The sequence below is a fragment of the Melopsittacus undulatus genome, chromosome Z, assembly GCF_012275295.1.
Source record: "Melopsittacus undulatus isolate bMelUnd1 chromosome Z, bMelUnd1.mat.Z, whole genome shotgun sequence".
NCBI lineage: Eukaryota > Metazoa > Chordata > Aves > Psittaciformes > Psittaculidae > Melopsittacus > Melopsittacus undulatus.
This window is the reverse complement of record NC_047557.1, coordinates 44,556,209-44,700,387: the sequence shown is the minus strand read 5'-3', so window position 1 is coordinate 44,700,387 and position 144,179 is coordinate 44,556,209. Positions and strand designations below refer to the sequence as shown.

Below are 144,179 nucleotides of genomic sequence, written 5' to 3'. Positions count from 1 at the left end.
GGAAAATATATTAGCACCCATGAGAGGCTTTACAGTGCGAGGCTCTGTCCAAGTTGAGTACATCTGCTATTTTCATTGGATGACTAGTTTGTTCTCATCACAAAGGAAAACAAATTAAACTCACTAAAGAGAGATTTATTTTTCCCAATTCTCCTAAAATTTTTGACAGCAGGAAGACTCATAAGGATTAGCATAATTTCCATATAAAATTTTGCCTGTAAATTTTAACTTTAACATCTGATTTTGCTTGTTGGTTTTCTTTTTCTTACCTTGACAACGGACTTACCATGCACAAAGTACCTACTTTTAGACAGCTCCAACCTCTTTAAAATTCCCTATTCTTCTGCTTTTCAACTCTGAATGCCTCAAGCATCCTAGGATTCAAAAAACACATGCAGAAATGCCTACATAATGGTGCCACTGGGCTGCACAAAATGTGCAGGTGAGTCTGTAAATTATTTCTAGCCAAATGCAGAATATGAAACTGACATTTTACAACAGTGACCCAGGGTAAAATTTCCATAAGCTTAGGGAGAAGAGAGTTATACATCATCTTTACAAGATTCAGACAGCTGCATTTTCCTGGTATAATATGTGTATCAAAAAGATGAAAACCATAATCTTAGCAAATGTTTTGAAAATGGTTTATCCATTAGATAAGCAGGCCCATTATCCAGAAGTCATTTATAACACTACTTTCTCAGCAATATGTTTATGAGCATCTTTATGTAACTCATCACTTTTATGAAGAGCTCATAATGCTCTTCTGATGCAAGGGAATACTTTCATCTGGTTTCTTATAAATGGGGAACTGAACCACAGAGATATAAAACAACATGCAGGTAAGGGAACATTAGTACTTCCTGGATGATGTCTTAGGAAGAGGAGTAATTTACCAGCTTTACTCACCTTACTCATGCTAAGTTATGGTTAGAATACAGCGAAGGGGTTTCAATCACTGTTGTGCTATAGGAATTTTGGATTTGATCATACTTTTGGCTTAAATGCACACCAACAAGAAAGAAGCTCCAGAGCACATCTAAGAAGTAAACAAGTTAAGGAAATCTGTAACTTATATTGATAGGGGGGTGTGTGGGGAGTGTGTGGAAATTATGTTCCTGTGTTCTCAAGACTTATTCTGTTTCTTCTGAAAAACCACAGAGTAAGGCAAAGGGCCACATCACAGTAAGACCTAGCAATGACAAACTTGAACAGTCTTTGTGTTAACTGCCTTGTTATTTCCATGCTCTCTGCCCTGACACCCACATACTCCTACACCAAGAGCCATTAGATTTTAAAAAGCTGCTAAGTTTTATTTCACCTACCCAGAAGCACTGCTTTTCAATTTTATCTTGCAGAAAAATAAAAAAGGAATCAAAGCATAATGCAGTAAATATTTATTTTTATTTTAGCAAGAATAAATTAAAAAAAATCCAAACACTCAAGTTTACTGATACATTTGTTTATTAAAAAAAAAAAGTTTAAAACAGTGGTTAGTATTTCAAAACAATCTTCAATAAACTGATTTTCATTAAGGTTTCTAAGAAAATCATTGGTAAAAATACATTCCTTACTAATAAACCTTGGCAAATATCAAACTTTAAAGAAGTTACAGGGTAGTAGAGAAAGTAAATACGATTTGTTTGAAATAATGCAGCAAGGACTTCGAACTTCCTAGTAATGGCTTGTAACTAAGCAAGTTCATTTTGCACTTAGTATTCTTGAGGTAATCTTAAGACTCCTTAGGGCTCACTACAGCAACTGCATATTTACCCTAATTTTTAATTAAATATAATTTTTTAAAAAAAAAGTAAATGTAAAGAATCAAAAAGGAAATGTATGGGGGTTTAATTATTCGTCTAGTGTGCACTGTCAGAATTTTCATCGAGAGGCAAGATGGTGAAATGGTAATTCACACAAGACAAATGTGTTAGAGTGCACTGAATCACTTTCAGTGGGATTATTCAAGGCATGCAAAAGTTTAAGTCATACTTAAGGCCCTAGATTTCAGCCACAAATCCTGCTCGTTTGCCTTGGAATAAGGCGAACTTTTCATCTAAATGACTTAGATGTGCTGTAATCACTGGGGAGCTTTCAGTGGCAAGGTGCTCAAATAGTGACTACTAATTATTATTTACAATCATTAACCTAAATCAAAGTTGACAGAAATTACCACTGATTCAATCTGCAAGTCTTACTCTCCTAACATTGTCCCAGGATGCTGAGGATAGTAATTGCGTCAAAGTCGTTTGTATGTGTGCACATGGAAGGTATGGTGGGAAGAAATAATATCAGTTAATTCAGTGATTTCTCAGTTTGTGGGTGAAGAGCAACCTTTGGAAAAGCGAAGCTAGAAAATAAAAGCAATAACAAGAAATAAAGTGCAAACCAAGTGAAGCCATGTCGTGGTTTAAACCAAGTCCCCCAAGTCCCGGAAAGTTAGGAAGGAAAATCCAAAGAATGTAGCCCCCACGGGTTGAGATAAGAACGGTTTAATTGCTAAGGCATAACACAAAACCCCTACTGCCATTTACTACTACAAATAATAATGATACAGCAAACAGCAAGTGAAAAGAACACAACACCCCACCAGCCACCGACCCATAACTCACTCCACCCTGCCCAGCCGAGCACCACATGCTCCCTCCTCCATTTTCCTCTAGAGCTCCACTCCTCCAGCCCTCTCTTTCCCCGTATCCATCCTGGGCATCACGTGCTATGGTATGGAATACCTCATTGGCTAGCCTGGGTCAGGTGTCCTGTCTCTCCTTCCTCCCGGCCTCCCCTCCTCCACCTGGCTGGAAAAAAACCTTGAACAAAAACAACCTCAAAACATGCTCAAACCATGACAAGCCAAAAGGCTCAGGCCTAACTCAGCTTTTTGAAGAACATTTTCTGGTAGGGTCAACCAGTTATTTCAAAACAGCAGAGATTAGACACTGCTGCAGATGGTATATAAAAGACACGATCTTTGGGGCATGTAAATGTCCAGGAGGAAAATGCGTTTCATTGCTATGGTTTCCACACAAACTTCACTAGCTTAGGGACATTTTTTTCAGTTAAAGCAAAGCAAATTCTGGCACTTAATGGGTTTTGGTTTAGATTAGGTTCCTTTTCTCACCTCCCAGGACAGAAATATTGAGACCCTAATACCGTCAACCTAAAATAAACCAATCTTGAAAATACTACATGTAACATAAAAAATATACTCTAAACCCAAAAGGCATATAGAAAACAGAAATTATTACAATAGAATAAAGTTTAAAATATTATTTTTTCAGATCAAATCATGATTTATTCTAGCAATTATAGCATGTTGACCATATGGCTCTACATTTATGTCATTAACCAGACCTGAGTTGTGGCAATCGTATTATATTTTAAGACAAGAGAAAATGAAAAATGGAAAAAAAGGAAAGCAGCCTTCACATAGGAAATTCACTTCACCTTTAGCTCTATTGCCCCGAGAGACCACTTCAGAGCAGGCCCTGTGATAAATCCACCAACCAATGTCATCGCAAATTGCTGGGTTAATGAAGAGAGGTCAAGTAGGGAAATGGGAGGCGAGAGTAGAAAGGTGTTGATCGTCTGCAAATGACTTGCTGCAGAGAATAGCTGTTAAAGCTCAGACAGTGAAGTACACCAATTTTCTCTTGGATGATAAGCAGAGGATTTGCTTTACTTTCATTTCTATATTTCACCAAAACTTCCTTGTCAAACTAATTTTTTGCGTGTGAACCTAGCAGTGCAAGGTTATAGCAGAGGAATTTCACGTGCAAAGAAAGGAGTAAAATACAGGCAGAGAGAAAAAAAAAGCTTTTTACACAAGGTTTTTTATTTTTTGATAATAATAAGATGCAGTCTATAAACTGTTTACTACTACTTACAGTAAAAACAAGTCTATGAACTTTAGTAAACTCTTGTATTTTGTATGTTTCACACCTCTTTTTCTAGTAGTTACATAAAACTTAGTGAGATTTCTTCTCTGTTAATATTTGTTTTGTACCTAAAAAATGGCATACTTCCCTTCGTCTTACATGTTCCAAAATTATAGTTATAATTTCATTTAACTAGGTTCATGCTATAATTTAATATTTTTTTGTGAATTCCTTATTCACGTATCTTTGTATTGCAGATTTCTTTTGTCACTATTTTTGCAAGTGCTTCAGTTTGAAACTGGTAAAACATAGCTTCTATTTCTTGTTGTTGGTTGATTAGTTCATTGGTTTTCAATGGGTTGTGGTTTTATCAAGCAAATTAAAAATTAAAGGCAGTTCCATCCTCCTCCTGTAAATAAATAGCATTAAAATAATTACTGTCTTACAGTCTCAGTTTTCAGACATCTTTGAGCATGAATGGGGTTACTCTTGTGAGTGACATTACCCTCATCTTTGTAGGTTTAGACCAATGTGTTCCACTTTTCTTCTTCAGTGAGCCAGGCTCTGTTGCATTATGAAGGATGAAGGATGTCCACATGGAGTTTTCAGAGTAAGCAGCATCTGGTTATAGGTTATATTTGCTGTCTGTTCAGAATGCACAGTATGTGTGTGCCCTGATCAGTTGTTATTCTTTTTGTTCTATAACAAAATTAGCAATTCAGACATTCCAGTGTGTTTTATTTTACCATTCTACCACCTCCTGAACCTATGTAATGACATTGTATTGAACTGTGAAGCAGGAAGCAAAATAGTTAATGTAAGACAGAAGACACAGCTTCTCTATCACTTTCTAGAATTACAGCTTTGATACTCATTACTTTCGTAAGAAATAATTCTATTATGTCAATATTTTTATGTAGAATCATATGTTAATTCTGTGGTTTAGTTGTTCCCAGGAATCCCACAGTCCTTTTTTAACTGGTATGTTTAAAGGGGTCAAAGGGGAAAACTGGGACAGCTCCCTAAATGAAGAATGTCAGAGCACATCTTTTAAGGAAACACTTTTAAGGAAATTAATACCCTCATTTCCAAGAGGAAAATAAGAAACCCTTTTGATGTCTCACCTGTCATTGGGTTAACACATGGTAAATTCATTTCATGAGAATATAATTGATTTTCATGTCCACTGTGAAGGTGTTTCTAGAGAGGGGAAAAGGGCATGTAAGTCATATAACTGTGTATTTTCCTGAGTATACTTTCTGTTACCATCTTTTAAAAGCACAGTCAAATGCACAAAAGGCGTTGATACCTCCTGATGGCTATACTAGTTAAAAACAAAGAGTCAAACAAAAGCTCTGCATGTGAATGAAAACATGCAGACTCCCCTGCAAAGGTCCTTTACACTACAGTGTAGTTTCTTTAGCAGATAGCCGGGAGTCCTTGAACCTGTGAGGCCTGGTAAGTATGCATGCAGCCACCCGCAGCACAGTTAGCAAGCCCTTTTATGAACACAAATGCACTTTTCTGTGCTCTGGAAGACATCACAAATGCTTGATATAACACTCGCTGAAGTGGATACTTCAAGTGTTGCATGATCATTTCATTACTTCTGTTAACTGATGCAGAAAGCTAGAAAGGGCTGATGATTTCATTTTAGAAAAGGTATCAGTTGTGAAGGTAAATTCAGAAGCTTATACCAAATCATCCGCCCTTCAGAGGTGAGACAACAGTTTCAGGCTGCGTGGCCAATTAAACACTGGATGGTAAGTGATGAGGAAAACACTTTCCAAGTCCTGATTTTGATATGTGAGGGTAGTTTCAAGCTCAAGTATTGGCATGCAAGATTAACATCCTGTGTTTCATGCATGGGGCCCAGAAGGACAGCCACAGCCCCCATGACCTAAGAGACACACATCAACAGCACTGATTATCATCACCTATAAATTCCCTTCTTCTTCTCCTCACTTGGGGAGAAGAGAATTTCTAAAATTCTAAGTTTTCCATTCCCAGTTCCTAGAGGAAAAAAGGAAATGACAGCAATAAAAATGTTTCCTGTAGCCTGCTCTCAGTGTGATATAAGATGTGTGTTAGCAGCTACAACTGCAGCAATATGTGTGATGCCTGATCACTAGATATGAGTGACACTTGTCTTTCTTCACTATCTGGATGTATCTTCCAAAACATCTCTGAAAATACAACCAGTAGAGTTTTCTTCTTGGTGACATCTTCCTACCCACTCCCTTTTATTAAGAATCCAAACCCATCTAGCCCAGAAATATTCTAATTAAGAGCTGTAGTCACCTGTTTGAACAGCAGAGTTTGCATATCTTTTCCAGACATGATGTCTAGAAACCTGTATCAAAGAAAGTTACTCTTGCTATGTTTTCAAAGACGATATGAAAGGTCAGGTCCTTGACTGAGTGCCTATGTAAACTTTTAATTTCTGTTTAAGCACAGGAACAAAACAAAAGCCTAAAGGCAATTGTATCTGTTACTGAAAGAGTAATTAAAGCCTATGAGGGTGCTGCTTAATTTAGTCTTCAACCTTTCTGAATCTGCTAACAAGTTGGGATAACTGTGGAGTCTTTGCAATAGACAAACAAAGCAAATATTAAAAGCATCAGGGTAAAACTGGTGGCCCAGCTGTCTGCAGCTAAAGTGGGTACTTTTTTTGTTCAACAGATTTTCTGCAATAATATCTCATTTCTGACTTTAGACCATGAACTGAAGACAAACTGCTGCCAAAATGGAGGAGCCTGTTTACTGGGGACATTTTGCATACATCCAAAGCATTTTACTGGTAGACATTGTGAACGTGATAAACATGTCAGGTGAGTAAAATGTGGAGTGGAATTTTTTCCCAGAAATAATAACAAGCTTAGTACCAAGACATGTAACTCCAACTAAACCACACAGCTTGGTGTCATCGGCAAAACTGCTGAGGACACACTCAATCCCACTGTTTATGTATGTCCATGACATTGAACAAGATCAGTCCCAACACCTATCCCTGAGGGACACCACTCGTTACTGATCTCCAGCTGGACACTGAGCTATTGACCACAACTCTTTGCATGCACCCATCCAGCCAGTTCTTTATCCACACAGTGCTCCACCTATCAAACTGATGTCTCTCCAATTTAGAGACAAGAATGTTGTGTGGGACAGTGTCGAAAACTTTGCACAAGTCCAGGTAGGTGACATCAACTGCTCTGCCCCTGTCCATCAGTTCTTGTAGCCCCATTATAGAAGGCCACCAAATTGGTCAGGCAGGATTTCCCCTTAGTGAAGCCATGCTGGCTGTCACCAAGCACCTTGCTGTTTTTCACTTCCAGGAGAATCTGCTCCCAGATTTTGCCAGGCACAGAGGTGAGAATCACTGGTCTGTAATTCCGTGGGTCATCCATTTTCCCCTTCTTGAAAATGGGGGTTATATTTCCCTTTTTCCAGTCATCAGGAACTTCACCTGTCTGCCATGATTTTTCAGATATGATGGCCAGTGGCTTAGCAACTTCATTCGCCAGCTCCTTCAGGACCCGCGGATGGATTTCATCAGGTCCCATGGACTTGTGCATGTTCAGGTTCTTAAGATGGTCTCAAACCAGATCCTCTCCTACAATGGGCCTAGGGTCTTCATTCTCACAGTCCCTGTATCTGCCTTCCAAGACTTGGGTGGTGTGGTCAGAGCATTTGTCAGTGAAGACTGAGGCAAAGAAGTCATTAAGAACCTCAGCATTCTCCAGATCCAGGGTAGCCAGTTCTCCTGTTTCCTTCTGGAGAGGGCCTACCTTATCCCCAGTCTGCCTTTTGTTTGCTACATACCCACAGAAGCCCTTCCTGTTACCCTTGACATTTCTGTCCAGACTCAATTCGAACTGGGCCTTAGCTTTCCTGACCTGATCCCTAGCTTCCCTGACAATTTCCCTATATTCCTCTCAGGACACCTGTCCTTGCTTTCAGCTTCTATAAGCTTCTTTTTTCCTTCTAAGTTTTTTCAGCAGTTCCTTATCCATTCGTGGAGGACTCCTGGCCTTCCTGCCCCATTTCCTTCTTGTTGGGACACAACACTCCTGAGCTTGGAGCTTTTATTTTATTATTATTCCTTATTATTTTCATTATCATCATTATTGCAGTTATTTCTTAACATCACAGATTCTCTGGCACAGTGAGGCATGGGGGGCAGACCAAGGACAGATGGTACACTCTGCCAGTGCAGCCATGGGGTCTTTCACTGCTTTCTTCACGATCTAAGAGATGGTTGTGGTAAGAAACACAGATGCCTTCTATGATGGGAGTCCTTAAACAAGCACTCAGCTGTCCAGTCTTGTTATTTATGCTTCTGAGTATCACTGAGTTAGTTCACCTGCCTCTATAGAAGTGTTAAATATGTTAGGCATCTAGTGATGCTTCCCCAGACCATAACCAGGTCCTCATGTTCCTGATCACCAATGGAATGTAAAGTCATAATTGCTGCAAAAGTAGCACTTACCTCTTCCCACAGAAAAGAAAGTGGATGTGGCTTGGGGTAAACTGGAGGGGGACAGATGGGGTTTGAGGTTGTTGGGTACAGGTAGAAAAAGCTTCTTAGGGGGTAGAGGCTGGAGGGATGTGTGATGAAAACATGCTCTGCTAGCCAGCATCAGTCCCACTAGATGCCAGACCATCACTAGTTACTTTAGGCTTTACCAGTTGCCAAATCTTTTCTCCATTAGGATCAATGACATTTGACCCATCACAGTAATGGTGAGACTTGGAAAACAAGTGTAGGCTCTTCTACTCTACAGTGACGCCTTTTGATCCAGATCTGAGGCACATGCAGGACGTTGCTTCATAGTTTCTATTTATTAGTGTTAGTCTATTTATTAGTGTTTCTGAAGTGTTAGCTTCAGAAATTAGAGGTCCGGATTTGGTGGAGGTTTTTAGTGGATTATTTGGGGATTCTTTTTTTTCTCCACATTAAATTCAACATGAAGCTTGAAAGGTTTGGATAAACAATATCTAGAGAATATAGGTTTGTCCTAAGTGTGAAGCTTACCCCTTGTGGGAAGGCAGATGGAGAAGAACACTTTAGTTTTCTTACTTTCAGTGGTGATACTAATTTATCTGTCTGACCTACCAGAAACTGAAGAAGAGAACTGATGAGTATATGTGTGTGTGTATACATACACATATGTATATGAAAAAAAAGTACACATGCAGAGATATGAATACACAGATTTATTTATCTATGTACGTAGTGTATATGTACACATACACAAGATATAAATTATATTTAAATATATATACTAAGATATATACAACTATATATATACTAAAATAAAAAAGCCTGGCTTTCCATATGCAAATGAGGTGATGTTAATCATCACAGTTGAGCAACTATGATGAACTTTCAAAGGCTCTTCAATTCAAACAAAAGTCTTCTAAATGCATGAGCTTATCTATGCTTGTGTGTAACAAAAAAAGAAAAAGGGCTCATCCTTGTTAAACATTTACCTTGTTAAGCTATTAAAGTAAGAATTGAGCAAACAAAAAAGGACAAGATTCTGATTACCAAATTTGCTAATTTCCTTAATGGTTTTACCAGGCTAATTGGATTTTGTTAATCTCTTTTAAATTAATTTTTCTCTCCATGTTCCCTTGAGGACTTTCCTTGGGAAGGAAGAAAAAGCCTGAGAGCTTTAGTACTCTGACATTTTTGTTTCACATTAAAACAAATTCTGAGTCTCTAGAGGGAACATTACCTCCAGCTACTTACTCCATATGCACTTGCAAAGAAAAATATGGCAGCACTTAAAAAGCAACATTCTGGTGAATATCTGAGATTTACATATGAATACTTAGATATTTTCTCTCCTAAGCACCATAAAATCTCATCAGTCATTTCTTAAACGTTTTGAGTGCTGCTGTTTGCTGCTCTTTCAAAACTGTGAAGGCTGTCTTTAAGGACCCTCCATCACTGCCTGTTCAGATGAAGTAGTTTCTGGGAGGGCTGAAAGGAAGTAGTTTAGAGGAAGAAAGAACTTGAAACAACCCAGGCAAATCATTCTTGTTTCTGCTTAATTTAAAGCTATTTAAATGGAAGTTTTCTGTTTGTTCAGGTCTCACAAAAGAAATTCCACCTGACTGGATGAAGGCTGAACCCAGGCCTGAAGGACTTAGCCTTTAGCACAAAGTGTACTTGCTCTCTGCACCAACCCTATTCCCATTGCTTTGGCAGCTTCTCTAAGGAGCGGTGGCCTGACTCACAAAACAGTTTCCATACGGAGGCTTAGGAAGCTGGCAGCTCCAGGCCTGACTGATTATCTGTCTGTGGTGGGACGATTGCAGGGCACCTCTCATGTCCACCTTCCCTACAGCTGCATGCATGGAAAGGCTACTGCACTAGAGGGGTGGCACATCTCCTGGAAATTGAAGAAAGATGCAAAATCCCACATATCTCTATATCTTTAAATGGCCTTATTACATCCAACAGTTGACATATTAATTAGTCTTGAAAGATCAATTCTTCCAGTGGAAGCAAAAAACTTTGTGTATTTGTTGACTGTTTTTTTAAACACTATTTGTCTGTTTCAGCTACTGAAAAGATAAACATAAAACTGTTTTCTTAGTGTTATGTGTAAAGTTGTTTGGGCTGTGATTTTTTTTTGTTGATTTTATGGGTTTATTTGTTTGGGGTTTTGTTTGTTTTTTTTTTGTTTTGTTGTTTTGTTTTGTTTTTGGAGGGGGGTGTTTGGTGTTCTGGGGGTGTTTTTTTGGTTCTGGGGGGTTTGTCTTTGTTTGCTTGGGGTTTTGTTTTTGCTTGAGGTTTTTGGGGGGTTGTTTTTGTTTTTTTTCCAATAGAAAGTTTTCTCTTAAATCACAGTTTTAAAAGTTTTAATCTTAAATATGTTTTGGGGTTCTAGGTATGTATTTCACCTTTCTAGTTACCATTGCCATGTGTAAATAAATTTTAATTTCAAAACTTATTCAAACACATTTTCCATTTCTTACCCTTACAAATTATAAGCATACAGTACTAACGTTTGTCAGAATTTTGAAACTGCATTTCCAACATGTAAATTATGTAGAAATACTTTGTTTAACCAGGTAATACAGCATAGAAGAATTTTGAGATATCAAACCATCCTTCCAAAAGCAGAAGTAGCAGTGCTGATTTTATTTTTCTTTAACAATTTTCTCTTGGGGTCTCAATTATACTTCTTTATCTCAGCAGAGCTGTAAAATTCACATAAGAAGTACTAATACCTTAAAATAAAGATATCTCTTTTTCACTATGCACACTCAGAGCCTTTTCAGTTCTAATAAGTAACTAACTGATCCAAGTTTCTATTTTCTACTTTAAAAAGCTTCATTTGAAACTAAAAATGGGGCAGGAAGAATCACAAAATTCAATCTCATTTCCTCTTTTCATATGTTTTTTACCTCTAGGGAAGAGTCTGGAGCTATTGCAGAGTAGATTTATGACTATGCCCATCATAAGAGACCTAGCATATCATTGATGCTGAATTCTGAAATGTATGTTCAATGATGGTTTATTGTCAATTATTTATTAAGCTTTGTGTCTTTAAAACTAACACCAATTGAATGAAAGCTGACCTTTCTATCAGTCTTAGGAAGCTGTTTATGATACACAGATCACTCCAGCAAGCTTCATAATACTAATATTTATCTAAAGCTCACAAAATATCCTTAGGCCCTGGTTGTTTCATTAATTCTCGTCATATTCAGAGATTGATATCTTTACTGCCAAAAGCAGGTTTTGGTTTAGTTTGGGGGTATGGGGGGGGGGGGGGGGGGGGGAAGGGATGAGGGACACCTGTTTTTTTTGTTTTGTTTTATTTTGGTGGTTTGGTGGTGGTGGTTTGTTTTGTTTTGTTTTGTTTTATTTTCCAGAGAGAAAATCTAAGGTAAATAAGAGGTCTTTGCTGTACTGACACAGGAAGTTTTAGGTAATCTTTTTGATATCATATCTCACAACAACTTCTATACTTCTATGCCCAGAAGAGCTCCATGTTCACCAGCCTGTAGACAGTCAGTGAGGTAGGTATAAGAAAAACAACATATGGTCATACCCAGGTGGGATCTGATTCACAAGCAATAGTTTCTCTTTCATAACCCTTGCCTATGTTGGGAATATTTCCTATTGTGGTCATATAGGTACTCCTGCACAGACCACCAGTAAGTTAGCCATTTTCTGCAGCAGGGAGAATGGATTCAGGTGATGTTCTATCTAGCGCTACAGTAAACATTTCACTCCTCATGTGGACTACAGAAATTCTGCTTAAAAACATGTCAGCTGATGTAAGGAAAGGAGGTAAACAATTTCTTATATGAGCATTTTCTCCCACATAGTTCCCCACAGGGCCTGAGAGTTTTTGTCTTTTCCTCCATTAGGGCAATCTGATCAAAATACTTTCACCCTTTCAAGAAAAGACAAAGAAGCCATCAAGAGTTCAGAAATAGATTTTCCCCACCCAGCCTAATGTGGGACAAAAAATGTTCTATGTATACATGGGACAAGTTCTGTTTTGAGCTAACTTTTCAGAAGCAATCTATACAGCTGCACTCAATTAACTCTGCCAACAATATCTGGCTCTACACTTCCCATCCCCACCTACACAAACATGTAGCAATATCCCCAATCTGATTGACCTAATATCTGATTGGCATTGCTCCATGCTAAAAAAAAAACACCCCATGAAGAATCCCATAGAACCCTAGCCAGCCATCTATAACTTACCTTGTTGTAAGATAGCAAATACTGACATAGCGTAAAGTTCAGAAAGTTGCCTAAATCCTGTTTAGCTCCCAATTATTTTTTTTTTAGTAAGGTTTAAGCACTTTAGGGGATGTATTTCATGTATATTTTTTTTCTTATCCATTATTAAGAATAAATTGAAATTAGGAAGCAGTAATCCTTCACTCCGTGTTTCTTAGATGTAAATGAGGGAAAAGCAGTTCAATAGAGTCCAGTGCAATTCTGATAACTCTTTCATCACAGAGAATCAGAGCTACCAGAGGGAAAAAAATGCTACTTACGTTAGTCACAATTAAATTAGATTAAACACATTATCCTACTGTATACATTATCTCATCACGGAAGTGATCATTAGTTTTTATTAGGCAACAGAAGGGGCTAGGACAGAAGAGCACAGATTGGAAAGTATCAGTCAAAAGACAGCAAATATTTGTACTTCCTCTTTCCTGATTAAATCTGTTCATTACAACTGGTATTCCTTAACAATTCAATTATCCAGGTGACTTTTCTTATTTTTTCAAAACATAGCCATTTTCTATTTTTACTTTAAGTATTACTGCTGTTGAAATACAGAGGATTTTTCAGTTTCTCCAATTCTTCATTTATTTTATCTCCACACTTCTTTATGGAACTGTGAGAAGAAGCAAATTTCACTACAACAGTTATAATTAAAGGCTTGTTTCCTCAGATGGAAACAACTTGCCCTATCCTTCTTTCTCAGGGAAGCACTGAGCTCACTTTCCCTGAGCAGCTTCTCATGCTCCTCTACAGGGCTGGAAGAACAACAGGCTTAGGTCTGGATTCGGGCCAGAAATACATCTCTGTGTGCCCTGCCAACACCCCAGACGTGTGCTGGCTGCTGAGTTCTCTAGAGTAGCTCTTGCAGCATGTTGCAGCAATTTTCAGCCACAAAGGTATCCCAAAGCACCTGGTTTGCTCAGTGAGCCTGGAATGGATACACTGCTAAGTTGATCTTGGCAAAATCACAGCCTTCAGGAGACACTAAATAGCACCTCTCAGAGTCTTATCTGTTCAGACAGCATCAGAGACACAGTCTCTGATTAGAAAGGCAGTGTTGGCAGCTATACACTAGGTCTGTGTGCTGTTAGTATCATAGAGTTTCTGTCTCCTGGAGGGTCATTAGGAATGGCTGCCATGAAACCCAGAGAAGGCACAGATGACCTGAACAGGGACCAGATCTTTCTAGTTGATTCAGGGTCTTCTCACAGTGTTATAAAAATATGTATTTGTATGACAGTGGAATCCCACCAACAAAACTATTAAGATAATCTCTCTCTTACTTGATATACCACAGAAATGTCAACAAAATAGTGAAAACATGGCATAAAATCTGTGACATTTGTGAAATCTGTGAAAAGAGGCTGTGAACCAGCAGGTCTTTGGTTTCTTGATATCCTTTATGAACTTCACATTAAAAGGAACCTGTGAAAGTCATTTGAGAAGCCATACTTAGAAGTGAGGTCTCCTTTCAGATTTTTATTGTGCACCAGTTAACAGCTGCCAAGTGTTGCAGCCCATCACATTTCAAACCCCCGTCTTCTGGAAAGTCCAGCTATGAAGAGGACAGCTAATTCCCTGTGGCGAGATGTACTAACTCTTCATATTTCCCTTTGTGTAGCTACACGTGTGATTTCAGGCTGTACTTGCACATTGTTGCAGTGAAGGTCAAGCCAGATACTGATTTTTATGATAGGTCTAAAATCACAGCCCAGCCCCACAAAGTTTCCATGTTAAAAACTCCATGTCCTTCAGCAGAACTTCTACAAAATGTACAGTTGCAGGTTTAGACCCCAGTAAATAGTACTGTTATTATTATTTACACCATATCTGCACTGTTGGCTATCTACAATAGCCAGAACGAACAGATGTTCAGGAAATTATTCAGTGGCATATGGCTGACCTTGACATCTCTTTGAAACTTTACTTATATTTCTTTTTTATGTAATTACAGAAAACTATTTCATGTTTGCTCATGCTTGCTGAGAATAAGGAAGGCAATAAATCTGGATTACAGAGGACTCTGAGTACAGCTCAGGGCAACAGTGCAGTTTAAATGAGTGTCTTATAATTTGACTTAAAATTACATTATTGTAACATTTCGGATGCTTGAGTGAGCAATTATAGAAGTAATATATCTGTAGCACTACAGAAATGCAAGTTCTTTCAGAACAGTAAACCAAAAACAAAACAGAAAAATGGTCTTGAAAATCTTACCCTGAACATGTTGCATATATTTTCAAATACCTCATAAAATCTGCTATTTCTTATGCTCATATTGAGCCCTGAGAGTAACCTTACAAAATACAGCAAGTTTGGTCGGACAAGAGAACAGTGAACAAAAAATTAGAAAACGCAATGCAAAAATCTGTTCAGAGAAATGGTATTAACCTATATCACTGGTATGCAGGTTTTTTGACACCCATCTTATGTCTTCATGGACATATGACAGGAGGTTAGTTCTCAATTACAGAAATTGCACTGTTTCCATACCAATTATTCTTGATAGATAGTCTTTATCTTTAGATATTCACCACTTTTTCCGCTCTTCTGTCAAACTGTGGTCACTCTGTTAAATAGTAGATAAAGAGTTGTGAGACTTGGATCCTTAGGCATGCAAGAATAATTTACAAATTGAAACTAATAACAGTAATATTTCATACATAATGGGCTAAAAATTATTCACATAGACTGTGTGGATCTCTTCTTGAAAAACTGGCAGCACAGCTGGCCACTTTTTCTTAGTCTTATTTCTGTCTGACAGCTAGCACATCTTGAGATGGTGATGAGTGATTATGAAATTTAAAGGTTTCCAACTGCAGTGACATCAAAGAGCTTTTTCCCTGCCTGTAAATTGCCACCAGAAATCTACTGTCACACACCACAATGCTGCAAGACATGTGTTGGCATTTTTCTGGTCAAGAAATTATATAACCTCATATTGGTTTTCAACACCTGCACTATTTAGAAACATTTGAGTCCTCGCCATCTCAGTCCCCGAGGAATGTGATGCAGTCTTATGACCCGTTAACCATGAGGATTCATTTCTGTTGTCATGCTTTACTATAATTAAAACTGCCTGTTCAGTCATTTATAGTAAGTCTGAAAACCCAGCTCAAAACAGAGGATCAGTGAATATAGACTTTCCAAGCCACACATGGGCTATTCAAGGTATATAAATAAAGCACCCACTTCACTTTTTCCGCTTTCATAGTTCTGTTTTCCTCCATTTCCTTGTTACTATTTTCTTCCATGTTCACCATTCACATACTGTTGGGGGTCGAGCATGGGCGCTTTAACAGGCCTACAGCAAGCTGTGAGAAAGTGAACCTCTGACCCCAGGCTAAAAGAAGAAGCGTCAAGATCAGCAAAACAGGAATGCAATAACAAGATGCCAGAAGCATGATGTAACGCTAAGCTGAAGCGAAGTTGTGAAACCAATCAGGAGAGGTAAAGTGGAGCGTGTACCTCTCGTGGGCAAAGTGAAGCAGCCAATCAAGTAATGCGTGATCGCGTGTAAGACAGTATATTAAGAGCAGCCTTGTAATCAATAAACGGAGCATTTTGTGAATCTACATCGTATCGGTGTTTTCTCCCCTCCACCTGGCCGCGGCAACATACCTTCTAGTATGTACAGCTTTCAACCTTTTTTTCCAAATACTAAAGGCTCCTCTTCTGATGAAAAGGAAGACAAGTATCTCCTGCCTATGATAAGTGACACATGATTTGGACTGGTCCAGGAAATCTGGAAGAGAGAGTTTCCATTTTTTATAAAATTCAGACCAAATTCATTGACATGTTCAGATAGTACCATACCACTGAATCTGGACTGAACAAAGAATTTCAGTCATAACAAAATACAGTGTTGGGTCCAGCTACTAGTGATTTAGGGCTGGATCTTTTAAAAGACCTTGGTTGCTTAGGAGAGGTCTGGTAGAGATATATCTACAAAGAAAACAAAACAAAATTATGTAGACAAGATGAACTGTAGACTTTCAGAAATCAAACAGATAAATAAACTGTCACAAACCAAACGCAAAATGTGCAGACTTAGTCTGGAATTAAATCAGGTCTTATCACTTAAGTCAGATCACATTCACTTAACAGATTAAGTGAATGTCTTTCATTGGGTTATTTGGATTAAGATCTTGGATGCTATCTGGCAATAAAGGATAGCAAGAAAAAGGACAGAGTATGAATGTGAGAACACATTAAAAAGAAAATGCAGAGAAAGACAGTAACTTCTTATGGTATGTCTGTAGAAGATATAGAGCGGTAATAATATGTCAGTTCTTTTATGCCCTGACTTCCCATAGTAGAGCAGAAATAAGGTTGCTTTCATAACACACACAGGCATCCTCTATTATCTCTAAGCACACATTAAAGGCAGTAAAGACACTCAGATATTATGCTGAAAGTTTTTTTTTCTTTTTTCTTTTTAGAAAAAGTTACTGATGTCTAATTATGGCAATTCAGAAAATGGTAGGCTAAGAGGCTGAAAGATGAAAGAAGAAACAGAGAGAAAAGTTATTACTCACTGGTGAAAGCCATGTTAGCCCTATTTACAAGGATACTGGGTTTCTAAGGCAAAACCAGAATATGAAAGATTTCTGACACTTCCTGATTTTTCCTTCTTTAGAAACATCACAGATTTCTTTTTTCTCAGCATTTGTTCGTGCCAAATCGTGGCCCAAAGAAAGCACATTAAGATGAAAAAGGAGATGTAGCGGAAGTGAATAACTCAGCCAAAGATTCTCAGTCTCCAGTGTACGTACAGCATAGGGCAGGTTCTCTGCAGTTATTTAATAAATGGATTCCTGGATCAGCTATAGAGTTGCTTGAAACAAATCCGTTTACTCCTCGAAGTCTCATTCTTCCCATCTATAAAATTAAATCCTTAACACTTATATCCCAAATCAAATGCTGCAAGGTTTCTAAGTAAAAATCTCTGTAAATAAGCTGACCACTCATTATGCTTCCATTACTGACAGCTGTGTTACCCTTGCTTTCTCCAGGTTTCTGGGGAAAAAAAAAGACACATCTCTTCAGACAGCACCTCTGAGTGTTAGCTTCTCACTTCTTTTAGGTTTATTGCTTGAGATGTGAACTTAAAGGGCAAGTCTAGATTTGATGTACAGTACTGTGCTTTCCCGGTCAGCTGGTTATACGTGCTCAACATTTTTTTTTTCACCACTGACAATTTAACAAGAAGATTTGGCAATTTTTTTCACATATTGCTTGCAAATTGTTAAGCAGTCTTGTAATCACAGTCCTAACAATGGTATAAAATGACAAACATTACATCAATACCAAGTTTTCTCAGCAAAACTCATTATTTTTCAACAAGATAAATATACATGCCATACATACCAGCTCATAAACAAGCACAAGTCCAGCTTTTCTAGTGGGAGCAGAAGGTGATTTTACGTCTTTTTTTTTTCTGCTCAAGAAGTCCTTATTTATTGGCTTCAGAAACTGACATCCAAGCCCTTGCAGGAAACATTCCAGGACATTGCCTGACTGAAAGAAATATAGCTGAGTAATTACATGATGCTCTACATGATCTTACTACTGAGGAAACAAAAGAGGAAAGAAGAGCATTTCTTTCACTGTCAAAAGAAACCCAGCCTAAAATATTTTTTTAATCCAAGTAAAGAAATTATGTCTTTCCTACCTAATGCTTGATGTAAACTTTCATTTGAGTCTGCTTAGATATGGGAGAAGCTGCCTGTCTTTCACAGGAGTAACTCTTTAACTGACTTAGTGAAGTTATCTTTGACTTATGCTGGTTTCACCAAGATTAAAATTTGACCTTTTTTCTTGTATTTGTCTACACAAGACATGAAAAATGACATGTTTTTCAAGCAATTAATAACCAAGAGACCAAACTAATAATAAAAACTTGTAAATTAAAATGTCAAGCAGGCTAACGCAACATTTGATAAATTACTTTCTGAGGACTAAATTTTAATGTCATTCTAATAGCTTGTTTATAAAGGACAATTACCACATATAAAGTAGGCTGTGCAGAACATAACTAGATACAGAACTAATTTTAAACTAACTTGTATGTAACAGAAATATAACACTTAACCAGACAAAATTGCACTAAATTATTAGAATGGGGGGAGAGGGGTGTGTTCTCTTTTCCCCAATATATCTATTTATTTATTTTTTTGTTGAATGGGGGATGGGAGTTAGGGTTTTTTTTCTTTTTTCTGTCTGTGCTTTCCAATATACTCAGAACCTTTCCCTTTTGAGACAGTTTACAATTGCTTGACCACCTCTGAGGAAATTAGTTTGAAAAAACCTGACATTCATAACAGCACCTGAGGAACTCTTATGATGTTAAACACAAGACTCACATCATCCTGCCCACAACCTTCACTCATATCATACTCCAAACACACAGAAAAAGATTAAAAGTGAGATGAAGGCAAAAAATACCAAAATTCAGTATTTTGTTTGTGGGGAACATCTTTTATTAAAAAAAAAAAAACAACCAAAAAAAAAAAAACAAGACCAAAAAAACCCAACACAAACTCTTCAAAAAAAAACATTTTTCTTCTTTTGCTGTAATTTTTTTTTCCTGCAACAGAAGTTTAAGGACACAGATAGCCTTTAGACTATCACTTAGTTTAAAGTAAAGATGTTTTGTCAACAAGGTGCTCACTGCATTATCCATATTTGCACAAAACCCAGTGTAGCAAATTCTCTTAGCCATAGCTTTTTTCCCACCTAGAAGCAACCGTCACTGTGATGGACATTTGTCCTTTTAAAACATTTGTGAATGGTTTTATTTCCACAACCTGCAGATAATGTTTTGATTACTTAAAAATACTTGTCACTTTTGCCATTTCCTCCTAGATTCCAGGAGTTGAGTATTGTTCAAAAGTAAATTATAACTGGGACAAAAAGCAACATCTGAATAGTGAAATACTTTATATGGTTCATCAGTGTGACCAGAGAGAGCAAATAAAACTATTAGAAAAACAGAGGCTTGCTTTCTCTTTCATGTCTGAGACAATACAGGCTGGTACAAGTGGGTTTTAGCAGCAGTGACCCGGCACTGTGAGAGTCCTCAGCACTCCTGTCTTCAACCTCAGCAGAGTTTGGCATGAGATCTCCCCGCAAACCATTTCCATCAAAACATCTGTGAGCAGGATCTTGCCCTTCAGACTCTTTAAACATATAGGCTGCATTGGATGAAAGTATTAGAGACTTCTTTCGGCATTGTATCTGTTAGAGCAAGAGATGAGGTAGCTGCTAGCACTGAGGAGGTGATGAGTAGCTGAAGGCAGGACAGTGGTGGCTATTGCTTAACCTTTGTGACTGCATCCAAGGTGTGGAAGTGTTTAAAAATGCTTAAGAGGGTGTCAGTAACACATCTGACATTGATAGATAACATCAAATAAAATCAGAAGGGAGGAACAATACAATAAAAATGAAGTCTAAGAGCCCCTGAGTGTGTTAGGAGGAAGCTCCAGAATGAAACATTGAAAGATTTATGGTGAGCTGAAACAAAATCATGGCATAACATCCACAGATCAACTGCTGGCTGCAAACTGGTTTTTAGCTTGGGACATCAAATGCTTCTTTAGAAATGGATAGAAAGCTTTTTACATGTTGTGATGCTTGCATGCTACCTGAAAGTGAGAATTCCCACTGTGATAGGCCTCCCTTCGGCCTTGACCTAGAGGAAGAAGAGATTCTTTTCACTTCAGCTGGCCAGAAAATGAGCTTCAACATTGCCAGTGTCTGTGTTTAAAATATTTAGGACCTAGGTACCCAGACAGTATCAGCTAAGATGGGTCTTATTTCTAAGGAAACCTATTAACTGAATCTCATTAAAAAAAAAGCAAATTATGGTAACTGGTAAAGTAACTATAAAGCTGCACAATACCATTATAAAAAATACAGGAGGTTTGCCTAGGAGGGTTGCTTTTTTAAAGTGAAGAATTTTCCCCAGACCCAGGCATTTCAGAGTCTTCATTTGTTTGTGATTTGCCTCACTGTTGCCAGACTCTTCATTTCAGGTTAGACCTTTCCTTCATCAGTTCTCATACCAAACTTCAAGAACAACAAATAATGAGAAAATGCATATTATACCTGCCAAATTGTGAAAAGCTGAGCACTAAAAATTACCCAAGTTGTAGATCCTTTTATTATTGAGCTCTTTACCTTGTAGAATGAATTTTGTCTCCCTAATTTTATCCTACCTCTGTGTCGTCGTCCCCCCCAAAAAAATAATTAAAATGTAATTAGTAGATCTGACCATGTGAATATGAATAAAACATCAGCTTGGGAAATAGAAATTCCTATACAATCCCTTTCTCACTGTCATCTGAAGTATAGGTTTACCTACATTGGCTATTTTCCCAGTCTTCATGGCTATAATAATCTTTTCACTCTCTCTACTTTGGAGCATTATTAAGACTGTATCTTGAACAAATTGTGTAGCCTGATACAGCCTCTTAGGCACGCATTTCTAAGCCACTTTTCCTTGCCTTTCAAAGCCAGCTTTCCAGTTCTGGTAATACAATCCCACTGTGCAAAACACTGCCTAACTATAAACTCAGATGGGAAATCAGATTAATTCAAGATATTTTGACAGGTTAATTTTTCACTGGTAGATTTTATGTTGGTCCCCCAATGTTCTATTCATGTCACATTTCAGACTTTTCACAAATATTTTTTTTTTTTTGGTATTACATGTTTTCCACTCCTCTCTGGAGCCTGAAACCTTCACATAGAGCCCATGTGTAGTCTTCCATTCTGGACATTTTTTGTACTTAGACTTTTGCTTCACATTGGTCAGTCCTTCAAGTCTTCCTTTAAGCTGCAGATCAATGTAGCATTATAGCATGTCCTAGTTTTCAAGACTTCTCAAATCGTTTTTCTTGTCCAGTAATTTTATATTTCTTCAGTTAGCTTATGTAGGACCAGTGACATGATACAACTGACGCTGTTGGAGAGACATGCTTGCCATCCTATAGCAATACAAATGAAATAATGTCACATCATACAGCATAATGTCCATCTGCATGACCTGAGAGATATCAGTTATGGGGCCAACACACTGCACTGTCTTTTCATTGACCTCTACTTTAGCACTCTCTTTGGCATGTCTCTTCCGGGAACCATCCATGTTATGCCTCCTTTTCTGGTGCACACAGAAAGCATTGTCCCCTGACACAGAAGGGAAGATGGTAATAAGAACCCTTAAATTCTGTCAACTGTTTATCTTCTAGCTGCAGAGAAAACATTCATCACCCGGATTTTTAGGCTTAAGGAAGCTTGACCTTGCTGGCCAAAACCACACAACAGAAGACACATCCACACAGCACAGGCAAAAGCTTGAGAGTAAAAACAAGGAGATGGCAGTAAGACAAGACTCTGCAATTGAACACTACAGAGGTTTCCTGAATGGTGTTGATGGATGTTTTCTGAGTAGCAAAGCAAGAGCAATGCTGAGACAATAAGAACACTTTCCCAGACCATAGAAAAATTGTAGTACCATCTAAACCTCATCAGCACATTCCACATTGTCCTGTTTTATGCATCTTCTGTCTGTAATTACACATATATAAGCTCCCTCCCTCCCTTTCCTGAGGGAGCTTACAGCATGTACTGCAAGTCCTGCAAGCTGGGAAGAACTTTGTGTCAGTAAAAACCAGAAACTAGCTGCTGTATTGCAATTTAGTCTTCATTCTTTTTAATGTCTGTTTCCCCTCATGCTTGAAATTAATGTGCAATACACAAAAGACAAACATCATCCTGATAAGGAAATGGAAGTCAAATGAAAATCATGGACTAGGCACCCTCCTCTTCAGGTAGTCAAGTGCATGCATCCAAGCATAACTGGGGAAAGAAATAGGCATTTTGCAGCCTGCTAGGCTGTCCAGAGGTCACTGCAGTTAAATGACCACTGAAATTTTCAATGGCCTGTAACAAAATGAATTTTCTTCCATTCAGTGAAGGATAAGGCTTGGTTACCTAATGCAAACAAGCATCCTATTGACAGCGTCAACATAGGTACAGAAGCCTATCTATGCAGTAGTTTAAAGATATCTACACAACTGACAGTGTGAATTATCAGAATCCACTAACTACTATGTATTTTCCTCCTTCTTAATGTACTTGACAGTAATAAGGTATTCCTTCAGTCATTCAGATAAATTAAAACTGTTCTGGGCCACTTATGTAAGTACATCCCAAACACTGATGGCAGTCATGGAGATGAGTTCATGGTTTCTCAGCATAAAAGTTGGTTAGTATGTGACTGTAAATACTAGTAGCACAGACTCCAAATCAACAAATTAGAATGTCATACTGCAACACTATTTCGAGCATTTCTTTCACAAAATTGCACAGATTAGTGAGACCCAAACTGTAGGCAAGGCAGCCTTTTCTTCCACACACTTTTCTGTGTTCAGGTTTGGTTTTCACATTTGACATGTCTATATTGCTGTCACCCATGGAGTTGTATCCAGGGTAATGGGTAGGTGGCAAAAAAAAAAGTTGGCTTCCCCATGACAGAGGAATAAATGAGGAGCCAAGTGTGACCCCAGCACAAGCACTGCCTTCACCAAGAAGTCATCCTCCTGTGGGATCTCAGAATGGCAGGCCAAGGAGGCTCCTGCATCAGGTGTTGGTAACAGCATCCATCAGCAGCCCCAAGAATGGCGAGGAGATAAAACATGTACTGCACAGCCAGGAAACAGGTCCAGAGACAAGCTACCTATGAAGGTGTTGCTAAATACTTTTGCCAGATGCCTGGTCTGTGATGTAGGCCAGGGGCAGGGCAAGAGACAGGGATCTTGTCAGAAAGAGTTCAGGCAGGAATAAGATTCCTGGGCCTGAGGGGAAACAGGGTGCTTGGTCAGCGGTGTGGATCATGCGTGAGATTGAACAGGTCTGTGAAGGTCTATGAGGTCCTTCAGGTCCTGATAATAGCACAGTAAGGAAACATTCCAAAATACACTGTCACATGCACCATACTTTAAAGCTGTATTCTGCAATTGCTCACATAAAAAAAGAAAGCCCACATAAAGAGTGATTTATGCGCCAACTAGCAAAAAAATACAAGTTGATGATAGGGTAACAAAGTGCATTACTATAATACAACATCTAAAACACCAAAGCTTGTGTCAGGCCAAGACAACACGACATGGGACCTATTAGCATCTCTAAATCATTACAAATGAGCAAATGCAATTGTCAGAGCTATACTGGGAGGCATACACTGTAGGCTTGTCAACTTCTTAAGTGAAACTGCCAGGTTAGGCTACAAACCTCCAAAAGTATAATGGGATCTATGTGCTTCTGAAAACTGAAATAATTTACAGAAAATATTGATTCACCTAGAAAGTGTATAGAGTAAATCTATGCAACTTTGAAAGTTGCATCATTCATGCAATTGACTTTACTATAAGGCCCAAGAAGACTATATTTTGATCTCTCTGTAGTATCAGACTGAATTTTCATGCTGTCTCAGCCACTCTAATTACAAAGTTCAATAAGCTCTGACTATTCCTCTGTTTGCCTTCTAGTGGCTTAGTCCTCTGCCTAGAGTTTCTTATGCTTTTTTGCCACTAGGCACCACTGAAATTGCACAGCAGAACTGTGGGTCAGTCCTCAGACACACTGTATTTGGGTAATCTCAGACATAAGAATAGAAGCAGGATTTTGAGATCTGTTCTGTGTTAGGACCACAGTGAAATCAATTTTTTTTTCTTGAAAGAAAATTCAAGTAACTTCCTTGCTATGAAAAAACATGCCTTAGAATAACTAGTAGTCAAAATGTGAGGCAAACTAGCCAGCTTTGTGGGAAAGTGCAAAACCCCCCTCTGAGTCATACAGGATATTAAACAAGCATGCTGTTGACTGTGTCTCTCAAACATAGAGTATTGCATTATTTATATAAAGTAGAGCAGCTCCAAGAAGAGAAAATGTAAGAGGCTGACACCATCATCAGCAACTTGCACATTTGCCTGGGGTCCAGGATCAGCTATCAGACAGAATAGTCTGTCCTGGAGCAGTGACTTATAGACCTCATATTACATTTCATGGCTACCTTCCACTAATAGTTGTGCTGAGTGCCTTATTGAATGATTAGTGGAAAAAATAATTCTGCTGTTCATTTAAACTAACTATGGGTCAATAGGTATACATAGTGACACATTACAGTCTCCTTCTCTCTTTCTCCCCATCTACTAACCACATCCAGAAAGCAATAAATAACCCATTTTCTTTTATGGTAAGAGATAGGTGAACTTTACTTTTCCTTTACTATCTTCTCTATTCAGCAGAGGAACCAACTTTTCTCTCTAATGGTCTCACTGAGGTTTATCTATTTAAACCTAGAAAAATTGTTCCTAACTAATATATAGCCTTGATGTTGACTGTTTATATTTCAGACCTTGTGCATTTTTCCCAGCTTATACCAACTGAGCTAAGAAAAAAATACTACCTCTACATATGAATCTCATCTAAGCTTCAGGCACTGACAGTGAACTGGAATGCAACCTATTGTGCTATAGGTGGAGCCATATTCTGTCATATTTCCAACAAAGATAATATCTGACTTTATATCATTTAAGGCTTTCAGACAAACTTCAGAGGTTTTAACAATTAAAGACCTAAAGGCAAATGAAATAAATACAAAATGGGTCTGCCAATGGTCAAATATGGCACATTACCACAGTGCTTCTCTTTGACAAAAATAAATGTGGGTCTTTACATATGGATGAGATAAACTGTGAATCTTAGTAAAATGCTTAACATATTGCCATAGGAAAAATATTAGATAAATTGTCAAAAAAAAAGAGAGAAAAAGAAATAAAGATCTCATAGAAGACATTTAAGTGGATGGGTGGCTAAAATAAGGTAAAACCTTTTAGAGAAAGCTCCCTACCTGCAAGAAGGTTAGAAAAGGAATTCCTCAGGAGCTGTCATAGAAGCAGCCTTACTACTGTTTAGAGTGGTGACATTTGGCACAAAATGAAGCAGCGAGTTAAAGAAATATTCTGGAAGTCACAAAGGTTATCATCAGCACAGGGGACTGAAATTCAAAGATTAGACAAACAGATGACCTGAAGGACTGAAATAGAGAGAATGGCACAAAAAAACAGGCCATGAACTTAGGATCTAATTAAAATTTCTGCTATAAGCAGAAGCTTATAAGTTTGAAAAAATAAGAGGAGAGCTAGGTGGGTGCCTTCATTGATTAGTGACTGTTTATGAGCATTGTATATCGCTGGAAAAGAGAAATGTGATTCTAGATTCAGACAGTTATACCTAAACAAAATAAGGAAGGGTATAAGGTATTCAGCTGCAACAAACAGTTCTCTTTGCCTGTGTTCAGTAAGACTGAAGGGAAAAGCCTTGAGACCTCTCAAGACAATTAGTATGAGAAAAGTCCAAATTCCTGAATGATTAATCTTTCTCTTCAAAGGAGGGAAGAAGAGGGGGGTGATTTCTGCCCTACATACTATGGGGCCAATGGAAGGGTAACTTTTGTCTTAAATAAATTCAGAAGAAAACTTTGCACAGAAAAGTTCTGGAGCAATATTTCATTGGAAATACCTAGAGTAAGAAACATAACTCATTTCAGGATGGAACTTGCCAAATTATCAGAGGGGTTATGCAGTCAGGTTGCCAGTAATAGCGGAGTGCAGGAAGTCTCTCTGAGTCTTCTCTCCTTGTGCCAGACTAAACAGCATCTCGCTTCCCTGTGTTTTCTTGTTCACCCAGTGGTATCTGTGGAAGGAGGAGGAATCTATCCAAGAAGTGGAAGTGCTAAATTCTGTAACAAATTATATACGCTGTGATTCCAGCTTGCAGCTGGGTGAGTTCAGATTCCTGTGCTATTCAGCGTATTAGCAGCTTAGCTGGAATCCTGACATGTAGCCTACCAAGTGCTTTTACAGACCAACACTTAAAAAGGAGTGAAAAAGAAATCTGTCAGTCACTCAGTAGCACTATCCTGAGACAAGCTGTGTTATTTAACATGTTCTGTTAAAATCTATCCATTTTCTTGGAGGGAATGGCACTGAATTATTGCAAGTCATATGTTATGTTCCAGTGATCTGCACTTGTCAAAGAATAACTGTTTCTCCAGAGCCAAGTTATGACATCAGTGGCACCTGCCAAAAATTATAGCACAGATCAAATGTGGCATTCAAAGTTTGTGCCCTGTAACTGTCTGGTCATTCCATTTGGTGTGTTGTAGACTTCACAAAATGAGACTGTGGGTTTGGGTTTTTTCCCCCTGCCATTAAACTAATTCATTATAGCAGATGTCATTAGTCACAAATAAAAATGAGTGACGGGTGAACAGATTTCATCAGTCATTCCTGTCAGTTGGAGTCCTCTTGAAAAGGGGAACCCAGAGGTAAAACTGACACTATTCAGTAATCACTCAAGAAATCCGTACTTTGGCAGAAGAGGAAGCTACTATACACTCAAAGTAAGCATTTATATTCTTTTATTTTGGCCAAAATAGATTTTCTCAGTCTATCTAAATTGCTGAATGTATCTAGACATACATGCATACGCATTTATTTTTCTTCTTGTTAAATCATGTGAATTTGATCAGCACTTTCTTCTCCCCTCCATGACCTTGAATACTGTATATTACGGTATACTTTACTGGAAGATAATCTGATCCTGTCTGATTTATAAAATACCAGAAGTATCCTGAATCTGTTTTATTTTACTCTAATTTAACTTCAGTTATTAACTTACTATTTCTTCCTATGTCTGGTTTTAGTATTGTTAGAATTTCTGTATTACATGTACTTCAACTGAAAGGAAAATCGGCATAAAAGAAACACATAAGGAGATATTCATTCTAGTGATTCATTCTGTAGCGTAATTTAAAACCTTTTAGAACACAAAGCTTTTTTTCAGTATTTTTTAAGAACTATAAACAGGCTTTGAAGTCATGTTCTGTACTGTAATAATTCTGTAATGCTGGAAAGTGTTCTATGTTTAGGTGAACAAAGCCCAGTGAAGGGCAAAAGGAATAGGAGCCAAATTAGTGGCCTGACAAAGATAAATAGCTCATGGTCATGATATGACCTGTGGGACTGAATCCAGTTGAAGTCAAAGATATCTTTCCATTGTTCACAATGATCTTCAAAAAACGCTGAAGTGACAGTGGGCATTATTTTGGAAACATGTTCATCTTCAACACTAAAATTGTCTGAATCCTCAGATACATTGAAAGTGTTAAAGTCAGCTTTATCTTCACTTTTAGAAATGAAACACTTTCAAGATATACAAAACCAGAAGCTAAAATAAGAATAATTAAAGAGTTTGTTCTTTCAGCAAATATTTTGGAAACAAAACTTAAAAACAAAACAGAAAAAACAAAAACCAACAAAAAAAACAAAACCAAAACAAAAAACAAACAAACAAACAAAAACAACAAAAAAAACAAACCCTGAGGTTGGTTTCTTTTTATTAGCCAAACAATTTGATTTTTAAGAAATTATGCATAATTTAAATTAAAACCTCCTTCAACATTTCTCTCAAAATACATTCAGTCAACAAAATTACTGAATGCTTTAAAATAGTTCACTTTAAAAAAGCAAAAGATTTTCAGACAATCGCATTGTATGCACAAGTATTGTCTGTATATAAAATACTGAATTTTTACAATGGCTAACTGAAGACATGTTAAATTAACAGACTGAAAAAGGGTAAAAAATGCCTCTTCAAGCTTCAGACAAGATTTCTTCTTTTTCTTGTTTATTTTAGATAAAGATTACTAAAAATAGCACTTTTGTTCAAAATATCAGGAGCCATTTCTAACTCAAAAAATCCCTCTGGCAAGAGCCCAAAGTGGAAATACAATTATAAAGTGTTCAGAAGAAAAATTACTTGCATTAGATATTTGTTCAAACTCCTTTGGAGGTTGTCTGAGATTACAGTAATTCAAAACATGTAGACCAATAAAGGGCTAAGACCAAAGCATTTGGAAACATCATGATTTAACACCTTTACAAAACACATTCAGCCTGCAGATCAGATTAAAATACAGAAGGTTGCACCACTGGCTGTTTCTGTATTAACTTTGTGGCAGTGAATAAACTTTGTGCGTATAATAATTTCCAACTAGAAGCAAAATTTTTTCTCCCTTGCACTGGAGAGATCTGTTGAAGAAAACTACTCATCATTCACGCTTTGAACCTCCTTTAAACATACTCTGGGAGAGCAACTCAGAGTTTAAGCCAATGCATTGTATGTAGATGCTGTTTGTTGTTCATGAATGATAGACTGTCTTACAGATTGCTTCATGGCCCTGTGATTTATGTTTTAATTATAAATGCAGTATATTTTTCTTTTACAGCATTGTTAATTTTGTTTATGATTACTTCTTCTGGACATTCTCTATACAACAATAATTTCTTAATATATAAATTAATTACTATCATTTATGAATGCTGTAAAGAACTCTTTTGTACACCTATACACATATTCCTGTCAGTTCAGTTTCAGAACTAGCAATACCTAAACCACTTTAGCCAAGATCAAGTTTCACCTTTATTTAAAGGTTGCTTTATTAACTTGGATCCCAAAAACAAGGAGCCAACTATACTTCAAATGGGCAGGCACAACCCATATGAGTACAGTCACTTCTCAACCATCTTAGTTTGGGTCCATTAGCAAGGGACTTTACCTTGCACCAATGTTACACACATTTTAGTAGTCCTACATAGGAAAGGTACTGCAGAAATTTCCTAACATAAATTTTCAGTCCATAAACAATACCTACACTGACTCAAGTCTTCTGAGTAATAATTTTGAAGCCAATGAACTTTTGGTTTTGCTTATTTTACTTCCATATTAGTAGAAAAACACATTAAACCAGCATAACATTAGTAGCCAGAATGACTCCTCCCCAACTGGCTATCTGGCTATCTGAAATTAAAATAAATATTATAAAGAACCTTTTTTCCTTGCTCACTTTCCACCCAGGCAAAACTGGTGGAATTACTCTGAGAAAGTGTGTTTAAGAAAATCCAGCTGCCCTGCTAGTTTCTGAACCCTGAGGTTTCTAAGTGAAGAAATCAAGAAAAGTTTGCCAGAATTAAGTTCAATTGTCAGTATAACTCCAATTTATACTATTGGAACACCTAAAAAGAAAACAGAAAATCACTCAACAATAATGAAAGATGTTTTCTAGAGCAATAATTACTGTTTGATACAAAGAAAACAAACCCAGAGAATTACTCAGAAGTCCAAACCAAGCTCCTAAGTAGAATATTTTGATTATAAAAAAAAAGAAGTAATTACACAGTACACATTAACTCTAATCTCTATACATGGATGTTGTAATGCCAGGCTGAAAGAAAGGATACTATCATATAGCATAAGAAATGCTGGTTAACAATGCCAGACAGCACCATCTTCAAAAATCTTACTTCAAGAACCTGTCTTAGCAAGATCATGTGAAATATTCATTCTCACTTGTCATTCTTAAGAACTATAACCAAGTCAAATTTTCTTGACTTGCAAAAAGTCTTACAGATATACCAGACTAGCATTTGCAGAAGTACCTCCATCTACTGGTCTGACCACAGCTTCTTCCTCTGAATGGAGCAGCCAAGATTTAAGGCCACCAAAACCCACATGGCACACCCAAAAAACTAAGCAATTTAGAACTCAGATAAAGACTGGAGGCCCTTTTTGTATCACTTGAAGAACATCTACTGGAAATTTAATAATCATAAAAACTTTATCTCTAAGGAAAGGTTAATATGTTATGGCAGACTCTTATGTGAGGCAAAGCATAATAGAGATTAGAGGGCAAACCTACTCAGACAATTTGTCAGCAGCTTGCATCTGGCTTCTGAGGCAACATGATAATTATCTGAAGAGTTTCAAGTGGACAGCTGCTACTGAAAGAAGAACCTTTAAATGGTGAAAAGACCCAGGTGACCTGCTGGCCTGGGAATGATGAAATAATATTCCATCACTCACTGGAACAACCTATTACTAAGGCATTTATTCTAACACTGCTCAAAGGCTAGAGAATTAAGATACAGACAGGGCATGTTCCAGTGCATCCGTGACAAGCATACCTTTCTGCAAGATAAAGCTTTAAATAATTCTGTTATTTTAGGGCCCGAGAATGAGACAAAAGAGTCTTAAAATATGACCTATATTCCCATTTAGACCATATCATTGATAGACAAAACAGGTTTAGCAAAAGTTTATAGTATAGAACTGTTGTATCTAAGCTGGTGTAACAACTGCTGCTGTACAGCTACCTCTACAGCTTTCCCCATCCACAGCAAGGGGAACAACAGAAAACTGCGGTTTGCCTCAAATGAAAATATCTGACTTTTTTTGGTGATAGACCAGCTTTCTCTAACTTTGCTGTGAAAAGACCCAGTATCCTAACCACTCAAGCATGTCTGATATTCAATTGCATAGGAGGTTTCATTACCTGAACTAATCAGTGCACATATACTACTCCAGTTGGACTGTACCGGTCTTCAAGCAACTAAACTTCTCTGTGGAAAAATACTGCATCTGGAAGTGGCAGAGATTTTTCTTTCTGTTAAGCAAGTTTTTCAGCCCAGTCAGACTTAGCATCACATTTAGCAAAACTATTTGTTGTTATTGATCTTTCTAAAAAATGTTTGTGAAAATAATGCCAAATATAAAATATTCAATCTAGGAAAATGCACTTTTAAAACTTCAGGAGTTTAAAATACAGTATTTGATGGGAAAACCTTGCAAAAGTCTGCCTTTGTGTTGCTGTCTAACTCTTTTTCTCTGATGTTCTGCTTAAAGCATAGCACAAATCAAAGGTTTCCTCAGATTAACCTACATTATCATAGTCTTCATAGTAGTTACCAAGGATAAAGTATGACATTGTCTATGAAGCAGACTCACTAGTACATATCAGGGTCTATGAGGCATTAATTCATCAGCATTACAGGATGGACATTTGGCTAAAATGACAAAATGACAGCAGAGTATAGATGAACACAAGGAAGCAAAGGGATTACGTAGGAACCCTCAAGTTATGCACAGATCTAGTCACAGAAAACTCAGGATCATGGGTCTGTTGTTTTTTTTAAATTTCTTGTGTCATCCTGCTTGCTGGAGGGACTTAGTGGCGGAGATTATTGCAGGAAATCCTGCTTCACGTTAGCGTAGAAGCATAACAGGTCATTGATACCTTCATAGCAAAGAAATATCTGGCCAGCAATAGCTATAGTACATGATGCAATTTTTCTGACCATTTCCTTTAGAAATAAACAACAGAACTTAAATTTTCAAAGTACAGTTAAGATTTGATCATCAATGCATATTTAATTATACCAGCAAGCACTACAGACAAGTTGAGAATCTAAAAACCCTCTGTTTGAATACTATGCATTTAGCAAGGATAAATTCACCTAATTTCTATCCTTTTTCTCATTCATTGGAACTCATCTCTATATTTTAATGAGCTCTACTTTTAACAGTATTTAAGATTGAATTTTTATTTGAAATCAAAGAACAAGGTCATAACAAGCTCCCTAGGGCTTTGCACTCTGTGTGCTTCAACCTCAACTTAGATTCATAATTCCCCCATATATTTTGTGCTACATATCATATGGAGCAGTAGAAGGAATCATTTAAAAGCAACATATTTCCCTTGGATAACAACCACCTATAAAAAAAGGAAAAACTTTTCACAACATCTCATCTGATGATAGTGACAATGGCTCTATATTTGAAAGAATTTTTCCCAACTTCTTCCAAAACCACTTAAAATCTCACACATTCTGAGGCTTCCAGAATATTTCAGTGAAATGTGCTATGCGTAGTCATTACTCAGTAACAAAAAATATAGGTTCACCATTTAGCTATCACCCAAGGCCTGTTTCAATGCATTATATTTTGCTTCAAGGCATAGTAAACACCACTAACCTATTCTTCTCAGGTGGCACACTTTATTTTAATAGCATTTCATGAGAAAGAAATTGCAAGGGGCGAAGCAGCACAGTATCTGCCTTAGGTTAAGCTCTTGACTGCTATGACCTCCAAATTGCTTTTCAGAAAATGAGCAAGCATACCAACTTTAAAAGACACAAGATGTGTGGTCATGATGCAGAAGGGCTGAAGAACTTCTGGGAGAAAGTCATTGAAGAGCAAACTAAGCAAAGAGAATGTGAAGAGTCTAGGTTAAGCAAAAGCGCCCTGAACAAGTAAGTACTTTTTCTTTTGCACAATATAGCAAGGCATGTCATCACATGCATTAAAATAAGGTAACTCCTTATTGTACTGCTTTACTCATAGCACAGATTGTGTTCAGGATCTTTGGCATTTTTTCTTTCAAAGCTGCCTGTCTCATATTTCTGTGGCTCTTCTACGTGGAAACTCAGACACCCTTCACCCCTGAACCTCATGAACATTCTTCAAAGGCCTTGGAGCATACCCACACAAAAATAAAGCACTTTGGCAGTATGGCTTGTGACAGACAGAAAATACCAAGATTTTTATCTGGAACTGGTACAGCTAGTACTAGTATAAAGTCGTATTACATTAAAGGGACAGGCAAACCACTCATTTAATGTGTAGACTCTACAAACCCATTGCATCTTTATAATGTTTAACAATCTTTCTCATCATATAATATCAAAGATGGAAACAGTATAATGAGATCTTCCTGTCCCATGGAACACATTTTATTAGCACTTCTGCTACACAACAGATTGATAAAAAATAAGGCTACTTAAATTTAATTTTTTTTTCCCAAAACAGTTGTGATTATGGTACAAATACTCAGCACAAGTATGGTAGACTGCTTCAAGTAGTTTCTCAACCTGTTGTACCTCAGGAGTTTGAACCAGGGTCTCACACACACTAAATGAATGCCCTGGCTAGCAATGGACAGAGAAAGAGCATAAGAAATATCTGTAACTCTTGTGTTTTTCTGATGGATTTTGCTGCCGAAATTAACAAAAATTTTCCTGAATAAACTTTCCTCAAAACTGGGACATTCACATAAATTAATTTGACTTCAACAAACTGAAATGTGCTGGTAAAGGACCATTTCCTTGAAAAAATTTCCACGTACTCTGACACAAGTTCCCAAGGAGGAAACTACTATTGTCATTTAAAGAATAAGGAAATCAAGCTCTGTGTAGGCCTTGTGTACCAATAGTCAGATGTAGACAGTGCTGCTCCCAAGTAAATGCATCCTACTCCAGTTAGTCAGTAATATTCCCAACCCAAATCACCAAGTTGCTGGAGAGGAAATACATATAATAAAACCCAGGAAAGTGTTCAGCTGCACTAGAAACCTTTGTCACTCTAGCTTCACAAAAAACTACCACAAGAAGACATAGCAAATCAATTGCAATTGGGAGTATAAGTACTATTTTTAACATCACAAAGTTAAAAATGCTAAAAGCTGTCATAAGATTTTCTCTGAAAAGCGAAAAATATGCAGCAAAAGAACTCTGAATATGTCTTAGCTTACATATCTGATATATCTTAGCAGAGTGTTTACAACTGAAATAGACCCAAAAAAATTCCTTCAAGGTCACTTGACCAAAGCCCAGATTGCTCACGAAGTACTCTAATTTTAATAAATAAATAAAAACAAAAAATAAATCAGAAGGTCACTACAACACCTACAAGTTCATGACTTCATGTAAGTCTGGGAGAATTAGGTGCTCTAAGTGTGGAATAGTGTTCATTCTGTGACACCTAGGACCCTAATTGACAAGGAACACCAATGCTTTGAATGGCAAATTTTTCCTAACAAATTGCAACAGTTGTTTGAGGCTTAACTGTATGCATAAGGGAATAGTGAAACAAAGGGTAGATCAAATGAGAAAAGTTTAAAACACTATCTAAAATCAAATTCAGAAGCCAAAGTAACAGAATCATTCACTTGAAACAGCTACTGCTGAATTACTCTCAGATGAAATCATTGGCTGATTTTTTTTAACCCACCAAATGTAACATAAAAACCCATGATGTATTTGGCATTGCCATGTGATATCTAATCTTATAGCATTGCTGGGTCAGGTGTTTCATAATACAATTTCCTTCGGAAAATTACTCATCCAACAATATCTTGCAGTGGTCCCTAGTGGTTTTCTCTTCTGTCTGTGCTACACTTGCGCCTTGAAGTTATGTGGCTCCTCTTGCATGTGACATCAATTCCTTTCATTAAACACATACAGGGTCTGTAGAGATTTTAGGTACGAAATGGTTACCTTATTTTTCTTCAGAGTAAATCCAAATGGGCATATTGACAGATCTTCTTGCTCTTCTCCACAGCATTTTACAGCAAACTTGGGAGGTATAGGGGTGTAACTGTATTTTTTAATTTACACGTTGAATGGCCTTATACTTGTATAGATAGTATTTCTGTGTAGCTTTGTGAATATCCTAGAGGAAAAAAAAACAGAGCCCTTCACACTGACAGTATTTCAACAGTTGTTTGACTCATTTGGAATCCAGCAATGTCAACCACTGATAGCATCAGGACTATCCCTTTCTCCCCTGCATTCCTCATCTAGCAAGCTAGAGAGATGTGTAGATGGTAAACAAATACAGGACAAGTGCTGTGGTGATGAAAGAGAGGAAAGCTTTGACCCTGCTGAAAAGCCCTGGATACATTTGAAGGATTTGGCTCAGTACTTGTTAAGTGCTTGTCCTCTCTCTACAGACTCCGCCATGAATGGACTCTGCGGCTGGAAGGACGAGCAAGTCAGGTCCAGGCACAGATGAAAATGCAGAAAGAACAGATGATGATGCTGTCTATTGAGACTCTTCCCTCACCAGATAAAACTGTTGCTTAAAGTTACTGTGAAAACTCAGAAAGCATTGGGCCTGACTGATCTTCTGCATGCACCTATAAACTAGCAGCTACACTACTGAATGAGGAAAAAGTCAGAATCTGGCTCTTTTCCAGACTCCTACTAGGGCTCCTAATAAGGTTCTACTGAAATTCAGTGCAAAAATAAGGTCACAGTACAATAATCTCAAAAAAAAAATAAAAAGAAGAAAAGGATAGATCAGAAGCAGACACCTTTTAATTTCCCGTGATATATTATTACTGTGAAGCAGCAGGACTTTCTTATGTAACTGCATCTGTGCAGAGTGACAACAACATATTTCTAGGAGAAAGGATCACTTGTTTAATGGGAATAATACATTCAGGGAGCTGCATGCAAAACTGCACATTTCCATTTTCAGAGCTCACAGAGTCTGGCTTAGAGCAGATATAAGCTGTTTGCCTATCTTGATGAACCACAGTGAAGGGAGTTAAGGATTAATCTTATCAGCTGGACAGAAAAAGGAAATATATTCTTAAATGCAATCAGGAAAAAAAAAAAAGAAAAAATGCTTTTCCGATCAACATGCAAGAAGATTTACAGAACTTAATCGTTAAATGAACAGAGGAAAGTATTTTTACTTTCATGGGGTAGGTAAGAAAAAAACTACTGAGGTTATTATGAAACTGTCTGAGAAATGTCAGAGCAAGTGAGTATGAAAGAGACTTTGAAATAGAAGCAGTGAATCGGTTCATCGTAATAGGTTTGCAGGGCATCACTTGCCATAGCTGGTGTACACTAATCCAAACACTTGCTTTGTTTCACCTTCTTCTAGGTCAGGTAAAATAGAGGAAGGAATAATTAAATACAGGGTAATAACAATGTGCTATATTTACCTATATGTCTATGTATCTAAATACCATATCTTTTGGGAAAAGAAACCCACAAACTAAACATTTACTTATTATCTCTTCAATTAATTTCTTTGATATTCAAGAGAAGAGTCATAAATCTAAACAATTATTTTTCCCTAAAACAGCATTTTAGAGAATTCAAAATTCTCTATACCAACATTAAGCCAGATGGAATTTCACCTTGCCTCCCTGTTTGCACTGAAGAAGTAGATAGGAATTTATTTGATATATTTTAAAACAAAACAAAATTCAAACTATTTTGACCTCTCAGAAATGTAAAGCACACAGTTTTACAGAATATTGCCACTTTTACAAAGTGACATTCTCCTATCAAAAAAAACATTTTATCCCAGAAATGCTGTTATTCCAAGAAGGACTAAAACAATTAAAGATTTATAAAATGTTTTTTGATTATTGAAAACTGAAGGGAATGTAGAATCATTGTTCTTTCACATTTCAACCCAAAAAACAATTGTTTCTTCCAGTGTTCTTTTCTCTATTACAAAAGCAATGCTGAAAAATAATAAAATTGCAGCTTTTTTGCCTTTGCAGACTGGTCTCTTTCTTCTATGTTCATTTATTTCCCACTATTCTCTACAATGTTCATTTACTACCACCCAAGTTAAATATTATCTCTGGTGAAGAAGATCAAACAGAAACTGAACCTGCTGCCACTTACGTAAAAAACACAGTAGCTCACTGTACTGAACCAGTAGCTAAAGCACATAGGCAGGGCCTATTGATACTGAGAAATGTCAGATTCCCCACTCGTGAAAGCCAGATTTACTAGACCTGCTAACCACTGCTTTAGGTTGTATTGCTATTCACATCAGTGCAGCTTCCCCCTACTCTATGCCAGAGTGACAAGAAAAGATGCAAGAAAAGCTGGCCCAATAAGCATTTGTTGTTCCTTTACATCTAGTGTCAACATTTCAAATTATTAGGAACACTGTTATAACAGTATACCTGACTGTTTATGAAGTATTTGAAGACAGAGGAAAAAGACCGCACCAGTAGGTGCAATCCACACGCAGTAATTCTCAGCACTCCCCTAAGGGAGCCCAAAAACCAGCTTAGGTCTCTGAGAAATTATTCCATCAAGAGCTTTGCAAACAGACAGTAGCATACTGACTGCATGATGGAAAAAATGTTGCAAGTATTGTTTATCTTCACAAGAATATGGAACCCATTTCAGAGTAGGTTTCTGAAACATCCACTGCAGCACAGAGTGTGTATACCACAAGTGTGAAAGACTAAAATCCTCCCACTCTTACTCAAAACCAGCTCTTAGTAAGTTGCTTAAGTGCGTATGCATTAGTCATCCTTACCTATTCTAACACATATTTTTCAGGGCAGCTGTATCTTGGCACCTCCGTGGTACTGAACAGCAGATGCTTTCTGTTCTCAGGCGTGGGTGTTCAACCATTTTTCACTGGTCCTGCACATACAACTAGACTCAGAAAAAAAATCAAGTGTTTGAAATTGTAAAGTCTAGCAGCCAAATATAGCCAAATATACTTCTTGAATATTGCAAACCTAAAAGCAGACAATAAGGTGACAGGGAAAGTTTTGGCCTTTTGTTTTAGTTTCTGAGTTGATGAATTCAAGCCTGAATTTAGGCATTTCAGATACACCTGAAAGTGTCAAGCCTGGATTTCATTATAAAAGCAAGCAAACAGAAGTCAGTTCAAGTTGAATGCTTTCATTAGAAAACACCTGCCTCATTCATATACAAAGCCCCCACTGATAAAACAGGATATCCAGTGAGTATAAGCTGTTGGGATAGTAGGCCCCTTCAACCAAACACAGCATTTTTATCTCCCCTGTCTCTAGTTCACCCCCTCTTTCCAAAGAAAAAAAAGAAAAAGAAAAATAAATCAAATGAAAATTCATATTACAGTAGCCATACTAGAAAATTCGGACTAGCTATTTGAGAAGAAAAACTAATCACCCAGACTTATTTTTTTTCCTTGGAGTTTATTAGTTTGACTAATAGAAAAAGAATTGGAATTGAATATCAGTTAATTTGCATAATCACTACCACCCTGCAATAGTAAGGAGCTACCATGTCTTACAACAGCACATAAGCCAGTCCAGCACTTCCCTAAGCCAGCAAAGAATAACTAACACTGTATAGGAGAGGTCAGAGACTAATAGTTTTGGTCATGGGACTTTAAACATGTGATATATGATGCAATAGGTGGGGATCATATCTATGAGGTAATGCACTTAAACTGGCACGCTGAAGTCAGTTGTAGAACACCCACCATAGCTTGAATTTATGTGCACGGCAAATAGTGTGAGCACATAATACACTCATTCACATGCTTACTCCCAAGTGCTATGTCTGATTCAGGAACCAGTGACTAATTTTTGAGACACCACAAGAACTGCTTTCTCAAACTGTCTCTCAACTGTGGTCAGTTGCTTAAGCAGGGCTTACTCAAATCAAGGCAGTCAACAGGGTGAATATGAATGACACTGAGCCACAGCCTGACTTCATTCTGACACCATCCAGAAAAACTCACACAACCAGTTACAGGTAAGACCTTTAAATAAATAGCAACTCAACACCTGTCAGCTGCTACACCTGAATTAGCACTTAAATTCAGTTTCTTTAAGTGAAACCCTTGATTGTCTGCACTCTATCACATATTGGTTTGGGTCACAGAGCAAACTTAAGGCATGCAAATTAGAATTATTTCAAAGGAAACTAAGCCAGACCAGAGGCCATGCTCTAAATACACCCCATAGGGTGCTAGCCTCTAAGGATCTGAAAATAAGCATTAACTTTTCAGACAGTTTTGAGACACTTGCATAGGTGGGATATTTGGTCCAACTAATCAAAATAGATTGAGTCTTACATAAACCCCTGCACCATGTTTAGTCTAATGTAGGGAACTCAGCAGCAGTCACTTGATCTGCTGAGTTGCTGGTAACATGCTGAGTCACTTGCTAATGTAGGTGAGTATAACACAACCAAAACAGTGGAGATGGGATCAAAGCACATTCAAACATTTCACATAGCTCTAAAGGTGGACCTTAGCAGATGCAATGACTGAGCTCAGGAATGACAATTCGCTTGTACAGCCATGCAGACGTGCTAGCATGCATAACTATGCACAGTTTGGTCAACCATCCTGCTGGAGCTGTATGTTGTTGAAATAGAGGCTACCCACACTACAATAAAACTTAGCATATATCTGGCTTCTGGAACCATAAACCAGCCATGTGTGGTTCAGTTCTACAGTTAAATGATAGAAATATGAGGATAATTACCAATTTCCTAGCCCAAATGTTCCTCCTAATTACAAACTGATGGTGTCCTGAGGGATGCTGTTCTCTACTTTGCCTATTAAACAGCACTTGACTGGAGCTTCATTGCCACAGTGTGAATAAGGAATAGTAAATCACCTAAAAATACTTGTGGATTGAAAAGGGCATCTGTAGATAAATGAGGATGAAAGAAAGGGTAGCTCTAGAATATGTTATACTTCCTGAGGACACTTCCCTTCATGAATTAGGCATTACTATACTGTATTTCTTACAGAGAAGGGCAAGAGTTATGCATGATGTTACATATTTGAGAAAAAATTGCATACAAAACCTCAGTACTCAGGACTGACAATAAAAAAAATCTACTTATTTCTCCTATTTCCCATCTATTTCATCTGTATATCAGAATTTTAAATATATTTCAAGCTAAGATGTATACAAGGCAGGGAAAATTCCAGGCCCAAAAAACAACAGTCTGACAAATAACCTAAAAGAGCTTTATACAACTAGGGAAGCCAAACTTAACAATAGGTTTCTATGTGCTGCATCCATACTAAGTGTACTTGTCTCAAATGCCACTCAGACGCCATTAAACAAAATAATAATCTACTAATGACTAATGAAATGTGAGACACTACTGGCCTAATCTTTACCTGGTACTCAGGGCCAGTTTTCAGTCTCACTGGTATGACTAAAAGGTTCACATTCAGGGTCACTATTTTTCCATAGCAAACATAAGCATCATCAGGGAGTGTTATAATTTCAAATAGCAGCAATAATAAAATAATCATCTGACAAATATCAAAAGGAGAAAAAAATGCAGCACCAAATCTGAAAGATAACAATTTAGCTATTTGGGCCAGTTCTTTAAAGAACAGCTTCTTTGTGTTTGGTCTCCACCATGATTGCGCTGCATACCCAACATGAACGTTGATGCAATTTGATCAGAACTGTCATTTCCCAGTATATTTTGGCTGTTCAACCATAGGGAAAAGTGGACTTATTAGTTAACATTTCTTGATTCTATTAGATTTAGTATCTAACACAGAGAAAGAGTATCTGCAAAATACGCATATGAAAAGCTCAGCCTGTGTTTGCAGTTTGCAATTTGCAGTTAAGCAGCAGAAAATTATACTTTCAAAGAGATTTTGCTATAGCTAATATTATTTTTCTCCCTCTAATATGCTATTCTAGTCAACAATTGCATCACTATTGTTAGAGCTTGAGATTGCAGTACAGGCAGCCTCTGAGTCTAATTAGGCAAGGAAAACAAAACATTACTGGAGTGACCAGCAGTGTTATTTCAGACAAACCTTTTTAAAAAGTACCTGTGTTTGCCCTGATACCTTAATTTTATTTTTCTCAGGGCGATGTTGGTTCCACTTTAGCTATTCTCCCACAGAAATTTATTCTGTAATATTTGTGTTGGTGCTTTTATATGTTGTATTATAATAAATGAACCCACAAAATTGTTCGGTTTTACATGTAAAAAAGTTCTCAATAATGATTCTGCCTCATTAATTACTGGATATTGTCATAGCAGAGTTCTTGTTAGTTAATGACAAAGCGCAAACTAATGAATTGATATTTTGCAGCTTTTGGACAGTACACAAGTTTACTGATCTTGTTGATACTGCCTCAAACATTAAATATGTATTTGTAATAACAAGACTAACAGTCACTGAAAATAAGCCCTACAAGCAGTAAGGGCAGTCTAATCTAAAATATCAGAAACAGCAGTTATTATCCACCATCCTAAATGAACACTTAATAACCTGGAACTAAATCCCTTCAGGCTCCGTTTATGATATGTACACACTTCTGCTGCAGTGATGACAAATACTCCATTTTCCCAGAACTAATGACCCCTCTATAATATGTACTAGGGGGCTGACAATTGTGCAGAATGAGTCTATCCACAAACTAACAAAGTGCAGCCATGTTTGAAAAGTTTTATGCCTAAACCACAGGAAAATTTCAGTACTTCCAACACATAATAAGCCCCTCTGGAGCCGTATCAGAATTCTGTGGCATGTGTTTGGTCAAGATAGTCTGCATATGGCTTGCTTATTTTCAGTTCAGTTACCTTTGACCAATTATGGATTATTAGGAGCAATCCATGAAAGTAGTTAATATGTAACACTCAGTCATGTTCTGACAAAAGACTAGCATCTCATGGGCTGTTTTTTTGCTTTAATTAGTGGATGCACTAAAGAATACCCTCTTTATTACAAAACCAGAACTTTTCATTTTTACTCCAAGGTACCTCCAAAGAAGATCTCAAAGTAGGTACTGATGTATCTTACAGCTTTACTGCAGGGATTTTCGCAGCACTCAGTTATTAGGTCTCTACAAAGTTTACGGATGCAGAAAATAAGAATGCCATCAACTACTTTAGATGCTATGTTTATAGTTTAACTCGGACACTGCCATTACATTCCCTGGAATTGCCAGAGAAAGCAGCCGGTCCTGATGTCAAGGCTAGCATCTCTCCAAGCAAGCTAGTTTTGAAATGTGCAGTACTGACTAGCCCAAGTACTGCTAAGCTCCCACCCAACTGCAAATTCTGTCTGCCAGTCCCAAATGCACCTTAAGAAAGTCTGATATTTCTGTTGGACAGCAAGCAACAAAAATCCACAGTGAGGCTGCAGGGTGTTTTTAACAGAGGAGCTTCATTTGTGCTGCCAAGAGACAAGAGCAAAATTTGAACTGCGAAAAATAATGGCCTTCTAGCATGAATTCCACTCAATGTGACAGGCTTGGTGAGCTTTGCTCTGATCTGGCATGTAATTACTATGTACCCTGATCTGCAAGCTGTATCTCCTGGACTGCAGAGCAGTTTCTGACTTGCACACATACGCTTTCTAAAAAGAAACTAGTACTTGAAAGACTTGTCTCAGAAAATTAATTTTTCATAATTGAAAATAAATGAAAGAAAACCAATCAATACTCAGCACCTTCCCATGCTCCAAATTACTCCACATTATCACATCAATTAAAAAGTAAACCAAGCTAAACACGTGTGTGACTTTCACATGCATGAAACGCAGCTTTTCTATCAGCACCATTTAATTAGTTATAACTGAAACAATGAAAGCGTTTCACCTTGAGGACTTGGATTACTGTTAAAGATAATATTATTTTCTGTTACAAAGAAAAGTACCTGCAGACGCACTATCCTAAATGCTTCAGCAATTCCAATCTCAAGTTTAGGAAAATGTCTGTTTGTAGTGCTCCATCTCCAATCAGCAGGCAACACAGATACACTACTCTGTCTCCTGGTTTCTTAATACTTGGTGTTCTGCACAATTTCATCTGGCTGTTTGCCAGCCATAGGATGAATACATCAGAGCGGAAGACCATGCTAGGGAATGTAAAACACTGATCCAGCACATCCCCCCAGCAGCCTCACCCACAGAGGTTCTGCAAAGCTCTAAACACAAAATAAAGCTGCTTCCAGAGCAAAAGATATTTGGATTTTTGTTTTTGTTTGTGATGTTTTCATGGATTTGTTTTTTTGGGGTGGGTTTCTCTCAGAGAAGCAAGGTTGAAGAAGGGACATTCAAGTCCCCATGGTAGCATTGTCAAGCTGAGCTTCTGCTCCCTCAGTCTAGGGCCTAGTTTTGCCTTTTCCTGCAGGACATGTTTCTCACTTCTTTATCTGTGTCTCCGAGTGGGGGTTGCACCATCTTCTACAGGTGCCAGAGGAAAACAGATCTGTAAAAGAAGGCCCTGTGAGAGGGACCCTGCTCTCCTTGCGCAGCTGACTCCACAACTGCCATCCTGCTAGCAGGGCTGAGGGCCAAAGCTACCTTCTGATCTTCTTTTATCCACTTTTCATCACCTACCCCAGCTACTTACAGTTGCTTTTCAGTTAGGAGGAGTCACAGCAACAGCCCATTAGGTCTATGAGTAGCAATGTGAGAAGGGGCTCTGAGGACAGGAATCTGTATAGAACCTGACTTTCTCTTTGCTGAAAGAGATTTAATCATCGCACATTGACTAAAGCTGCTTGAGAACTGCTGGCAGCTCATGTTAGTCCCAGATGCAAAGAGCTGTGGCAGCAGGGCAGTCACAGAGCAAACTCAGTCAGGGCATGGGAGGCAAAGTTCCTCTTCAGTGGTCCCATGACCCAGTGTTCTGTGAAAAGAGAAGGGATGTATAAGCAAGAGAGAAATGGAAGATGGAAATTAAAACACAAGGCACTGTCCCAAGCTGAATGACAGGTGCTCTGGAGCCAAACAGAAGATCTAGAAAAACAAGTTTTTAAACTGTTTTTATATATATCTCTAGGCAAACAGACTGTTCAAAAGAAAATTCTGAGTGCACTGAAGCCTACTTTCTCAGGTGCCATCTTTCTCTATGTTAACATATCTCAAAATTTATGGTAGAGTTCTCATTAAAGTCATGCTAATTTTTAACACAAACAGTAGAGAAAAATACTCAGTACTGTTAATACCCGGCATGCGTACTTTATGGACTATTCTTGCTGAAATTCATTATACTTTTTTAAAATATCAAGAGATTAATTATTAAAAATGCTGAGTTCTCACCGTTCTGGAGTTTCAAGCTTTTGGGTCTTTTCCTACAGCTTCACAGGCTTCGAACACCTTTTGCGTCTGAAGTCCATAAACAGCTTTAAAACATTACTTTCGGTCTGTCTTCACTCTTTCAAGCTTTAGAGGCTTTTACTAAAAGAGCTTGAAACATCCTGATATTGAAGATTCAATCTTAATAGCTGTTAGTGCTGATTATGAGTCAAAATAGTCAAGTTATTGCATTGCAAGAACACTCAGTGATGCTAATGCAATCTTCTGGCACAGAAACCTAGCCAGAGTTTTCCTGGGTGAGACTTCTGCTGGGTCAGGGAGACATGACACAGTCCCTGGGTGGGCACAATAAAATGTCATGTAAGTGAAACTGGGAGTGGAGCTGCAAAGGGAAAGAGGTATGTGCCCTACCTTCACATTCATGTTGCTTAATGCCACACCTCACCAGAGGCATTAAATACACTGCCAAGGAATTTCATTGCACATGTGCAAAAATCAATCTGAATTCAGTGGTCTCCAATAGCTGGGGCTACATCCAGAAGGTCTGCCTGTCCCTTTGCTGCCTTTAAGCTTTGAAAGTTGTGACAAGTGTTTCCAGACACCCTGAAAGCTCCCTGGGGAGATAGAAACAATGCAGAGTATAGCTCCCTGCTTCCCACTTTAGGATGGTAAGTCTGAGCATGCAGGCACAGCATGTTGCCCCTCTACTTTCTTTTTTCATAGAATCACAGAATAGTTAGAGTTGGAAAGGACCTTAAGATCATCTAGTTCCAACCCCCCTGCCATGGGCAGGGACACCTCACACTAAACCATGTCACCCAAGGCTTCATCCAACCTTGTCCTGAACACCGCCAGGGATGGAGCATTCACTACCTCCCTGGGCAACGCACTCCAGCACCTCACCACCCTAACAGTAAAGAATTTCTTCCTTATATCCAATCTAAACCTCTGCTGTTTAAGTTTCAACCAGTTACCCCTTGTCCTATCACTACAGTCCTTAATGAATAATCCCTCCCCAGCATCCCTGTAGGCCCCCTTCAGATAGTGGAAGGCTGCTATGAGGTCTCCATGCAGCCTTCTCCAGGCTGAACAGCCCCAACTTTCTCAGCCTGTCTTCATATGGGAGGTGCTCCTGTCCCCTGATCATCCTCATGGCCCTCCCCTGGACTTGTTCCAACAGTTCCATGTCCTTTTTATGTTGAGGACACCAGAACTGCACACAATACTCCAAGTGAGGTCTCACGAGAGCAGAGTAGAGGGGCAGGATTTCCAACGATTAATGTAACCTGAGGATGAACAGTCACCTTGTGGGTAACTTTTCTGGCTCCAGTCCTGGTGAAGTTTTGAAGGCTGGCTGGGAAGCCCTTGTTTTCAGGGGATTCAGGACTCTGAGACTAGTTTTGACTACACCTAGCAGCGGACGAAATCCAGAATATTAATAATGAATGTCAATCAATTGAGAGTGCCTCCTTCCTCAAATTAGCAGGACTGCCGAGGAGTCCTCACTCTTAAAAATTCTCTCTTCATTGACAGCATCTCAGAGGCCAACTTTAACGACCTTCAAGTCACACTACAAGACATAAGTACCTTAGTCAGCTTGCAGAGCAAAGCTGCCACAGAAATGGGTAAAATAATAATTCACTGTCTATAGCATTACTGAGAGTGCATGAAGAGAGTGACAAGGAGGAACAGTCATTCTCTTTAGCTTTATGTTTCCTCTAGATAAAATTCAAAAGGTAGTTTGAGATCCAATTTACAAAGAATTGAGATTTCAATAAAATTTGCATCAAGGGGATAAGTAAACACAGAAAGTTATTCTGAGCTAAAAGAGAAACTGAGAAGGAGAGTACTGACAACATTTAACATTTCTCTGTCTCTAAAGTGAAGGAGCATCATTAAAAGATGCAGCTCAGCAATTCTCACAGTGGAAAAGAGTTTAACACAATATAGTTCAGCTTGCAAAACTCAGGGGGTTTTTGCCTTGTTAGCTAGGGATAGGCTAATAAGCTCAGGTGGACAAATCCATGCTTTAATTAGCATTTTTCCCCAGCTGCCAGGCAATATACTGACATTTTGCCTACTCCCTGCAGAAAGATTTTGTTGTATCTTTGTTGTATCGTAATACAGAACTCCAAGAACATATGCAGTATTGCTGTTTTGAGGAAGTCCTAAGAAGGTCCTAAAATTTCATGTCAAACTGTATTTGTGTGAACTTCATATTAAAAAAATCTGTCAAAACCCCCAGCCCTTCTTTCTACAGCACATACTTCCATATAGCTTAGATCTTCAACACAACCATGTGCAAGATATACTTTCTGTTGAAAATTAACTTTGTGTAGGCATAGGCTGTCATAAAAGCATGAATATATTTGAACAAAGTAAAATGCTGAGTAATACTCAATAAAATATAATTTGTATATCCAATATATTAAATATACAAAAATCAGGATTAAATACATCATATAGCTAATTTAAAAATATTTTAGTGATTACAACATGCAGATTTTCCACACTTATGATTTCAGAGATTTATTCATTGCCAAGATAAAAGCTAAATTGAAATGGGTTTTGATGAGTTCAAAGCAAAAGGAGAGAAAGAAGAGTTGGAATTCCTGGATGGATCTGATTCTCTACATAAGAAATGAAACCTAAACAGTAAACTAATTTTTCCTTTTCTCCGAAGCAGCTGTTGCTCTGCGGTTTGAAAACTGATCTCTTGGGAACAACATAAGGCAAAAGCTCCAAATTTTTTATGTTTTCTAGGGCTCCCACAGAGATACTTTGGCAGATTTAGTACTACAGAACCTAATAATGGGTCCCAGTTTTCTGTCTCCCAGGTTCCCAGGCTTCCAGCCCATCTAAGCATACAAGTCCAATTTGGTGAGCTACCTTAATCCAAGAAGGAAGGTTTTGCACTGAAATGGGAGTCCATGATCTGGGACAACTGAGATGGAAATGCAATTTCCATTTTGTCATCCTGGTTCGGAAATACGGTAACCTGCATCTGTTAAGGAGGAATGGGTAGGTGAGGGTAGTACCATCCAAACCTCCTGCAGCTAAATCCACCATAGCTGATCTGTTGGAGTTCTAAACCTCCAGATGAAGTTGTCACAGGGAGCCAGCCTATGCAGGCCATTTGGAGCAGCACCGAGGAAAAGTCAGGGTCAATCTATGAAGTCCAACCAACCACTTTTCAGATTCATTAAAACAAGTAAATTACCAACAGTGCTTGATAGTTTTTGTAGGACAGCAAGAAGGATGAACAAATGAGGCAAAGGAGGAACTAAAACATTGAGCCCTTCACTAGGAAGACACAACAAGAAACTCACTCCTCTGCTTGACGACTACTATGGTATTGCTTTGATATCTGAAATCAGGCAGTGAGCAAGTGTAACATGATAAATTGCTGGACTTTTCAAATGTTCGTGAGGCTGAGATGCTTATTTGTACATAGAAGTTATGTGCTTTACCATGCCTTTTAACATGCTTGTTTTCTCTCCGACTGAATCAAGGACAAGTAAACTGGAACAGAGGGAAGAGTGCCACATCTTTTGAAATCCAATCTCTCTTACCTTATACTGCTAATTTGGGGATGGAGGAAATTATGTGGTTCAGTTTACAATTAGGATTCCACTTCCTCCACAGCTCTCACATAGAACATAAACCTTTTCCAGAAAACTAAAAATAAAATATATTGCACAGTCCAGCTGTACTGTTGTTTAACTTGGTGTGATAGATTGATTAACACAAATATAGAACACACAGAGACAGCAAGGTGCTCTGACCAAACATGATTTGAAGGGCATGGCAAAGGAGCAATCTGAGCAGCTGTCAAAAGGGTAGACTTTCTACGATACAGCTAATGTTCCAAAAAGTTCTTTATTGCATGCTTATCAACTGCTCATCACAATGAGACAATACATCTTTATGTAGTGTCTTTGCCTATTGATGCTCACTCATTCCATCCAAATTAAAAATAATTTTACTCTCTGTGTTCCAGGTAAACCTGCAGTGAAGGCAAAATTCTGTGCCTTTTACTGCAAATATGAAACTAAATCTACACAATGTCAAAACTTCTTAACATTATTTCTCATTTTGGTTTGCCAGATTTCAGCAAGTTTAGCTAAAAAAAAAAAAAAAAAACACTTCTACCCTTTAGGAATTATGGTTGCCACCTCCATTAGCTATATCAAACTATCTCTTCAGAAATGGAACTAGAAGTTTGTTATGACACTATATGTTAACTCAAAAATATGTTTTACTTCCAAATTTGCTTCCTTGGAGAGAGAGAATGATGAACTGTTACCCAGAATGACAGGCTAAATGTCTAAAATAGCACCCATGTACTAAGAAATCACCAACACATTTTTTCACTTTACTGAAGTTTCACTATGCAAAAAATAAAGAGCCATGGGGAACATGTAATACCAGCAGCATAACAAGGTCTGTCATAAAGCTGCTGCTTGGCAGATCAAGCTTTTCTGGAATGAGATGACCCAGTCTTTTGAATTGTGTGCCCTTCCTTTGCTTGGCAGAGAGAGAGACTGCACTGAGTCACCAAATTTGCTTCATGTAAAGCAAAGAACATGCATTTTTTTTCTTGGATAAACTAGATTTCGAGAGCATTCAGAACAACTGGCATTTTTTTCCTATAGATCTGCTGTTCTCTATCACAAGTGGTGGCTATAGATGGATGGAAGACAAGTGAGCCAAGTTAAAATCTCAGCCCCTTTCAACTTAATGGAATTTTGCCATTGTGTTCAGAGTTGCCAGCTTTATTGACCAGCCAAAGAATGGCAGGGAGTTGGAGCTTTAGGGGTAAGCACATAGACCTGCTCAGAATAGTTTTCCATTATTGCAAATTCAGGTAAATCCAGCCTCAGAGACCCTTCATGTGTCCTCCTGTAATCTGGTGTCTCTTTCAACTCTTTTCCCTTTTTCTCTCACTGGCAGCAGCATTTCCAAGGGCCAGGAGAGTCACGCCTTTATGGAACCAAATGCCAGAGCACCCTAAGCAGGATTCCTGCTTCTGTGCCTGGCAGTCCAGACTTCTCAGGCAAGTACTGTAGGTGTCTCAGGAGATGACAGGAGAATACTAAGTCAACCATACCATTACTATAGAACATTTCACGTTATATAAACCAACAATTCCACAAATTTCTTTCTTCTCCTCTGCTGTTATTTCTCCAGTTTACAGCCTTGAACATATAATTCATAAACACATAAGATTTCGGTGTGTTGTCTAAAATTAAAGAATTACAAATCAGTTTTTCCTTATTTGCACAGACTCCTCTGCTTTTGCAAGAGTTCATTCAAACATTGCAACATTTACAGGAATTGTTGGAGTGCCACCTATTGGAAATCTGTATACAAACGAAAAATACTTTGGTTAACCTGCATGAAGTAATCATTTTTACCCAAGTGCTGGTTTAACTATATCAAGTTAAAAAACTTTGAAATACATACATTTCATGTTCCATTCATAACTATGTTAAAAGTTAGATCAGCATGTAACTTAAAAAAAAACTGAGCCTCTTTAAGGAGTAAAATACTGGAAACTGGTAAAGCTTAATAGCCCTCGAGTATAAAATAGCAAAAATTAGAGGAAATCCACTAAAATAACAACCCACGTAAAACCTGAGTCACATTACTAAGCTCTATATCCACGGTTGTTTTAAAGTGGTTTGCACTCTCCAGAGATATATGTATTCTTTAGGCTCACACAGTTTAGCTGTGTTTTAGAGTCCAAATGTAAAATATTAATTTTCCCTATCGAAAGCAGTCTCCCTGGGATAAAAAAACTCTGTCTTCCCATGGAAAACTTACAAATCACTCTAGATATCCTGGGTTTCGTACAATCACTTTTAATAAAACAATCTTCAACGGACACTTCTGTTCAGAAGATACTCAGGCAATGTCAGAAGTGACTTCTCTCTGTCTCACATGAGCAGAAAAATTTACTGTTTTTTCCTCACTCCCTCCCCAGCTTCAGGCCTTGCAGCATCTATTAAGCGAAAGTGTGCTGAATTACACTTGAATGAGACTGCAAAATATCTAAACAACTGAAAAATCTGACCTAGTTTTGAACCTTGGACTTCACCCTGGAGTTGATTGCCCTCTCCCCTTCCTTACCACCCAGAAAACAGCAGGCTGGGAGTGCCATTGCCTGAAGAATATCCCTACTGAAATCCTCACATGTCTTCTTCATCTCCTCATCTTTATTATTGCAGCTTCATCCTCTGTGGCTTTGTGAGCTCTCACACTAAAAGAAGCAACTGTGTTGCTTAGCTCCTTTCTTTCTAAACATTGCAAGCTTAATCTCAGAACCACACTATTCTGCTTCTGAGTCCTTCTGTTAATTAGCACTCACCCTTACCCAGCTCATGACAGCTTTTCTGACAGCTCTTTTCATGGTTGTGCTTGAGAGCTACACAAACATATAGAGAGCGAGCTTTTGTAGATGGCTCTAGGAAAAAAAAAAAAAACCTACAATAAAAAACCTGCAATTAATTATACCTGATAGCATATAGCAGAAAAAGGATCAGAAAAATGACATGACACAAAAACAAAGTGAAGCAAAATGCACAAAGCAAAATATACTGAGTGCAGGATAATGCACCAGCTGAATTTCATATATTCAGCCTTCAGAATTATTCTGGTGGCTTGATGTTCTAGTCTGCTCAGTCATCCTCAGTGGACCAAAATTCCCAACTCCAATTCTTTGGTTAAGTAGTATTTTATAATATATTTACAAAAATGACATATGGAATTGTATTACTGAAATGCATGCTATTTTCTATTTTAAGCAGTAAAGGCTAAAATCACCTTTTCTATTCATGTTGCCTATGAACTGATTTAGATAGTTAGTGACAGGATCACTTTCCAAATCAGTTCCTAGTCTGTCATATCTTTATTTCTAGCAGGTGTCTGATAGATATTTTCATTCTTTACAGCCACTTTTTATTTCTCCTGGTAACTTACATCATTCTATCAGTGCACATTTTTTTTTATTTGTTGGTTTTATCTCTTCCTCCAGATCCCACAGAGTATGCTCCAGGCTTCTCTGCAGTTTATAAAAGACCTTTTCTTCTATGGCTTTCTCTTGAAACTTCAATCATTTTCTGTCTCCTCCTGAGGCATGCTCTCACATATAATTTCCTTCTCTTAACAAGCATATTTTCTTCTTCTGGGGACATATTTACAATAGAAGTTCAGGGGCATCAGAAGTAACATTTCTTTGGTGCAACAGTTGTAGACCTATGTCTAAGGATAATGACGTGTCTCTTATGCCCACTGTAGTTTTTGCGCTTGTATTGCATACTGAGAAGAAGGAAATGTGAGGAGAAATAAAGCACAACACAATTCTCGGTGAAATCAATAGGATTGCTTCAGGTTCTATGCCATATTTCCAACTCAAAATTACTATGCCATAAGCATTTGGGGTGAGAATTATTTGAGGTAAGCACAGCAGTAATTCTTTGATGATAACAGAAGTCTTGGAAGACTTATTTGTGACCAGATTTTTGTGAGTACAAATCCTGGGCTGGTCCCAGCCTTCCCCACTAACTGAAGCTTTTGGGCACTTCCAGTAGTTGTGGAAAATAAATGTGGGCACATTCCCTCACTCAGTGTCTTTCAGACTGTCAGTCAAGGCCTAGCTATGAGGTCACCTCACTAGTCTAAATATTCATTTAGAGTGCAATACTAGTAGATTTCTTTAAAAATCGGTGGGGAAAGGAAATGTAGTCTGTTGATTCTTTTTCTGTTGGACTGCATGAAATGTAAGTTAGGTCAGGCTAATTTCCATGTTGTTTAGATACCAGGACTCATTCAAGTGGGAAAAGAAAATTGAGTATTTTAAATTTTATCCATAGCTTGGAAGAAATTGCAATTCCAACATGATCTTCAGCTGTAGATAGCTCCTACAATTTTCTCAGAAGCTTTTCCTAACATATTTTGGAGTTGTACAGAAACAGAAGTTCAGCGGCACCTACCAGCTAAAAGCAGCAGAGGCAGACTTAGGAGTCGTGTTGGCCAGGCTATACAGAAACTCTGAACAGGTGACATTGCAACTGTGGATGGAAATTAAATTGACATGTTTTTCATAAGCAATTAATGTAGCTGGATGAAAGCAGAACAGATAAGTAGGCAACTATCATTATCCTCGCTCTCTTCAAAAAACAAACAAACAAACAAAACACACACACACACACAAAAACAAACCCAAACCAGCTGTAAGGCCTGAAGGCTTCTCCAGTCATTTTAGGTTACCACTGATCATTCAATTTAACACGAATAGGAATACTAAATTAATGAAGGGATTTCTAGTTTCCACACTATGGATTTCTGCCCTGTGGTATAAATATCTGTAAAAGGCTCCCATATGGTATGGTAAAAGATGCCTTTAACCTTTGCATATATAATTCAGATCAGCTTAGCATCATTTTTGTCAGAATGAAACCATATGTCACCTAATGGCTCGGGGGAGATACTGGCATATGGAGCCTTTCATGCTTTAACTGCCAGTTTGAATCCAGCCCAGGTCAGTAACAGCCCAAGCTGCTATATATGAAGACTGTTGGGTAATCTATGTGAAATGAGTTGGCCATCTCAGATCAGATCCTACAGCAAAGTTGTCCACCAGAATGAGACTACTCCTTAAACACATCTTTGGTCAGCAGTATCAGCAAGTCAGCCAAAGATTAGATGAGCGCTGTACATACATGAGCTTTCACTCTGTAGAAGTCACTCTCCCATGCCAGAGATAACAGATGCTGACATGCAGGGCAATCACCATAGGACACCACCCTGGAGGAGAACCTCCTCTAGCTATTTTACATTTCCATTACAGCATCTCCTCCCAACTATTCCTCATGCAGAATTAAACCATTAAACAGATCAACATTTACTGCCTGCATTGATAGTATAGGCAGGATAGCAGCTCCTTGAATAATGACAACAATGCTGTTCAAAGTGAGGATTCAGTCCTGGGAGAAATTAAAGAAGGGGTACACAGAATTAAACAGTGTCATAATGAGGTGGGGTTCAAACATGCAATCATTTTATAAAGATTGAAGATGATACTGTATGATAACAGTTAACTTTCATTGAAATAGTATCCAAGAGTAGAAAATAATTAAATAATAAACATGCATTGCAGTAGAGAACACTGAAGACTTGAGAAAAAGAAACTTTAAAGCCTCTTAGGAAAAGACTGCCAGGGAAATTGTTCCTAATTTTCAACAGGAGGGGTTTTTATCACTATGAGATGTGAGTTTTCTCTTTGCAGCAGAGAAAACATTACATGTGTATATTATTGGTTCTTAGTTAGGCTTCAGAAAGTATAATTCTTTTATTTCCTGCCGAAAAATTTACAAAGACGGCTATTTGAATGCATCGCAAGGCACTGATGTACAGCTGGGAAATGAATCCAGGCAATCAACTGGTAATGCAGCTCTTTATGCTGTGGGAGCTGTGTTGCAAAGGAGTCTGACAGTAGATGTTTACAAATAAAACAGAAACTGGGAGGTAATTTTAAAACCAGGACCACTTTTACTGATCAGATTCTATTCTGTGTACTGCCAGGTGACAAAAGCCCTTACTTAGTGTTAGTGAGTTATTAGTTCATTGATGTAACAGCTTATCTATACCTGTTTACATAGGCTTTTGTCTGTTAAAAGGATTGTTAGTTTACATTTTTTTCCCATTGAAGCTTTGTGAAAGAAATATGCATACACCAGAAACCAGCATATACTGTTTACATATTTGCCTTTTTTAATTACTGTTTCATAGATTCATAGAATCACAGAATAGTTTGGGTTGGAAAGGACCTTAACATCATCCGGTCCCAATGCTCCTGCCATGCCCAGGGACACCTCACACTAAACCATTTCACCCAAGGCTCTGTCCAGCCTGGCCTTGAGCCCTACCAGGGATGGAGCATTCACAGCTTCTTTGGGCAACCCATCCCAGTGCCTCACTACCCTTACAGTAAAGAACTTCTTCCTTATACCCAATCTAAACTTTCCCTGTTTAAGTTTGAAACCATTACCTCTTGTCCTATCATTACAGTCCCTAATGAAGAGTCCCTCTCCAGCACCCTTATAGGACCCCTTCAGATACTGGAAGGCTGCTATGATGTCTCCATGCAGCTTTCCCTTCTCCAGGCTGAACAGCCCCAACTTTCTCAGCCTGTCTTCATATGGGAGGTGCTCCCATATGAAACCCATTATTTATTATAAAAATAAATTTATTTATTTTTATTTGAATTATATAATTATTTTAGGAAATGTATGTATTAAATCAAGTTCTGGAAAGAACACCATCATATTCAATATATGCCCTCTTTCATCACTATACTAACTAGGCTGCTAATCTCTATCTTATGTGTCAGACTTGATTCAGTTCACTTACAAGGCTTCACACTCATGATCTTCCAGAGTATCTTTCTACACCTGTCCTATGCTGTTAAGCCTCATAAGCAGAGCTATAGCAAAGATGCCAACACAGGGTACCACTCCTGGTGTAACTGTGTGTGAAAAGGTTTAAAATGAGGGTATATATGCCCCTGTAATCCTCTGAGTCTTGTGACCCAAGTGATGAGCTGAGCAAGCAGTACTGCAGAAGATAAGTGACTGGTGAGAGCTGAGTGCTGTGCAGGGAACTTCCATATCCAATTCCATGGCTGCAAGAAGTGAGAAAGTGAAATGGAGAAACAACATCCTAAAGCAATGGTACATTGCCTTTTATGAAAAGCATTTGGCTGAATCCCATCGCTTTTTTCTTGAGATACCCAATGATATATCACTGGAAGTTATCTTGACTTCTCTCTTAAACACTACCCAGCTATCCCAGCATTTATACCCAGCTACAGACCAGTTTGATCTGATAAACCTCAGCCTTTGCTATAAACACAAACCATGCCATCTTCTGAAGCATTTGATTTCAGATGATTAATATAATACATTGATGTAATATGTATTACGTTTTCTTTTTTGAATGTTAACTTTTACCTTATATTTCTATTAGGCACAGAGTTCAAATTTACAAAGGCTTTTGCAAATGAGTACAGACTATGGTTTCTTCCACTTCTTTTTTGTTTATCTTGGTAACACCTCTGGTTTTTATCCTGATAACTCCTCTGGGTTGAAGAAAATGTATAGAATAGTAGGAATTAATCTAAAGTTTACTAAAAGAGGATTAATGAAAATTTGTCCAGGAATGATTTACGGAATTCAAAAAATACTACTTTTTAACACAAAGTTGTGTTCAGCACAAAAAGTATACACATATTTCCATAGGTACAGTAGTGGTGATGAATCATGAAAATTAGACATTTTTCTCAATAGGCTACATAGTCTACAAGAACTTAGAAACAGTGCTCTATTGAAAAAACAATATGCATAATACTCTTTATACCTTTAAAAAGTTGACAGTTTATAAAAGTTAGAGAAAAAACACTGTTCTGAGATAATGGTTTAGTGGTATTCTACCCAGAAGTACCATTGGTCTGGCTGAGGAGGAGGTATGATGTAGCTGGTTTTGACATGAAGGGCTGAGATATTTCAGCCAGGTCAGGTAAAACGGAATGAACACAGAGGCTGACACTTGGGCTGCAGAGCTGGTTTTACCTTTTTTGCACCTTCGGTTGTGTTTCTTTTGTATTTGACTCCCTTCTTTTGTACTTCATTTTTTTTCTCTCTTATAGGTTAGGTAAATAATAGATAAAATGCACATATCTGCCATTAATTAAACAATGTACTTACCAGAAAAAGAACAGCCTGTCACCCCTTCCTCAGAGATGGGATGGTTAAGCTTACTACATCATGACATGACAGGTTTATTCCCTTTTCTAAACATTTAGAAGGAGCACTGTGTTCATACTTCTTTTGGACTTGAAAAAATTAACCATGTAACTTGTGGTTCAGATTTTTCTCAGAGATCCACATACAGGCAGTACAGAGTGGTGAAGGGGAGCCTGGGAAGATACCTTGAGTTCAGCAGTTCAGACAGGTGAAGAAATAAAGAAATTGAAGAAATGGGGTTTGCTCAGCCTAGAGAAGGGAGGGATGAGGAGCGACTTGGTGGCACTCTTCCAATTAGCCAAAGGCCAGATGCAGAGGAGGTGAAAATACTCTCTGAACAGGGATTTTTGGTGACAGAAGGCATAACAGACACAAGTTACTTCAGGGAAGTTCCATCTGGATACAGGAAAAAATGCTTAACTGTGAGGACACAGTCCTGAGAAACCCATTCAAGCAAGGGGCTTGAACCAGATGACCTCCAGAGATCCCTTGCTGCTTCAATCATTTTTTGAACCTATGACAACTAAATTCTGGAAGTGGTAGAACCTCCTTTACTGGAGATACTGATGACTCATCTTGATAAGGTGTTGGATAACCTAATTCAAGGCCTAATTTTCAACAGAAAGTTGAAGGAGGTAATCTCCAGGGATCCCTTTCAATGTAGACTTTTATGATCTAGTTGAAGATGTCCCTGCTTCTCGCAGGTTGGTTGGACTAGATGACCTTTGAAGGTCCCTTCCAACCCATATTATTCTATGATTCCATAATTTCTATCCTACTGGAAATTAATGGGGTTTTAAATTTGCTTGCAACCATATTGGGCCAAAAGACAAATTATTATCAAGAATAATCACTATGTTGAAGCAGATTTTTTTAAAAAAGAGCTATTTTGGAGCTGTTCAAATGTATTACTCCTGCTCAGTTCAGCACAGATGTATGCCTACTAGCTGCTACCCTGTCTCACTACTGTTCAGAGACTTCACATCTTCTTTTTCCTGCTACGGATCAGACACCAAATCAGACAGTAGATTGATGCCATCTCAGAAATTGTGGGTGAAGTCTGGTCAGAAGAGAAATAAGAATATTAGTTATGCTCAAACTATAACTTTGCATGTAAACATGTAGTCATATCAGTATGTTTCAAAACCATTTTAATCGCTACCAAAACTGCAAAAATAGTGTCTACCTGTTCAGACTTCCAGATCTGCAAACACTACATCCATTCTGAAAAGGCACACTTTTTTTTTTTTTAAATTCTATTTATACTGTTTGCTACAGAGGGCAAGTATTCTGGAAATGATGCTGAGAAAAGAGTGAGAGTACTCATTGCTTTCTGGGAGTTTTAAAAGGGCATGCTAGTACAGGACTACATGCTTATCGCTTTGTTTAGAATGCAATATAATTACCAATCACAAACAGATTTGGCTTAATTCTTAAAAACCATTTGAGTCTGTCTTTTTATGCAGTTTTTATCAGTGCACACTCCTTTCATCCACATCAAGGCTTTTTACATTTGGAAACACACTTTTCTGGTACAAAGTTACCAATTTCCAGCAATTGCATTGCCTCGGGTATTGTAAGGTACTTGCTTCTCCTCTTTGACGCACCCTGAACTCAGTGTTGCACCCTTTCCCACATAGTTACATACTTTCCTTCCTGTAATGACTAGTACAAGGCATGCTAGACTTCGTAGATTGACAGATTTGAGTTTGAGGAATACTGTGAGGAAATACTAACAAGGAAATCACAGTTCTGGCATAAGGAGCTCAGAAATAGTTATAGTGAAAGCTCAACCAGCCTATTTTCTCTCACCCCTCTGCTGTTACATCCAGACAGCCACTTTTATTCGTTGCTTCCATAATTTTGCTATTCATCACATTTCCTGGTAAATTTTTCAGACTAAAGATAAACCCACACTAAACATTATTTGCTAAGATTACTAACATCTTGAAATACACTACTGATGTACACAGTTTGTTCCATCATTCTAAGTATGCCATAGATCAAGCTATCTACCTGCATATGGTGAGCATATTAAATCACTTGAAGTTCTATTTGCATGATCATCTTTCCAAAATCACTTGCTGTGTTGCTGACTCAAGCACTTTGAAAGACTCACTTGAAATTACTGTTTGAAAAAAAAATGAACATTGTCTCACTGAGTATGCAGGAAATGAAATGTGTTAACACCCATTTCAAATTAGATTCAACACATAACTGTCTAACAGGACTGCACCTAGCTATAGTTTACATTTGTCTCTCAAGTAAGCTTTTTAATCAAAAGTAATCTAGTGTTAAGCATATCAGAAAGCCCTTCATTAGCCATCAAAGGGATTTGATTTTTTCATCTGCTGTGTGACATATGTTGCTGGTGCTGCTGTCTACAACATCTCCAATTCTAAATAAGTGTTTCAGTTTTGGGTTGATATGTTTGTAAAGGGCATATTTGCAGTTTTGTATTGTGAAAGGCAGGAATGTTTGGTGTGCTCAAGGGTCTGGTTTGTCCTGGTGACTGCACTGCAGAAGTAGTCATAGTCACAGGACATCAGGTGGCAGATTGAAGGGGATTTTTCTGTTTTTTTCTTTTTTTTCCTGAAGTACTTTCATTTGCATGCTGGTTTTTTTGCATAACTGAGATGCAGTTCAGAACTTTTCAAGCATGCAACAACCAATGTCACAAGCCCTTGTTTTGAATGAGGCATCTATGCTGAGTAAGATATTTAATTGCACAATCCCACTACATGGGAAAGCAAAGCTCAATGGTCATGTCAAGACATGGCTGTGGAAAGTGGTTCAATGCCTGCATCCACTAAGGTGTCATAAAATAGGTCACACACAACTAGAATTATTGCAGGTGTATTGGAAGCACAAGGGGACTGCCAAGAATCCTGTTTAGTTTGGCATTATACGTAGGCATTTCTGATAGCTCCCAAGTAGCTCTTCATATCAGCCATGTGCCCTACAGAAAGTCCCACCCAGTTCCCTTGAATCTCAGTTGCCCACCTCCAGACAAAACCAAGCAAACCAAACCAACCAAACACAAAAACCCCACAACAAACACCACCAAACCAAAACAAGCTTTCTCTCATGCTTCATCCTTGGCAATGCTCAAGGCCAGGTTGGATGGAGTCTTGGGCTACATGGCCTAGTGTGAGGCACCCCTTCCCATGGCAGGGGGGTTGGAACTAGATGATATTAAGGTCCTTTCCAAACCTAAACATTCTATGATTCCATGCTTCCTTTTGTCTAGTTAAAGTCCTTCAGAACCATTTTCTCGCACAGCATGGCTGAAATCCTGGCCATTATTGAGGTAGGTCAGACTTTTGTCAACATTTCACTTCTGTTTATACAGCAAGAATCAAGAAGGGTCATTTTGGGCTTCCACCAGCTAAGGAGTGTCTGATAATGAGAACTGCATTGCCAGTCCATACCCACATGAAATTAGTTATGCCACCAGCCAAGACAGAAGCATGATTAAGCAGTCATTTCCCACTGGTGACTCAGATAACTCAACAAGCCCATATTATCTGACGTATTAATGTTACCAAAAGATATATTTTTAAAACACTGTTGTGAAGATGCTCAGTGCTTTAACAAATTTAAAATAAAGGTGTTCCAATATATTGCAGAACTCCTAGATATTCTCTGAAGTCATATTACAACTAGACAAGGCATCATTGTCCATTGTTTCTTACCATACTAAAGTACCCAGAACAAACTTAACAAAATGCCAGAATCTTGTTGATTCTTTAAAGATACATGCTTAAAGCTCACAGATTTAGATACTCAGAAGCAAGTCTTTTGAATTGCCACAGTAATGTGCACTTGCACAGAGCTGCTTTTATTATAGGGTAGTTGGTGACTATGTCTGGTAATAACTGTTCAAATGCTCTAGTGGTGAAAATTAGCAGGCTTTCATCAATTCAGGAGGCTAGAAGGAGGGTAAAATGAGAGACAAACAGCCCACCAACATAGAAAATAAAGTCCATTTCCATTCATGCTGAGGAATCCTACTCAGATGAATATCCATCATCCAAAATATTTACATTTATGTTAAAATACATGTAATCTCAATTGTTGCAGGAGATGCAGTTTAGCCTCACTTCATCAGTTTTGACTTTGTATCTCCTCAAAAGTTGAAGGCAAAGAACAGAAAATTAATCTTTTTCTTCTGTTCTTCCCCCCACAACCATGGGAGATGAAAACTTGCTTATATGTAGTCTTGCTATGTGCCCATACCTCAGTCTGTTTTTGACAGTCTCTTTCCCTTTGACAATATTTGAACTTTATGTTCAATTTCAGCCAAATAAGACAAAGGGGTCTCAAAGGAAGTTGCTTGGAAATAGGCAGGCAGCAAAAGGAGAGAGAGAGAGAGACTGCAATAGTACCCCAAAGATGGATAGGCTAAAGCATGTATTCTGACATTATTAGTCACCTGAGACACCCCCTGAAACAAAAATTTGGTATTTCTCAGCAGTATCTGAATAGTCCAATTGCTAACAGATTAGATTAGAGCTCATACCTATTAGACCCCATAAGGCACAGAGATCCATTGGGAACTAGGTCCTAATAGTACTGCAGTTCCTTGATTAACTGTTTTTCTCTGTCCCACAGCGCGGCTCCCTCTTCCTCCATTGTCTCTACAGATGAGATTAATTTTGTGTGTGTATGTGATGAACTGTTAAAAATCTGCTAAAACAGCCTTTCTCAGCATCACCCTGATTGCCCCTTGCCTCTGCAGGCTCTTGTGCACTGAGGCTTTCTGCACCTAGCCCCTGGGACCGACTGCCTCTAGTTATCCATTACTTCATGTAAAGAAGGAAGGCACTAGAGCCCAACAGTAATAAAGGAGTAAGGAACATCTTCTACACAGTCTGAAAAGGGAGCTATACCTGCCTTTAATCACTAGGAAAGCATTTCCTGCTATCTCTTCTGACAAAAGAACTCTCCCTCTGCTCATCTCTCTGCCCCACAAAGAGCTCCCTAATCTGTAGGGGACTGACTGGTGCTTTACAATATAAGGGTATGACTCAGGATACTCTCAAAAGCAGTCTTGTAATAAGCTAGAGCCAAGCAAAGGAAGTGATACAATGACAGGCACAATTAACTTGCAATGTTTCCTTCATTAAAAAGGGTATTATTAGAGTTATTAATGGACGTAATTACTTGTATTTGCTACACTGAGTCATCTGTCTCAATAAAATAATACCATGTGAACAGAGGTATATTTTATGATATAGAATGGAGCAGGGAAAGAAAGCATGTATTTTACAAAACAGTCTTTTTTTTTACACTTTAATCTGGCAACATTAAAACAATGCACGATGGTTTTAATTTAAACAAAATAACCAAAAGTACTTAATTAAATTAGATTTTGTCATATGGAACTTTTTGATACTTTTTTTTTTCCATCAGCAAAATCTGCTGATGCACTTGGAAGGTCTCCCGCTAAAAGCAGATGGAAACAGAACCTGGATACACATTGCCATCTTGTGGAGCTCTCCCCAAGCAAAGCGTGCTGCAGAGACCTGCAGGCTTGCTTTACGTAGGAGCAGCTCCACTCAGAGCTGGTATTGACATCTAACTGAAAACAAGTTTTCAAAGATACATAAGCACCAGAGAGTTCTAAACGCAGTTTGCACAGCCATATATAATGTTAGAGTTTAGGTCAGCTGAATCCCTGCTGGGATATCTTATTTGGGAAGTAAGACAAAAAGCCTTTCACCTTTAAAGCACTGCTTCAAATCAGAAGTAAAACAAATAAATACACTTGTCTGTTCTGTTTTACGAGAAGTACATGACTGCTAAAGTGCTCTGTTTCACATTTGAGACCACACTCAACAAGCAAGGTGACTGAACATTTATCATGCTCACCTTTAGGGCATTAGGGAGAACAGTGGGCATTAGGGAAGAACAGTGGGTGAGTGGGGACAAAACTGGAGCTTTCCTACTTAAGACCTAGAAATTTGCAGACACAGATGTACAATTTTGTTAGCTTGATGACTTTCTTAAACATGAAATTTCTTTCAAAAACTAAAATGTTTAGCTCCAAGTTCAGATGAGTCAGGAAGTTATTTGTGGACTGATTAATGAATACCAAATGAAGAAGCCACAGAGGGATGAGTCATATCTCTATTACAAAGAAGTAAAAGATATAGCCCTTCTAGCTCTTACTCCTTTTGTGGCTTTTTGTTTGCTTGGTCTCTGTTTAATCTCATCATTCAGAGTAACTTCCAGCTATTGCACTTCAATTTTAGTTTCTTTAATTACTTTTTTACTACAGAGCTGACTCACAGACAAAGTATTCAACCTCAAAGTACAGTATTAAACAACCTACAAACTGTGATCTCTCAGTCTTTTTCCTCCTAAGACAACTAGTGTTATCCCTAAAGCCTTTTCACTATGAAGTAACAAAGTCCAATCCCCCCTCTAGCATTAGCACTCCTTAAATTTGTCAACTGGGACAGCTGGTAAGCTACAGCTGTGCCAAAACCAGCAACCGTACATAGGGACTGTGCATTCTTCTGCACTTTTTTGACAAAGGCAAGGCTATCTTCACACAGGTTTCATAATACTTCACTCAATTCAACACTTTGCTAAAAGATGGTGAAAGCTGAACCTCAACAAGAATGAAGAATGTCACTAGGTAGTTAAAATAACCAATCTGAGAGGGAAGGTGAAAATGATCACCTAATGGAAATGAGGCAAATGGCTTTCAAGGTAGGTAGCATGGTCATCTGACTGAACAAGTAAATGTGGCTGCAGCATGAGAAGAAAGGAGCAAAGGTAACTCCACTGCAACAAGAAAGATGGCTTCAAGGTCACTCAGTGACGCTTTACAGGTTAGGTATAGACACCCACTTCCAGTCAGTGCAACGCAGAATGTACACATTGATCAGCCTACAGCATCAAACACATTAACTGGTGGCTGTTGTCGTTTTTGTAGATTACTGCCAGTGAAATGAATAAAAGCAGTCATTCATTCTTTGCTGCAGGATGATGTCATCAGAGGTGGCAGGAAGGGATGTTGTATGTGTGTGCAGCAGAATGTTGGTAAAACCAGCAACATGAGTACCACCATTCAGTAAGCAGAAGCAGGACCACAGCTTTGGGCTGACATGAAGTTGTACTTGAGCAGTGGCTTTGAAAAAAAGCTTGTAGGTCACATTTAGGACCACAGTAAGTGCTTACTGAGCGTTTATTCAGTTGCTTTCATATAAGAATTGGAGCCACAAATGGAAATGTGTGGACAACACGCTAGCAGTGACATACACTTGTGGAAAACATATCAAATGAATACAAATGTCAACAAACTTCTAGCCTAAACTACACCCACAGATCACAATTCTATACAGATCAATTACATCTTGCATCATATGCTTTTATAAATTTCATGTTTTCCATTCAAATCTTTATTACAGTATTTTTTCCTTAACCTTTACCCCAAGGAAGGTGTCATAGAAACTTTTTCTTCTCATATATAACTTCACTAAGATTATTATTTCTACCAAGCAGATGGGGTGAATGAAGTTAGGTAAAAATGCTCAGAATTCAGATCCCAGTGGGGGTTGGCAGCTAGAAAAAAACAAGCAAACAACATGCATTATGAACTGAGTAAATTTGTTACCAGCACCACTGAAAGAATAAATATACCATCACATAATGTCAGTGATTCAGAATGAAATGTTATAAATGTTGATTCTTATAAGCTGTGGTGGCAAAGCTTAGAAGAATACTGTAGATTATTTTCCAGGCACTGCATAAAGATGATTCAATATATTCCCCTAATTCCAAAAATTTTATCTAAAAATAATACATCTTTGCCGTATTCACAAAGCACTTCTTATAACCGTCATATGTTATATTTATATAGTGAACTAGTTATCAACAATAGCTGGCATAAAAGTTTTCTCCATATTTACAGTCAGTTCAGAAATGTTCTGTTTCTAAATATGAAAGACCATGAAGTAAAGAATTTTAGTTCATTCAGCTCAATTAGCATCATTTCTACTGACAACAGACATACAGGAACAAATAAAAATCATTTATCCCAGTAACATTCTTGGTCATCTCAATTTTCTTTGAATAGAGCTCAGAGTTAACCCTGAAAACTCTATAACCATAGGAAGAATTGTATCAGTGAGGTGTAACATAAACTAAGCAAATTAGGAAAGAGCAACCAGGACCACATAACTCAAAAAAAAAAACCCCAAAAAAAAAAAACAACAACCCACAACCTAAAACGAAAATCAATGTATCAGACTCCCTACATACATCTGTGTGTACTGACATGTTCTGCCACCTGAGAACTGGGCTTGGTTCTAGCACTGAGCAAGGAAGTACAGCAGAAATACAGCAAGAGATGAACTTGTAGTTCTTAAGATTAAGTACTTTAAGTACATTGATACACTACCATGAAAAACTTCCACCTATGAATCCTGCATTACAGCCGAGAAAATCCAAGAGGGTCTAAGTCTTTGCTCCTGGAGACAAGAGAAGTTCTTGGGGGAGTAGGTGCACATAGAAGAACATGAAAGATTAGGAATGAGGAAGCTTTGCTAAAAGGTGCTTTTGAAATCAGAAGAGGCTGGCCTCCATTCATTTTGCTTTTTTTATTCCTTACCAACTAATAAGAGCCTCAGTTCAGCGGGTTTATTTAAAATCAGCAAAAGGAATTGAAACTGTTGTATAAGTACCCCTTTAGGCCTGTAATACCATTGAGCACAGACCATCAGCCCATCAACAGCAACCAGAAACAAAGAGCAGGCCTAATCTGTCTTCTTCCCCAAGGGTATAAATAGGGTAGCTCTGTTTTTAAAAGAATGGAATTTATTCAGATTTTTAACAGTGCAACTGAGGGCAGATTTGGCCCAGCTTGTTCAGTGGCCACCGGGGCCCACAGTGCCTGTGCAGCAATGCACAGATGCACATTGAAGTTTGAAAAACATGTTCTGTCTTTTTATAAAGTGTGTACAATGAATATTAAACAACCCTCTAAAGTTCATGTTGCCACTCACCTAGAATTAGCACTGCAATCCCTACTATATGCCGCACTATGTGGAACATTAATGACTACTTAAACTAATTCAGAGTGGATGAGTAGTCATGGCAGTGACAGGGATATGGCATATAATAAGTGCAAGATTGTTTTGCAGCTTTGCATGTTCCTCTTCTTTCTTCTTTATTTCAAGGAGACATTTTTTTCCAAGTTTACTATTTTTGATAGCCTTGGAGGACAGAAAATGAGATTTCTACATCCAAATGGTTAAGATACCCCCAGGCCAACTTTTATTTAGGAAAAAAGAAAAAGTTATCTTTATTCTAAAAGTACCAGAATACTGTGTTGAAGGCTGGGGTGACCAACTGAATCACAAAGGAAATCCATAGGAAGCTTCATTAAAAGTATGGTATATAGAAATTCCCTATAAGCCACAATGCTTTGTAACCTCATACTTGCATTCCAGACATATTTGCACTAGATTTCGAAGAATTAGAGCACTGAAATATCAGGAATCTTTAGCTAGGAGATAGCAAGCAGGTGACATGACAGCAATTATCTAAGTAACTAGAAAGACCACATACAAAAGGACATGCAATCTTCATTAGCATATCTCACTTTTGCCTTCCATTTTTTGAAAAACACAACAGCTAATGCATCTGTCAGCAAAAGTCAGAGGACTCCACTTGCTGACATTCACTACAGCTTGCACTTATTAACCCAAAAGTGGGTTAGTGTCTTTTTAATTGTTTTTATAATAGGGTTGCTTGTGGCTTGAAAGAACCAGCATTCAGACAATATTAATTTTATGCTACAACTACAGTTAACAGGATGTACTCTGTTCTGGTTTTGTGCCTCTATTCTCTCAAAGGGTGTCTTCCCCAAATCATTACTTCAGTAAATCCTAGTCTAAATTTAACCCATTATTGGACCAATAAATCTTATGAGGAATGCTTCCTTGAAGGAGCAGTCACAACCTGAATTGCATTTTTGTTGGAGAGGGAACTTGCCCAGACCTGAAGCAAATTGTGGATTCTCTGACAAATATACTGGCACAAACACATGAGCACCTGAACTACAATTAGCTAAGCAAGTAGACTACAGCTGAATATCCAGATGAACCTACTTGGTTTCAGAGTAAGTTCTGCTCCATCTGAAGGAGAAACAAGGAACTCTAAAAAGCTGAAGTATTTCCCAAGCTGAACTCAAGCTGTTAAACCTGGGGACAGACCTAGGTTTTAGGTACTGTAAAATATCTTGACATCACAGTATTAGATGAGCTATATGAAATGCAGTACAATGTATTTCTCCAAAGGAGGTTGTCATATAGAAATGTGTATACTACTCCACATTTCTATATTGCATTCTCTACTTGGCTGATCATACCTGTTCCTTACTATCTTCTTCACCTTTCCATGCTCAAAGCAGCAGAGTGGCAGGGAAACTGACTGCAACATGAACTGTGCTTTTCCCAGGACAGAGATAGCAAAATTGTTGCTGCTATTTCCCTGCCAACTGTTCATAAGGTGGGAAGGATGGAGAGGACTGCTCTGCATCTTGCTGAATGCTTGCACAAGGGCTAGACATAATGCAATACCCTCCCCCCAACAAAATAAACAAACAAATAAATAAAAGCAGCTAATCTAAATCCTTAAAAGGAACATTAGATTGTTACTTAGCTGTCTTTGATGTTCCTTACTCATTATATAGCATTCTTTTGCCTAATTAAAACAGTGGGAAGTTTTGTTAATTTTTGAGTAGATGCACTTCTTTACTCCCTTGTACAAATCATTATAAAGCCAGAGACCTTATTTTAAATACTCATTCCTTCAAGCTGCAATTCTGGGGACAAATTCTGACGACAGAAAATATACTTGGAAAGATTTGTGTTTCTTGCATACAGCACCAGCCAATCACATTCTGGAAGGTTTATTAGTGTTTTGGCAAACCAAAATATGTGGCTAAAGAGGAAGATAAAGATGAAGTGGGAAAGAAAGAAATTAATCAGGAAAGCCTAACGATTGGAAAAGAGAAAAGAAAATTAAGAATAAAGAAACAGGAGAGCCAGCCTTTTCTAAAGCCAGATCTTTAAAATAAGCCTGCACAATATTAGTCACAGTGAGCCTAGACATCATAGCATCTCAGCAATGCTGGGCTACGCTTTTGTGACACCAAGTGGTTCATCTGTAAAGGTGCATTCTGCTGATCTGCTCCTCCAAATTAAAAAGGCTGTTAAAAGACAGTTGCTCTTAAAGGTGCTTATAAATGCAGTCCTCCAAAGCCCACCCTTGGTTGGGTAACAGGTCTTAAGATGCTCTTGCCTAAGAATGCCGCTATAATGTCAACTAAGCATTTTATTATTATTATTATTATTTCACGCCAGCCCCTTTACCTTTCACACAAATTTACATTTATTCATGTTCAAAATACTGTTCAATTCAGAAGTCACATTAAGTATTCTAAAAGATTCCATCTAAGAGAAACCATACTCACATTTTGTGGAGACTACTAAACACCTACACTATATATTTTGAAAAGAATGCATGAACAACAGAAGAGTCCTAACAGGAGTTAAAACTAAGCCTGTCATGGAACAGACTTGTCCCCCTCCCCTACTGCTAGAAGCAAGATAGAAAAGAAAACGTACCAGCAAAGAAGAATAGCAAAACAAATGCACCAGCATGACAGTAATTTTGTCAATACAAATTGTTTCAGAAAGGTAGTGATTATTTGGACTCAGATGTCTTCAGACTTTGTCAACAGTAAAAACTCTGTTCCTATTGACTAACTGTGATCAGCATCCAGGGGAAAAAGATTAAAATCACATTTTTCTTTTTAATTTCTACATCTGTCATGGGTTCAGCCGTAGCAGTCATTTTTCTCCTTCTTGTAGCTGGTGCCGTGCTGCGTTTTGAGTTATAGGCTGGGAACAGTTGCTGATAGCAAGTATGTTTTGAGCGTGTTTTTGTTCAAGGTTTTTTCTGAGCATGTGCTCCAGCCAGGTGGAGGAGGGGAGGCCGGAAGGAAAGAGAGACAGGACACCTGATCCAGGCTGACCAATGAGGTATTCCATACCATAGCACGTGATGCCCAGGATGCATACTGGGAGAGAGAGCAGGAGGGGTGGAGCTCTGGAGGAAAATGGAGGAGGGAGTACGCGGTGCTCGGCCGGGCAGGGTGGAGTGAGTTATGGGTCGGTGGCTGGTGGGGTGTTGTGTTCTTTTCGCTTGTTATTGGCTGTATCATTATTATTGTGTTATGCCTTAGCTATTAAACCGTTCTTATCTCAATCCGTGGGGGCTACATTCCTTGGATTCTCCTTCCTAACTCTCCGGGAGTTGGGGGACTTGGTTTAAACCACGACAACATCTAATTAATCATTAAAATGAGTACAATTATGTTTATTTCTGCTTCTCGCATGGCTGTCATCACCACAATTCCTACATACTTTCAAGTCTTCAAAACATTCAGCAAATGGACTCTTGTTCTCCGAATGTCCCTGGTAGACATTTAAGCCGAGTCTATAAAAATTTTCTTTTACTTGCTGAATTCTTTCATTCCTGACCTTTCCATAGACACAATTCTGTCTGCAGTAATACAGAAAATATTTTCCTAGCAGGTAAGCATTGCAAATTAAGTTGTAGATTCATATTTATTTCATCCATTAGAGCCCTCTATAGCCAGATGAACTCCTCTACAGCCAGGTGACCTCTTCAAGTAACCTCCCCCATCTGTCCAGAGCTTTCTATCTATCTATATGGTTTCTGAGAGCACAGTTTTTGCATCAAGCTGTAAATGAAGAAGAATTGTTTAAGGGCTCTCAAATGGGTACTAGAATGAAAATAAGAGACTGGATGATGCCAGCAACTATAGCAACCTGCTGGTAGTGCAGTTTTTTTATACAAAGAAAATTAACTGCAGCATTTACACCAGGTAAAGCTATAGTGCCTTTCAGGACCTTCAGATTAAATAATTTCAGCAGTCTTTGCTGAGGTGATGATCATGAACACAGATTGTTGTAGTTTCTTGTGATAAAGACCAACAATTTTTGTCTAGCAAGCTGAACGTGAAAGAAAGCATCTCCTCAATCTTCACACCAAGTCAGAGCTTTGCAAGACTCATAACTGGTAATTGAAGGCAGATATCTTCAAAGAAAGACAGTTCTGACAAATCACTAACATATTTAATCTCTGAATAGCCTCACTTTCAATTCCATCTGCTTTAATTTTGCTTCTCTGTTTTCAACTGTTATGTCAGATGAATACTCTGACATCCTTGAAGAGGAGCCATTTTCAAAAGAGACTTTGCTACTGACAAGCAAGAAGTGCAAATTATTTCTATTTCAGTCTTAAGTATTTCATAGATACACAATAACAACACACAACCACAGGATAAACAAACCAAAAGGCAGCAAAACAGGTATTGAGGTAGACTCTGAACTACCTTGGGACATTCTCGGAGCCCGCACAGTAAGAGCTTGTCCTGCAAGGACACAGCATGCTATACCAGGAGCCTACCCAGCTCTTACTGGGCACAAACAGGTTTTTTGTAGCCAGGGGCTGCAAGGCTGTCCTGCAGGGAGGAATCCATTAGCTGGCCCGTGTAGTAACAGCTGCTTCCAGCTGGCTCTGAAACCAGTGAGCAATGCAATATTACACACCAGAACCTCAACCATCCACATGGTGCCTCTGTTCAGGCATGCCTAAGAAAGAGTAGCAGCTGCTGGGAGAGGAGAGGCAGGGGGGACACGCATACAGAGACATCCCTGAGGGCACAAATGGAGATGGATTCTTCAGAGATGCTCCACGTCAGAGGAGGTGCACCTCTGAAGGGACTGCAGCCCACAGTGGGGATGTCCTGAAGGGACTGTGGCTCATAAGTGACATGTACTAGGGTAGAAACACCCCTGAGAGTCTACAGCCCACAACAGGGACATTCCCAAAGGGACTGTGGCTCATGAACAACACATGCCAAGGCACGAACCCCCTCAAAGAGACTATGACCCACGCATAAACCACACTGGAGAAAAGGAAAACAATTAAAAAGAAAAGACTGACAGAAAGAAAGCGTGTACAACCCCAGTTCCCCAGTTTGTGACCATTTTGCTTGTGATACCAACTCAACTGGTCCCACTGGCTCAGGATTAGCTTACAAGGTTCAGTGAAGGAAGAGACTCATGGAGCCATGAGATATATTCGTGTGAGAGATATGGAAAAGGTGGGTCCTCCATCAACTCTTCCTCACATTCAGAGATAACGGGTTTGTCTCAGCACTGACATTAGAGTTTCACAAATTCTTGTTTCCTCCAGGTGCTGCTGTATATGCTAATTTTCTGAAAGACAATTAAATCTGAAAGATGGCCAAGTGTAACTTACATAAAAAGTATGCTGTGTAGCTTCTTCTTTTTAAGGTAACAACTGCCAAATAGCACCTGTTTCTACGTAGATAGCAGACATAGAATCATAGGCTAATTAGGGCTTGAAAGGACCTTAAGGACCTTAAGGACATTAACACTTGTGGCTCCATAGGTAGTACCCTTACCACTGACGTGCTGTTTAAGATGTCAGCACAGTAGCTGAACTCTTGGAAGCATGGCCTTTAGGATGCAATATTAAACCTATATCTGAAGTATTTACAGCCCTCAGAGATCTCCACTGCACTGTGAACAAGGTTATCCCTCGAGTTCTGACTAAATCATATGTTTGCAATTCCATTCTGTCAAGCTGAATTTCCACTACATTTTTGTTTAGATACTGTACATTCCTTGCCTCTTGTTTTAAAGTGCTGTGCAGTATTTGTGTATAATTTTAGAAGTCCATATGTTGATAAGTGCTTGGAGAGGAAAACACAAAGTCAGGCCGCAGCTTCAATGGAAAAACTTCTTTCATTTCACTCAGACTTGAGATGACTGGTACAACCATATTCTCCCTTTCAAGTACTATTATTTTGAAAGGGGACAGGCTGAACACTGAAGCATTTACAGGAAGCATTAGAAAGAGTGGACAGTGGTAATATCAAAATTACCAGCTTCAAATAAAGGTAGCTCTTGAGTCAGAATCTTTTCACGGGTGGCACATTTAGGGATCTTTTTCAGCTGAGTTTGAAGTTTTTGGCACAGGAGTATTATTTTCAACCTTCTGCTTGTTACAGAAGCAGAATTAGTAGCTTTTTAGTGAAAGCTTGTAATTTCAGGTTGACACTTGTCATTCATATAGTCAGGGGAGCTAATAAGAGACTTCTGCACTTATGACACACTATCCTATTCACTACATCTTTTACAAGATTTTCATGGAAGTTCTAGTTCATTCTGCAAAAGTGGAGGATGAAATTTTGCGGCACACTACACTTAGAAGTAAACTGCTGCCTAGACCCCCTGAATGCCTCAACAGTGCACAGAAGGAGATGGTGCTCCCAGGAAAATGGAATTTTTACACCCACAGCAGGCAGCTTTTCCCCTTTACATGGAAGAACTCTTTCTGGGACTGTAAATTTGTAGAACTTAAAGAAGGTATGACTTCCCTATTTTAGATTATAAGACTTAAATTTGTGTGGAAAACTGCAGACAGTTCTGTGCAAAGACTCGTCTATCCATCATTGAGCACAGCAGTCCAGCTGTTGACTCCCTGTTTATCATGCTTTATTTTCTGGAACTGGAAACCAGTAAATAACTTACTCTAGAATATTACCCTAAATTTTCTTCTAAGTAGTAGTCCTCTCAGTTGAGTTGCAAATTAAATACTCTCTTATCTAAAGGACATCAGAGATAACAACAACAAGACTGCAGAAATTTGTATCACCTGAGATTCCTATAAAAAGCTGAAATAGTACCACACGAAAAGACATCTCACAGCTTGTCCATAATGGGGTACCGATAATATGAACAACTTCATGTTTTCACATGTCTTTTCCTGAAGAATTATCCCTTATTCAGATTTAGTGTTATTATTTTAAATTTATTCCTGATAAGCAGAGTTCAAATAAGCACAACCATAAGTGGAGTTACTCAGCAATAGCTACAGAAATTAAATTTACACCTACATTAAACAGAATTAACTTTCAAGTGTGAACAACCTCTTATTATACTGTTGGAAACGGAGGCTGAATTACAATAATCTGGTTAGAATACAGCAGCACAGATATACAAGGAAAAATAATTGAAAGTAAGATTTTTAAAAGTGTCTTGTTAAAGTTTTTATTCACAAGTCATCACCACAAGGACACAGAGGCACAGGCTGCAGAACAAGCATTCCAAAGCAGCTACACACATGCCCTGCCTATGTGAAAAATGTATTATGGGGAAAAAGAATAATTACACATTCATATCCCTAGTGGACAATACTTCCTGAAGAATTAATTTTTAAAGTAGAATAAATATGCCCTCAGATGAAGCAGATCAAAAGCCATTTTATACATTTATTTAAATAAATGAATACATACATACATACGTATATAATCCCTGCTTAGGCTCATCTGCCTTAGCTATCAGCAGCCTACTAAGCAGTAGGAAGAACGTGTAATGGGATCCACAGAGATCACCCAAACATTTCTGATTAATTTTTTACTGTCTTATGAACTTCCCATTTAAGAGAAGAAACAGTAGTTATAACCACTTAGAAAGGGTTACACAAATTAGATTAGCAAGAAGTGATTCCTGCAGGCATGGCAATTCCAGATGCTGCACAGATCTCACTTGGACTGCCAGCCAGATTTCTTTACTCTTCCGATATTTTCAAACAGCAATTATTGCTTCTTTAAAGAATTTCACTTTGTAGAATTAATGGTAGCAGCAACATAGGAAAAAATATGTTTTACAGATTGACTTTTCTGATACCTAGCTAATTTATTTATATGACCAAACTGATAATGAAGTCATTAGAGATTTATGTCAGGACCTCAGAAATCACAGCAGAGCCAGAGCTTGAATGTTAAAGTGCCTAATGAGAATTTTTAACCAGGGGCTGTTGACCACTCTTTCTGAAGAGAGCATAAGAGCAAACAAATTCAGTCTGAAAAAATAATCTGACTCATGTGCCATGCAGAAACGGCAGAAGCTGCTTGTAACAAATTGTTAATGCATAAAAAGAAGTATCAAGGAAACTGTGTTAAAATTGTTGCAAATATTTTATAAAGGAACAACAAGGAAAATGAAAGAAAATTAACAGAGTTTTGAGGAGAATGTAATCAGACTTTTTTTTACTTTTTTTTTGGTATGTACTTTATTCTTGAGCTCTTATGTGCAAAATTGTTACAGACAGAAGAATATTGTACATGCTAATTTATAACATGAAAGACGATGGTGTAATGGAATAATAGCACATAAATTGGTACTGATTTAAATGACATTTCACCAACCTGTAAAGAAAGATAACACCTTTTTTACATTTACAGATGTTTCAGTTAGAGAACTTGGTGTTTAGGGGATAATGTTAATACATTTTTATTTATGATTGCCTTTAACTAAAGTATATATAACTTCTTTGTATTCCCCTTATTTTATTCCATTCTTCACTTTTTTTGCTAGCTTCATGAATAAACAAATGACTGCATTCAAAATTTATGCATAAAGAGAATTGAAAATAGCAATTGAAAAATAAGGAAAGAATAAATAGCTTCATTAAGAAGTAAAAATCTTCTGAAACAGATTGACATCTTCATTGAAACAAATAACATAATTATGATGCAAACAGCAGGAAGAAAACAGCAAACAGATTTCTTGTTTCAGCACTGGAAGATACAGAAGGAATCATATCCTTTAGTTGTAAGCCAAGGATCAGTTCTTAAAGCACCAAGCACAGGATTCATCCCAATATCCACACACACTCCAGAGTCAAAAGGCTTTCAGAGCTAGGTCCCCTTCCTCAGCTCTGGCATGAATTTCACTAGCTGTGGTGGAAGTTTTCATCACTAACACACCAAAAACATTATTTCCACTGGAGAGGATTTGAAAGGCCCTCTTAGGACCACCAGCTGGAAAGTTCTAAAGTTCCTGTAAGAGGATTCACATGATGGCCATCAGACACTTCACCTTCAGACTCCTTTTTCTTATTTAAATAATTTATTCAGTAAGGCCTTACTAAATGAAATCTGCAGTTTATTTCATCCAAGTCTGACACATACATCATCTCTGTGCGACACACAGTAACAAGAAATAACTAGGACATGCACTTTAGCCATTTTGAAAGGGTGGAGGGTAGACATGAGCCATGGATTTGTTGTCCTCAGGATACAAACAGTTAGTAAAGTTTAAGTGTTTGCAAAAAAATCAAATCTACCTCTGTATGGAATTGGCCTAGGTTCTAATTGATCCCTCTAGCAAACAGGCACAAGATGTATGTCTGATGTTAAAGTGATACTACTCTTAATTACATACCAGGAAAGAAATGAGATCTGTTTCAAGTGTGTGCTAAAATCAACTATAGTTATTAGCCTCCAGCAAATACATTATACCATTCACTGGCCTTCAGAAGGGAATTCCTAACTGCAGCTAAATGTCAATGTTCCCATATTTAAAAGAACCATTTGAACTGAAACCACTGCTAAGTACATACCCTGCTCTTTATGAACCCAAATAACAGAAATAGCAGATGGGAACTACAAATTTCTTACAGTATGCTTTTCCTGAACAAGCAAAAAATGGGGGGGGGGGGGAGGGGGGGGAGGGAGGGAGGGAGAAAGAAAGAAAAAATTTTAGATCTTTCTGCTGAAAGTAAAAAAAAAAATAAACTGTCTCTAAAGCTTTCAAGAAAGTTTTTGTTTACCTTGTAAGACATCCGTGCAAGAGTCTTACATAACAAGGCTTAATCTGATGTGAACACTTCCTGAGATCACCTCCTCTTTTCTTCACATTCTTCATCTCTTAATCCTCTGATCTAGTCTACACTGTAATTTAAACACTAGAGATAATTAGCTTACTTTCTAAGAGCCTTATTGCTAACAAGATGTAAGACATGTCTATTTGGCGAGTTTGGATTGCAGCATATCTTTTATTTGCTTTTTGACTGTGTCTCATTCATTTAAGTAGTGACTTCTTCAGGTGACAGACTTTCTTCCTCCTGGTTCTTTGAAAGAAGATACAAACCAGTGACACTCAGAGCAACTAAACAGCATATTCACATATAATTTACTATTTTTGACACATCATCTCTGTTTTTCATTTGCAGCACACAGAGTAGGTAGCTGCAAAACAAAAATAGATCAAATACAGAGAGCTCTTACTAAATGCATTATAGGTTCTCTCTAAGCTTTGAGGCTATATTAGCCAAATTGTGGGCATTTCTCTTAATACTGCTATATTCTGGTGTGTGGTGAAGTCTGTAGATACTGGTCTTTCTGTAGGGTTCTCATAAAATGAAAAATGGAAAACAGGACAAAATTGAGAACAGGACAAAAATTTTCTCTCCATATGTCAGTATAATCGCTAAACTATTTTTAATTACATTTACATTACTAGTATTGTGAAACAACAGTTAATCAGTATGTAATACATACTGACTGCAACCAAACTTACAAAGCCCTTAGTCTTGTAAGTAATCTTAGAATTACAGAATCATAGAATGGTTTGGGTTGGAAGGGACCTTAAAGATCATCCAGTTCCAGCCCTCCTGCCACAGGCAGGGACACCTTCCACCAGACCAGGTTGCTGAAAGCTCCACCCAACCTGGCCTTGAACACTGTCAGGGATGGGGCAGCCACAGCTTCTCTAGGTAACCTGTGCCAGTGCCTCACCATATTCACAGGGAAGAATCTGTCTTATATACAGGACAGTACACATTTTACTGCTTTTTAATTACAATAGTTTAAAAATTACTTATTCTTAGCTAGCACTTAACATGATGTTTTCACTCTAGAATTGCACACACAAACTTATTTTTAGCTGATAATCATGTTATCTCTGGCTATATACTACTTAGATAAATAAGGACAACAAATATACTTGTGCTAAGTAAACAATACTTCTTGCAGTAAATTGATAATAATGTGTTGCTTTACAAATACACACCACATACTCTAGAGAGTGTTTATTATGTTGATAGAGGTCACACCTCTTGTTAAGGTATTTTGTTCAGCTGTTGTAAATAAAGGAATTCAGGTTGCATAATTACAGATGGTATTTTGTTTCACTAGTCAATACAGAACAAGTAAATTATTCCACATCAGTCTGCAATTATTGTTCTTCCTCTTGAAAGAGTAGGAATCTGAATTCGTATCCAGAGCACAAAGTAACCCAACCCTCGGTTAATTAAATATTAGCTAAGTGTCTCTTTACAACTGTAAACTGCACTGCAGTGAAGAAAGTGACTTGCATCTTGCATGGTCCATTATGATTAATAATGCCAATGTACTAATTCTCCTAAAAACAGTGAAAAAGATATCACTCTGCTATAAGTTACCAACATTTCTATATTTAAGAGCTATAAAAAAATGAGAAGGGAAAAAAGGAGAAGTCTCTCTAATTATGGCCCACCTTGCGGAACCATATGCTAGTAGAGTAAACTCTTACACAGTCAGTGTTTTCCAGAATATCAGTAGATTTCTTCCCATGTAAGTCAGTGGAACTTGTATCTGTATTTTTGCTAAGCATATATAAATAAAAGGCTTTACGCTTCAGCTTTCAAAAGTGACTGCTAATTTTGAATGTTTCCTCTTTTTTGTTGTTACTCCATGAAACTGGGCATGACAGCAATTTATATTTTTATTCTAGCAACACGTAAGAATCAACACCAAAAATTAGAACCATGCTGTTTGAGGGGCTTTAGAGAATGCTCTGGCAAATAGCCTTAGAGGAAAGCTGCTATTCCTCAATTGTATCCTGCTGAAGCCAGGTGTTAAGGACATGCTTCTAGTTTAAGGAGGCCAAATAGCATAAAAGAGCAAGGTCTGCAGGCAGTTTTGGCTGGCTTAGTAGAAATGTTTACCAGCTCTCCAGGTAGGCTAGGCTCCTCAGCAATTTCATTTCAAATCAAGTGAGAACAAGCTCTCTGGACTGTAAGGACAAGGTCAGCCCTGTGCAGACTGAGCTGGGGCAGTGTCCTTTGAGTTTGTGACACCACACTGCCCAGCTCTTTTCATCAGGAGCCTCATCCCTGTCTGAGCTCCCAGCCAGAGGCTGTGACAGCAATGTCCTGTAGTGGTACAACTGCATCCCCTGAAGGCTCTGATTTCCAGCTGCAGTTGCAAGGACTCTGGTTCAAGCTGTACTTATGACCAAGACCTTCGGCCCTGCCCAACACTACCCAGAAGTTTTACTGCAGCCATAACACAGCAAAGTTATGTACTTCAGCCTCAAGACAAAGAGCAAAACATGTCAAAAGTGGCCAGCCCTCCCTGGTTTTCTATGTGCTGTGGTAGTTAAGGGAGGCCATTCCCACCAGTGCAGAGGAGCCACAGAGCAGTGCTGCACAGCCTGCATTTGGTTCACATTTCCTACTTGAAGAAATCTGTCTGACAGCATAATATGCAGGTAACTGTTAAGCGAACAAAGAAGCCTGATGACAACAACAATAGCGAATTAATGCTGCCCAAATTCTTATAGAATGATAGAATCATTTAGGTTGGAAAAGACCTTTGAGATCATCGAGTCCAACTGTGACTAGCAGAATCCAAGTTTTATAATTTTTAGAAATACTTTTCCAGTTTGAGCTCATTGCCTTTTAAATCAAAGTCATTGTAAGGGCATACTGGACTGCAAGATCTGTCCTTAAAAGTACACAGCCATAGGCACAAGAAGTGCTTTGCTCACATTCAAACACTGATGCAAAGTATCATTATTACGATCACGTTAACCTGGCAAAGCCAGAAGCTGGACCTATATAGTGAAATAAACTTTAATTCCTGAAACAACAAGGCTATACATGTGGCCGGATAGTTTCACCCATGTGTATGTGCTGGAGACTTGTAAAGGGCTATCAGTCAGGGATCACTTTCTCTCAGGTTATTTAAAATGCAGAGCTGTTAACAGGGCACAAAGCATCTTACATGCCCTGAATGCCTTTTTGGAAAGAGTTTTAAAACTGAGTTGGGAGATATCCCAACTGGAGGGCCAGCTACATTGTATCATCCTGTGTAAATATCTTATATAGAGCTAATTTGACTTTTCAGACATTGTGACATTGGAGAGAATTTCTTTCACGAAGTATTGTAAGAGCAATGGTGGTAATGCACTCCCTCCTAGGGAAGGTCTGGAGCAGAGCGTCAGGAAGTGATAGCGGCTCTCAGGCTCAACAGGAGTCAATGTGATACTGCAAAAAGCACATCCACTATACCAGCGTGTTTAAGTGGATGTGCAGAGCCAGAGTATGAAGAAAACCTAACACATAGTGAAGATACTGTGTCTAGGTTTTGGCACTGAACTTTAAGAATGACTGAAACTTTCTAGAAAGTCCAGAGGAAAATACGAGATCATTACTCTAGAAATTCTAGGAAACATGATATAGAAGAAAAAATTGTTAAAAACCCAAACCAAACAAAAAACCATAAACACACAAACAAACCAAGCAACAAAAAAGAAGGGGAGGGGGTAAGGATTATTTAGCGTAGGAAACAGATGATCTGGACAACATAGGCATAGTCTGTGTATAGTGTATAAGCAGATTAACATGTTCTGTGTGCTAACTCCTTGTAATACAAAACCAGTGGGCTTAATCCAATAGTTTCAATAACATTTACATTACAGACACTGGGACATTCTAGAACCAACATCATCAGAGACATTCATAAAGGAGAGTAACTTCTGGACATCCCCAGAGTCCCATTCCCTATGATGTTTCTTTGCCCGCTAAGAAAAGTGTTCTCCTCCTCATAAGCTTTCAGCGAACCCAGAAGGCTTGTTGATACTCTTCAACTGGCTCTTCTTAAGATCTGTTTACTTATTTCTGTGCGCACTGGATGCACTCACATGTGCACTACTCGACATCCTATGCTCGTCACCTGCCAAGGTCTCCTGGGGTTCTGCTTCCCCTTCAACAAGGAAACTGGGTCTGGTTTTTAATGATGCAGCAGCTCGACAGTTCCTCGGGAACAGAATTTTCCAGCTCGCTCCGTCCATGAAACGCTGTGGCACGCTGCAAAGCGAACCCTGACCTGCAGGCTACAGAATGCCGTCAGTGCTGCAGTTCGCGCACAGTTCCTGCGAGGCTCGGTGTGGTTTTGTTTCGTTTTCCAGGAATAAACCGCACCCTGGCTGCCAGCGGGTTTCGGCATCGCCTTCCCCCCTCTCGGTACGCGAAGGCCTCAACTCCCCGACTCCTCCTTAAGCGGGAGGCGAGCGCTCCCCTCCGAAGCTCCCGCAGCGGGAAGGAGGCGGTGCCCTGCCCCGCAGCCCCGGCACTTCCTCGGCGCCCCATAGCCCCCCCCCCGGCCGGCGTCTTCCTTCTGCCTGCGTGGCCGGGCCGGGCCTGAGCCGGGCCATGGCCGTGCAACCGGCGCTGCCCGTCACGCAGCAGGTGGGCAGGGCGCGGGGTTGCAGGGAGCAACCGGAGCACGGGGAGCTGCGGGAGGCCGCCCGCTGCCTGGTGCAGGACGGCGACGGCAGGAGCATCCCCTTCAAGGCCCTGTACAGGGAGCAAAAAGCCATCGTGCTGTTCGTGCGGGTGAGGAGGGAGTGCCTGCCCGGGGGGGTGGCTGGGCGGCTGGGAGCCCCTGTCTGCCTGAGGTGCTGTGCGGGGAGTTTGCACAGGCCAGGCTGGAGCGCAGAAAACAGAAAATACAAAGCAGATAAAGCAGATCGGTTCTGCTTCCAAGAACTCCCATTATCTGGTAAAATGATACAGTGTTTACCTGAAAGGAAATAATCCTTCGACCGCGTTTAGGGAAACAAGAGTCGTGTTCCCTCATTTCCCAGCTGGCAAGCTGTCGTTCACGTTCCTGAAATATACAGAGATAAAAATACTAGCAAGGTCCCAAGCTCAGTGTCCTTGTTCAGGCTTTGATTAAACCAGGAACCTAAGCCAAAATCGGTGACTTCAGAGAACTTTTAGTCCTTCCAGTTCTCAGTTCCTGATCAGTTCCACAATGGTTTGTGGCCACAGTCAGAATCTGATGTTACATTGCTATGCAATTGTGTCTATTTCTCACATGTCGAACTGGTTATGTTGCAGAATTTTTTGTGTTACACCTGTAAGGAGTATGTTGAGGACCTAGCAAAAGTCCCCCAGTCGTTTTTACAGGTAAGTACTCTGCTCTTGATATGTACACCAGGTTGCTGTAGTTGAGCAAATTTGTGATGCCTCGCTGCAGGCTTATGTGAGGCTTAAACCTTTTAGGAATCAAAAAAAGCTTAAAAGAAAGTTAGTACTTTCATTGTTTGCTACAATACCCATGAGGTGTCTACCTAGGAGACACAGGAAAGGATTTATTGCACTACTCGCTCTCTTGCAGCAGCATTATTTCTCCGTGCCCTATTAGCTCAGTACTGGTTTTCTCTCTTGTATTCTGAGCAGTTGGACAACATCTGACAGGCATTTCTTTCAGTATTAGTATGCCCTGGGCAGCTGTCTTCTCCTGACTACTACCTGACTACTGCCCTTTGTGTTATGCTGGTACAGCTGACTGATGGTTGTGTTTGGAACAAGACCAGAAAATTGATCTGGATTAAAAATAGTCTCTTTTTCTACAGTTATTTGTAAGCTGCATCAGTTGTATGACCTGTTCTCCAGGCAGCTGCACAAACAGGGGAGACATAGTGACTGAAAGGACCCATGGCATGGGTAGGGGTTGCTATAGGCAGGTATTTGTTGAGTGGTAGGAGATATCAGAGAAAGACACTGATCTGCTAAAAATGGAAGGTCAATCTGACTTTTCTAGACTGCTGATTGAAACACTGTCATATTTTATTCCAACAGCAGCATAGCTGATGACAGGGACTCAGCTCCCTGCTGACAGCAAGCCTTAGATGGACTAGGAACCTGGGGATGGAAAGAGGCAATTTCCTTGACAGCTTCCCTTCTCAGGACAGATTTTTCTGAACTGTTCAATCAGTGTTACTCAGAATGGCATTTTCTTAGTTTGGCTGCTTAAATAAATGTATACAGAGAATCAAAACCATCCATGCTTTTCTTAATGTGAGTATTCTGTTTTTAGGAGGGCTTCTTAAGCAGCCAAGCAAAATGTTTCTATATGGGAATGTTTCTATATGGGAATGTTTCTATATGGGAAAGGCAAGTACCACACCCTAATAGTAAAACAGCCTTACATTTTGTTAACTGTTTTACTGGCATCTGAATGAATTTAAGTTCTGGCCTCTATTTTAGACTCAAGCCTAATGCTGGACCTGCAAAAGAAGCAGTATGTGCAGATGCAAGTGGTATCTATTAATGGGCATCCATATATGTAAATCACAGATGTATGTGCACCAGTATTTGCATGCTGCTTCTTTAGATGCAAGTGCAACTGAGTGGAAATTTTGAATTTCCAAAATCATTGCAGGTTGCAATCAATTGAAAAGCTGGCCCTGCTAATGCTACAGAAAACTTAAAAGTTCACACATTGGCAACTTAAAAGTTATCTTCAAAAATACTTTTTAAATTAATTAATGTAGCTGCTACCTGTGGGTGACAGACAAAAGTGCAAGCTCCAAACATGTAAGTGATGTTAGTTTCAAGCAATTTTAACTCAGTGATCAGATTCTGTTAATGCTTTGCACCCACGCAGAAACACCAAGTTCCTCTTTACAGTTTCAATGCCAGTGTTTTGTTCTAGGAGGCAAATGTGAGGCTTATAGTTATTGGACAGTCATCTTACCATCACATAAAGGTAAATAGTCATTCAGTATATTTTATCCTCTATTGTGTCTTAATGATTTGCATTTAAGGAATTTTGCTCTGGGTAAAAAGATGGTCATTTGCAACCACGGGGAAAAAAAGAAGACAGTGTTCTTTTTCACGAAGCAATTCTAAAGGTAGTACATGAAGAAAGCAAAGAGAAAAAAAAATTCTGTTTAAAAATAGCTGGGCCTTGCAAAGGAAACATTTTGTTGATTTCACTGGAAGTTTTATTTTAGTAAAAGCTTAATGGATAAAACTTTTTTGCCTGTATTTTAACATGGCAAATTTACAGGTTTCCAAACTGGGGGTGGGGGGGAGGGAATGGAGCTGGGAGAATGGTGGGTTGTCAGTATTTTTCCACTGTCAGTAGATCCTAACTAGTTACTATCTTAACCTTAAAAATATTACTTTTTCTTGTATACATGTATTTTGCAGCCCTTTTGCAATTTAACTGGCTATACACATGAAATGTATGTAGATCCACAAAGGGAAATTTATAAAACTCTTGGCATGAAAAGAGGTGAAGGTAGTAACATATCAGGTAAGAATAATTTTCTCCCCTTGTTTGGACTTACACAGAACAAGACCAGAATGCTCTGATAAAATGATACAATCACAATGTAAATAGGAAGGGAGTTGCCCTCCATCCCGCCTCTTGTAGGCTGTATTTTTTCAAAGTGTTGGTGATCAGAAAATTCTGAACTATTTGTAGCAGCTGTTCAGTTTTTGTTGTCCTCATTACATACTTTTGAATAGATAACAAATATTTTGCCTTTTTGTTCAGTGCGGAGCCCTCATGTTAAATCAAATACACTGCTGGGAAGCATTAGGAGTATGTGGAGAGCAATGACTGGCCCGGCTTTTGATTTTCAAGGAGACCCTGCTCAGCAGGGAGGAGCTTTGATTTTAGGTCCAGGTAAGCTGCTTTGTTTTGAGTGAAAGTTACAGTATTCTCCTTCAGCTGTTCACTTTAATCCCAGCATCTCAGTTGCTATCTCTGTGGATCCCAAGGAGATGTGAACTGTGTGATTTGTTGGCTGAAGGAACCTGGGGAAGTGTCATGGTGTAGTCCCATCTCCCACAGAGATGGCACAAAGCTGATCACAGTCCTGCAGGAATTGATAGGAGTGCTGGTGGAACAACTGTCTTGAACTTTTGAGGGTTTTTTTGACACTGTGATGTTCACCTACATTATGCTTTCACATTTGATTCTAGCCATTTAGTGTGTGTTTTAGTAGAGGAATAATGCATGAATGAGGCAGGGAGCTGCAACATGACAAAGTCATCTCATCACATTGTTTGGAAACATTGTGCTACAGCAGATTTAATTCAGTTAGATGCTTCAATGTTCCTTGCTTCTATAATCTCATTAAAAAAAAAAAAACTTAACCTTTGTCATTGTTTACCACAAGTATACTGTGCCTTGTACAGCTAGCACACATTTGTATAAGAACTAGTAGGAAATCAGAATGCTTCTTTGAGTCACTTACACCTTTGAATAAATATTTTATTCAACTATTTACATGTTATTCTCATTCCATTCCAGGCAATGAAGTTCATTTTGTGCACCTTGATAAAAGCAGGCTGGATCATGTTCCCATTAACACAGTTTTGCAGCTGGCGGGAGTTAAAACAGTAAATTTCACAAACCAACCCCAGATTATTGACATATGACACTGACAAAACATATTTATTTATTTGTACACTACAAGAAAAATTTCCTGGTGATGTTCCACCAGCATCAGTACTATTGTGTCTTTATAGGTCATCTGTAGCCTTATCCAGAAAATCAGAGCACAAAACAAACTACCTGGAAGTGAGGATGGACACAAATTTGCTATTTCCATTGCATGTAAGATAAAACCAAAAAGACAATTGAGGCTTATTGGAAAAAATAAAATCCTGTTGCTTATTATTTCCTTAATCTTGCTACTGTATTTTTTAAAATCTTTGTTCAAGATGCACCAAACTAAAAAATCTGGTTTTGCTCAGGAAGAACTTGGGATTGTCACTTGGGCAAATCACACTGGCTTTCAACCCAATGCTTCTCACCCGTGTTTTAAAGCTTCCATCACCAAGTGACACTCGTATATTAAAGTATACCTTGAAAAATCTTGGTTTCAAACACTGGCACTTAAGTTTATGCCGACCTTTGCATCTGGCACTGGCAGACATTATGAAATACATTTTATAATTTTAAATAAATAGTTTAAATAAATCATCCATTGTCTGCAGTTCATTTGTGTCACACAAAAAAGTGGGTAGGTAAAACCAGGGAGCAGGGTGTCTTAAATATATTTCTCATCAGATTGTTGTGTTTTGAGTAGGCCATAGGTAATTACTTCTTTTCCTATGAAGATTTGTAGCAGAGTATTCTTCCTTGTATGTATGTATTTTCTCTCAGAGAAAGAGGTCTCTGAAAAAAAGTCCTTAGTTATTTCTGTCCTAGACAACTGGGCTAAGGACAGTTGGACAGTGAGCATTTTGGCTTGTAGTACTGTCAGATTTCATTTTTCTAGAAATGTCTATGTTCAGAATCTAGTTTTCGTTGAAGTAGATGTGTCCTCTTCTTTTGGCCAGATGAGCCACTTTTCAGTAACTTAACACAGACTGTCCAGAATTTATGGAGTAGTGTATCCTCCTCTGCAGTTTCTCATCTTTGGCCTTCACTAAAATGCTACTAATCATATGTATCTTACCTGCAAATTCTCTCCCCTTTTAAGCTTAAACAGGAGCTCAACTGCAAAATTGTGTTCTATGAAGAGGTTTGTCCCTGCATCATTATGGTCACTGGCAGGCCCAGAGCAACCTCTGGAGAGCTCTACCATTAAGAGCATGTGAAATAAAATGCAGTGTTCCTTGACAAAAAATAAAAGGGTTGCTTAAGAAACATGATGCTACTGGGCAATGTAGTGCCATTAAAAGTACTACACCTTAGCATGTTATTACATACACGTTTTGATACAGTGTGTTTAGAAGAAAGATACTGTTAATGTAAAGCTACTGTGCGCAGTTCTCTGCTGTGACTAATCAGCACTCAGCAGAGGGCTAAACAGTCTTGTGCGGACTGAACTGGTTTGATGTAAGGGCTGGCTGGAGGCTACTTCAGAACTCTGTAACAGACCAGGAGCTGCGGCTCACCACAGAGTAAAGTCCACTTTCCATGAACTCCTGCCTGCACATTCATAAATAAGAAGCTGCCCTCTCACTCCAGGGTTTCCTCCGCCTACTGAGCATGTCTGAAAGTCTGCAATACAGCTGCCTCTGTGCTACGTAAGCCGCAGTGGAAAGCAAGCTTGAAAACTGGAAAAATTCAGAAAATGTAAATTCTTTTCACAGAGAAAGAATGCTACTCAGTTTATTTGTAGCGTTTCCACTCTGCTTCACTCACCTGGTCATCACTGCCAAGCACAGACTTTGATTTGTTTTGCAATCATTTTGCTTGCATATTCTCAGAGCTTTTGATTTTAAACAAAGCGTTTGGTTACATGTTTTTCTGCTTATTTTGCTTACAGTAGAACTAATACGCAGTGGTAAAAGTTCTGTTGCTGCTTATACATTAAATACAACTAACTATAGCTAAAAGAACTGTGGACTTTTAAAAAGGGTTGGAATTAATGAAGTTGTAGTTTGACAGCTCTGTAGTCTGAAGTCATCCACCCTCACTGTTTCAGTACTGACAGGAACCATGCCACAACCTCTGTGTTACCCCATCAAAATCACTTCTTCAGAAAGATTCATAGAGTGCAGACAAGCAAAACAAGCGAGGAGGGCACAGAGGAGGATCCTGCAGAAGGGCAATCCTAATGTGGGCCACAGCTCTACAAATCTCACCGGTGCCCTGTGATAAAATGATTCCCACATGCACAGTGAACGGGAACAACCTTTTTCTCCCATTCATCCATGGGAGAAATGTGTTTCAAAGCATCAGTAGAATTTTAGGTCTCTGGTGTCATTTAGAAAAGTTAGCTATGAAGCACAAAGTGGAAAACAGTGGGAGAATAACACTGATTTCATACTGATGGCAGGATAATTCAGCAGAGGCTTTTGTCACAGCCAATTAGACAGAGGTGGGGAGGGAGCACTTTTCCGAAGTTGTTTTAACTAAAAGGTTGATTTATCCCAACATCTACTTAACAGTTTTAAGGAATCATTGCACCTGAGAAGCAGGCTCAAGCCCGGCTGGTTCAGCTTTCCAGATAAATCCGTTCCATGACCAGACTAGAACACGGCTCTACCCACGGGGCCGGTTTCAGCTGACGTTACTCGATGTCATGTCCCCGTGGGACCTTTTGCCACGTTTGCCAGGTGGCCAAGGCACCTCAAGACGCACAACCGGACACCCCCTGTTCCAAAGACGGAGGCTGCACCCGGCGCAGTCGCTGCCGGCCGGTGCTGGAGAGAGGGCCCCCCTCCGACAGGTCCCGCCGCCGTCGCCCCTCGCCACACCAGCAGCTCCTCACCGCAGCTCGCCCCCCGCCCCACCTGTTACAGCAGCCACTATGACATCATCGTCCCCACCGCTCCGCGCTGGTGACGCCACACCGCTCTGACCCAATCGGAGGCGGGGGAATCGGGTGGGTGGAGGGAAGGCTGCCCGAAAGCTGCTGCTGGCTCCGGGCGGGGTGGGCCGTAGGTGCATGGGGAGGTGGGAGGGGGCGGTGTCCGGGGAGGCGCATCAGCCGTCGTGGGGTCCCTCCCCTTCGGCGGCCCGAGCCCCGCGGGGGGCGGTGCGGCAGGGATGAAAAGGGCCGCCTCGCACCCACTATAGCGGCGCGGCCGTCTCCGCCATGAAGCGGAAGAGCTTGGCCGATGTCCGGCGCCGGGCAACCCCGGCCCTGAAGAGAACTCGGGGAGCAGTGTCTCTGACGGCGGGGAGCGAGATGGAGCTGCAGCAGCCATCCCTCGTCGCACCGGAGACCTGCCTCAGGATAGCCGGTGAGAGGGGCGTGGCGGGGGGAGCGGGCGAGGCTGGTGCGGCGTGAGAGTTGAGGCGCAAGTCGGGAACGGGGCAGGGGACGCTGGGCGAATACAACCGTCCTGTCCCGTCTCGTTTCGTCCCTCTCCGTTCCGCCCCCGGCGGTGGTCTCTGTGGGTAGCGCGGCCGAGGGGTTGGAGAACTTGCCCCAAGTGCTGGTCTGGGACTGTCCCCACGGGAACCCCGCTGCGCTTGGCCGGCGCGTCTCCATCTGTGCGATGGGTCAGTTCTTGCGTCTCTCTGGCGTTCCACGCAGCGAAATGTTCTTGAAAAATGCATCGGTAGTGCAGCCAGCCTTCTAGAGGAAGGAATGCCGTGGGTTTTTAGTAACTCTAGCTGTACCGAGCAATTGCCTTGTGCGGTGTCTTTTTCTGCTTGTGAAAGAGTGAAGGGAAAATACATTTGAACCAGTAAAACATACTGCCGGGGTGCTTGGGGGGAATTAACATATTTTTCTCCAAATTGGGAATATATATCTTTCTTCTAATGTTTGCGCTCTGGCTAAGGGGTAAAATAATGAACAAGCATCTCCCCTCTTCTTGACACTTCGAGTCCCAGCAGCTTCTGCAGGCAGGTCTGCTCAGTGTCGTCCGCCTTTTCGTGGCCTGCTGCTTTGAGCAGTGCTTTGTTTTGGCACAGAAACCTGCCTCTGTGGAGAAGCTGAAATGATTCTGGATTTATGTTCTGAGTTCCCCAGCTAAAAGACATGCTTGAGTTTAGTTTGCCTAAAAGTAAATAAAAAAATAAATTACTTTTCATGTCCTGTGTCAGAATCTGAGAAGTGATATTTAAGAAATAAGCCTCACAATCTACTTCTCAGTGAAGGACATGGGAGATTGTCTGTGGACAGATAAAGCAAAAATGCAAAGAGCAAACATGGTCCAAAGGCGCAAGTCTCACCTGTGCCAAGAAACAGGATTCCTTAAATTAATGAGTGTGTCTCCTAGATAACAGTATGTTTAGAAAACCATCAGATTTTGTTTTGAAAACTGGCTATAGCAGTGCTATCAAGAGTGTAAACTCCCAAAGCATACCAGATTCCTCTTTTTAAAAAGCTCTCACTCCTAAGAACTCCAGCTTAAAATACCGCATTTTAGGCCTGCTCTGCACAGAAAAACATAGTGGTGTACTTACCTTCAGAACCTTAATGCTGCAGTAACTCCATATGTGTATTTTTTCTCTAACTGCAACCATTTATATGGGAAATTATGGTAGTACTGTTTAAAGGTTAAATGTAGAAACACCTCATTTGGCAGGTGATGATGCTCTGATGTCAAAGTAGTTTCACTACCTAGAATACTGTGTAGCCCTGTCCAGCTAGGGTCTCCAGCAAACAGGTCTGTCTAACTATCTTCATGCAGCAGTTGCTTGAATCTGATAATGCACGTCTGGCATCAGCAGGCCCTTAAATTGCTGTATTTTCTCATCCAAATAAGTGTTCACCCAGTTAATACAGTAAAGCACCTAGGCATTGACATTTTTTTAACTTCAGTGGGATTTCAACATATACAGCAGCACATAGTATAACAAACTTGATTAAATGCACTAGATTGTTACATTTAATAATACTTAATTTTGTCTTGATCTTACTGCACAGAGTGGTTGCTTTTTACAAGCTTCTAATAATGGACATATTCTAGTCTAATTTTTTATTGCAGTGTTATGTCACATGTATTTTTTAAATGAATAAGCTCACAGTCTTACTCAGCTGTTTTGGAAGTTATTTCAAGTTTTGAACTGTCAGTTCTGCCTTTTCATAATGCAGTTCTGAGAAATTAATTAATAGTTCTGGACTGGAGATAGATTAAAGCATAAGGCCTTATTCTTGCAAATGGACACACTGGTAAATATTTTGGCCTCTGTAAAGACTGAGAGATCTGTGTTAGCTTATCTACTTACAGAAACAGTGCCAAATTCATTAAGAACATTGCAGGTTACCTTAATTTTCCTTCCTAATAGAGGCAGAAAACAAAGCCAAATAGCTATAGAGATTTATGGATCTTTTCTTGTGTGATGTTATGTTCATAAACAGCAAAATTTTTAATCCATTATTTGCATGGATTTCATCCTCAAAACACCTACAGTAGTTATTGGATTTCTTTATCTCTTAATAAATTACATGAATTAGTAATGTGTCAGGATAATTTTTAATCAGATTCATGTCAATATTTTTGCTCAGGAAAATTATTCTTGTAAGAAGTTGCTCATTTTTGTCTGTTAAGCTGTGTGGTAAGCCTTAACATTTTCTCTTTGTCAACTAATGCATGAGGCTTGCTGGTATGAATTCAATTTGCTGGAACTGAATGCATTTCTTCTGTTCATTAGAAGCATATTCCCATATCCTTCTGATCTCTGAAAGAAGTAATTTATATGATCTAAAGAAAATGTAACAATTCTCTGTGTGATGCTTTAAAGCTGTTGGTTTCTTTTCCTCGACTTCTTTTCTTTGACATTGCTCTGATTTTATAAATAACATTTTAAAGAAGATAAAGAATTACGATGCATAAACCTCATGCAAAAGGTGTGTGTTTCTCTCTTATCTCTTTTCAGTAGTTAATTCTAGAATGAAGCAATTACAATAACTATTCATGGAATTAAATTTTAAGTGATATAACACCATGGGGCATTTCTTGATGTTTGTTTTCCTGATATGTATATATATATATATAGTTTGTTTACAGTGAGAACTAGTATCTTAAAGGATGCTGGATGCCTTTTTTTTTTTTTGCATTGTAATTGTTTTACTTACAGTGCCACTTGGAGTTTTTATAAAATAGCTTTCAGTTTAATACATTAATTGATTGGTGGGTTTGGTGTTTGGTTTTGGGGTTTGTTTTTGCTTTTGTGGTGGTGTTGTTTCATTTTTTTTTTCCCACGCCATTGAGTTGTCTCTTGTTTTCCCAGCACTTCTGGCTTGTCATTAGAACTTCGTGTACTATGTAGAAAACTATTTTCTGAATGCTAAGGACACTTCTATTGAGTATCATCAAGCTTTCCAACATTCTGACTATCAACACTTTGGGTTAGTTTTCATTATACAACTCTCAGTACAAAAGCTGCATTTACTGTTTAATCAATCTGATCTCTCTTACTTGTATTTTTCAAAGTTAAGATTTTAAATACGAGTTTAAGACTTTCAGCATATAATCCAGCCCTGAAAGTGCATGAACATACATAAAGTAGTCCTTTGTATCAGACTGCAGCAGCAGAGTGCAAGGTCTCTACTTGAGTAAAGTCACAAGAGTGTTGCTGATAAGTCATGACATGATCCTGAAAATATTTTTTTTCATGTTTTTCTGTTAAATAAGAAGTTTCTTTAGCTTTTTAGTGTGCTTTCATTTTCTTTTTCAGAGGCCAGGCTGTTGTTCTAATTGCCAACTCTATCATCACTTAAATTTGTAATACCATAGTGATGAGTGAAAGAGCCTTTTCAAGGATAGAATGACTAAAAAGAAATTTTGCTTTTCGTCTTGACATTGCAGCAGAATTTGTCTTTTATGTTCTCTCATATGTCTTTGTGATATTTCAGAGTGTTTTAAATCAAACACAAAATAATACTGTGTACCAACTCTGAATTTAGAAGTACACTCTTCTTACAATAGTAAATAACTCTCTGGCTACATTCTTGGTAATTCAAAACAGACTTACACTGTTTTTTGTTGTACTCTCAATCTCCTCTGAATTTCTCATGTAAGGCATCTGTTTCACAATAAAAGTGTAGAATTTATTTTTTTATAAAATAATCTTTGCTGATCATATGCAGACTTGTCCTCCAGCACGTGCCTTTTGGTATGTAGTTGTCTCTTAAAAGCATAGAATTGTTTAGGTTGGAAAGAACCTTTAGGACCACGAAGTCCAGCCGTAACTCTAGAATTAGTGAAAGGCCTGTGCAACAGATACCAAGGAGCATCAGGCTTATTCAGAGTAAAGGGAAGGAGATTGTTTTGTCATCTCTGTATTCACATTATATTATCTTGAAGTGTTAGCTCTCAGTTTTTCACAGAACACTGTAGATCTGAAAAGCAAGCAAAATGTTTCTCCTCCTGTATGCACACTGCAATCACATAAGTGTGTGATTATTATAGCTTGTGTAGACATGCTATAATGTAGGCTCATTTTGCTGTACATTGGATGCTTACTCAAATTAATTGCCTACAGTGTCGTCCATGTTTCTGTGTTGTAACTGTTTTATTATATGAGGCTAACAAAATTAAGTGTAATTGAAGTATATCTAACATACTGCAGTCATATCTCGTAATTGCAGTGCAGATGCAGCCTGTAAGGCAGTGAGCCCTACTCAGAGTTGATTAGAAATGTCTGCTGTAGTTTGATAGTTTTAGGATGACTATTTATCAGAAATTTGCAGGAATCTGGAAGTGCTCAAGCACACTATGTGTAAGTGAAATACTAAAAAGCTAAAATTAGGAAAGGAAGCATAGAAATAATAAAATTGAAGCCCTGCTCCTGCAGTCCAAATCTCTGTGGAGTCCTAGTGAAAACAATTCATCAGTGCTGTGGTGTATTTTATGTATAAAACCTCATCCTGCAATCAGATACTTAATGAAGGAATTCTCCTTTCTCAGCATGTGTTATTCCTAAAAAAAAGAAAAAATCGACATATTAATCCTTGGCTAAACAGAACTGGGAATATGTTTTCAAAATAACCCAGGTAAAAAAAGAAGTGGTAAGTAATGCAGCATTTGTCTCATATCAAACTGGTAAGCCAGTGGAAGGCTAAATAACATTTATGGGAAAGGACTTCTCTGTGTAGCTAATTTCTAAAATCATGTTAAAAAGACGGAGCCTGTGGTTTACGTAATAGAGAACAATTGTTAGTGGTGCACAGGAACAGACAGCTTGTCAGGATATTGGCATTTGACACACACTTCTCTTATTGTGAGGTAGTTTTGTAAATTCATTAAATTCTAGTTTCTTTCAGATGTTTCAAGAATAGCAACAACTAACATGATCCAGAGATACCAGTGCAAATTGAATGCCAACAGCAGTTTGAAAGCTTATATACACACTGTTCACTCAAGATAGGAATTCTTATTTTTGTTGGACATTTTGCAAAAGCTGCTGAGGATTTTCAGTAAAAGTGGGAGTGTCAAGGAAACAAATGATTCTATTACTTCAAATCCTAAACTAGGAGCAAAATGTGAAATTATTTTAGGTCTCCAGCCTGGGCACATGTATTTATTTTCATTTTGATCCTGCTTTTGTATTTGAGGATTTTGGATTACTTTTTATGTAGTGCTTTTTTGTATTTTCAGAAGTGATGTAAAGTTTATGTGAAGAAGCTGGCCTGGTGCAAGGAGGTAGTGTGTCAGTTTGAGTACTACAGCTGTGCAATTGTATCCATTCTGTGATTCTGCCCAGAGTTTGATACAGATGTTATTTGTGCTCAGTGTACATCTGTATCTAAAGGACAGATGCTATGGAGGCAAGAATTCTGGCAGTGTAGTCCCGCTGTTAACCCCTAGTAGGCCGATTCAATGAACGAACTCAGAGAAGACTTTAGTTGTGAGGACCTGGTGGCAGCTAGCCATTAAATCAGTTTAGAAGTGGTGTGAAATTATAGCTTGGGGCTCTAGTGTGACATGTTTAATCTGGCATTGCCAATTTAAACACAATCCCTAGATATCATATCCTCTCAGTTCTCCTTTCTGCTTCCTCTGCCCTCAATCTTCTTCTCCCCTGCAATGTTAGCTCTGATTCTCAGGGCAGAGAGAAATAAGTTGTTGTGGTTTTTTTTGTTGGTTTTTTTTTGTGTGTTTTTTTTAATTGTTTGTTGGTTTGGTTTGTTTGGGTTTTTTTAGGGTTTTGGGTTTTTTTGGTTTTTTTTTGGGGGGGGAGTGGTTTGGTTCTGTTTTGTTTGCATATTTTTTAATATTGTGCTAGGATGCCTGTTACAGTTTCCAATTCACACAAATCCACCTTGACACAGCACAGGGAGTAACACAAAGGTGGGGACAGATGAAGGGGAGGTGTGGGAAACAGGGGTTCTCTCCATCCACAAAGTACGGGACTAAACACTTTCCCAGAAGTGCCTCACTGTGAAGCATTTTCCCTGCAGATTATTTTGCATCCGGTTGTGATATGAGTGTACTTTCTTCTCCACATATATTTCTCTTTGTGGGCCAGTTTAACAACTTCTTAAAAACACACAGCATTACTCTACATTTTATCCTTTAGCTCTTTTTCAGGATATGGTTTGGTAAATGCTGGGAGCTCTTAAGCAGGTAAAGCACTTCCCACCTAGTACTGCAGCTGCTGTGCTTACAGGATGGGACTATTAGAAATCAGATAAGCAATTCTGGCATATTGCTTCTGCTGAGAGTAAGGAAGGAGGTGCCTGACTTCCTTAGGAATTACTGTACCATCTCACTGGTTGTACCTGACCTGTAAATGTTTAAGCCAAACCATCCACATCAGGCTTCTGTTCTACTGAAATATGCATTTAGGAAATGTACACTTTTTGATGGTGTTGCCTGCCTTTACCTTCCCAAGATACTGCCATACATAGCAGAGCACTGGCCGTGTGAGTGTTGAAATGCAGACATGGGGACCCCTGTTGTGGCATACTTTACCATGTATTTTCAAGATACAGGTAATGATTTGCAAGTACTAGTCATGGTGGATTTTGTTTTGAAGCATGAAGTGATGTTTTTTTTCTTCCCTTGCTTTCTGGAAAAGGAGGTACAGCTTATCACAGATTAGTCATTGTGTTTATGTTTATATGGAGGTGATCTGGTTTGATACTTAAGTAATATATATGTGCCAGGCAACTTTTTTACAGAAATTGAAGTCTTCTAGGTTTGAATTCTAATGCAAGTATTTTGTAATGATATTTTTGCCGCAGGAGAAAGAAAAATTTTGCTGTGATGCTGCAAGGCCTCAATTTTTACTGACCAGTTACTGCAAGCACAGCAATTTACAGCAGCGGCACAGTCAGTGTTTAAAGTTCATTCCCCTCTCCATAAAAATAATTTATACCTATGTGAATACCTACCCCTGGCATTTTTTTCCCCTCAGCTCAAAGAAAGCCAGGGCAAGCACAGGGTGCCTCCTGCATGTGTGCAGGCAGGCTTTGAAGGGGTAGCTGGGGTGGGGATGCAGATGGGGATGTCTAGGTGGTGCTCTCATAGGCATCAGTGGGCTGGTGCTTTGCTTCCTCACATCCCCCCAGCATCTGTCACCTGCAGCTTTAATTGCACGCCACTATCATCAAAACCAGTGTTTTACAGGAAGGTGGGAAATGCCTGTCTTGGCACAAGTGTGCTTTGCTGTTTAGTTTATTGTAGGTGCTCTGAAGTGCTGAGGGATTTGTGGCTTACCTGGGGCTGTGTGTGTGTGTGTTGGTATTTGGAGTGCAGCTGGTGGGGGTCTGTCATCAAAAGGAGGTGGGTCTCTGCTGTGTGCGTGGGTGCAACTCAGGCTCCTTCTGTATTAAAGTTGTCAAACAAGTAGCCTTCCTGGGAACACTCTGGGAAAGAACACTAAAGAGATGTGGATTACAGAAACACTGCTGAGCAAAAAGCCTCAGTCCTGGTGTACCTTTTTCTTAACACAGGAGAGATAATAATATCTAGTTCAGTAATACTTAAAAGAAGATTTGGTGATTTTAAACCATTTTAAGCCATTCTCTTGACAGATAGTACTTCAGACTTTCAGCAGAAAAGTGTGATGTTTGTAAAAGCGTTACATTTTTCTTGCATTTCAGATCGCCTTTATTTTGCAATTCTCTGCCAAAAACCAAAGAGTGGAGCTGCAAATACCCATTATTTCTGCATAGATGATGAATTTGTGTATGAGAAGTAAGTACAGACTTTTTTCTCCCCTATTTTTTACAGAAATAAATTAGAACAACAGCAATGAGGAACCAGTCTAATTGACATTCTGTTTTAAAATGTAGCTGAGAGAAACATACCATTCCCATTACAGAACTAATTACACGAGTTTGGTCTCAGATTTATCTGCCATGATGATTTATATGCTTAGAATGGCTTCTTGGCTTCCCATCAGGATTTCTTCAAAATCCTTTCAAAGCAGAAGCTTTCATTGTACCCACTCTTATTAGAAGACAGAGGAACATGATACAACAATATGTACTCAGAAGTGTGCACTGGACTGCCAAGCTGAAGGGGTTGTCTTTGGTTGCTCAGTTATTAAGTGTAATGTCTAAACTTTCTGGAATAAGAGAAAAAAATGACAAAATCAACTCAAGCCTTTATGAGCTGACAATGGATATATTATTTCCCCTGTAGTGAACAGTGTATGCCTCTGTATGTGATCTGGAATGCTGCTAATTCTTCAAATATTTTTAACCAAGGGCATGCTTACTGTTTTTGAAAGTACTAATCAATCTTTATTCTCAGCATTCACTTTTCTTGAGCAATATAATTGCCTTCTTTTAAAGTAAAGGTTTTGGGGTTGCTTTTAAAATACAGTTTCTAAACTGGTGTCACAGGGTGGTATAGTATGAAGAATTTTTCAAACCTCAGGTATTCCAGTTTGGTTCTGAGTGGTGGTGTGTGGAAAACAAAGCTTTAGTCCCTATTTAGACATGACAAAACTGTTCCCTCCAACAAAATAGTATGTCTGCAAGAAGGTATTCTTGTTTTTACAGTGATGCACATATTGTATGTATTACTCCTTGCTTTGTTCATCTGATGTAAGAAAAAAAAAAGGGCATTTACAGAGGTCGTTGCAATTTTTCCTCTTTCTCCTACCAGCTTCTATGCAGACTTTGGACCACTCAATCTGGCAATGGTCTACAGATACTGCTGCAAGCTAAATAAGAAATTAAAGGTAATACTTGGGTGTTTTTATTTAATGTTGACTTTTCTAAAGAACAGAACCAAATGGACGAAAAGCTTGTGTTTTGGTTTGGTTTTGTTCAGTTGCATTCCTGGGCTCCTAATCCAGTCAAGTTTTGAATATAAATGTCAAATTTTATCAAGGTGAATTTAGGGAGGATCAGGAGCAAAAACCCACTTACTCTTAAGATCCTGAAGATGCACCACTGTGGCAGTAACTAATTTTAAGCTTCTGAAAGATCAGTTGCTAAATGGGTACAGACTTCTTTAAATGAAAAGCTCCCCTCCTGGAATTCATTCTTCTTAGAAATCTGCCAGTATTGAGTGAGCTTGAGGGTGAAGTGCAACACATTTTTATTTGAGTTTGGTTTTGTTTGACTTGGGCTTCTCTTCTGCTGCTGACATCTCTTTGATAAGAAGCAACATTTGATCTTTGATAGCATTTATGGCATTGTGCTGATGGGGAGTGCCTTGCTGCTATTGCAGATTATCTTCTCTGACAGGTGCTCAGCAATCTTTGGGATTGAGCTCTTGACAGAAAATAATGTTTTTTAAAACAGAGTTACTATATTAATTAACATGAACGACTTCAAGTTAGTTGACCTCTCACAGATGTTTGAGTATAAAACCTGTCAGGCAGATAAAAAAGCTTATTAGCATTAATGTGGATCACAATTTGCCTCTTCAGAAATGCTTAGAACTTGAAACTGCTACTGAACTGTGAAAATTGGGAAGTGTACAAAACATTATAGTATAACAGACTTTTTTTTCCTTTTTTTTTCATTCATTCCTTGATGTTTGTCAGTGGTATTAGTTTGCATAATTCAGACATGCTTTATCCCTGTGGCACTGTGAACAGTTTTGTCAGTGACTACATTCTCTAATTTTTGAGTACAGGATGCTCTGAAGCAACACATGTCTATATTATAATACCTTTGAGTGTCTTGGGTGTGATACTGGAGGGGCATGTTAGGATTGCTGAGAACATACTACTGCTACTGATCTGGCGTTTGTCTTGAGTGTGTTGAGTAGTATCTAAGCAAGTAACACTGCTATTTAAATAATCACATTTTATGATAGCTTAGCAATTGATCAAAGTACACAAACACATCAAAATTTGTTTCAAAGACCAGTTAGAGGATAGCTTTTCACTGTCATCACAGATACAAGTGTCTTTTCTATTGGCAGTACCATTTCCCCTCCTCCTAAGGTAACTGGAGAAAGCTAAGGTGAAACTTTTAAAAATATATTTATGATAAAGTTTAAAAATATTTTTAATATATATTAATCCAAGCATACATTTTTCAGGGATTCTGATCCTTAGGAACAACTGCAAGTTGATTTATCTAAAGTCAGGTTTTCTTTAAGAATAAAAAAGTCTAAATTCTGTCTTCAAGACTGTTGTGACTTTAACATGCCAGTGATGTTTATGAGAATACCTCTTTGTATTTACTTCTCATAAACATCTATACATTACATAGTGCTTGAAGTCAGAAATATCAAATGTGTTTAAGAACAAAAAGAAAGATTGCTGTAATGTGTACCAAAAATTATTTAGGCGGGATACTTGGAAAAATTCTGGAGCAATTTAGGTAGGGACGCAAACAAAAAAAGTCTTGTAAAGCTTTTGAGAGACTAGTTTCTAGTATACTTGGTTCTCTGAACACAGATGGCTGGAAGTAGGTGAACAGACCTTTGCATTCCTCTAATTTTCTAAAAGGAGGCATGAAGAGTAAAACGCAAAATTGTAACATTTTTCATTTTTTGATACAGTCATTTTCATTGATAAGGAAGAGAATAATTCATTATACTGGCTTTGATCAGAAAAAACGAGCAAATGCTGCATTCCTCATAGGCTCCTACGCAGTAAGTATTTGAATTTTTACATTACATTGGCTTGCTAAATGTGTTAATTTTTCCATACTCTATTTGTAAAAGAGCAAAAAATTGTTTTTAACAATTCTTTTCTCTTGAATAGTTGCCATAAGAATGTATTTTATAGTAAGATACCACACAGTAAGAGAGTTTTTAAAGTCTAGCAGGTATGTTAGTGGAGTTGTACAGTTTTGGTTTTTTCCTCTTTACTGCAATCTGTGCTCCTAAGAAATAAGAGCACCACTGGAAAAAAAAATCTACTAATATTTTAATTTAGAAAAGAATTACTGCTTCTTGATGTTTTTGCTTTCCCCCACGCAAACCCGGTTTCTTTTGTAAAGCAGAGAAGTATTATCTTGCACTAAGTCCAGTGTATCATTTCCCATTGCATGCACGTTTAAATACATTTTCTTCCCCAGCTGCTTCTTTTCTAATGTAAGGTGATCGCTTCACTTAATGTAGAAGAAGGAGTCAGATCATGTGGTAGGCTTAGAGCCTGTATGAAGCACAGGTACATGGTGGCTAGAAATATACTGAGCCAGGTCTCTGACTGCAGAGGTCAAAATTACTGGCTTTACATCACAACTGCATATGTTCAGTACACAAAAGTGTGGTCAAGGAATAAAATGCTTCAGAATGAAAGCTTTGGCATATATTCATGTTCTGCTTTGACCTATAACACACCTTGATTGTAACCATCCTTCTTGTTTATGGAGTAATAAAATGAAGTGAACCTATGTGTTTTTTGATGTTGGAGATTTAAGGGGCCAGAGTTCATATAGCCCTAGGTCATTCCTGTTTATTAGCTACAACGCTGTACAGTACTTACTGCGATGCTAGCAGTCTCCTTGCTTCCAGGTTTCTCTGTTGTGTATTTTCACACAGTACTTATTGCAAATAAAGAACTAGATTTCAAAGTATGTCAGTATTGGAAACATGGTAACTTCAAACTGTTGCTGTAGACCTTTTCATTCTTAAACCAGGTGGCAACATGATTTACTAAACTTGTTCCGGGTTAAGGCATCATGTTGACAAAACAATTGCAGCTTTTAGGAAAACCGCTTCTACCTAGTGACTTGGATCATAATGGAGGCCCAGGAAGCGAATGGGAACTAGCTTCAGTTATCAGCCATTATTTGAAAGGAAGTGAGTTTTGGTTTTCGCTACACTTTTGTTCAGAACATGTATGGTAGTATTGTCTAGCACAGCATTTGCACAACATTTTGACCGCAATCCACAGAATGGAAAATCAACCAATGCCCATACAATCTAAACTGAAAATGGTGTGTCTGACTATGTAAAAGTGTACAAAAACCTAACATGAATTTTATTTCTGGTCATCCAGTAGCCCTGCCATGTTGCATTAACATTTGAATAAAGCTCTAAAATTAACCTGTAAAGCTCTAAAATTAACCTGTGTAGATTGTGACAGTTCAGAGCATGAAAACTGAAAATGGAGGCTCTTGTATAGACGAGTAGGCACTTCATGCTTCAGAGAACCACAGTGAAGGAGGTGGGAGTTACAAAGTACAGTAGAGTTGCTAGCACAGATCAAGCTGAAGTATGACAGGAGATCATGACTGACTAGCCAGTGCGTGTGAGAGGGCTAGTTGCAGACAGCTGTCATATGGCAGGAAGAGGCTAGTCAAAACCACTGGTAATTTTCTGAGTTTAGAGACTTGTGCTTAGGCATTGTACAGGCTGAATATTTCAGCAGTGTCCCTTAAACACCCATGGCAAAGTGAAGGCACTATGTCAGTATCGCCTCCTTGAATGGGGATGTGTGTCTTGCATAATTGCAAGTTCTAGGTGGTGAGGTAGGTCTAGCTAGATGCTGATTGTCTTTCCAGCAGACTTTGGCTTTAGTACTGCTTTTTCTCTAATGTAGGGTAGTTTCCTTGCAGATTGATGTGGGAGGGATTCCAGTGAAGGAAGATCACAGAAGAAGGACTATGCCCCTGAGGCTTATTTTTTTTTTCCCTGGCACCCTTTGATGATCTTTCATGAAGGGGCAGGCTTAATTACAGCACTTACTGCTGAAATGGTCAAACATACATGTCACACATGTCTGCTTTCTGCAAGGAGAATTGTATTGTTCTCCGTGGGATCAGCAGTGCTATAGGATCTGTTCAGAATGCACGATAAATACGTCTACAGGCATCTTTCCTGATTGAAAGGAAATATAGTAAGACCTTTATTTAAAACGTATGTAGACTTAAGCATCCACCTGCTGCTTCAGAGTTCTTTTCTTTTTGATAAAAAAGATCCATCCAGCTATTGGCCAAAACTTTTGGAAGCTTTTCTGTGATTTTAGTCAATCAGGCCATGTCTTGTTGGTAATACTCTTTGTTGCTTGAGATCATAATTTAATTTCTGATCCTCTGTAGTGTATGCAGTAGGTTGCCATTGTGTTTCATTTTCTGAAGGTTGAACATGTTTTTTTGTCTGATTTTGGTTTTTTAGCTTTATGATGGGTTCCCATTTCAACAGTTTACCTTAGGCTGAGGAACTGCATAGCAGTGCATCAGATTGGAAGAGTTCAGGTTTTAAGAGCAAGGAAGTAGAAAGGGCAAGTAGCCTTTGCAGAGTTAGTCATGAAAATAGTGCTTGTCTGTGTGTGTTTTAAGGGCTTTGATAACTTCAGTATAGTTTTGGGTGCAAGGTGCTCTGTAGACGCAGGTGGTTTACATTGCTTGTCGGCAATAACACACTGACAAGTTTCCAAGAATAGCACAGACACAGTAAGTGTGTGTGCTTTCTGGTTCTGTTCTCTTTTTTTCAACACAGTCACATTTTAACTAGAAGACTATAAGGAACTGTATATAGCTTGTTCTTCTCTGGAACTTGTATGTCTTCATAAACGTCAAATGTTTTTATGCTAGCAGCTTCTGAGCCTGTCATATTAAGGGCTCGTTGGATGTAAATTTGTATTCTTAAACAGAATATTATTGAACTTTTATTTGAAGTATTGGACTATATTAGCATAATTTATTATTCAGAGGCATTTATTTATATGTGTGTGTGTATATCACATGATATATACATACACATATATATATATAATGATATACTAATTTTGATTACTAAGGCAGTTACAAAAGTCTTCATTAGCTATGGTGAAGTGTAAGGACAGCTGTTAGTGTTCTGGTTTACAAGCGAAGTCTGTTCCCAGTCCTTCTTCACAGTTCGTGTGTTTTAATGTTTCCGCCCCCTCCCCTTTATATAACTTGTCTTTCTTTTATCTTCAGTGGAGATAGTTTCTGAACTCTCCAGGCTACACACTTTCTTCCCCCTCCTGCATCTGCTGCTTCCTTCTAGGTGTACTTTGATGCGACAGCACAGCCTAACTTAAGCTACAGGGCTCTTCAGTATAACATAGCCTTAAAAATGAAGAACAAAGGTTTCAAGTACATTGTTATATATGTAGGTTTAGAATAAAATATGGTCTTTTAGAGTAAATCTCAACAATTTATATATTAATCCCTTTATTGTTCATCTTCCACCTGTTTTAATTCTGTATTTTGTTTCATTTTTACAGATGATACACTGCATAATGGGAATAATATTCTTCTGTGTAGGTTAGCATAAATCTCGCACATTCAGCCCCACAAAAGGTAGCCAGAATTGAAAGTGTGGGGTTGAATGCTTGTACATTATTTGTGCACCTTTGTTCTTCACCTTTTAAAGAAAAATTGCTTTTCCTTGGAAGCTGTCTGCACTGTTCAGGCCTTACTTTTCTACCAAAGCATCAGTGATCTCCTGAATTGATCTCTGCAGTGGCTTCTCTTGATTTTCGTCAGGACTTGGCTGTGGGTGAGGAAAGTCTGCTTCTTCCATCATTGCTCCTTCTGTATTAAGAAAGAAAATGTACCCTCTGTGCCCTGTCCATCAATTCCCAAACTCTCCCTTCTCCCCTTGGCTGCATTAACTTAGTGTTTTTTTTCTCAGGCCTGGCTCTATTTATGTACTTGGAGGGTGACCCTCTGAGGGTACTGCCCCATGAACTGCTGTAATTTGGGTCATCTCCTTCAGGACTCATCTCTGTACTTTGTCTATTTTCTCATCTTCTTTCATCAGGGTAAGCAGCGTTTTTTCCTTCATCTGTTCTCATCCATAGTAGTGATTTTGTTTGCTTTTTCAATTTGTTAGTGTCCTTCCTAGCTGTGGGCTTAGTACTGGGTAGAAGATGGAGTCTGCAGAAGCAATTAGCACCCATTTGTGTGATGATGAACTGCTCTGTTCTTACTGTGGCACTTGCAGAATTATCTCTCGCTAGAAAAGCAGGAAAACCTGTTTGTTTAGTGATCCAGGCTGAGTGGTGGTAAAAGGGTAGCTCCAGCAGCACTCACATTATGGGTGGATAAATCATGGGTACGCTCAGTTACGTTTTGGTGGGAGGTGCTTGTGCTTGTAAAGTGAATGGCAGAGACGAGGCAGACAAAGTACTGGCCTTTAATTTAAGCAAATGTTGCCTCGAGTCTTTGCTTCCTCTATGTTCGTGCCCCCTAAAAAGCTACTTTCTCTGAATTGTATTTGGGAAAATTTTTGAATTGGTCTTCATGGTGGCACCTTTTCTTGCTGTTTGGACTAGATGCTTCTTCACAATGTTCTTACCAGGCCTCCATAGGAGAAGAAGGGTTGCTCTTTTGGAGTCCCTCACTATTGTATTAGCTTGCTTTCTCAGCTGTTGTGAAGTACTTATATGCCCAGCCTGGTCAGTTCCCAGCTAATAGAGATTTCTATACTTCCTGTCAGCTGTTGAAAAAGTAATTGAAGGTTTCTTGCTTTTGTTTATGATGAATAAGAGAGTTGTCCCAGACAGGCAGTTATTCCCTCTCTGCCACTTTGTCCAGTTAATGACTGTTTCTGCTAATGAAGGGACTGTTGGCCACATGTGCCAACATGTGTACACTTCAGTACTCCATAAATCCATACAGGAAATGTATTCTAATACATTTCTATTCTAATTTTGCTGAATTTAACCTTTTCTTTTAAGGAATATTCCTAGAAAATTTAATATATTAACTGACTAGTATACCCCATGGAGGTTTTACTGAAATAAGTTATTTAACACTTTTAAATTAGAGTAAAATGAGGCATGTGTGTGAGCTTGTGTTTGAATCTGATCACACACAGAAGTTACCTGCATTTATTCTGAATGGGTGGGTTCCCATTATTTGCAGTTCACAATATTTCAGGCTATTCTGGGTGAGTGTCATTTTTGGCATATAGTTATATCACATGATATTTGCTTGTAAGCAGTTTAAAATTAATAATCTATTTTTTTTCTTGTTTCTAAGTCAGTATGGTTGGTAAAATGTGTGATTTAGAAAGCAACCTTAAACAGATTTTGGAGTTAACGTAGATAAAGTTTATTACACTAAGCACATCATAGGTGTGAATTTAAAGTGCTGTTTACAGTCTTGAGTTGGTACAGTTTCTAACAGCACCACATATTTAAATATCCTATTTAATTTTCCTGAAAGAGCAACAAGTTATGTCATAGATGGTTATCAAACATGTTTTGGCTTGCATGCAGCATTTCTATTTCACGTGGCAGTCCTATGTATTGAAGATTAAGATGCTTTTTTCAACCAGAACCTCCTTTCCTGTCTACCAGAAATACTTTTTTCATCCTATTGTGAATACTGTTTTCATGATTGTAATGCTCATTTAGGAAACCTTTGTTTAAAAATAGGGGTGGTTTGAAAACACTGATATGAATCAGATAATAACATGGCTTGCTAAAAAAGCTCTCATTCTGAGGTAGATTTTAAATACTTCCAAATAAAGACTGTGTTTCCATGACCTGCAAGCCCTTCTACTTCATTCAGTGAACGTTATAGCGGCTGTTAACACAGCGATGTTGGCAGGAGCAGTGCTTGAGTGCACCTTTCCCAGTACTCAACGCTTGGATGGTTCTTGACCATTCATAGAGCTGCCTGCAGTTCCTTAATTAGAAACAGATGTCCTAAATGAAAAGGTTGATTAGACCAATGTTAATGGTTCAACTGCTCCTCGCAAATTTCTAGCTGTATATTGAAGTTCAGTAGGATATTTTTTTGTATACATAAAGAAAACAAATTTCTAAATTGTTGGTAGACAAGTGATTACACGGTGTGATAAAACAGTATGTTATTTTAGTTTGAAAGATGTCAGTTCCTTATAGTAACATTTTTTTCTGGAAGAAATTATAAGTAAAAGATCCATAAAGGATTTTAAGAGTGCGTATGTGTGTATTTGTGTGTATGTATGTAGATGTGTATGTATATACCTCTGCGCTTGCATTGAATGCAGGAAAATTCTAAAATTGATGCAGCTGTACTTAATGGATGATTTCTTTCAGGTCTGCTGAACTTATGGGTTTTTTAAAAAACTGTTTTGTTTTGTTTTTAAATATTTTCCTGACCTTAAGGGAAGGAGCCTCTTGAGAAATCAACATAAAATTCTAAAAGACTTCTCATGATTTGTATGTACAATATTGGATAAAAACTACCCCAGAAAATGCCTGCTTCTGCTAAATAACTGTTAATATAATAGGTTGAATTTTAAGATTTTTCATCTTTTTCATAGTACTTCCTGTTTTTTGCTTTGTTGGGATTAAGATAACAGCTTCATTTGTTTAAATTTCTGTCATGTTAGAAAGCATAACAGAAACATAATCGGCATCTGGACAAACCGGTTTCAGCTGCTGTATATTTTAATTTCTGGAGGTTATATCTTTTCCCATTTCATCTCCTTCCACCAGTACATACCTCATGAATTTAAAAATACATCTTTGTTTTGCTATTCATGAGATCAACATTTCCACTCTCTTCTGAAACTTCAGTTCCGCTTACTGCCTTAGAAACTTATTCTGTCTTTCAGCTCCTGTCTGCTACAGGTCTCTCTGATCGCCTTTATTTTCTCATTTACTGACTTTCTTAAGTACTTTGTTCACGCAAATCATTCCAATTAAATTGTTTATCTTTAAGGCTTTAGTGTCCTTCTGGTTGGAAACTGTTTCATATATAGCTATATATGTAGTCTTATATATAGATAAATACATAGCAGTTTCAGTTTGTGACAGGAATGTTTTTGAGGTGAATCTTTTCTTAAACTCTGCTCACTGCATCACCGCAGATGTCAGATCTTCAGTGCTGTCTCAGTCTACAGATGCATTTCTGCTGATATTGCAGCTGCATTTCTGCATATACATGCATATACAGATGCATTTCCACTGCCTTGACTTCTGTTCCTTCCCTGGGCTTTGCTGCTCCTTCCTGCACTCCTTCAGTCTTATCTGTTTCCATATCTGAAATACTCACTCAAACCTGAACCCAGGCTCACTCATGTTTAGCCTTCAGCCTTGCTAGCATCAAAGATTTTTCAGCTGGGTAGTCTCCTACACTCTTAAGCTGTGACAGAAACTGATCCTGTCTCCACTTCGACTGTCACAGCTTCTTGTGTTGTGTTACTGCCAAGATAGTTTCCTGGTGAAGTCGGTATCTGTTTGTGGTCTTTCCTGTTCTGTGTAGAGACTGAATGCCATTTTTTCCTTTTGAAGCACTGAACAGCACTACACCAGATACTCTCATACTACATACAACTGCGCAGAACATCCAGATATTCTCATACTAATTTAACTTTTTTCAGTAAGCCACTTTTCACAGAGAACCTGATCTGACCATTTTATGAACTTCTGGCTCTGCAACTGTTCATACATTGTATCTTGTGTGTGTAGTAGTGTCACAGATGAAGTGTACTAGGATATCTGTTTCAGAAAATTCTGAGAAATTTAAGAGCTTCCTTCTTCAGTGAATAGACTGTATATTGCTTCAGTTATATAGGAAGAACTACATGCTTTGCTTAGTAGCTTGTTCACATTGAAAAATGCCATCTTACACTGTCCTTTTTGTACATACTGAACGGTGGTAAACATTGGATTTTTGTGTCAAAATAAGGCTTTTTTTGTGTCCTTATATGTAGCAAGTGTTAATAGAACTATGCTAGAGAAAGTACATACACACGTGTGAATGTTAAAATGGTGTTTCTAGCAACTTAACAGGTAATGTAATTTCAGAAGTTTGTTCTGTGTGTAGGAACTGACATATTTCAGTATACTATTAACATCATTTAGACTTATTTTAATACAACACTTCATTTAATGTTGTGGGAAAAAAACTTGCCTCTTGCAGCTTTTGTGTTGAAGCTTGTTTTCTATAAGAAACTGGTAAAAGCTCATCTGAGATACAGGAGAAATCCCCAGCTTTTCTGAGCTACATACACTTGAAGGATTAGCTGGTGTTAGCTGCACTTCTGTTTGCCTGTTGTACAAATAGTACTCTCTGTATATTACCCAGCCTTATAGTACTGAATCCCACGTTTTTTCCAGGTGACTCATTTCTGGCTACAAATTCTGTTCCTGTTGTTTAATTACTTTCTGTTAGCTAATGCCATTTCATGTGTCTGATTTGTAACTCTTTCTGGGCATGGCTCTTCTTCTGATATGCAAGCAGTGCCTGATTTATATGGATGCTAGCAGTGTGTTCACTGCACTCCAAGATGCGAAGTATGACTGTATCATAGCACACAACTTGAAATTTCTTGGAACATAACCATTATATCTGGTTCAGGCAATGAATATGCCTGCAGAATAGTAAACTCTGGTGCCTGAGGAGCAGCCATTCAGTGATATTTTGGGGGCTTTTAAAGTCTCTCTTCTGTTCCTGTTGTATAAATCCAAAAGCCACTTACCCCTTCACAGTGAAAGGACACTCACACACAAACAAAAAACATGCAGTTTTCATTACTTAACTAAACTACTTAAGCAGGACAGATTTTTTTCCCCCCTCTGGTTTTGCTAATTGCACAGCAGTTAATTAACACAGCAGTTGAATCAGAGGAAAAATTAAAGGAGTCACCTGTTGCCATCTATGTTTTAGTTGTCTATTAGGATGTATTTCAAGCTGGGTTTGTGTTTTACTTTTTTTGGCAACATCTGTTCCACCTCCCATTCTCACTTCACACAAAAGCATGTATGTGTGTTTGTGGTGAGAGGATGTTGAAGATATGTTAAGCCATTTGTTCAAACTGGCTTTGCAGCAGCATCAAAGAAATTTGAAAGGCAATGCCAGCTTTTAAAAGAAAAAATGTCAAAAGCACCACAAAGCAAAAATTCCACCCTTAGATTTTTAGGGGATGTTCAATTAATACTCATTAGGATTCTTGCTTTCAAAAAGCCTCTAAGGAAAAAGGTAATTAATATGAGATGTAAATAATTTTACTGAACAGCAATCTGTATTGAAAACTACCCAACTTTTTATAGTGTTAAAACTTAGTACCGTTTTAAAAAAAGTGTTAACTTGAAATTACTGAATACTCACCTGCTAATGACAGCTTATTATTAACAGTTGTTATGTCGTGCCATGTTGGGTGTGGTATTTGATGCTATTGGAAGACATGATTTGCGTAAAATAAGAGTTTTACAGTGTTCTGTAAGGATTAGTGTTAGAGGCTATCCAAGAGGGATCAGGCAAGACCATGTGGATATTTGTTTTGAGTTGGTTCTTTGTTGATTATTTTCTGAGTGTTTTTGACAGTAGAAGTTTTGATATGTGGTGCTTGTCCTGATGGATAAGAGGATGACCATGAGACAGCAATGTGCCCTTGTGGCCAAGAAGGCAAATGGCATCCTAGGATGCATTAGAAAGGCTGCGGTCAATAGGTCAAGAGAGGTTCTCCTCCCCCTCTACTCTGCTTTGGTGAGGCCGCATCTGGAATATTGCATCCAGTTCTGGGCCCCTCAGTTCAAGAAGGACAGGGAATTGCTTGAAAGAGTCCAGCACAGAGGCACAAAGATGATTAAGGGAGTGGAACACCTCCCTTACGAGGAGAGGCTGAGGGAGCTGGGTCTCTTTAGCTTGGAGGAGACTGAGGGGTGACCTCATCAGTGTTTACAAATATGTAAAGGGTGGGTGTCAGGATGATGGAGCTAGGCTTTTTTCAGTGATATCCAGTGGTAGGACAAGGGGCAATGGGTGTAAACTGGAGCATAGGAGGTTCCACGTTAACATCAGGAAGAACTTCTTTACTGTAAGAGTGACAGAGCACTGGAACAGGTTGCCCAGGGAGGTTGTGGAGTCTCCTACGTTGGAGATATTCAAGGCCTGCTTAGACAAGTTCCTGTGTGATGTACTCTAGGTTACCCTGCTCTTGCGGGGGGGTTGGACTAGATGATCTTTCGAGGTCCCTTCCACCCCTTGGGATTCTGTGCTTCAAGTATGTTACTTCATTCTGTTATTACGGGTTTGCTTCTGAAGGTACGGACTTTTTTTTCCTTTATGGCATCTGGATTTAGTTACTGGATACTCCCTCACCAGTGGAAATTTGGAATAATGAAAATGTAGTGTTGTAGGAAAAATCAAAGCATACATGAATTACTATTTTAATCTTGTATGCTGAGTGTACAGTCTTTTGTAGACCAGATGACTCATAGCTTTGCTGATACCTTTGCTGGGTTTTTCTGTTCAGATTTATATCTTTAAAGTTTAATTAAAAATAAGTAAATGTGTAGACTGGTGCAGCAGAGTTGTACTAACAAAATGGAAGAATCCAGATAGAAGCTTTTTCACTGTAGCCTATAGTTAGACAACACTTGCATAAATCTGTAAGTTTGTTTTGTTGTTTTTTTTTTTTTACATGCATATTCCTCTGGGTTGACCAGTGTTTATACCATTTACATTAGGTTTATTGTTGTACATTTGCATACTTGTGTTCTTGATGCCACTTTTTCTCAACTCTTTTGAGTTTTGTGATAATTATGTCTTCCTGTAATAAACAAGTGACTTAAAGTTGCCAATACCAATCTTAAAATAATCTTCTTTTCATTTTCTGTCTTTTTCCACAAAAAATAGATAATATACTTGAGAGAATCCCCAGAAGACGTGTACAGGCGTATATTGTCTGGAAGCGTTTCGTATCCTCCTTTCAGGTAAATAACAAGTTGTTAGAACTTTCTGTAGCTTGGTACTTTGAATAAGAATGTAGCATTTGTCAGTACTAATTTAGTGGTTTTTTTCTCCTGAAGTTTTAACACATGACGTATTCACTGCCTGAGCTTTAAGTGCAGACTTCTGAACAGGGCTTTAGCAGCTGGTACTGAAGTGTACTGACGGAAGGCGAAGGAGCCACGCTGCTTTGTACACCCTCTTGTTGAGATTTTTGATCTACATTGCTTTTCACTTGGCAGTCTGGTTTTGTGCCAGTAGTTGATAGTTAAATGTATCAAAATATCTGTAATTCATCACAAGTGGCTTCTAATACTCTTAGCACTCCATTTTTCCTACTTGTGGAATGCATGCAGCAACCCACAAAGACTGTTATGTGCTTAAAGAATGCTAACTACCCTCATATGATTTAGTATCTTTAAAATATTTCTTTTAGCCATTGAGGAGATGTGTAAAACCGTTGGTTTGTGGTTGTTTGACCTTGAGGGAGTATAATCCTAGCTGTTACAGACCACAGACTTCTCTCTGTAGTACATGCTGTGCTGCTCAGTGTAGCAAATGAAGTCCACAAGTTGTGCAGAGGAAAAACTTCTGTTCTTTACAACAAAAGTTTCTGAATGTCAGACTAATTTTCTATTGACTGACACAATATGCAGAAAAGAATGGCCAGAAAATTTTAGGAGGCAATTTAATTGTCTATATTGTTATGGGTTGATTAATTCAGTCCTTGCTTGTTTGTTTTCTAGTTGTCTTGCCAAGAGATGGGCTTTTGATGGTTTGAATTTCTATTGCTTCCCCCTGCCACCACCACAGTATAATGGTGTAGTAGCATCTCTCTTTATTTGCATACTTCCATCATCCCATTTTTCACTCTTAAATTCCATTTTTATATTCCCAGAAGAGCAAAGGTGGTGCTTAGGAATACAGTAAGGTTTTTTTTTTTCTAAATATCATAAAGGTGTGTGTGGGTGATGGAGATAGCTTTTCACTCAGGTCATATACCCTACCCCAATTTCTAGACTGTCACTTCAACAGCACTACTGAAAGAAACGCAGGAATGTGTTATCTAATAAGACTGCGAGCTGACTTCTGAAGACATGTCCAGCCTCTGGGATAAAGAATACTGTCTGCTGAAGCATCTGCGAACTGTACCATTTTCTTCAGTTTACCAGTGCAACTAAAACTGGTGTAAATAGAGCAATTCAGATTCTGTTAATGATGTTGGGGCTGGGCTCTGCTTCTTTAAGATCTCCATCTCTGTGAAAACCAGTACCTTCCCACAGAACAATAAAAAGTCAGTCAGGCAGTTGCCACTTAGGGTCATTATCAACAGGAAATCTTATGTTAGTAGGATGCAAAGTACATTTTTCACTTACACAATCACAGTGAGGTTGGAAGGAACCTCTGGACATCATCCAGTCCAACATCCCTGCCCAAGGAGGGCCATCTAGATGTAATTGTCTAGGAACACATCCAGATGATTCTTGAATATCTTCAAGGATGGAGACTTCACAGACTCTCAGGGCAACCCATTCCAGTGGTCAGTCACACCTGAGTGAAAAAAGAATCCTGATGTTCAGAGAGAACCTTCTGTGTTTCAGTTTGTGCCCATTGTCTTTGGTCCACTGGAAAGAGCTTGGCTCTGTCTTCTTTGCACCTTCCCTTCAGGTATTTATATACAATGAAAAGGTCCCTTCCTAAACCTTCTCTTCTCCAGGCTGAATAGTTCCAGCTCTCTCAGCTTTTCCTTCTATATAACATAGCTCAGTCCCTTAATTATTTTGTGGCCCTTTGCTAGACCCTCTCCAGTATGTCCATGGTTCTTTTGCACTGAATAGCCCAGAACTGGACACAGTACTCCAGGTGTGACCTCAGTAGTGCTAAAGAGAGGGGAAGGATCACCGGCCTTGACCTGCTGGCAGTGCTTTGCCTAATGCAGTCTGTTAGCATTCTTTATCATAGGTGACAGTGCTGACAGTGCTGACTCAGGTTGTTGGTGTCCCCCATAACCCTCAGGCCCTTTCTTCAAAGCTGTTTTCAGCTAGGCAGCCCCCAGCCTGTACTGGTGCCTGGGGCTGTTCCTTCCTGGATGCAGGACTTTATACTTTCTCCTTGTTGAACTTCATGAGGCTTCTATCAGCCCATTTCTCCAGCCTGTCAAGGCTCCTCTGGATGGCAGCACAACCCTTCCGTGTATCAGCCACTTCTCCCAGTTTCGTGTCATCGCCAAACTTGCTGAGGGAACTCTCTGCCCCTTCATCCAGATCATTAATGAAGCTGTTGAACAGAATCAAACACAGTATTGACCCCTGCTGTACACTGCTAGTTCCAAGCCTCAGATCAGAGTGTGTCACTGACCACCACACTTTGGGCACAGCCATTCAGTTTTCAATCCACGTGTCTGCTCAACCAGGTCCCATACCACTAGCTTGTCTGTGAAGATCTTAGGCAGACAATGTCAAAGGCCTCACTGAAGTTCACATAGACAATATTTACTGCTTCTTCTTTCATCTACCAGGCCAGTTATTTCATTGTAGAAGTTTATCAAATAGGTCAAGGGTGACTTTGCCTTGGTGAATCCATGCTGACTACTCCTTGTGATTTTTCTTGTCCTATATGTATCTGGAAATCGTTTCTAGGATTAGCAAGTCGATCACCTCTCTGGGGATTGCAATGGTGCTGACTAACCTCCAGTTCCCTGGGGATTCCTTCTTGTCCTTCTTGAAATTGAGAGTGACATTTGTTTTCCTCCAGTCTTCAGACATTTCCCCAGTTGCCATGATTGATCAGAGTGATTATTGGGAGTGACTTTGCAATGACATCAGCCATTGCTGATGCGCTCATGGGTGCATCCCATCAGGACCCATGGACCTAGATATGTCCCATTTATCAAACTATTGCCCAACCCGATCTTTTTCCACCAAAAGTACATCTTTGTTACTCGAGCCTTTCCCCCTTGTTTGTGAGATCTTGAATTCCTGAAGGCTGATCCTGCTTGTAAAGTCTGGGGCAAAGAAGATATTCAGTACCTCAGCCTTTTCCATGTCCTGTGTAATCAGGTCTCCCATCTCATTGAACAGTGGTGGCCCACATCTTCCCTAGTCTTCCTTTTGTCACTTATGTATGTATAGAATCTCTTCGTATTTTCTTTGACATCCCTGGACAGATTAAATTTCATTTAGGCAGTAATCTCATCCCTGGCTGTCAGACAGTGTCTCTGTATTACTCCCAGGTTACCTGTCCTTGCTTCCACCCTCTGTGTGTTCCTTTTTGTGTTTGAGTTTGCCCAGGAGTTGCTTGTTCATTCAGGTATGCTGATGTTTTTGCCTGTTTTATACTCATTGGAATAAGCTGCACTTAAGCTTGAGAGTGATCCTTGAATATTAACCAGCTTTCTTGGGCCCCTCTTCCCTCCAGGGTTTTATCCCATGAGACTTTTCCAAACAGATCCCCACAGGTCAAAATCTGCTCTCCTAAAGACCAGGATTGTCAGCTTGCTTTTTACCCTCCTCCCTGCCTTCTGGATCCTGAATTCCATCATTTATCTCATAGCAAGGCTGCCTTTGACTTTCAGATCCCCATGGAGCACCACATTGTTGGTGAGTGTGAGGTTCAGCAGAGCACTGTTCCTCACTGGGTTCTGTATCACTTGGAGGAGGAAATTATCACCAGTTCATTGCAGGAGCCTCCTGGATTGCTTATGTCCTGCTGTGTTGTCCCTCCAACAGATACTGGAGTGGCTGAAGTTCACCATGAGGACTGGGGCTTGTGAATGTGAGGCTGCTCCTGCCTGTCTGTAGAGGGCCTCATCCACTTGTTATTTCTGGTCGTTTGGCCTAACAGCCTTTACTTGTCCTCTCTTTTACCTGAATGGGTTCTGTTATTTCCTTCTCTTGATGATTTCCCCACCACCACCTCTCACACTGATTCATTAAGGATGAAAATAAATTTGTAGAGGCAGCCATACAGACTCTTCAGAAGTTTTTCCTCCTGTCAGTTGAAATTTGAACACAATATATTGGAAACATTAATGATTCTCTGCTGACGAGGGTTGTCTGGTCTCAAAAGAAGATGTTCTGCCAAGACGTAATATTCTTTGATGTAGACTGAGTTTAAATATATTTTGACTTGTAGCATTCCTGTGGAATGCTAATCCTTCAGTGCTTATGGAATCTAATAATGGTCACATATTAAGAACATGTCATTGTAGGATCAACAGAACTTAAATTGTTGGTGAGAAGAGAGTTTAACGAAAACCAGCTTCTCTTCATGATTGAGCGTTAACTATTTTACTCATGTTAAGGAAAGTCTTTTAATACACCTTACTAAATAAATATTATATTCTAAAACTGTCAAGATACAACTGTGTATCTTGACAGTTTTAGTAAAAATGTGCTTGCTATTATCATATTAAGACTTACTTTTTTGAAAGTGTGCTTCATAAGAAAATGTTCTAAGAGTGTTGTGTTAGAATATGATACAAATTTAGGCACTAGCTTTTGTATTGTCTGTTCTTTGTTGACATGAACACTGAAACATGTTGGTTTCAATGTTCATGTCAGAAATTGAACATGTCAGATTTACCAAAACTATTAACTGGAGTAACTTACTCTTGGATCATCTGTTAACATAAATTGCTTTATGTTTTGTTGTTATTGTAAGATGCAAGGTGAGGAAAATTAAGTAATCATTTTACATAATTATTTCACTATAATTGTAGCTATGTTGAAACAATTTTTAAAAGGTGTTTTAGAGAAGTATCTTCCATTGCTTTCACTTTCATTAAAATATAATAATTTAACTGTTTTGGTCATCATATCTTACAGGGATGCTTCATTTGGTATTTGCAGTTTTCATCTGACACTGCTAGACTGTTTTCATGCAATAAACAAGGTCAGTAAACCAACATTTTTTGTATTGCAAAAGGTCAGCTAGGCATTGCCCAGTAGAAGAAGGCAGCTTAGGAAACTACCATCCAATTAAAGCTGTGCGGTAGCAGCAGATTTTCTGATTGTTGCCTAGTTTATTATGCATTGTAACAAAACTTCTAGATACAGCATCCACAGAAATTGACTGATACCTTATGTAGCCAATTACTGACTTTAAAGAGGGACTCTTAAGTTTTATTTATGTAGTCTTCCAGGACAGTAAATCATGCCTCTAATCCCTAAGAGTCTTGTGATAAATTTTATTCCCTCTTCCCCCCCCCCCCCCATCTTACAGTTTAGGATTAATATAGCCTTTGAGAGTGGTTTTGAATTGGTTAGTGAATCAGTGCTAATGATTTCAAGTTTTGCTTTAGTAATACAAGTAGAACAACTGTTAGGAGTCAGGTGCTTATTTTACCACCAGTACAGTGGCAAAGTAACATATTGAAGGCCAGTGGAATTTAGATGCATTCTTTTTAGTCTGTATGAGTAGTGAAATGGGGAGTTCTGCAGGTCTCCACCCTACTACTGTCTTTTGTATTATGGGTATCTCTGCTGTATGCCTGCAAATAATTTAAAGTCCATGAAGAAACTAGCATTGTAGTGAGAGTGAATAGCATTCATGCACAAAAATATTTGTAATCCTTGAATGCAGACTTTAGAATCTATTAATAATTTCAATAGATATTTTTTGCCAATTATTTTTATCTTTTTTACTTTGTACAGATAGTAGTAATAAAAAGACACTGCTTCTGTAGTCTGGGATTTTGTAGTGGTTAGGTAAAACCAGAGAAGAGTGGATTTGCCTGTCAAACAATACTTAAAATTTTCAAGTCTGTTTTGTACCAAGACTGAGTTGATCTGTATTTTTTTCAAACATATGAAGAAATCTCTCTGAGAGAGTAGAAACGGTATTAAGGGGCTTTTCTGTAACCTGAAAGAATGATAAACTGTCTTCATGGAGAAGGTTTTGTCCTTTTTAAAAGCTGTATTCTGAATTTTAGGCTTTGCAATACGGTTTCCTGGATTTCAGTACTTTTGATGTAAATGAATATGAGCATTATGAAGTAAGTGTTCAGTATCAAGCTTTTGATTTGTTTGCTGTTACTAATATTAAGATCATTGTTCCTAATATGAGCAGGCTTTTTGTTTTTTGGGATTTTTTTTTGTAGTAGTATTATGTTCCATTTCTGTTTTGTCTCTTTAAACTTTGTTAAATAAAGGTGTGTTGTCAGAGAACATTAAAATTTGGATCTAAGCATAGTTGGCCTGAAAAATGGTGGGGAAACAGAAATCAAAATGGAAATAAACACTATTTTTCCCCCACAATTATTAAAGCCCTGGCTAATGTGGGTAAAAATTTGGCCACTTTTTAGAGGTCATGCATATTCTTGAGCAGTCTTGATGAAACACTTGAGAGCATAGTGGTCCAAGCCTAACCAAATTCTGGAGAACAATTAAAGTATGCATCTGTGAACACATGGCAAAGGTATAATAACCACACCCTTTGAGGTAAAGAAGAAAACAGGGCTGAGAAATTCTAAGCTTACGAAATTCACTTTGAGGCATGGGAAATTAATGTGACAATGAAGGGCTGCGATTCTTGACAGAATATGTGCAGTCTCTGAACTGCAAAGCTGCCAGTTATCTGAAAAGAGAAAATTAATGGTTCTTAGAAGCTTAAAAAAAAAATCATTATTTAAATTGTGAACAAAGATAAGTCCAAGGCTATACTTTAGAAACCTATAAAAATTAAAAAATTAGGAGTTTACCTTCATGAGAAGGCCATCAGTTGTGGTGTTCTAAAATTCTAATTTAGAAAGAGGAGAACACAGGCAAGAAAAGTGAGGTTGAGAGCATCTGGCATCCTCTCAATGGAAAAGAAAGCAGACAACTACCATAACTTCCCTTGGCAAAAGTTGTACAACAATTCTATCTAGCATGTATTTTGAAACAATAAGGAAAAGCCTGAAAATACAGGGATAATGATAAACCAAGCATTTTCTCTTGACAGAGAGCAGAAAATGGAGATTTTAACTGGATAATACCAAACAAATTCATTGCCTTCAGTGGACCTCATTCAAGAAGTAAAATTGAAAATGGTATGCTCAAAAAAGGAGGTGGGGGACAAAAGCCCACTGCTTTCTTAGTTGATTGTTATCAGTAAGACCAAGCTTTTAAAATTGTTCCTCAAACAATTGTTTTTTTCCTTGGCTCTTTTTCTTTTATAAGAACCCTGGCAATAAAATTTTAATGCTTGGTTTAATTGTATCTGACGTGGGTCATTATGTTAAAATTCCATTTTCAAATAGTCTCTTTCTTTATACTGAACATGATTTCTATTTTTAAAGTGTTTTCATCTCTTGTTGCTGAGTCTTTGTTTATTTCTGCAGTTTAAGCCTTACTCTTCCTTTTTTTTTTTTCCCTTTCTTTTTTTAAATAGGCTATCCCCACCATGCTCCAGAGGCTTATTTCCCATACTTCAGGAAACATAAGGTCACCACTATAGTACGCCTCAACAAAAAAATGTATGATGCCAAACGATTTACAGATGCTGGATTTAAGCATTTTGACCTCTTCTTTGCTGATGGAAGCACGCCTAGTGATACTATAGTTAAAACCTTTCTAAATATTTGTGAAAATGCTGAAGGTGTTGTAGCTGTTCATTGCAAAGGTATAGTGTAAAAACTGTTTATATAACAAGCGATGCTTTATAGTTCCTGAGGTATTTTGCGCTGTAATTCCTTTAACTTTTTAACAGGTCTGCCAGTCTACAGCTTTTCCATACAAATTCTTTCTGTGCTTACATGCTGCACTTCATCTTCTAATGTCTTATAAGTTCCTGAAAAAATTTTGCAGATGTGTCCAAATATGAGTCTGGGGAAAGTGAGCTTGCCAATGTCAACAGCTCTTTCTACTAGAAACCATTTGCACTTTCAAAAGATGCTTTTGAGCCGGAATTTGAAGTCCTGACAGGGTTTATAAATCTCTCTGAAAATACACATTTAAATATACAAGTCATAAACTTTTGAAAATATCAGTCCAGTTTTTTGAGGATATTCCTCATCAAGTGTGAGAGTTCTTCCAGGCACGGAAGTCTTTATCTCTCTGAAACCCTTTATACTGGCTACACTGAGCATGCTCTGAGTACCTGTTCTTCCAGAGTTTGACTGGCAAGGAAAAGCCATGCAGAGCATGCCCATTGCAGCTAGAGCAAAGATACAGTTTTCTGTGGTTCTAGAGGAACTATGTTTCGCTTCCCACACCATCTTTGATTGTCACGACGTTCTTGCTCCACAAACTTTGCCTAACCAGCATAGGCACTAATACTGTGGTTGAAGTAGCAAGGCCTTTTTTTAACCTATTTGCCTGGGACCTGCAAAGATTGTGTTTTTGTACTTGGATCTGCCATCCGTTTGCTGCATGTTTAACATGATTATGCAGTGAAGTGAATGAACTGGTAAAAACAGCATCCTGACTGCTGGGAAACAATTGCACATTCTTATTCTTCACAGAGGTAATAAATTTGGGCACACTGCTTAGTTGATTACACCTGAATATTGAGTATCAGTGATATAAGTGCTTTGTTTTCATTCAAATTAAGATATTCCTTGATATGTACAATGTTAATGGTGTCTGAACTACCTTATTTCCCTCAACCTGCTCTTAACTCTCGAGGAAGACTAGAATACTGTAGCCAGTTCTTAAAGCTGGGCAAGGCATGGAAAGTGCTGTGAGGTTGTCTTGGCTGTTGGGCTATACTTTTACACTGGGCTACAAGATTTTATGCTGGTGTTGAACAGTTTATTGTCAAATGAGAGAAGCTGATGTGTGGCTTGACATTTACAGGAAGTGGTCAAGAAGAGACACTTAGATGGAGCTGTCCTTCTTTCCCTCTCATATATCCCAAGATAGAGCTGTGTTGAGGGCCATTACAAAGAAGTTCCTCATTCTGGAGTACTTTTTGCCTGTGTCTGCTATTACCCAGTTCTCCTCATTGCAAAATTGGTGTGTTTTGGGAACTGAAGTAAGAGATTAATTAGAAATAGGTGGGAAGAGCAGCTGGTTTCAGTTTCAATTTGCAATTAGGTGCTTTGAGAATTTTGGAAAAAAAGCCAGCTGTTTTATCCCATGCATAAAAGCTTTCTCATACCTGTATAAATATCAATAGCTAAATGTATAAATAAGGACAGGCCTACAGATTTTGTAAAGTCACTGGTTTTGGAAGATTACCTCACTCAAAACACATGTGAACGATGTGTTAGTAACCTTGTATACGTGTCCTGGGTTCAGCAGTAGCAGTCTTTTTTTTCTCCTTCTTGGTAGCTGGTGCAGTGCTGTGTTTTGACTTTCAGGCTGAGAACAGTTGCTGATAGCAAGTATGTTTTGAGTTACTGCTCAAATGTTTGGTTTTGTCCAAGGCCTTTTCTGAGCTCATGCTCTGCCAGGGAAGGAAGGGAGGCCGGGAGGAAGGAGAGACAGGACACCTGACCCAGGCTAGCCAAAGAGGTATTCCATACCATAGCACATCATACCCAGGATGTAACCAAGAAACCCGGAAGGGCTGGGAGCTCTGGGGGGATGGAGGAGGTATCAGTCAGTGCTCGGTCAGGCAGGGTGGGGTGAGTTATGGGTCGGTGGCTGGTGAGGTGTTGTATTCTCTTCACTTGTTGTTTGCTTTATCATTATTATTTGTTGTAGTAGCAGTAGTGATTTGTGTTATGCCTTAGCTATTAAACTGTGCTTATCTCAATCTGTGGGGGCTACATCTTTGGATTCTCCTTCCTAACTCTCCGGGAGTTGGAGGAGCAAGGGGGGGGAGTGAGTAACGAGCTGTGCGGACTTGGTTTAAACCACGACAATACGGAAAAAAAAATCAAAAGGTAAGTTACACTTTTGATCAGTAACAGTTTAATATAATTGTTTAAATAAACTAGGCAAATCCAAGTAACAATGTATGTAGCTACAGCAGATTCCATATGAAGATGGGTATATGAAAGAAGCCATTCTTTTGTCTTACACAGCTGGTCTTGGGCGAACTGGTACACTTATTGCCTGTTATATTATGAAGCATTATCGGATGACAGCTGCTGAAACTATTGCCTGGATTAGAATAAATAGACCTGGTTCAGTGATTGGACCACAACAACATTTCCTTATGGCGTAAGTAGATTAACTATAAATTATTTTAAAAATAAATGTAGATGCCTTTTTCTTCTTACTTTATTGAACACTTAATAATCTTTGGTATTAATTTCATGTGTTTTGGGCTTTTTTTTCCATGTTATGATAGCAAACAGGCAGAACTTTGGACAGAAGGAGATATTTTCCGTGCAAAGTTGAAAGGAAACCGTAAAATTGCTGTAACAAGAATTCTGTCAGGAGTAGATGATATTTCAATTAATGACATGAGAAACAGGCGAACCATCCAAAAGGACATTGAACTGGTAACCATCGAATGTGCTCTTGTGAAAGTTGTAACTGCTGTTGAGAATCTCTCAGGTTCTGAACAAACCTTTGGGTACACTAAAACTAGGTTAATTAGATTCTTTTTCTGTTTGCCCTTTTTTTATCAAGGGCACTACACAGGTGAAGTAGGAGCATTCTTATTGTACTTCAGTAATTAGGTAAATATCAGAACAAAAAAAGTGCTCAAAATTTGTAACCAAGCAACTGCTTTTTTTTTTTCTTTTTATTAACTTATTAGATGTGGTTAAAGGAAAGGGATGAAAGGTTTTCTGGTCTTTTAAGGTTCTAAGTAATTTCAGCTCTTATAATACCTTCTGAAACTGTGTTTAAAAAATGGTATTGTTCTTTTAAAAAGGCATTGAAGGAGGTAAATGCTGTACTTGAGTGAAGATTCTTCAGCATCTAAGCAAAGATTTGATAATACATTTCTACTTTTAAAAGTACACAACATTCTGATGCATGTAATTCATGATACCAGTTAATGGTTTACAGCTTTAAAACAGGAAACAGAACAAACAGGAATGTATTTATGCCAGTGAATATCCTTTGATTTTATGCTGGCAAACTGTCCTGTTGTGATAATTCTAACTTTAAGATTTAAGATAAGTTTCATTGTTAAATGTCTAAATGTCTATATCTTAATCTTGTTTTATCCCTTCCCCCCTCCACTGATCTAGTACAGTGATGAAGATGAAACAAACTGTGTAACACAAGGTGATAAGCTGCGTGCTCTGAAAAGCAGAAGGCAGTCAAAAGCTCCAACTGCATCTCCGCTAACGTAAGTTTCTGAATGTATAAATCCAGAAATACTTTTATACTTTTCTTTATCAATATTTCCCTTTGCCCCAAAAGTTTGCTGCCCGGGCTGCTTTTACAAATCTAAAGCATGGATTCACTGTTTCTCTGAAGGCTTAATGAGCACTAAAGGTGCAGGAGAACTTGGTTAAAGAACTACGTTACTCAATTTCTAGTTTTCTATGTGTTTTTTTTTATTCCAGTAGTCTGTGCTTTACAAGCTCACGCTGTATATCTGAATGCTTTGCTCTTAGTTTAACCACAAACATTTTCTTCTTTCCTGTGGGAGTGTAAAAATGGGAATGTGACTGCGTGGTGGTTTGACTGGCTGAAGTAAGGTGCACATTGTTTTTTTGGAGTAAAATCAGCTATGTGAGAAGAGTTGGAAGACTAAGCTTTGTTTCATTTCCTCTTCCTTGGAGAGCAACTTTCCCTGAATCCTATGGGCCTTGGGATAGTAGCTGCTGTATCTGGGAGGAAGAGACAAGCACTATTTCAGTAAACACATTCAAAAGGAGTGCTTTTTTGTCAGGGAACCTGAGATACTAGCCTTTATTTTAGATGAGTACTGAAACACCACCTGTAAAAGAAGGTTCATAGTCACCTTTGCATCTGCTTGTAGCATTTGTAGCTTTTAGCATCTGTAGATAGAAAAACTGTCTATCTACCCTTAAGTAAACTATAGGAGAGTTCAAGACTTGGAAGACTATTTGGATCTCATTTGGTTGCTAGGAATGGAATGGGGACCCCTGGCTGTCAGACTTCTGCAAGCAACCAGAGTCACAGACCAAAGGCAACTTGGCTTTTGTTGTGCTTTCAGTATGGGATGCTGCTGCTAGCTGCTGGCCTTTTTTTTGTTTTTGTTTTGTCTTCTTTTTTATGAAGACCAGCCAGTGTCATAAGACTTTTAGAAAAAAATGTGAGATGTATGTAGTAAGAATGTGCTGAAGGTAAAGGAATGTATCTTTGGAAACTCTCACACATTGCTGTGTATGACTAATGCTTTTGTTTTAAAAGATTCTCTTTTGTTCATACTCATCATTTACACAAACAATCATATAAGAACCAACAGATTCAGAGCGAAGCTTGTACCCAGCTGACATTACAAAAAGTCAAAACACATCACCTCAGCTACCTCGAATAGCTCAATGAAAAACAGCTACCTTGCACATTAGTTTCTAAGGCACTTAGTGTTTTAGTTTCCCCTTCATAATATTTTTTCATAAAAGCCACTTTTAAGTCATGCAATAAAGATTGTGAAAGATGTCATTTATCTATGTTCCATAGAATGGATGTAGACTGTATGGTAATCTGTTCAGAGACATTGTCCTAATATGCAGACAGCCTATCAGCTATTAAAAAATTATTCCATTCATAAAGCATTCTGCAACATGATTGCTCTAATTAAAACTAGTTAATTTTTACTTCTGTACAATTAAAATAATTGATCTAGGGCTTATAGTTGTTTTTTATAGTGTACATTGTGGCATGGGGAGTTGAATTTCTAAAAACAGCAAATTTTCTGTTCCTTCATGTTATTTATATGATGTGCAGCTTACACTGAAATAATGTGGTGAAAAATGAATATATAACTTCTTAGATTCTTTGTGTTACTATTATTAAACCGAAATATCACTAGGAATATTTAGCTGCCCTACATGAGTCTTTGTATTCAAAGAGGTGTCAGTCTTCTTCCAATTAAAGTGACTGTTAAAAATAATTAATCTTGCAGTGAAATTGATTAATTTTATCTAAGCAAAGAAAAAGGAGCTTCTAAATCCTCTATGTAGTTTTATTTCACAGAAGAGGAAAAGTAATGAAAGAAAAGAGCAGCAGAAGCTGGGACAATTACAGCCTTTGAGAGCCAGAGGTGCTACTTTTGTACAAGTAACAAGGGATCTGTGTATAATGCTTCTTAATGTTTCTTGAACTTGGTTGTTCTCTTTCTGTGTGCTTTAATGAATGGATACTTTCTAATTAGCAGTATTCTGCACCTTTTGCACCTTTGGCAAAGGATTCCAAAGTAGCTTTTGCTACTTCGAACACAGGAAGGTAATATAGCCCTTCATCTGGGAGTTTACATAAGTTGCTTGCTCCTGCAAACTCATGTGGCTCTGATCTGTTTTAGTATTACAACATATGATGATGAAGTAGGTTGTATGAATATAGTCTGATCAAGCTGCGTAAGAGGTGGCAGCAAGAGATGAGAGATTTACTGCTCCAGCATATGCTTACTTTCAAAAGAGCAATGCAGATTTTCTTTGGAATAAATGACTTCAGTGAGGATTTCAGAAAATTTGCTTTGATTCTAGCAACACACGGATACTACATTTGGCAATTTATGATTACATGAATTGTTACAGTCATAGAAAGTAAGAAAATGCTTGGCAAAGGTTATAGAGCAGTATGCTTTTCAAGAGCTTGAAACAAGCCTAAATGCAGCAATAGCTTTTGCTTTTGAATTTTTGTTCATCTTTTCCTCCCCCTCCAACCCCTTTTTTAGATGGCTCCTAGCTATGCTGGTATCTACACTGTGTAGCATTGTCATCTGGTGGATTATATGTGGCTCCCTCCTGCCCAGCCTACTATTCTGTCTAGATGGTTTAAGAAAATAGTAACCATCACCTGAGAGAGAGCCACTGTGTAAGTGTCCCATTCCATTTCTCTACAATAGCTCACGCTTTGTGTCTAGTGTGTCTCATAAATGCATGTTTTCATATCATGTTTCTTACTGGCTTTGTTGCAAGAGTAATTTCATTGCGCTGGCTTTGTGGTATTTTTGTATGTATTATTTCTAATAATTGAGTGGTTTTTATGGCTGGCTTGCAATACAAAAAGCTGAAGAGTTTTTATAATTAGGATAACTTATAATTTTGAAGCCTTTCTTCTGTGCATGCTCCTGCAAATAAGCAAAACTATATAAGCAAAATTGTATTTGTAAAAAGGAAAAAGTACTGCTTTAAAATATGATTCTACCCTTTGCATATTGCAGATGAAGATGTTAGCTCCAGTTTTACTTTGAAATTCATGAACTTGCAAGGTGGGCTAGGTTCTCAAAGGATGGTTTTACTCACATGAAATGACAGGAATCAGAATTAGTTAGAAATGTCAGTAGGTCTTTGTTTTTTACTAAGAGACTATAGTAGTATATGCCATAAGAAGCAGTAACATGGGACTTCTTTTTTCCTTTTTAGTGTAACAGAAGATGAGGCAGGTTGCAGTATTAGGTCAAGGCTGACTTGTTTACCCAGCCAATCTGGTTTCATCTTCTTATGTTCACAAATAGCTTTTTATAAAAGATCTTTATGAAACTACTTAAACCCCTTCTTTCTGTTACCTGGATTCAGGAGCTGAGTAAAGCATTAAAAACACATTAGTTCCTTGACTAAAGTTTTCACTCTTTCTCCAGTCCACTTTTGTCAGTGTGGCTGCATTGATTGCTGTGCCTTCCTTCCACTTATAAAGTGCCATGTTTTCATCAAGCAACAGCTTCCACCTTTTGGCTGAACAAAACTTCAGCAGCACACAGAACTGCCAGGAAACCCAAACAGGAATTTTTTTGCTTGCTGCAGTGTTTCTCTGGAGCTGCTCCATCACCACCACTCTCAAAGCGAAATGATTACTTTGGGTGAATGCTTAAGCCTTTAGTGTCTCAGATTAAAAACAGGTCAGAAAAGTATTTTACATCAGAGTACTAAGTAAAAGAAGACACTGTCTCTTGGCAGAACATTTTGAGAATTTCTGACCTTCTTACCTTTAGCTTACAACTTTTTGTTTGCACTTTTAAAAAGCATGGGACTCCTTCTAAAGTAAGTGACATAATAACTAAAGAATGAGAACTGGGAGTTGTGGACAAGTTAGGTACACCATCAACTAAAGATCACTTCAGGTTTGTTGGGTTTTTTTCATTGATACTTTGTCAAAGAACAGACTTAAATGAGGGACTTCCTCACAAAGTTTTGCACCAAGTGTATCACTTTTTCTTGTCTCAGTGTTTTCCAGAGTCAGATCTCTGATTTCTAAACTCAGATTAAAAAGCTAAACTTAAAACATGGGTTAAAAAAAATGAAACCATCTGCCCTGTGGTTTTTTTTTTTGTACCGTAAGATCAATTCCACTCAACTGTCATCCTTTCTTTCTCTTTTCTGTATTCTGTCTAAAAACTTCCTTGCTACAGGGAAAGAGAAAAGATTGATGTTGGTAAATATGAGACAAGAAATTGGGTTATTGGTGCTGCTGCCTCATCTCCAGGATTGACAATTATGCAATGTTGGTTAATGTCCAGGCAAAGAAAATGCTTAAGCTTTTCTTAAAAGCTAGGCTAACATTATCTCTCTCATGCAGGTAGTGTCCCTTGTGTTTTAGGAGGATTCATCAAACAGGATCATGAATCAGCTTGGGCTGGCTTGGGAGTCCCTGTGGTTGGAGCCCTGTAGAACAAAGATTATCAATCACTTGTTGCCTATTGATGACTTAGAAGAGTGGTAGAGGCTGTTTTCCTATTTTCCTAAATTCAGGTCTATTTTCCAAAAAAATCATGAGATGATGAAAGAGAAAGCAATATTGCGTTTGATAGACCTCATGAAACAGGTAGTCTTGGCAAGAAAAAGTGCCTATTGCAGGACAGAGAATACATGCTCCTGTGTAGCCTTTCTTTCCCTAATCCTTCTGCAGGATACTGTAATCAGTTTTCTTTAAAAAAAAACTTGCTGTGTGGATTGATTTCCTCCAAGATGTATTATCTTGATGACATTTCAAGTTTTGTGGATTTTTTTCTTGGGTTGTGGGGTTTGGGGCTTTTGTGTCCTGATGGTGTACTTGTCTCCACACCCTGCTTTGAGTTAGATGGTGAAAAAAGTAGTGAAGTATTTAAAAGTTGGTGCTAGTGATCCAAACACTGTTCCATTTAAGTAGGCTTTGATTTGTTTAAAGGCTAATGTATTAGCTTGAATAAATAAGTAGTGTATAAACTAATCTGGTGTTTGGTGAGTATATTAGGTTCAGAACTACCAAGTAATGCTTCCATTACAGGTTAATTGGAGATGAAAAATTCTTATATGTATTTAGTAGTGTGGCTATTACAGCATCCTGTAGTCTGTGTTCCGTAAATGTTCTGCCATTTTTAAAAGTAAAATAAACAATCTGTTAGAAAAACTTTGTGTACTTTAGATGCACCTTCTGCTGGTGTTTCTGGAAGTTCATCATTATTATGTACAGCATGACATGGTCTTTAACATGAACAGTTACAAAGCAGCAAGGCAAGTGTCCTGAGGATTCTACCTTTCTCTAACGTCAATTGGGATATTTTCTGGTGCTGAGGTTTTGGGAGGATTCCCTCTATTGTGACATCATCTCACATTAATTTAAAAATCTATTAATTAAACCTGCTGTCAAGTGAGGCTGCTAGTCTCGTTGTCTGTCAAAAGTCACAGAATCATAGAATCATAGAATAGTTAGGATCGGAAAGGACCTCAAGATCATCCAGTTCCAACTCCCCTGCCATGGGCAGGGACACCCCACACTAAACCATATCACCCAAGGCTTCATCCAACCTGGTCCTGAACACTGCCAGGGATGGAGCATTCACTACCTCCCTGGGCAACACATTCCAGTACCTCACCACCCTCACAGTAAAGAATTTCTTCCTTATATCCAGTCTAAACCTCTGCTGTTTAAGTTTCAACCCGTTACTCCTTGTCCTATCACTACAGTCCCTAATGAATAGTCCCTCCCCAGCATCCCTGTAGGCCCCCTTCAGATACTGGAAGGCTGCTATGAGGTCTCCATGCAGCCTTCTCTTCTCCAGGCTGAACAGCCCCAACTTTCTCATTTGTCTTCATATGGGAGGTGCTCCAGTCCCCTGATCATCCTCGTGGCCCTCCTCTGGACTTGTTCCAACAGTTCCATGTCTTTTTTATGTTGAGGACACCAGAACTGCACACAGTACTCCAAGTGCAGAGTAGAGAGGCAGGATCACCTCCTTTGACCTGCTGGTCACACTCCTTTTGATGCAGCCCAGGATACAGTTGGCTTTCTGGGCTGTGAGTGCACACTGCTGGCTCATGTTCATTTTCTCATTGACTAACACCCCCCACGTCCTTCTCCGCAGGACTACCATGAATTTCCTTTTTGCCCAACCTGTAGCTGTGCCTGGGATTGCTCCCACCCAGGTGTAGGACCTTGCACTTGGCATGGTTAAACTTCATGAGGTTGGCATCAGCCCACCTCACAAGCGTGTCAAGGTCCCTCTGAATGGCATTCCTTCCCTCCAGCTTATCAACAGAACCACACAGCTTGGTGTCATCGGCAAACTTGCTGAGGGCACACTCAATTTCATTGTCCATGTCAGCGACAAAAATATTAAACAAGACCAGTCCCAACACCGATCCCTGAGGGACACCACTCATTACTGGTCTCCAGCTGGACATTGAACCGTTGACCACAACTCTTTGAGTGTGACCATCCAGCCAGTTCTTTATCCACCGAGTGCTCCACCTATCAAATTGATGACACTCCAATTTAGAGACAAGGATGTCATGTGGGACAGTGTCGAACGCTTTGCACAAGTCCAGGTAGATGACGTCAACTGCTCCACCCCTGTCCATCACTTTTGTAGCCCTGTCATAGAAGGCCACGGAATTGGTCAGGCAGGATTTCCCCATAGTGAAGCCATGCTGGCTGTCACCAAGCACCTGGTTGTTTTTCGTGTGCCCTAGCATGCCTTCCAAGAGAATCTGCTCCCGGATTTTGCCAGACCCAGAGGTGAGACTGACTGCTCTGTAATTCCCCGGGTCATCCATTTTCCCCTTCTTGAAAATGGGGGTTACATTTCCCTTTTTCCAGTCATCAGGAACTTCACCTGACTGCCATGATTTTTCAAATATGATGGCCAGTGACTTAGCAACTTCATTCCCCAGCTCCTTCAGGACCCACGGATGGATTTCATCAGGTCCCATGGACTTGTGTACATTCAGGTTCTTAAGATGGTCTCAAACCAGATCTTCTTCTACAGTGGGCCTAAGGTCTAAGTTTTCACAGTCCCTGCATCCGCCCTCCAAGACTTGAGTGGTGTGGTCAGAGCCTTTGCCAGTGAAGACCGAGGCAAAGAAGCCATTCAGAACCTCAGCCTTCTCCAAGTCCTGTGTAGCCAGTTCTCCCGAAAGCTTCCGGAGGGGCCTACATTGTTCTTGGTCTGTTTCTTAGCCGCTACATACCTATAAAATCCCTTCCTATTATCTTTAACATCCCTTGCCAAGTTTAGCTCCAATTGGGCATTAGCTTTCCTAACTTGGTCCCTAAATACCTGGACAACATCCCTGTATTCATCCCAGGTCACCTATCCTTGCTTCCACCTTTTAGAAGCCTCTTTTTTCCTGTGAATTTTTCTCAGCAGCTCCTTATCCATCCATGGGGGTCTCCTGGCCCTCCTGCTGCACTTCCTTCTAGTTGGGATGCAACACTCCTGAGCTTGTAGCAGGTGATCCTTGAATGTTAACCAAGAGTCTTGGGCCCCCTGCCCTCTAGGGCTATATCCCATGGAACCTTGCTAAGCAGGTTCCTGAAGAGGCCAAAGTCTGCTCTCTTGAAGTCCAGGGCAGTGAGCTTGCTGCACGCTCTTCTCACTGTCCTGAGGACCTCGAATTCGACTATCTTGTGATCACTGCATCCAAGACTTCCCTGGAGAGTCACATTTCCAATGAGCCCTTCCCTGTTGGTGAGCACGAGGTCAAGCAGGCACCTCTCCTGGTCCGCTCCTTTATTGCTTGCAGAAGGAAGTTGTCTTCCACACAATCGAGAAACCTCCTGGATTGCTTGTGCTGAGCTGTACCGTTGCCCCAACAGATGTCAGGGTGGTTGAAGTCCCCCATGAGAACAAGGGCCTGTGAGTGTGAGGCTTTTCCTATTTGTCTGTAGAGTTCTTCATCCACAGGTTCCTCTTGATCAGGCGGTCTGTAACATATCCCCACAGTAATGTGTCCCATCACCGATTTCCGCTTAACCCTGACCCACAAACTTTCTGTTAACTGATCACCTGTCCCCAGACAGAGTTCCATACTCTCCAGCCTATCCCTAACATAAAGGGCAACTGCCCCTCCCCTCCTACTGGGCCTGTCTTTTCCAAAAAGCCTGTAACCTTCCATTCCAACACTCCAGTCAAAGGAGCCATCCCACCATGTTTCTGTGATGCCTATTATATCATAGCCCCGTAGAGGTGCCCACATCTCTAATTCCTCTTGTTTATTCCCCATGCTATGGGCATTTGTATAGAGACATCTGATCTGAGCTCCAAATGAAGCCAGCTCAGTGGCTGGAGCGGCTAGAATATTACTACATTGCTCAGAGTATTTATTATAGGTGCTGGCGACTGAGTTTGTTGGGATGGAATGATGCTCCCCTCCCTCAACACAACTAGTTTAAAGCATCCTTGACAAGATAGTTTCTTCTCTTACCTAAAACATATATGCAGTAACATGCTAACAAAAGCTCTGATAGCAATTAACTTCTCCCAAGCTGAGAGTTATTGGGCCCAGAGACAGCTCTGGGTTTTTATTTGTAACAACATGACAGACGATGTAAATGGGACTTCGTCTTTTCCTGGAGGTGCTATCAGCCTTGGAAGGCTACAGTTTTAGTCTGATTTAAAATGTATATTTGATCATTCAGGAATGTTTTGCTCACAAGAATTTCAATTAATCCTTACTCTTCGGTAGCCATGTGATGTTATGTATTGGTGAGATATAAAAATGACATATTGACTGAAGAGCTGAATACGTTAAAGGTTCTGTCATGCTCACAGCTGGCTCTGAGCTAATCCCATAAGCCAGCTCCTTCTCTCCCTGCCAGTTGGTAAATGCAGTAATTTAAGATGATGCGGTTGGTTTGGTCTTATGGTGCAAATATATGTGCGACTACTTTTGTAAGTTACGTTCCCATTTAGAGTATCTTTTCTTTCTTTGTTTTGAACAGATAAAATGAAATTCTGTGGGAAGTAAAGACATCCCTATGATATGCTGAATAAATGAATATTAAGTGTTGTGTAAGATGCCATCTTAACATTTCATAATGTTTCTTTTCATATTCATGAAGTGTATGGATTTAAGCCATGTATACTTACCAGTTTTCTAAACTTCTGGTGCCTGGAAAGAGAGAAAGATTAGAACCATGAGATCCCATTCCAATAACTTTTGCTTTCTTTATATGTACATTACATGCATTTTATATAGCAAGACACTGTATGTATATCTTTAAGGAGAAAACACGATTTTTCCATATTTCTGTTTGTATGAGCACTTATAAACCAGCATGTACCAATATTTGGTCATGCTTATATTTCAATGACTAAATGTTATGGAGTTAAGCCAGCTTTGTACCTTTCTGTTCTGTCCTGGCAGTAGCTAGTAGCACAAATAAAACTCGTGTCATTTTTAAAGCTTAGTTGAAAATGCAGTAGCCCAAATTTGTTTATGTTTTATGGCAGCTGTGGCACTGAAAAGAGGATTGTAAGTCTTGATATTAGAACTTTCTGAGACTGGTTTACACTCACAGTAGAAATTTTAAAGTGAACTTTCAGGTTTTGAGCCATTTCACCTTGGGAATGCAAGGAAAACATATATTGTCAGAAGAATTTGTGTTGTCTACAGAAGGGTGATAAAGTGTTGAAGGTATCTCACTTTTGTTTCCAGCTTCTCAAATAAGTGATCCCTCCAGCTTCAAATATGTTGTGTTTACAGTAAAATTTGCTTTGCAACTTGGCATTGCAATCTCGTGTCTTATCTTGGAGGAAGACTGTTTGGCTTGGAGTTTTGCAAATCAAATGATAAGATTTTCCATGCCTGAAATACTAAGAGAAGCTTGTTGAAGTAGAAATTTAAAGTACTTGAACTTTGTGGCTCTGTAGTCATCTGTTTGCTAAAGAATCTGGAAGCACATGGTAAATAAGGTTGCTGATCAGTTGTACTGATGTAAAGAATCTATTTTAGATGAAATTGTATTATCTCTAATGCATATTGTACTTCTGGTATCAAACCCATATAAAATATGAAAGCAGAGGTTTTGAGGTTTTTTTCCATTTCTGCTTTTGATGAATATGTTACACAAGTATGAAAATACTCATATTTGCTGCCATGTATGCATATCCACCTTTGCTACAGAGGTTAAGTTTTATGTTCATATTTGGGATTCTTTGAAAACAGTTTCTTCAGAGTGTTAAGCAACCAGACTACAGTTTATACAACTTAATGAATGTTTTTATTTCCAGTCTAATATAATCTGCTGACACAAGCAGACTCAGTGAAGCCACTGAAAATAAGAGTCTAATAACATCACTGGAAAAGCCATAATAGCCAAGTTACTCTTGGCTCTGAATCTCTAAAATTATACATAGTTTTATAGTTGGAATCTAGCACAGATGGAATGGCTAGGAAGTAGACATATAAAATGATCCACTAAATAGATATCTGTGGGCTGCATTGGCCAGTTGTCACTTTTTGTCTCCATAGTATCATAATTGCACTACAGCTGTTCAGAAGTAAAGACAAGATTTCCCTAACCAGTTGGTTAGTGACTAAAAATAGTTGCTTGTATTTCACAATCTGGAATTCTTTGCTTACTGATGTAGGCAACACAAGGATTTATCTGCCTGTTTAAGAAATAGTAAGAATATTGCTGTAAATCTGAATTTTGATCATGGTGTAGTAATTCCTTGCAAGACCAGAATGCCAGTATATGCAATGATTTTCCTAGCCTACTGTATTTCAAGGGAATAGTTCATGGTTACTTGCAGGAGATTTAGACTTCGATCTTCACAAATTGGTTTACTTGGGTTTTTTTCTGAATTTCTGTGTCAGTCTCAAATATAATGTTTGTTGCATACTTAAGATTTTATCTTGTTTTTTGTTGTTGTTTTGTTGCAGTAATTTGAAGTACAATTTCTCTGCCTTTTTGTTTTCTGTCTCTGAAAAACCAGGAAATTCAAAACCATTAATTTAATGCCTTGTTTGAAAGGGAAAGCAACAACAACCAACAAACTGCTATGCTCCTATTAAGCCAACTTGCAGTACCATAATTACAAGAAGGATGTTACAAAGAGAAGGATGTGTTTCAGGCAGAACAGTTTTTTAGTATGATTTGTGAAAAGCCATCTGGTACTTGTTAGCTCCACTGCAACTGTAATGTCCTCTTTTCAAGTGTTTTCCTAGAAACGTGGAGGTTATATAATCTTTCTTTTTTCCTACTCTTTACAGAGTAATTCTGCAGTCCAGTGTTCAGAAAAGTAAAACCTCTGAACCTAGCATTTCTGACAGTACAGACATTACTAAAAGAACTACCAGGTCTGCTGCAAGAAAAAAGAGTTTAAAAAGGTGAGAGTTATCATCTTTATAGACCCAGTAAGTGTTGTCTAGGCAAATACTTTGAGCTGGTGTATCCATTGCTGACAGGAGCTTTTGCCACAGTTCAACTCCTTTGTCTAGCAATGAGAAATGAGGAATTCTATGGTTTATCTCATATACTGAGAATATTGGTAATGTTAAATCTTAGTTGTGTATGTTGCTCAGTCTTTCAACTTCGAGAATATTACATTGTAATTCCTAACATGAGACCTAACAAAACTTTCTTTACCAAACCTCTGCCTAGATTAAGAGGTGGAAAGGTTGTTCACAGCATTAAGTCAATTATTAGTCAGTACATGGAGTCAAAATTAAGATGAGTTTTATGGACAACTGAAATGCAGTGGTACTGGAGGTGTGAAATGTATAAAATGCATATGTATAGTGCATGAGATTTTGTACTGACAGTATGGGCTGATAATCTGAACTGAACCTGTTTAATGAAATTTTAAATTCAGATGGATTTACGCAAGACTGAAAGTGTCTTTTGGCCCAGAAGTATATGGCCTCAGTACTACTGTGTTTCTTTGCATGTGCATCTGTTCATGTCCCTCTATGGCAGCTCTCCAGGCTCAAAGATGAGGCTTAAAGATGAACCAGAAAGCATAGCTTAAAAAAATTTCCATGCAATTTCCAGTGGTTACAATTGACAGAATTTGCCCTGTACTTTTAGTGGAAACTTTTGAATGTGTCTGTCAGGTGGTGAAGAGACTTAATGTATTGAGAAGAGTAAAATATGGCAAATAACTTTAAAAAAAGTGGTTATGGAGCTTGACTTGCAAAGATTGCTGAAAGTTCCAAGTTCTTCTGCTGCTTTTTCCTCACAGGGCTTTCCTTTCTTCTTCCTCATCCTGTTATCTTGAATGCAACCAGCATTACGAAAAATTCACTCTATCAGACAATGGAAATAATCATTGATAGTAGACTGCAGTAAATTCTAGTCAGGAAATTTTTACAGTGGCTATATTAATTCCTTTTAGATTCTTATAACAATGTGTTAAAAATAATCCCTTTTTCCTGAAATGCATGTTTTACTAAAAATACAAAGTATTTCTCTGGTTTTCCTGTTTGGTCACTTGTTTTTTTCCTCCATTTTGCATCATTTTCACCACATCAGTTTTCATCTGGACAGAACTGATGGGATTCTGCTTGCTGTTTTTCTTCTTCATGACTCTCCCAGTTTTAAGTTCCTTGTAACACTTAGTAGCTGTATGCATGCACATGTGTAACAGAACAGAGATTTTCAGTTCCTGGAAAACATACCTCCAAGTTAGTCTTTGTGTTGTGCGAGACGAGAATACCTGTCCTTAGGAGGAAACAACATCCCTGAAATATTGCTCATAGAAGATTTCAGTTATTTTGAAAGAAATCCTTTAGGTATATTGCCAGATTTATGACTTTGAGGACCATGGATCAGGTTGATCAAACTTTATGAACTACTTCATATTTTAATAGATTTTCTAAAACTTCTACCCTAAATACTTCATTCAATATACTGTTTCTTTTCTTCTAACATATGAGGTCAAAGAATTTCAGTCACTTTATGCTTGGATCCAAGAATCAATTTTGTCCTAAATAGTTATGTCACATTTCTGGAGTTCGTATTTGTCTTGTCATCTGAGAGGGCTAAGAGGTCCCTGCATACTGGTCCCTTAAAGGGTCTTTCAGTATGATTGTACAATTTTATAGACTTTGAAAGCAGTACCTTGTTGTTCATCTTTTAGGCGTCTATTTTTCCAGTAGTATTTGGCAAAACCTCACTTTTTTTTTCTTTAAGCATCCCTTTGTTTTTTTCATCTCAGTTTATTGTAACTTCTTGAAGTCTGTGCAATTTGCATTACCTCACAGTGCTCAAATTGATTGACCTGTTACAGATCAAGTGGATTGCAGGGTAGAGGAGGAGAATTATTATTACGAAATTGAGATCATGCCCTTGACAAATACATTGACAAATGCATTGACAAAGACATCTGTCAAGAACTTGTTGCCTTCTCTGAACTTCCAAGATTACTGTGTACCCTTATTCTTTCAGTATCTTCTCTGATTGAGTTTCAGCGGTATTTTTACACTTTCATTTGTTGATGCTTTAGGTCATTTTAGTCAATTCTTACTGTAGATTAATCAAATTTGCAACCCATCCTAATGCAAAATAATTCACAGAGCTGGGTAATTCATTTGCTGTTTCATCCTTCAGACTCTTGGAGACACTATCATACAATTCCTCCAGAATGACTTCAGCAATTTACATCTAAAAAGCTCTATTCTGTCATTGCAAAGAGAGTTTAGGGAATTTCAATTAATTGCATTTTTTGCAGAACTTCTCTAGATTTCTCATGTCACTTATGAAAGATCAGTGGACATAATACTTTATATCTCGTGACTGAAATAAGACTGTTGTTGAACTGCAAGAAATTGCATTACTAGAGCATTATCCACAGCCTTATTCTGTGGATGCCCTTATTTCTACAGTTAAAGTGTTTTCCTTGTAAATTTGCCAGTTACTGAGGAGTTCAAGTCTATATTTTAACAAGGTGCATACATAAGATCCAAACCAACTGAATCTTAGTAAGACTCAAATGAAGCTGTCTTTTCTGTGTTACCGCACATAATTAGGATTATGTATATAGTAACTTGTTGATTAGAAGTAAAATCTTAAACTGTGAAAGAATTTTGGTAGGTAGAAGTGCTTAAGGGAATGCAGGTGAAAAAATAATTGAGAATATGGAGGAAAATGTATGAAAAGTGTATTGTATAGATTCCTTTACTTCTGTTAACCAGAGAGATATATCACAAAAATTAACAAAGATGAATATGCTTTAAAAATCTCATACGCTTTTGCTTTGCTGGGAATTGTAAAGCAGCCTTCTGCACCCTTGTTCAAACACTGAAAACTACCTGCAGCTTTTCAGAGCTTGTCTATAAATAATCTAAATCTAGCTTTAAAAAAAACCACGTTTCTTTATTATTCTTTCTACCTTTCCTGCAGTCTGATATCTCAGAGAGAGAGAATGAAAAGGAATGCTTTACAGCAAATGCACTTAATGAAGTTATGGTACTTTGAACCCTCTGTTGCTTTTCTATATGAAATGGAACCTTTATTCATATTGTCTGTAATCAGAGCAGTCCTTGCTTTCTTTACAACCAATACTGCTGTGTTCTTAAATGCAGTGACTTTTGTCTTCTGTTTCTTTTCTTTGAAGTATTGTTTGCTCATTTTACCTTGCCAGAAGTGTTCATTTGAAATCCATATCAAGTGCATTTTTAACTTTTTTTCTTAAATATGTTTTATTTCAGCAGCCAGTCCATCCCAAGGGCTAGAACAGTATTGCGTTAAATTTCAAATAAGGAACAAGTATTGAAGACAATATTCAAGAATGAAGGGGACATGATTAAAGGGGATGTAATGCAATTCAAGGAGATTACTTTGGCTCCATCTTTCAGCAAAAGTGAAACAGAAGAATCTCTTCCATACTCATAGAATAAAATGAACTGTCAACATGCTTGGTAGACATGTTTCTAATGTGCTAACACTCTCAGACAAAACCAACAAAATCAATGTACATTCAAACTCAGGTGTAAATACTTAAGCTCTCTATTATAAAGAGGGCTTGCTAGGATGTATGATGCATGTGTATAAATTGTGATGGCAATCACTTAGCTGCTGACCACCAGAAATTAAAGATGGTGGGAGCTTTTAAATATATAAATCTGTGTTGTCTGTTCAGACTGGGCTCAAGTCTTCACTTGGGTCTGAAAATCAACCACAATAGGCTTTTTCTTATAGTCTTGGTACTCTCCTGTGCTAATTGGCTATTCCTTCTTATTTTGTATGAAGTTTTTTATGAAGCTGCAGTAGTGAGTACACAAAGTGACTATTGCCCACCAAAGAGTGCTTTATTTTCAAGGTTGTGTGGTTTGTTTATTTTGAAATACACTAACTGTGATTAACTTGTTTTTAGTAGTAATAGATTTTTAGTTGTTCAGAACCAATGGCACTTTTAATTAGTTGCAGTTGCTTTAAGTCTGGTACGATTTCAAGGGGGAGGAAAAACAACTTACATTTAAAGCAGTGTCATCATATTGAAATGTCATTGTTTCCTTCCCTATCTTCAAGTCTTTTAGGTGACACTTCAGATTAGCATACCTAATAGGTAAGATTTTTTCCCAGGTTTTGTTGGTACACTTGACATGTGTATGTCAAGTACCGAGAGACATGTGGATGTCACCGTTTTTTAGCTTTGAGACACTTAATGAGTGCAGCACACTAAAAAGGGAAAATAAGCTTGCTGTACAACTGAGACTGGTAGTGGAACTCAGGGGTAAGTAGAGTTTTTTAACATCTAATTAACACTTACAGTTCCTCTCTGTTAAAAAAGCAGTGTGATTTTTAGAGAGAGCTGTCTGAGACTGACATTTTCATCCACTACAAGACTGCCTTCAAACACTGGCAGCATTTTTTCCCTACCACTTTTTGCATTATGAAATCTCAAAGCTGAAGTTTGTAGCTGCATATCCCTCAGACGAGGACTGTTACCACGTAGCCTTAAATATGATAGAGTTATGTGTCACTTTAGTGACTCTAACAGAAGAAACTGAGAGATCTGAAATGTTAGCAATGGAATAACTGAAGATTTTAAATATACAGATTACCTCTGTACAGAGAAGAATTTTCTTTTTATGAATGTAAGTGGGCGAGTTTGGTGACTAGTTTCAATCTACAGTCTTCTAAATTAAAATTAAAATGTTAGGCTGGTGATTTTTGAATTCCAATATGAATAAACACACACTGACTTGAAAACATTTTGTGGCAAAAGCATCATGAGTTGGAGAGGAGGCAAGATGTAAGCTTACAGGTAGCATCCATGAGTTTGGAAAGTCAAAATTTGCAAATACAAATACGAGACAGAAAAGGCTTATATGGTGCAAAATAAAAGACCATTGAGACTCAGATATTTTTTGTTTTCCTCTTATTCTTAACCATCACCACCATTTTCTTATAGGTGAAAGCACCTAAAAGAGAGGGACTGAATTGACCCTGATACACTGATTAAAATTTGTATTTTCTTTTCTTTTTTTTTAATTTTTTTAAAGCCATTTGCCCAAAAACTGAAGTACAAGTAACCACAATAGCAGGTATATTATGCAAACATGAATCTGTATTTATTTTTGACAGAAATTCTTACCTTGAAAGGCAGAAGGGATGAAACTAGTAATGTGAGAGGGTGAGAGTCAATACAAGAAGTAACATTTATTGTTTTTGGCCTTACCCTTCTCTCAGCTGAACTTCCTGTTTTACCATAATTTTTCCTGTTCTAACCTAAAAATAATTAGTCTATTTCATACCCCTTATGAGTTCCAAATTGGAATTTGCCCTTTTTAAAGCACAGCATAGCCATTAGCACTTTCAGGCTCATCAGAAGAAAATTTGTGAAAAAGAAGCGCACAAACACAACAGGAACTCTAGCTAAACCAAAACTGAATGTTTGGCAAGAGTGTGTTTCAAGATACCCGTTCCACCTCCCAGTATCTTAGTGACATATAAATGTCAAAGGCAATTTGTATTTGAACTCTCCAAACAGCCTTAAATGGAAAATTAACTCATTACCTCATTGTGTCCCATCTAATTGTATTGCTTAGTTTGTTCTTCTGAATTTTTAGTACTTTGTCTAGAATTTTTATTGTACCATACCAAAGCTGTCTTAAGTGCAAGAATGAAGAGGGGGCATGGGTGAGCATTGGTGGGCATGGTTTCTCAGTCTTTTTTGAATTGAGAGGTAGTATGTGCCAAAGTGGAATGTGTGGCAGCAGCTGCATAACCATTGCACCATGGAGCAGCTGAAGGAAGTTATTTCTGCTGTCATCAATTAGAAGTTTTCCCTTAGAAATTCTTTTCCCCCTTTCAGATATATGACAGATGGAATCTTCTTTGATCTCTTACCAAGTATGCAATATACTCAAAAGCTGTACTATCTTGTGTGAAATTGCTAGCTCCCATTACATCATCAATATCTTAACTCGAATGTTAACCTGTACGTTGTCTTTTTGCCCCAATATGACAATAGAGGAAGTGCTGCTGATTTAAAGCAAAATAAGATTTGGGGAGACTCATGCATTAAAATGAAAAAAAAAAAAAGAAAAATGTGATGTTCACCAGTTTGCACTGTAGTTTTTATATTAATGGTTTGCAGACTGTTTGTCTTACGTAAAACTCATGTACAGACTATCAAGATCTAAAATTCCTAATCTCTTCATCCTGATTCTTTTTAAATTGTATATTTGTAATCATATTTTTTTAACTTAGATTGACAGAACAGGAGTTTATTTTGGTGACGGTATTTTTACGATAAAGCTTATTATCTTGTAATATTAAGTAGTTCAATATGCATTTGTGTCTCACTGGAAAATAGCGCATATTGATTTTATACAAAGTATTGAATAGTGAGAATTGTAAACATGAACTGTGTAAAATTAAAAATAATAAGAAATTGTTTTCTCACTTTTATTTCCAGTATTCAAAAAAATTCAGCACAAAAGCATCATCTGTACTACACTGACTGAAACGTGCTCTGAAAGATAATGCAGGAATCTCAGCTGCCTGAAAACCTTTACTTAAAGCACAAATCCTTAAAACATACGCTTGTTTCATTTCAAAAACAAAGACCTTTGGGCTCTTTATTTCAGGGGACTCACTTTGGAAAACAATAGTAATTGTACTTGAATTGTTGGGATACTGCTACATAGTAAAAAAAATTAACACAGAAAAATGGAGTTCTGGTTAATCTGTTTCATTCCTCTGTGATCAGAGTGCTTATTTTTGGAACCAGGCATCATACTTTGATACTTACTATGAAAGGGCAGGCTTCACAAAACTAAACTTCGAGGAACACTTGTTCTTGCATACGAGTTGATGGTGGTCTAGTGTAGTCTTTAAAAAGAAAATCTAAACACAACAGCCAAAAATACAGACTGACTCAAATGCTTCTGATCACCTGACTTACATTAGAAAACACAGAACTTGCGGATGCCAGGCAGAGCCTCTTTGACAAGCAAGTAAACTTTAATTTGTTCCAAAGGTATGTTTTTATGGTTTGAAAACCTGCATTCACCTGTTGCAAGGTGAACTTTTCTAAACTTACATGAATGGCTAAACCACCTTTCCCTGAAAAACGAGTTGCCTGCTGAGGAGTGAATGGTGGGTTTTGCCTGGAAAAACATTGGTTTATGCATATGTCAGTTAAGCCCTATGGTATAAGTAGCCATTTAAGGAGTACTTAACTGGGCAGGGGAGGGCAGAGGACTAAAAGATCCTACAGAGAGCAACAGACCAGTGGCCCATGTCAAATCCATCAACAAGTCAGTAAGTGCAATGCAAGAGTAAACTCTACAAGATCTCTGAATAATTTTGTTTTGGCTGTCTTTATCCTCCTTTGTATTACAGTTTCTACACAGTGTATGTGGGAGGAAATAAAAATAGGCTATATCAAAACGGATGTGCTTCTTAGAAATACTCAAGGTGGTTGTTGTTAAAGAGAAACTGCATGCTTAAGCCTAACTCACTGAGAGACTGTTGAGGGAGAGGCATCTGCTTTTTTCTTGCATTTGTGATTTTGGGGTTGGTGTCACTTGGGTGTGAGTGACCAGTTAGCCCTTAAAACACAGGAAGGATGAGGGGAGATGGCCGAGGGTGATGTGCTTGTGAATCTGGGAGAATGACTGGACCACAGCTGTCACAAAGAAGCTGATTTTATCTCAACACAAAGGGACTGGGGAGTGGCCTATGTTTCAGATAAACCACTATCAACATCTGAGTGTTTCAACTGGTGATGTTAATCTGGTATATCAAGACTGAAGGTTTCCCTGAGCTGGCCAGATAAGCATGGAGAGAGCAAATACATAACAGTATAATCCCCAGACACCTGCCAAAAGAATTTTGAAGAGAGGAACATACTTCAGCTGGCATTAACTCTCCTATTCCTTCCTGGCTAGTGGGGACACCCTGCATGGTGATGGCAAGGGTATCATAGGGACCAATAATAGGAAACATACTGGTGTTGTGATTGAACTGTGAATTGCAATTGCTCTAAGTTATGCCGCATAACCTTAATTTGTGCTTTGTTTTCAGTGTACACCAGAAATACCATGTGGCACCAATCATCTTCAGATAAGTAAATTTGGTATTAAGCATTACACTCTCCATCCATGGGTTATCTCCTAAGAACCTGGTCCAAGGGCTGGACTGTGACAACAGGGCTCAAGAAAGGCATCTAGAAAGTCTGTCACTTGAAAAGCTCCACTTCTGATCCGTGTCCTCCCTATCAAACTCTGTTCCAGTTCACAATAATACAAGGAAAGCAAGTTCCTGGAAAACATAGAGTTAAAATACTTTTAACTTAGGTCTAAGATAGAGAACAATGTTTGTGTTGTAAATCTGTGGTGTGATAACAGAATTTAGTAGTCTTACTAACAAGACTGAACTAATTTCTTTCCATCCTTCTAATGAGTGACCATGCTTCTAATATCAGTTACTTTGGAGACAGTGACTCCTGAACATCTGCTAGCTTAGGATACTCCTTGTCTGCCCATCCAGTTCTGCTTGCAATAAATTTTGCAGGAAGGTCACATTGTTCTAAACCTTTGCCAGCTATCAGAAACTTGCAGATATGGTTGGTTTCAGCTAATTTGTGATTACTGGGGCATCCAACTGTGCCAAAGGTGAAAAGTGCACCCTGAGGAAGACTGCTTACTTCATCTTGAAGACCGCTGCCCACAACCATCGAAGGGCAGTGTGCCAAAACAGAGGAGACTTAGGTTAATGAATACCTAAACGAATTATAATACCCCCGCGAACTCTCGGGAACCTAATGAATATGCATGGGTGTGTGTAATAAATATCTGCTTGCTTAACCCCTCAGTGTGCAAGTTAGGAGGAGGGATCCCCCTTGCGCCTGGCATCGTAATAAACATACCTGCTTTATAACTCTGAGTTGTAGGGTCTGATTCTGTGCTTTACACAAGGCTGCTAAAGAATCCCCAGCAAAACCAGACAGACCAAGCAACTGTTTTCATCCCTCGACCTGGCACAGCAGCAGATGCAAAGTACTTGTGTGTCACTGGTACCTTCAAGCCCCATCTCTTTCAACTATGCCAGCTATGCCACAAAGTGGTAAATCCCAGACTCCTTTTACCCTGACAGCATAGAGGGAGATTGCCCTTGGCAGCAGCTATTATTGAAACCAAAAGAATTCCAAAGTGATTGCTGCCCATAGCAGAAATATAGCAACTATGCAAATGCAAAAGCAAGCCAGTTCACGCTCTTGTGAGCTTGGTCTTGGTTCCATCAGTGCTTTGATGCCATTCTCTTCAGATGTCAGGACAATTCCTTGGCTTCATACTCAGTGAAAGGGCTCCTCATTACCCCTCCTTTACACATGGTTTCTCTACAGACCCACTTGTGTTTCTTCCCATGTTTAAGTTCTCCAATTATGAGATGCATTTCACTGTTCTTCACAAAACATCATGCTCCTAGGACTGAATCTCTACTTGGTACTCACAACAGGTGATATTTGTGCTGGTGTCATGCTTCCAGGTGCTTTTTTCCACCTCTTTTTTGCACACTAACATAATCTCTCAAATAAACTATTACTTACTGTTCTTTGTTGAGGCTCCCTTCCTTTCCTCCTTCTGATCAGACCTTTTCAGCCTATGGTCTTCTTTCACTTCTGTAGAAGCTTCACTGAAAAGGTTACTAGGTTTTAGTTTCCTTACAATAGCTTCTCCTAAGGTCCAGAGGCTTTGCTAAAACCAGAAAGACCTCTAAAATAGCATTCAATCTGCAAGCAGCAAAAACATGACAAACCCCTGGCAAGCACAGAATTCCTGCATTATAGTAGGTCAACTTGTTTTTTTCTTACTGGAATAAATCTATATCTTGTTGCTACTAATTTTACCTTTTGTCAAAGCTATCTTGCCAATTCAAATACATTATGCAAACATGGTTTTCTTGATTCAAGTAGTAACTACTGTACCAGTCTAGACAGAGGAACTACCAATGCTAACAGCAGACAACAGCTTACTGACTCTGTTAACTAGCTGTAAAACATTTTAGACAATAAACCACAGAATTCACACTAGCTGCTGAAACAGAGTGAGCAAAAACTTTATTCAGTTTGTTAACTACTAGTTTGTCTCTGATATAACACAGCTGTTAAATGTGATGCAGTATCTAAAGCAGTTCTGAAGATGCAGCTCTCTGCAACATTTGCTGAATCACACCTTCAGAAAGGCATTTGCTTGCAGACAAGTAATACGCAGCTGAAGATTTCATGTATTCCACACTCAGTTTTAAGTAATAGAGCCAAAGTGTAAGTTACCAGTTCTTCCACAGACTCCAAGCACAAACTGCTCAGTACTTGCCCAGCCTATATTAGTGAAAGAGAAAAGCTCTTAATTCCACACCTGCTAGTTGGTGACTGAAATGCACTTCTGCAAAAAAAAAAAAACAAACCATGTTTCACATTCAATTGTTGATCCACTGACAGTGAGTCACTGTTACACTACTTTCAGCACTGCATATATGTGTGTGTATATATATATATCTATGTTGATGAGGATACGTGTGTGCATATGTGGCTGTGATGGCTCTGAAAGGAAAAATAAAAGCTAGAACATTATGTGAGACTAATCTTATTGACATTGGTGTACTAGGGCTACAGATCTTGGTTTTGGGCCCAAAGGCTGCACATACCCCAAGCCCTGTCTTCACGTGAACAAGTATAATCAGAGCTGAAAACTCTAACCAAAGTTTTTTACCAGGGCTTTTTACTTCTGAGTCTATTTAGTTATTCTTTAGTGTTTTTAAGTTAAGCACAGACATTCCTCTTCCCTTTCAAGGCACTTTCATAGTAATAGAGATTAATTCCTTTCTTTGGAAACTTACTGTGATTTATGTTAATCTAAAACTCAAAGTTGAAATGCAGTAGTTTTTCCTACACCACTCACTACAATAATCCTAACAGCAGAACACCCTGTAGTAGTGCATTAGAGAGTAACACGAGTAAGCAACACAACTTAAGACGCATGCCATGTTCTACTAGTGTTTATATTTACAAGTGCTACTGCTTTATATGAGGCACTAAAACTAAACCAGAAGTAATTTAGCAGCAGACATGTGCTTAATAGACACAGCTAATCTGATACCTTAAACATGACAGATGACTGACATTTAACAAGCTTTCCTTTCACAGCTAGGCAAACGAACTAGATAACTGTCATCACTTGCAATTTATAATTCCTTCTCTATACCAAGACACTATCAACTAGATAGTGTAAGCCAGATTCAAGTCTGACAGTCTGAAACAGAAAAGTGTCACAGCTAGCTGCTGTAAGAAACTTTTGGTTTAATTAGCAGTACCCAGCTACAATAAACCTCATTTTCATATGGTTTTGGCTTGGGAGGTTTGTGGGGTTGTTGAATTTTCTGGTTTTTGCTTGGTTTGCTTCGTTTGGATATTTTTTTTTTAAATTACAAAGTCTTAGAAACATTTTTTTTTTAAACCAGGAGATTTTAAACAATCTCCTGATCAAAGGCTCGTTTTACAGATATACTGTGACAAGTCCTCTAAAGCAGTCCCCAAAGACCCTATTGGCCATTCTGTTTTGAAGAGAGATATCAAAGTTAGGGGAGGAAACAGTAACTTTTCTGGAGCAGGAACCAGACGGAGAAATAAAACAGCACTTTCAACCTTCCCAGAGAACAGTCAAAACTGAACCAAACACATTACACCTGACTCAGCTCAGTAGCATAACAAGGTTTCAAATTTGTAGTAGAAAAAGGAAGGGTTGCTTTCATTGCTTTCCTGAACAAAAAGGAGGTGTTTATAAAAGAAAAGCCTACACCTTCAAAACACAATGAGAAATGGAGGTGAGCCTTGCAAAGGAGCTCTCCACACCTACACATACTCTTACTCCTGCAAGCAAAAACATCAGTAAAAATTCAGACATGTTCTTCCCTGTCTAATGGTGTAAGGGGAACAGGAAGGGAAGAACAAGCAAAAAAAACTGGCAACCCCCACAGATAAAGTCACTTCTGTTCTACAGTCATGAACTGCCATTTTTGGCAGAAACATCTGTTAGAAGAGCAGCAGAAGCATAATATTAAACTGCAGTGATTTCACATAGCAGCTTGCTCCTAAAAGGCAAAATGGTCATTTACATTATTCCACCCAGTTCAGTTACTCAAAAAGCAGCAGCATGGGTTCCTCTAAAACCAGCACTTCTTTTGCCTTTGCACAGTTTTATTACAGTTTGTCTAAGTAACTCTATGCCAGTACAACAAGCAACTTGTGGAATCTGAAATCTCACATGATAGCTAATTGTCACATCAGTAATTTAACAGTGTAAAAAAGGTCCTTTGGGCAGCACTACTTCATAGACCATCTGTTTGGAGCATTTAGAAAAAGAACAGTAGTCTTTCTAGGATGATTATATCCTACTATGGAAACCCTTACCACTGAGATGAGTTACATTAAGTTTCTGAATACACATAAAGCTCACTCAAAAGCCACAGGGTTTTTTTTCTTCATCTCATCTGCTATTTGCTCTCAAAGGAGACTGCCTGGAAGTGACACAAAATAAAGTGAGGCAGAGCACAGGCAAAAAAGAAACAAAAAAATAAAAAAAAAAAGAAACAAAACCCCAACAAATGAACAAAAAAAACCAAAAACAACAACAAAAGAAAACTTTATATTCATCTGCTTTCCCAGCAAACAGAAAAAATGAGTTCAAGTTGAGCAGACATTTGCAGACTCGTTTGAGGCTGACAGCTATATCCAAAACATCCAGTGTGGCTGTCCTCTCATTTCGTTCCCTCATCACTTTTGGCATCACATCCTTGCTACTCTCACATCCCTGAGAATGGCTCTGAGTGTTCCTGTTTGACAAGGAATGTTAGGGTATGGGGCTTAGGTGAGGAAGTATGTTAAAGCTGCAAGGAAAGGATATCCCCCTCATCCCTTCTTGTTTGTGTGTAAGGCATGAAACATTGTAGTTTGCAGTCAACTCCTGCTAAAATTAAGTGCTTAACAGTTTAGTTCTGTCATTAGCTAAATGTTCTTACTGTACTTTATCTTAAACCTCTTCAAAGAAGTTGTACATTATATCTTGTTATTGAAGTAAGACTGAGGT

The 144,179-nt window shown here is 38.5% G+C and overlaps 3 protein-coding genes across 7 annotated transcripts; all 3 read left to right on the top strand.

The window, feature by feature from the left end:
• Positions 1 to 32,724: 32,724 nt before the first annotated feature.
• LOC115947458 (protein FAM240B-like) lies at positions 32,725 to 35,480 on the top strand. The gene is made up of 2 exons (XM_031054453.1): positions 32,725 to 32,870; positions 35,348 to 35,480. The coding sequence occupies exons 1-2, from the start codon at positions 32,725 to 32,727 to the stop codon at positions 35,478 to 35,480; spliced, it is 279 nt and encodes a 92-aa protein (XP_030910313.1).
• Positions 35,481 to 79,343: 43,863 nt separating this feature from the next.
• PRXL2C (peroxiredoxin like 2C) lies at positions 79,344 to 83,979 on the top strand. Its single transcript, XM_005155074.4, has 6 exons — positions 79,344 to 79,586; positions 80,094 to 80,162; positions 81,694 to 81,747; positions 82,194 to 82,299; positions 82,543 to 82,674; positions 83,305 to 83,979. Exons 1-6 carry the CDS (start codon positions 79,404 to 79,406, stop codon positions 83,430 to 83,432), a joined length of 672 nt encoding a protein of 223 aa, XP_005155131.1. The 5' UTR covers positions 79,344 to 79,403; the 3' UTR covers positions 83,433 to 83,979.
• Positions 83,980 to 86,393: 2,414 nt separating this feature from the next.
• CDC14B (cell division cycle 14B) lies at positions 86,394 to 137,813 on the top strand. 5 transcript variants are annotated; one of them, XM_031054249.2, is made up of 14 exons: positions 86,394 to 86,696; positions 94,460 to 94,553; positions 95,472 to 95,547; positions 97,329 to 97,421; positions 108,326 to 108,402; positions 113,245 to 113,311; positions 114,351 to 114,413; positions 115,361 to 115,448; positions 115,790 to 116,020; positions 118,371 to 118,509; positions 118,640 to 118,793; positions 119,493 to 119,593; positions 130,854 to 130,970; positions 134,295 to 137,813. In XM_031054249.2, exons 1-14 carry the CDS (start codon positions 86,549 to 86,551, stop codon positions 134,329 to 134,331), a joined length of 1,485 nt encoding a protein of 494 aa, XP_030910109.1. In that variant the 5' UTR covers positions 86,394 to 86,548; the 3' UTR covers positions 134,332 to 137,813. The 5 variants fall into 5 exon arrangements, with proteins under 5 accessions (XP_030910109.1, XP_030910111.1, XP_012986011.1 ...); XM_031054251.2 differs by lacking the exon at positions 130,854 to 130,970 and adding an exon at positions 122,114 to 122,253 and having other exon boundaries at positions 134,292 to 137,813; XM_013130557.3 differs by having other exon boundaries at positions 134,292 to 137,812.
• The last annotated feature ends 6,366 nt before the right edge of the window (positions 137,814 to 144,179 follow it).

Coding starts and splice junctions, on each gene's coding strand:
- LOC115947458 (XM_031054453.1), top strand. CDS start 32,725: ATGAGCAAGCATACCAACTTTAAAAGACACAAGATGTGTGGTCATGAT. Junction 32,871..35,347: donor AGCAAAAGCGCCCTGAACAA/GTAAGTACTTTT, acceptor CTCTCTCTACAG/ACTCCGCCATGAATGGACTC.
- PRXL2C (XM_005155074.4), top strand. CDS start 79,404: ATGGCCGTGCAACCGGCGCTGCCCGTCACGCAGCAGGTGGGCAGGGCG. Junction 79,587..80,093: donor CCATCGTGCTGTTCGTGCGG/GTGAGGAGGGAG, acceptor GTTATGTTGCAG/AATTTTTTGTGTTACACCTG. Junction 82,300..82,542: donor TGAAGGTAGTAACATATCAG/GTAAGAATAATT, acceptor CTTTTTGTTCAG/TGCGGAGCCCTCATGTTAAA.
- CDC14B (XM_013130557.3), top strand. CDS start 86,549: ATGAAGCGGAAGAGCTTGGCCGATGTCCGGCGCCGGGCAACCCCGGCC. Junction 95,548..97,328: donor AGCTAAATAAGAAATTAAAG/GTAATACTTGGG, acceptor TTTTTGATACAG/TCATTTTCATTGATAAGGAA. Junction 130,971..134,291: donor AGAAAAAAGAGTTTAAAAAG/GTGAGAGTTATC, acceptor GTTTTATTTCAG/CAGCCAGTCCATCCCAAGGG.